The sequence below is a fragment of the Amblyraja radiata genome, chromosome 1 (assembly GCF_010909765.2).
Source record: "Amblyraja radiata isolate CabotCenter1 chromosome 1, sAmbRad1.1.pri, whole genome shotgun sequence".
Lineage (NCBI taxonomy): Eukaryota > Metazoa > Chordata > Chondrichthyes > Rajiformes > Rajidae > Amblyraja > Amblyraja radiata.
In genome coordinates, this window is record NC_045956.1 from 50,398,553 (window position 1) to 50,524,305 (window position 125,753).

A 125,753-nucleotide genomic window follows, 5' to 3' on the forward strand; every position below is an offset into this window, starting at 1 on the left:
AGAGTGGGGAGGGAGAGGGGTGGAAAGGGATGGGAAATGAAATCCTGAATGAAATGGGTGACTGACAATAACTTTTTTTCAATGAAAAGGGTCACCTATCCATGATCTCCACAGATGCTGCCTGACCCGCTGAGTTCTTCCAGTACTTTGTGTTTTGCTTGAGTTTCCAGCATCCGCAGTTTCTTATATATGGATTATAAGTAAAGTTCTTCACAAGTTTCGGATTTCAGAAGGAGCAGGAAATCACTGACAGCAACCTCTGGAGTTTATGGTTACCTCTTCATAGCTATTCCACAAGTTGCTTTAAGGTTCAGTGCATTTGCAGCAAACACTTTCACATCAGATGTGCAAATCCAAGTTATTAAGATGCAACAACATATATAGAAATATCAATATAAATTTTACCAAACATTTTCACACACTTTTATAATGAAAGTTTATTTGTACAAATATGAACAACACATTTATTACAATTTAATTTACTTTATTGATTGAAATATAATTGAGAAACATTATACCATTAACAGATTATTGATTATTCCCATATCTTGTAATCACAAATGTTTGGATCCTTTATGAAAGCAGGGTCCTTTAGCATGACTGACATAAATCCTGCAATGAAGCCAAAATAATGAATTAAAAATAACGCCTAGCAGGATAAAATATCTTATTAGAACATGTGAATAAGGAAATATTTAAAAGGCAAATATAGGTCTTTTACTCTGGTTTCTCTGTTCAAAGATTTGAGCTTCGAGCTTTAAGATGAATGAACTTAAATTCTCTGCTATTCCCCTATTATATTTTTTTCATGTTTTTGTCTTTAAGGTACTCATCAACTTTTGCTAATGTTTTCCTTTTTACATAACTACAGATGCTCTTCACTTTTTTGTTTCTCGCTAGATTATTCTAACACAGGTAGTTCTGCTCCAATGCAATTTGGACATAATGCAATTGGTGAATCAGCCATTTTGGTTTTCAACTTGAGAATATATTTTAAAAATATATATACATACCCATCCGTTGAGCTTTTTTGATGCTCTTAGAAATTTCCTTTTGTTTCTTTCCACACAATCCTAGAAGAGAATTATATTGATTTAAGGCTCGATACAAGCTTCATTTTCTCTGAAGGAGGACTAGATCAGTCTTAATTACAACATCTAACAAACTACATATGACAGGTATGGATATACATCTCAAACTGGATGTCCTCACAAGTGTGCAGTGAAAACTATTGTCTTAACAGATTAATATGTTACTCCATTAGTACTGTTTTAAGATTAGATGCTGAATTGTAAAGCTGGCTTCCAATTATTGCCTGCTGTTCTGTATATTTTATAAGAAGTCAGATTCTAGGTATGGTCTCTATGACCTTAAAGCTAAACGTGCCCTATTATATCAGTACTTTCCATAGAGCAAATAGTTATTTTCCTTCTACCCTTCTTTTCTCCCTTCTCACTCCTTGTCTCATTCATACCCATATCTTTTCAGGTAACCCCCAGATTACTGGGAGTTGTATTCCCAGAAAACAGGTGAGTTTCCAGAACACAAAACCACATCATCTGTATCCGTCAAGAAATGAGTTGAAATTACTACTCCTTCCACACAAAGTCTCTTGAGAGCAAAGTTTATTCTGTACCTTAAAATTTTGGGTAGTAAATTGTGAATACTATGAAGGAGAATTTCCATAACCCAAATGGCTGTAACATTGCCTGTATCCCCCTCTCCACATTTGATTGTGCAGTTACCCATTTTGAACTGGTATATGCAATTGCATGGAAGAATTCTCAGAATCAATTGTAATTTGGGCAGCACAGTGGTAGAGATGCCAAAGTGGGATAACAGAAGTAGTGTGAAAAGGTGGGTGTGGGTGTGGGCTTGTTGGGCCAAAGGGACTGTTTCCATACTGTATCTATCAATCAATCAATCACTTTGAGCAAAATAAGCCTGTAAAAGCCAATTCACGATTAACAATTCAGACCTCAAAAATTGACATTATATTTTGACTGAAGTGAAAAGTTTAAAAATTACATTTCATTATATTTCAAATTGTGTAAACTGTACACCTTCTCCCCACTTGAAAAATATACACATGGGCCATGTGTACCAATGCGAAAACCCAAAATCGTCCGCTTGGAATTATAAAGAGTTGAAAATTAAAGAGTCTTACCAGTTATATGTCTGCCAAAAATACGACCTGTGTACGGAGATATGAACTGGGACAACAGCTTGATTTTTTTTTTTAAAGGGAATGAAAGGAAAAATTAATTGGATGTTAATGTCAGAGTACATTCACTAAGTTAAAATATAAGTATATATTTCAGTTCAAAAGCAAATGAGGTATTAAGAAGATAAGTCTTCAGGTTTCTCCAGCTAATTAGTTTCATAAAACTTTGGTTTACTTTGAATACTTGCTACAAATATCAAGGCACATTAAGGATGAACAAAGAAAGCTTCATTTCTCAGATGCCCTGCCTCACCGTGGGACGGCATAGTGGTAGAGTTGCTGCCTTAGAGCGCCAGAGGCCCGGGTTCGATCCTGATTACGGGTGCTGTCTGTACAGAGTTTGTACATTCTCCCCGTGCCCTTATGGGATTTCTGGTTTCCTCCCACACTCCAAAGGCGTTCAGTTTTGTAGCTTAATTAGCTTTGGTAAAGATTGAAAACTGTCCCTAGTGTGTTGGACAGTGTTAGTGTACGGGGTGATCACAGGTCGCGTGTACTCGGTGGGCATGTTTCCACACTATCTCCAAACTAAATTAAACATCCAACTTGGAAATATTTTATGCTGAGGTGTTCTGCCCCTCAGTATCCACTCAGAAACAAACCTCCAAGAAATATAAACTGAACCTTTTAGTCTCTAAAATAGTGTTGACAGCTGGAAAGCACATGTTGTTAATATGATTTTAATTCCTGACACAAAGGCGACAGCATATCACAAGCAACAGAAGTGGATTCACAACATGTCCATAACAACAGCAATTCTAACTGCATAACAGCACAATTTTAAACACAAGTTAACAACAATATTAGAGAGATGCTATGTCATTTTGAAAGCCACCACTCTACGGTAAATGTTTGTGAAGAAAGATATCAAGAAATACTCCAAATATTTTGGACTAATATATTATGTGGCCAAAACCACATACCCTGGCATTTAGTTTGTGTTTCTTGTATTGATACAATGTGCCTTCTAAACATGACTTCAGGCCAATCAAAACCAGCTAAGTGTATGTGTTCATTGACGTTCAAGCCAGGAAATACAAAAGCAAATATGGTTCCTTTACCTAAACATCACTGGGACACCCGTATTTTTGATTTAATAGTCCTGATTTCATGAAGAAAATAGAGTGCAGACTTCCAGAATGCAGACATTCGTACTTAAAATGCATAAACTGGAGTTTTCAGTCTGAATTATGCAGCAACTCCATAGGCCACAACAATGTCTTACCAATAACTAACTTTAGAATTTTAAGCTTGCTCTATTTATATACAGTGCATCAAACTAATCTTTTTTTACACATCTGGGTCTGAAAACTAGATTATACAATGGAATCACATTTTTTCGGTATCACTGGCTGGTTTTATCTCCTGTTCCTTTGCATCATTCCTTCTAATTCAAACACACTTAATAATGATTCGCCTATAGATGAAGCAGCACTACAACAAACTAATAACAGGAGGTCTACGGTCAAAAGCCCACAAGATCTGTCTAAATGTTGGCCCAATGATGAGACTACATAATTTCTGTATCACTATTCACACAATTCAGCCCACTAGTTTTACAAAATTTCCAACCAGAATGTATTTCATAAGTCAGATAAAAGGCCACAAGGATTCTAATATGCTAAGAGTGAATTACTTGAATCTTCAATTAAAAAAGAGATGAGATGCACCCCCAACATAGCATTCTTTTCCATAACAGCCATTCACTTAATTTAGACATTTATCTCTAGTGTTGTGAATATTGTAAATGAGCGATTGTACTAAGGACATTGGGTAGCGCAATCATAAACTGCTGCTCTGCACGCTAATTATTTAATTCACACAGTAAAATAGTGGCAATTACCTAGTGATGGAACTTTAATACACATAATTACCATGGCAAAACTATTTTTCAATGCCTATCATATAGCCTGTGACCATATGTTTTCTCCCACAATGAATTTAATTAAAATCTTCCCCAACTTGTAATGATTAGTATGGACAAACCTGTACGTTCTTGTAATTCACTGAAACGCCACACAAAATGCACTTCTTGGGAGGTTCTTTGAAAGGATTTTCTAACTTTATCGGCTATAAGAAAATGCAAACTATTTGAGTACTTGAAACATTTTAATGCCCAACTTATGAACACTTCAATTACCAAATACAATCAAAACCATAAGTTATCCATATCAATTGTGTTAAGATGAAAATGTACAAAAAGCTTTGCATTTTTCATTTTATGTTTACCGCATTCAGGCATTTTCATGACATCAAATCTTCAACACACTTAGATGAATGGTAAATGTACAGAAGGTTAAGATGACATCTTTCTTTATGGAATGGACATCAACCAAAAGATTGGTTAATGACACAAAAAAAATAATGACGAATGTTTAGTATGAAGAATCTAGTAAGTGAAGGATTGTGATGGGGGTATGTAGGAAGCCAGCACCCAACAAACAGTGAGAACAGTGGACTGAAAGACCGTGGACTGGAAAAGTTTAGAGATAGCGTTGGGCAAAATTAAGAAGGGATTTATGGGCAGGGGTAAAAATTTAAATATCCTGGTAAAATTTGTGTATTAATTGACTGCCGCTAGGAAAATGCAAGTCATAATGAAACCACAGATCAAAAAGTACAGCAGATCACCTCGCATCAGGTACATATATTACGATTGACAATACAGGAAAAAAACTCCAGGATAAGTAGCATCCATGAAAAAAGAAAGAGTTAACACTTCAGGACTGAGATCCTTTGTCAAGATTGGAGCACTAACTGTTTCTCCTACCAGAGATGCTGCTCCAACTTGCTGAGTGCTTCCATTATTTTCTTTCTATTTTAGATTTCTGGCACCTGAAGCTTTTATATTTTCAACCTTGTTTCAGATTATTTTTCTTACCATATCAGAAGTGCTTGGAATCTGCTGAGTGCTGACTCCCCTTTGCCAGTACACTGAAAAACAAACAATTGAAAATCTGGAATGCAGGTCAGCTTTCAGTTGGTCTGAGGACTCTTAAATTGCAAATACTCAGAATTAATTCAAAGTGTCACTTTTACATCCCATCTGTGAAGATACTTCGAAACAATGTCTGCAATAAATCCAACACAAGTTGATACCAAAATGCTTACTTAATAACAAAGAACACTTTGCAAACAATGATAGGCATCGATGGGTGACCAGTCTAAATCTGTTTCCTAGGATGGAAAATTCAAATATGAGGGCACCCTCACCCACACACATCACACTGTTAACCCACACAGATCACCATCAAATGCTCAGGGGAAAGATGTAACCGCTTATCAAGCCTCTTGTTAACATTTTCATAAATCTATATTTGTATCTTTTCCAATTGAACAACATTCTTTCAAAAGCAGGATGACCAGAAATATGACCTTTCCAATGTCTTGGTAATGTACTGACCAACATTCAATGTACTGACCTATGAAGGCAAGGATGACAAACACCATCTTCACCAACCTGTCTATCAGAATCATCACTTTCATGTCCCTCAACCCCATTACCACATCATTAAACCACCTCAGCAACTCCTACATTGTCTGACTCTCTGAAACCTGCAGCCTCAAAGCGTCACTAGACATAATGAACTACAGATGCTGGTTTACAAAAAAACAAAGTGCTGGAGTAACAACAGGAGTAGCTTCACAATTTGGCTAGGGTTGTACATCATAATTTAATTAATGTTTAAGAAGGAATTGCTGATGCTGCAAAATCGAAGGTAGACAAAAATGTTGGAGAAACTCAGCGGGTGCAGCAGCATCTATGGAGCGAAGGAAATAGGCAACGTTTCGGGCCGAAACCCTTCTTCAGACTTAATTTAATAAATGTTTTGCAATAACTGCAATCCTAACAACTTAAACCATTAAGTGCCTCGCTGTTTACAGTGATCCGGGAGACTCCCTGCTTCCAGTCTTAGTTTAGTTTAGAAATACAGCGCGGAAACAGGCCCTTCGACCCACCAACCAGTGATCCCCACACCTTAACACTACCCTACACAAGGGACAATTTTTACCTATACATCTTTGGAGTATGGGAAGAAATCGAAGTTCTTGGAGAAAACCCACGCAGGTCATGGGGCGAACGTACAAACTCCGTGTTGAATTGTGGAATCAGACCAGATCATCACGCAAACCAACCTCCCTTCCATTGACTCCATCTATTATCTCACGCTGCCTCGGCAAAGCCAGCAGCATAGACAAGGACGAGTCTCACCCTGGCCACTCTCTCTTCTCCCCTCTCCCACCAGGCAAAAGGTACAGAAGTGTTAAAACGCACACCTCCAAATTCAGGGACAGTTTCTTCCCAGCTGTTATAGACACATAGAAAATAGGTGCAGGAGGAGGCCATTCGGCCCTTCGAGCCAGCACCGTCATTCATTGTGATCATGGCTGATTGGCCCCTATCAATAACCAATGCCTTCTCCCCATATCCCTTGACTCCACTAGCCCCTAGAGCTCTATCTAACTATCAGACAACGGAATCATCCTACCACAACTAGAGAGCAGTGCTGAACTCATTGGTGACCCTCGGACTATCCTTGACCAGACTTTACTGTCTATATCGTGCACTAAACATTATTCCTTTATCATGTATCTCTACATTGTGGATGGCTCGATTGTAACCATGTATTGTCTTTCCGTTGACGGGTTAGCACACGACAAAAGCTCTTCACTGTACCTGGTTTCCATGCCCTGAGTGCCCGCTGCATCCCCGCTGCCCGACCCGACCCGGCCCGACCCGACCCGACCGCCAGCGCAGCGGCGCAAAGCCCAGCGGCAAGGCCACGCATGCGCACTATCCCGGAAATACGTCCGCTCACGCGCGCCGGCCGCTCGCGCACGCGCAAGACCAAGACCTTTCAAGTCAAAGATCATCGGCTCCGCTCTATGACCTTTGCTTCAAGTCTCCGCTTTCCCGCGTCGCGCGCGCGCGCGCACGCACTGGTGACGCGCGGGCTGCCAGCCTCATGAACGGCAAACTGCCAGTCGGTCACGCGCTGTGGGGCGCGCGGGCGCGGCGGAGTTTAACTCCCGGAAGTGACGATGGTGTTTCGCTGCGCAGCGGGGGGTGAGACGGATCGAAGGGGAAGTGTGCGGGTGAACTGTGTAGTTGAGGGTGAACTGTGCGGGTTAATAGTACAGTGCATGGTGATCAGTGTGTGGTAACAGTATTGTTGAGGGTGATCCATGTGTGTTAACACTAGTGTATGATGATCTGTGCGAATTATCATCACAGTGCCGGATAATCCCCGGACTAATAGTATAGTGGAGGACGATCTGTGCAGGTTAATGGTATATAGCTTGACGATCTGTGCAGGTTAAGATTAATGGTGCATGGTGATTTATGCGGGTTAATCGTGTAATGGAGCGTGATTGCGTACTTGTGAGATATATGTGTGATTTTATTTGCTATGATCTGGATATTAAGTTGTCATTTTACATGGGTCTCATTGAAATGCTGGGGATGTGATTGTAAATTTGACTGGCTGAGTAAAAATTCAACGTTGGGTTTTCTGGAGTAATGCTGCAGAATGAGGTGGACTTTAGCCACGGCCCATGGCATACCAAGGAGCAGAATAACAGTGATGTGACTACCTACGCCTTAAAATGGATTTGGACCAGGCTGAGGAGAGCGAGGATGTTAATGAATGGGCTTGTATCCGAAAGCGAGTTAGGGAAGTTAGGAGGACTGTTGAGACTCCACCAAGCAAGAGAAAGAACAATAACCGCACGAGTGTTTATGAAATAACGTTGAAGGGAGAGAAGGAGGAGATACAATCTGCAGCATCAGTACCTATGGATCATATGGACCAGGTACTACTACAAACTACAGTGATTTGCCATATGTACGAGTTGAATTTATATATTTTGTGATGAGCTCTATTATTATCAATAATATTATTAAATAGAGGGAGGCAATAAGAATGTATGTTGGGTGATATAATGGTACAACAGTTATTGCTGCAACCTCACTGTTCCAGTGACATGGATTTGATTATTTTTGCCTGTGCTGGCTACGTGAGTTTGCAAGTTTTCACAGGGTTTAACCACGTAAAGTAAATCCATATATCCACAGGGTTGCTCCACATCCCAAAGATGAGACGATTGATGAATTAATGGCTGGTGTGAATTATCCCTAGCTTGAGTGGCCTGGGAGAGTTGATGAGCATGTGAGAGAGAAATAGTTTGTGGGGAAATGGCAAATTGGACTGAGGAGATGCAACGTAGACTACATGAGATGAAGAACTGTTGCATGGTTATATTTTCTTGCATCATATAGAGGATGCAACAAACTGCCAAGATTTAAATAAAAGAGTAACAATGCACATAAAAATGTACAAGATCGAATTTGATTAAACAGATTGGCAAAGATATACAAAAATACGAACAGAAAATGTTGCTTTAGTTTAGTTTCAGTTTAGAGATACAGTGTGGATACAGACCTTTTGACCCACTGAGTCTGCACCGATCAGCAAGCACCCGTCCACTAGTTTAATCCTACACACTAGGGACAATTTACAGGAGCTAATTAACTGACAAACCTGCACGTCTTTGGTATGTGTGAGGAACCCGGAGCACCCAGAGAAAACCCACGTGGTCTCGGAGAACATACAAACTCTGTACAAACAGTACCGTAGCCAGAATCGAACCCAGGTCTCTGGCACTGTAAAGCAGCGTCTCTACTGCTGCGTACTGTGCCGACCCCATGTGACAGAACATTGTACAGAAAAATTGGGAAGCCACTTCCATGGGTTTTAGATAAATGAACCACTAAACTGAATCTACTTGGTTGCTTACAACATAGAGATGTGATGTACCTTTTATTAAACTTAAATTTAAAGATGTGTGTGCCCACAGTGTCGTTGACGAACATGATGCCAAGACCAACTCTTATCTGCCTGCATATAATCCATATCCTTCTATTTCCTGTATATCCATATCCCTATCCAAAAGGCTCTTAAATGCCACAATCGTATCTGTCTCCACCACCACCCTCGGCAGAACATTCCAGCGCATTACATCTGTGTAAAATTAAATTGCCCTGCACATCTGTTTCTGCATTGGATCCCTGTATATTTATGGACCTGCACTTGTATTAAAAAAAACAACTGTGCCCATTTTACTTTTAAAAAGCACTGGTAAAATGAGATAATACTTTGCTGTGTTCACAACGTAGCTTACTTGATGGACATGAGAGGGATATTTTAGGACTGAGGGTGGTCAGTGGTAGAGATCAAGAAATGTAAAATTCTAATTTTAAATTGCTAAATCCTTGAAGGCAGCAGTGAGCCATGTTGCTTTGCCACTGACCACACAATTCATGCAACAGTTACTGATGAATCAAAACACATGAGCAGTCTGTGATGGTGTAGCCCTATTTACATTCATTGATCACTGATGTTTTAAAAAATATTTTCTCAATCAAATAGTAATATTGAACAGAAAGTTTGTTATTCTCCTTTCCCTGTTCTCAATAATAATGCAATTGCCATTTACATTGAAAATATAACATATCCAAAATGGTACGTTCATAAGACCAAGGGGCAGAATTAGGCCATTTGTCCCATTGAGTCTACTCTGCCATTCAATCATGACTGATGTACTTTTCCCTCTCAACCCCATCCTCTGTCTTCTCCCCATAACCTTTGACACTCTTACTAATGAAGAATCTTATCAATCTCCACTTTAGAAAATACCCAATGAAATTCCACAGGTTCATTTTAGTTTGGAATCACCAGTGTTTTTTAGTGTCTAAGCTTGGCACTTGTTTTTTTTTAATTATTTGGTGTGCTTTTTAATTAAGAAATTGTAATACGGTGTTGTGTTATTTCAGGTTGAATGTGACAGTCAAGAGGATCTCTTTGGGGACTATGACAGCTTTGGAGATGACAGCTGGTTAAGGGCACAATTTGAAGATGTTGAAAAAAAACATTCTGTTTGCACTTCAAGCCCAAAGAGAAATGAAAGGGAAGAAGAAGCTGTGGATTGTTTAACAATTCAGAATTCTGACACACTTAGTTTACAGAATGAGACTAAAATACACAAACTTCTCACAGAAGATGCTGAATCACTTAAAGATTCTTGTACAATTCCTGTACAAAGTAATATTGCAAATGAACAATTTTGTTCTAAAACTTTGCCGGAGTTTCCTGCTGAAGCAGATGAATTACCAAACTCACAACTTGCACTAATGGAGGGATTTAATTCTCTACTGGTAAAACATGAAAGCAAAGAGTTAGAACCAGAAGACATCTTGTCATTCAACTGCTTTGTCAATAACCTTTCTGGCAGTCCTTCAGTTTTGAATACAAGAATGCAATATCTTAATGTTCAAAACCAATCAAAGACTACAAGTTCTGGAACACACAAGAGGCTCAGCCTTAAAGATCAGATTAAAAATGCAATGACTGAAAATGCTAATTCACCGATACCACACTCATCAAGAAGCAAACAGTTGAAGGAGCTTGTCCTATCTGAGGAAATTAATGTTGCAATGAAAACTATTCAAGCCACATCAGACATTGATATGGGGCCTTTTTACGGACTTCCAAGCAAAGTTAAGGATTTGATTTTCCTGTTGAAAGGCATCAAAGAGCTTTACGGTAAAGATAATGTGGAAAAAAGTTTGAATGTTAAGGATAGTATGATGAAATAGAAATTGCATGTGCACAAGCGATAATCTGATTAGGAATAGTCAGCATGGCTTTGTGCTTGGGAATTTATGTCTCACAATTCTAACAGTTTTTGAAAATAAGAGCATTAATGCAGGGCAGTAGACATTGTCTATATGGACTTTTGCTAGTGAAACAATGAACTGTTTTTATTGCATGCTAACCAGTCAGCTGAAAGTACATGATTGTCTTTCAGTCATTACTTCAAGAGCAATAATACATTAAAGTCTGCTTATACAGGTGCACAACCTTTTATCCGAAAGCCTTGGGACCAGACACTTCTCGGATTTCGGAATTTTTCGGATTTCCGAATGGAAGATTTTTAGCGTAGATTAGGTATGTAGCGCGGGCGGCTTGAAAAGTCTGGAGCGGCTGCCTCCTCCCCGGAGAATCATTGTAAATCATTGCTTACATGTTAGTCAGTTAGTTTGGAGGGATCTTATGTGGGGGGGGGGGGGGGTGAAGGAGGAAACTTTAATTATTAGTCCCCTACCTGGTCGGAGAGGCGGGGAGCGGGCAATGCCTTACCGGGTCGCCGAGCAGTAAGCTCCGGAGCGCTGTGGTCGCCGACTCCAAACATCGCGGAGCTGGGGGCTGCGGGCGTCCGGACGCGGGCGGCGCCGGTTGGAGCTCCGACCCCGGCAACTCTACCCCTGGCTGCGCGACGCTCCAAATCCAGCGCCGCCCGCGGTCGGATGCCCGCAGCCCCAGCTCCGCGATGTTGGGAGTCAGCGGTGTCGCAGCGCTGGGATATAGGTATGTTGCAAAGCCTACCTGAAGCGTCTTTGAAAATCTGCCGTTGTGGGTGTGCGCGATTTTGGCGCCGTTTAGAGGGGGCGGGTTTAAAACGCGATTTTCTCTAGGCTGTTCAAATCGAAAATGTTCAGCCTAGTTAATTATTAACGAAAAATCGCTGGAAGACCCCGTCGCAAAAGCTATTATTAGGTTTAAAGGCCTTGAATAATAGTTATAGTAGTTTAAAAATCAATCTTTAAACCCGCGACAGCCAGCAACCGCAGGGTCTCATAAAGCAAACCACAGAAGTTAGGTTGTATATTTTTACATTAAAAAGGGCTTTTAAAGAACCCTTTATACAAAGTTTAATATTGCGAGTAGCTCAATTTGGGCCCATTATATCCCGCAGTATTTTTCTCGGCATTTGGGGCACAAATCTACCGCAATGTGAACGTTCTAAACCAGCGCGTTCCACGGGGACCCACTGGAAAGCTGATTTAAATGGGCATTTATTTGCAGCAATTGAACACTAAATTCCTTCCATTTGGCCTATAAATTAATGTAAATGAGATTTAAAAATCATGTTTTATTGTGAATTATTTGTGAATATTATTTGGACATTTAGGCTATTTAAAAATGTTAATCATTTATTAAGAAATGGATAGATGTTTAGATCTAGTAATTGAAGTCTGAAATTAGCTACAATTAGGTAACTAACTAATTATATGCTTTAATTTCAGGTCATCCAAGTAAGATTATTTTATATTTGTTTCAGAATGCTTCAATCTATGATAACTGAAAATTTCATTCAGTTCTCTTAATTTTTAAGAAAGTTATGGGCTTTTGACTGTTCACGATCACAGCTTTTTTGTTATGTCCATAGAAAATCAATAGGGAACAAGATGCTCATTTCCCAGTATGAAAATGGCCATAACCTTTTAAATACTTGAGATATGAAAGTGAATTAGGTGCCAAATTAAACTTATTTTTATGCTTTATCTGATGGGATAAATTACAGACTTGATTTTTAAAATCTCAAAATTTTGTAACATTGCTACTGGGATACCAGCGGGGAGCGGGCAATGCCTTACCGGGTCGCAGTGCGGTAAGCTCCGGAGCGCTGTGGCCGCCGACATCGCGGAGCTGGGGCTGCAGGCGTCCAGCCGTGGGCCGCGCTGGATTTGGAGCGCCGCGCAGCCAGGGGTAGAGTTGCCGGGGTCGGAGCTACAACCGGCGCCGCCCGCGGCCAGACGCCCGCAGCCCCAGCTCCGCGATGTTGGGAGTCGGCGGCCACAGCGCTCCGGAGCTTACTGCACGGCGACCCGGTAAGGCATTGCCCGCTCCTCACCTCTCCGACCAGGTAGGGGACTAAGAATTAAAGTTTCCCCCTTCACATAAAAGCCCTCCAAACTAACTGACTAACATTTAAGCAATGATTTACAGATCAAGTGTCTCCCCGGTCTCCAGGGAGGAGGCAGCCGCAACAGTAGTACAGACCTGGGTTGACCGTGGGTCGTTTCGGGTCAAGTTTGGCGCCAAACGCGAGCTTTGGTGTGCAGACGACATCCTGGGAAAAATGTCCGGTTTTCGGAGCTTTTCGGTTTCCGGAACTCCGGATAAAAGGTTGTGCACCTGTACTGTAAAAGATGGGAATATTTTGTCCACTTTGCCTGAACTTGATCGATTCATTACTCCATTGAATTCATTTCCAAATTTTTGTTTTCAGTTCATTAGGAAAATCGTTAGTCATGTAATGAAATTCCCACCAATAAATATTTATTGGTAGCTGTTATAATAAATATTTACCAATAAATATTTATATTTTAACAGCAGTCATTGACTCAGCAATTATTTCCTTCCTGGTGTTTTTAAGTTTGTAAACATGTGACATTTGTAAATGGGATTAAAAAAACATGAATGAATGAATGAAAACCTTATTGACACATGTGACAAGTCACAGTGAAATTCTTTGCTTGCAAGGTATGCAATAGCCGCCCATGACGGTGCTTACAAAGTTACAAATTACTGGACGGTACCATTTCAGCATTTTATGTTAAAAGACACTTATTAGTGGTAATTCATTGCCGACTTCCGCAACGTGGCATATCTTTCCCCTCCATTCTTCTAGCTTTCTTTCTCAAGTTCAAGTTCAAGTTCAAGTTCAAGTGAGTTTATTGTCATGTGTCCCTGTATAGGACAATGAAATTCTTGCTTTGCTTAAGCACACAGAACATAGTAGGCATTTACTACAAAACAGATAAGTGTGTCCATATACCATGATATAAATATATACACACATGAATCAATATACTGATAAAGTGCAAGTAACAGAAAGTGGTTATTAATAATCAGAGTTTTGTCCGAGCCAGGTTTAATAGCCTGATGGTTGTGGGGAAGTAGCTATTCCTGAACCTGGTTGTTGCAGTCTTCAGGCTCCTGTACCTTCTACCTGAAGGTAGCAGGGAGATGAGTGTGTGGCCAGGATGGTGTGGGTCTTTGATGATACTGCCAGCCTTTTTGAGGCAGCGACTGCGATAAATCCCCTCGATGGAAGGAAAGTCAGAGCCGATGATGGACTGGGCAGTGTTTACTACTTTTTGTAGTCTTTTCCTCTCCAGGGCACTCAAATTGCCGAACCAAGCCACGATGTAACCGGTCAGCATGCTCTCTACTGTGCACCTGTAAAAGTTAGAGAGAGTCTTTCTTGACAAACCGACTCTCCGTAATCTTCTCAGGAAGTAGAGGCGCTGATGAGCTTTCTTGATAATTGCATTAGTGTTCTCGGACCAGGAGAACCTGGTCCGAGACCAGGAAACCCATACTGAACGTCTGAAAAGGGTTCCATCCGGAAATGACACATTTTTTCATGCTTTCCTCCATTGCTGTCTGATCCAGCATTTTGTGACTTTCCTTGGTAACCCAGCACCTGCAGTTTTGTGATTTTACATTCTTCCTTAACATTGTGCTTTATCGTCAGAAGTATCTCAGAATAATTTTATTTCCATTGCTAATTTTGCAAATGTTTTTATTACATTATCTTTAACAATTTGTGCAGCTGGAAGTCATTTTCCTTAGGAAGAATACAAGCTAGATTTAATGCTATCGTTAATATTTTCTAATTTCATCAGTTATTACTTTTGGTGAAAAATTCAATAGTTTTGTGTTAAACTTCACAGAGTGGCAACATGTTTGTCTGACGTTAAGATGTGTGCAAGAAAGAAAAAATCTTATTTATTCACTGCCAACAAGTGGCGGGAAGACATTGGTCGCTGAGATTTTGATCATGCAAGAGATACTGTGTAGGAAAAGAGATGCACTGTTTATTTTGCCATATGTGGCTATTGTCCAGGAGAAGGTGAGGAAATTTGTTAACAAATTTACAATGTTATTTTTAATGCTGCAATAAAAATACCACAGATAAATATTAGGAGATTGGTTATTAAGCAATCCATTCATTTTGTGGTGGATGTATGAATAATGCATTGTCTTAATCAATTGTGCTGAATAATCTGAGTTTTTAACTAAAAAACAGTCTATTGCATGTAAGCCAATGGATATTCTCTTAAAGAGCTTGGTCCAGATGTTGTTACCAAAGTGCATTTTACTGTTCAAAATATTTATTGAGGAAGAAATTACGTATTTAAAATACTAAAGATTTATATTAAAATTGTTGATCAGCAAATTCGCATTGTGCTTGTTCTTGTGAAATTGTGAATAATATATTGTACATTCCTATTAATTTTTTCTCTTCTCACCTTAAACCTATGTCCTCTACTTCTGGATTCCCCTATTCTGAGTAAAAGACTGCATTAGCCCCATCTATTCCCCTTATCTTACATACCTCTGTAAGATTAGCTCTCAGCCTCCTGCACTCTGAGGAATAAAGTCCTAGCCTGACCAACTGCCTATAGCTCAGGCCCTGACAATGCCCCCATAAATCATCTCTGCACACTTTCTAGCTTAACACCATCCTTCCTATAGCAGGGTGACCAAAACTGAACACAATTCTCCAAATGTGTGCAAATAATACCAACATTCCCTGATCAATGCAAGTAAGTGTACATCAGAATAAGTCAGTGTGACCTGTCACCTAACCATATTGCTAAAAATATTATGGCTGGTATGCAAAAGCACGCCTATTTCAAAGTTCCTCTTCATAACCTCTTTACGTGATAGTTGGAGTGTTACAGTCACCAAAACAAATACATTTGAGAACTGTGGACGCAGAACTGTGGATAAGCGCATTCTTATGTTGGTGTCCCAATGCATAAACTCTAGTTTAAATGCAAGTCTTGATTGTCCATGTACTGAGCTCCCCCAAGCATTTTGGGCACATCTGAATTCTGAGAGATGTGTTCAGCGACTAATAATCTTAAACCTGTCTGTGGACAACTAAACCCATGTACTCGTGTAACCTGGATGAATGAGAATTGGGGAAACCATACTGTTTTTAATAACCTTTTGAATTAAAAGCAGCAAGTTTGTAATTTATTTTGTTTCCTTTAGGTACGAGATCTGTCGGCTTTTGGAATAGAATGCAATTTCTTAGTGGAAGAATATGCTGGAAGCAAAGGCAGGTTCCCACCATTCAAGCATCGCAAGAAGAATTCTCTCTATATTGCCACCATTGAGAAGGCCCACAGTTTAGTGAATTCCCTCATAGAAACAGAAAGGATTAATAGTTTGGGGCTTGTTGTGGTTGATGAGGTATGTATACTGATTGACAGTTGCTGTGTATAACCAAATTTTCCCAAAGGATCCAAAAGTGAAACAAAATCGCAGTGTAATGGCGCAGCCTTGTAGAATGGAGGGAGTAGTGCAGACTCAGTTCTCAGTTCATAACTCAATTATAGTTGCACTCCATAGAAAAGTTGCATGGCCAATTTTACTCTTCACAGGGAAACAGTACAACTAGGAATGTCCTGGCATTCATTTTAGAGGATTTTTAAGCAGGCTTCTTGTTAGGTGGATGAAAAAACCTGCTAAAAATCGTATCCAACCCCAAGGAGGTCTGCTTTGAAATTCTGTTACCTCTTGTCCTGGATCCAATAGCAACAATGGATTACTATACAATTCCTAGTTCTGACTAGACTTTCCAGTAAAAATGTAGCTCATTGTTCTTTGCCATTCCAAAGTAATGTTAATTACAATTCAAGCTCCCTTCTTACATTTTTAGCTTAGAAAGTTAGCTTAAAAGGAGAATCTGCTAGCTCTTGTCATAGTCAATTAAACTTATTCATGTGGTCAACTTGTTATCATTCCATAAGATTAATACTGGCAAGAATAAAAAATGTTTTCATTAAGCTGGAAAGAGTGCAGAGAAGATTTACGAGGATGTAGCCAGGGCTTGAGGACCTGAGCTATAGGGAAAGGTTGGACAGGTTAGGATTTTACTCCTTGAAGCAAAAGAGTCATCATATAGAAGTGTATAAAGTCATGAGGGGTGGGGGGGATAGATAGTGTGAAGGCACAGTGTATTTTACTCGGGGTAAGCAAATCAAAAACCGGAGGACATAGGGGCAAGATTTAATAGGAAACTGAAGGGCAACTTTTTCAGTCAGGGTGGTGGATCTATGGAATGAGCTGCCAGTGGAGGTAGTTGAGACAAGTACTATTTAAAAGACACTTGGACAGGTACACTGATAGGAAAGATTTAAGGCATATGGGCCAAACACGGGTAAATGCGATTAACTTTAATGGGGCATCTTGGATGTATAGATGAGTTGGACCGAAGGGCCTGTTTCCGTGCTGTTGGATTCTGGTGTCATCATCCTGGTGAGATGAGACCAGAAATATTTTATTTATAGGTTTGGTTTCCCAATTTAAGGAATGATGAACTTGCTATAGTGCAGTGAAAAACGGATTGATTTTTGGAATGGGTTGTATGTCCAATGACGACAAATTAAGCTGGCTGGGGCTTTCCTCTTAAGTTTAGAACAATGAAAAGATGAAATATAGAAAATTATTACAAGGCTTGATGAAGTAAATGAAGAGATAATGTTTCTCCTGGCTTGTGGTCTTAGAATCAGAAGTAACAATCTGAAAATAAGGGGTCAGAATTGTAACGAGAAGACAAATCAGTTATGATATTGAATGGTGGTATGGCTCAATATGTCAAATAGCCTAGTCGTGCCTCATTTTCATGTAGAAACAAAGAATTCTGGTTTAATCAAAAGATGCTGGTTTATACAAAAGATAGACACAAAGTACTGGAGTAACTCAGCAGGAGTGACCAGCTGAGTAACTCCAGCACTTTGTGTCTATCTCATTTTTTTGTGACCGCTTTATTAAGTTACTTTGTTGTACAGTTCCACATGGATTGTGCAAATGCTTATGCACTTCCCCTCTTTCGGACAAAGTTTTTTTTTAGGCTTGGCATTGTATCAATCAGATTTATTTGTGTAGAATTTACAATCCGTGACAAGGAAATGCTATTTATGCAGTGAAAGAGTCATAAGGTGTGGAAATAGGCCTTATGACTGTATGGCATAGTCCACACTAACCATCAAGCTGCCATCTACACAAATCCTATTTCAATAAAAAATTCTGCTCTCATTTCCATCAACTCTCCAGGATTCTACAATTGATTTACATACTAAGAGCAATTTACAATGGCCAATTAACAAACCAGAATCCCTTTGGAATGTCTGAGAAAACCGGAGCGTCAGTGGGGGGAGCACTCTCATGGGGAGAATGTGTGAACTCTACACCAGCACTGGAAGTCACAAATAAACCCACGTCGCTGAATCTGTAAATACACAAATTGGGCACAGATAATAGGGCTACTGCCTCACGGCTCTAGTGATGGGATTGTTCAAAGTTTATACATTATCCCTGTGATTGTTCCAGTTTCCTCCCACATCCCAAAGATAGGAAGATTAACAAGTTAATTGAATACTATAAATTGGCCTATCTGAGGGGATGATAGTAAAGTGGAGAGAATACAATGGGCTGAGTGTAGGGTTAGTGTGAATGGGTGTTTGATGATCAGTGCAAACTCTGGGATGAAGGGCCAGTTTTGGTTGCTGCAATTTTTACTGGATGGCTTCCCACAATGATCCAATGGCCTCTGTTTGTTGCTATTGGGTATTCAGTTCATAATCAAGTCAAGAGTGTTTAATTATCAATGCGTAATAGTTCAGCAGTTGTAATGTCATCAAGCTGGCCAAGTTATCTATCGCTTTAAACATATTCTTGTAGTCTACCATGTTTCAAAAGCAGTTTTTTTTTAAATTAATCGTTTCAAAATTGCCAGATTGAAATAAATAATCCAGAGAGGCGATGAACCAAAATAAGCTTTTCTTAAACAACTATTTTCAATTTCTGGTATTTTGATGTATTCATAAAGGAATCACAATAAACTTTAAATGATGGGATCCTATAACTAAACAATAATTCTGAACATATGTTATTTAAAATTCATGCCATTTTCATTTCACAAAAGCAAATAATTTTCAGGGTATTTTAGAGTGACATTAGTTGAAATAACATATCATTTAATATACATTTTGAATACATTAGAGAAGGCTGTAAACACCACAACCCCAGGAATAAGTGGTATTCCGAAAAACACAAGGAATCATGGGATTTGTCAAAGGTCACTCGCTATAAAGAAAAAGCGAACAAAGGGCTGACTCTATAAACTGTGTATAAATTCTTAACTTTATTCATGATTTAAGTGTAAAAATATATTTAATCTGAGGAACGGGGGTGTAACAGCGAGATAGAGGAAGCAGATGCGAGTGGGAGACATGGTGGGGGGGGACGGGAGGGAGGAGACTGGACCGGCAGAGATACATTCTCGGCAGCTGCATGCACACAGACCCGCTCCTCATCCGCAGCCAGGATCGAACCCGGGTCCCTGACGCCGCAAGCACTGTCCAACCGCCACTGGACCACCCCCGTCCCTGCCCCCGGGTGTCCCATCCCTGCCCAGGGGGGCGGCCGGAGACATCCGGACTGATGTGACAGCGGCCCCCAGCCCCACAGCCAGAGCGGAGAAGCGCCAACCTCAGCTCAACTCCGCCTGTCCCGCCGGGCCAATCGACAGCTCCGGACTGATGGGACAGCAGCCCGGAGGAGCGCCAGCCCACAGCCAGCGTGAAGAAGAAGCAACTCCCGAGGAACCCGCTCCCCGATCGCCAGCCTCACCCCCCACCCCACCTGATGGATGGTGGCCCCCCCCCCCCCCCACCAGCACCAGCTATCAACGGGGACACACCTAATGCGCTGCAGCAACTATGCGGGACAGGTAGCATCCCCGGAGAGAAGGAATGGGTAACTTTTCGGGTCGAGACCCTTCTCCAGAGATGTTGCCGGACCCGCCGAGCCACTGCAGCATCCCGTGTGCATCCCCGACCGGCACTTGGCCCCCACCGGCACCAAGGGGGCCAACCGACAGCCACTGGACAAGGCGAGAGGCGCAGCTGACGGTCCCTGACCTGCCAGGGAATGGGCCCCGCGGGAGCCGGAGCAGAGCCAGCATGTCCGTGGCCGCCACCGCCCCAGGCCTGCGCCACGCCAGTCCAGGGCTGCCGGTCAACCCAGCTGGACAGGCAGAGCCGAGCTGAAGCCAGCGCCTCCCTCCCGTGCCGGCTGCAACTCCGGGGCCGCCACTGCACGGCCAGCCCAGGGCCACCCCGGATACCCCTGGACAGGGATGGGACACCCGGGAAGGGACGGGGACGCCCCAGCAGCAACTCAACAGCATCCACAGCACAGGAGACCCGACCCCGACCACGGACGAAACGCAGGCCTGCACACAACGTAGCACCACAGCTGCTGAGAATGTTTATAGTGAGTGACCTATGACCTGGACATGTGCAGTCGGAATACCGAACTCGCTTATTGCATTGGATCATAAACAGAGACTGGGCTTTCCCCATTACACTGAGTAGTTTGACAATTATGATGTGGATACTTAATGTTCTGTCATCATGACAAGAGCAAAATCTGTTCTATTGAGCTTGTACGGAAGTAAAGTGGACGAAGCAAAATAATCTTCAACTACTCACTAATGTTTCCTAGCTTGAATGAATTTACTGTGGGTTCTTATTCATACTACACCAACATAAAACAGTATGGTACACCACAGGGACTGGCCCTTCAGCCCACGATGACTGTGCCGACCATGATGCCAAATTAAACTAAGCATATCTGCCTGCACATAATCCATATCTTGGACAATGCCTGTAGTACTACTGCAACTGTGCAGCTCACAACCTACAGCCATTCTGTGACTGTCGCAGTCCATGAATGGCAACCAGATTCATAGGTAGCAGAAACTAAGCCTGACTCAGTGAATGACCCTGATAGCATTTCAAAGGCCTGAAATAAGACCCATAAAGGGTGGTAACACTCAAAATCAGATAACATCTCCATTAATGTTTCAGGCCAAAGACCTCCCATCAGAACTGGAAATGTAAGAAAATAAATTGGTATCAAGTTGCAGGGAGGGTGGATAGTACAAGGGAATTGTTCTGATGGGGTGAGGCTGGGGTCACCATCGTGAAATGCTTTTCATAAAGCAAATGGTTGATAAATTAATCAGGACAGTTGGAGAGAGAGGGGGTTGAAAAACAACCAAAGGAACTTTATTCATTGTGATTTGCTAATGAATTGTTCACAATGCTTCACTTATAGAAGGTACAGTAATGAGGCCAGCAGGATGTTATGAGCTGTTTGGCTGCCATGGATAAGTTCCACCACAAGCTGCAATGCATTTTGATAGCTTGTGCTGTTAAACGTCTTTTCCACAATCTCTAAAAACATCTGAAAATCGGGTACAATTAGAAACGTTTTAAGTATGTTTAAATAATCATAAATTAAATGTAGTAATTTAACAAATTCCCTCTAAAGAGTTGCTCCATTTTCTTTCCATTGTCCCTCCCCTAATCTAACCTGTGACAAGATCATCATTCTTCCTGTTGGAACTTCTATTTTGCTATTGATAACAGCTTGTCATGTAAGTACCTAAAAATGATGGCTAGGTCAATCTGCCTTATTCAGTTACATTGTTAATGGGGCATTATCTTCATAAGTATTGAATAATGCCCATCCACCAGCAGGCATGCATTTTCTTGGGTGAGACTGTTTCAAATAATCACCCCCCCCCCCCCCCCCTGTCTCCCCATTGTTCCCACTATTGCCATCAATTCGTACTTTCAGCCAATTCTCAAAACGTAAGCATTCAGTTATTTGTCATCTTGTCTTTATCCTCACTAATGCACGATAGGAATGTTTCGTCCCTTCTTAAATGGCTTGTGGGAGAATGTCAAATGTTGCACTTTTCTAAGTTAATCAAACTAAATAAATGCGCACTTAGTTATCCTTGGGCTTTTTCTGTTCTATCATAGCTGCACATGCTTGGTGAAGGGAGTCGTGGAGCAGTCCTGGAAATGGCATTGTCTAAAATCCTCTACACAAGCAGTGAGTAACATTTTAACAAAAGTTTGTGTTTTGTTAAATGCTCAGTTCTTTATGAGATGCCAAGTAATTTGCTAAACATAGAAGTGGATACAAATCACTGCCACAAGCAGCACATACTGAACTGTTTCTCAGTTTGGCTCAAGAATGTGATAAGAAGACATTTATGCAGTTAGCCTGACCAAGATTTGGTGAAGCAGCCACCAACAGAATATGTAAATGTAGATAACAATTCAATGCTGTGGAAAAAAATGGGGAAGCATTGTCCTACTGTTTTTCAAAACTCTCTTGCATTCGCTGTACATTTCCTCTGTGATATGAAATTTCTATTAGATTTTTTCCTCACTAATAGTCATACTGCAACAACCCATCATTGGCCAACCCGACTCTCATAACTAATAGATGATTTAAAGTTTGTGTTTTACATTATTACGTGACCTGGTTACGTAAGAAAAAGTGATGGATAGATGCCCAGAATTCACAAAGGATAAACTAAATATGGTTTTACATAATGAAGCATTCTACATGGCTGATAAGCACCCACATAGAGGCTGTACTTGAGTTCTGTTGTTAATCTATATTGAAATGAAAGTAACCCAACAACTTAAACTAGTGACACAAATGTTTTTGACAGAGGGAGTACACCTTATTGTAAATTGGAAGAGTGAAGCAATGATTCAACTGGCATCTGAGCCTGAATATCATAGTTTCTGGCATGCATTGAGTATTGTAATAATAAATTTAAAAATATCCATGAGCCATTTTAATAATTGGTTGATAGTTTGGAATAAAATAATTATTAGCTCAATGTGCACATCCCAGATATTTTTGATTGTTGGCTGTAAATAATTGGTTTGAAAGTGATATTGAAAAAATTGGTTATTTTAAACATTGAAAGAACTCTTTAAATCAAGCAGTTGGTGCAAGGAAGTCTTCAGAAAGACTCCATGTCCACATTGAGTTATCCATTATCAACATTAATCATCAGAGCAAGCTTAAATATAAATAAATAACAATTTTACTGGAAAAGCTAGTTTGCCCAATTCCAAATAAATGGCTGCACGCATGTTTGACATTTAACATTTTATTTTATTTCCATTTCCAGAAACCACACAAATCATTGGAATGAGTGCAACTTTGAATAATGTTAGCGATTTGCAGCACTTTCTGAAAGCAGAACATTATACCAGCAACTTTCGACCTGTGAGTGCGATCCATTTCACTTTTCTGTTTATAATTCCAAATTAATTATTTAATTAGATATGCTGGTTTATACTGAGCTATAAAGGGATTCTGTTCAAAGTTGTAATTTAATTTGTAATTTTGCATACTTATTATGTAAGGAATTTGTATTCCTGATAAATCTTACCCACAAGAACACAAAATAAAAAACAGATAACGGATACCAGTTTCATTCACTTGAGACGTTTAACCAACCTGAAATCCAGTTTCAAGAACAAAAGCAGAAAAAACATTAGTGGAGAAAATTGGACCCTAAAATAGGTACATTTGCAGATATTGTCTATTTGAAGTATCCCTAAATCTATTCAAAGCAAACAAAAGAAGAACATTGGAGTGAAAGAAATGAGAGTGGGAGAAAAAAACATTTGTAGAATGACTAAATGAACAACATCCATTGTATTGTGGGAATAGCTTGTATAATCATATAACATAAAAAAAAATTGGTGGCAATTAATGAATTGCGTAACTTAATTTGTAATATCAAGTTAGCAGGAAAACTAGAATTTAGCAATTTGGTTTTTGCTAACAGATAAAAGGACAATTCTGAAGACTTCCTTGCACCAACTGCTTGATTTAAAGAGTTCTTTTAATGTTTAAAATGACAATAAATGGTATTGTATTGTATAATTTTGCATTTTCTGACTAAAGAGCCATTTGAACATGAAAAAATAACATGCAAAGTGCTGGAGTAACTCAGCAGGTCAGGCAGGATCTCTGGAGAACATGGGTAGTTGACGATTCAGGTCGGGATTCATCTCGGCTGGAAACGTCACAATCCATGATCTCCAGATATGCTGCCTGGCTCTCTGAGTTACTCCAGCAGCTTGTGTTTTTTTTTGAAAACCAGCATCTGCAGTTACTTATCTCCGCATTTCCATATGTTCCCTGGTGTTTCGTCTGTTATTTAAAATTTGTTAAATGTGGAATCAAAGCCACTCAATTTTTTTTTCTGTCATTACCTGTTGCCCAGGATTTACTGATTCATTAGCCTGACAAAGGTAAGAGAAATTAGCCAATAATTGGCAAAATTGAATCGATGATCTTGTTTCATAACACTGTGGATCTAACAGCAGTCAGCCTGAGATTTGTTTTAAGAATATTCCAGTGATAATTCACTTGTAATGAAAGTCCAGGTAAGCTTTGTAATTAGGAAAATGGGATCTTTTCACTAGGTTGAGGATTTCCTGAATGATAGCATTTATTGTTATTATATACAACTAAAAATCCTTTAGAAGTGTTATGATTAAAATATCACACGGTTATTCTCTTAGAAAGTATTATTGGTTTAAGGGTTTGCATTGACAAGCATCGGTTGCCAAGATGCTGCATTCACTTTTTATCACAATGTTGTCAGTAAAAGACTTATGTTGCACAGGGTGTGGCTCCCACTAATGAAGGGATGAAACCTTCCTCTGTTAGCTACCTGTTTTTCGACTGTTAGACTTTAGAGATGCAACCCAGAAACAGGCCATTCATCCCAAAGAGTCCACGCTGACCAGCGATCACCCCATACACTAACACATTCCTACACACGAGGGATAATTTACAATTTTACCAAAGTCAGTTAACTTATAAATGTGTGCATCTTCGGAGTGTGGGAGGAAACTAACACGCAGAGAAAACCCACGCGGTCATGGGGAGAATGTACAAGCTCTGTAGAGACAGTCTCTGTAGTTGGGATCGAACCCGGATCTCTGGCGCTGTAAGGCTGCAACTCTACCGCTGTGCCACTGTGCCATCTCTGATGAAATTATATTAAGCAATGCCAATCAAACAATGGCATACATTTTCTAATGAATGCTGACTGCACATTTGGAGATGAAGGTTATAAAGAAAACAACAGTGTTATTGCAGGTTAAATCATGTACAAAGTGTTGGTGCCCAGGACATTTTATTGTGTTTGGCTGTGTTTATTTAGTTTGTTAAACTTGACTACAATTTTTTTTTTTTTTAGATCCAGTTAAAAGAATATGTTAAAATTCGAGATGGTATTTATGAAGTGGACAACAAATCAGAAGACGGTTTTACATTTGCTCGCCTGTTGAACTACAAGGTACATTATAATGCAAAATTATTTGTCTTTCAAAGTGCCAGATGGCCAAGCTTATTTTGATAAAAATACATCTGTTGATGCTCCTGAACACATAATCAGTGATGTAACCTGGGGTCATTGGGTGTTTTGGGTCTTTCAACATCAGACACCCTCACCCAGTCGACCCAGCCATGGTTGATCAGACTACGACTTGTGTTCAGGTGGCATTCGCCCCTCCCCATGGACCTCCTCTCCTGATCCAGAGCCATCACGAGGCTTTCTCCGCTGCCTCTGTAGTGTACTTGATGGCTCTTCTCCTCTCCATTCCGTTGATGCCCAGTGCACTCAAGGCTTTGTAGCCAACCTCGATGGGCATACACCTTGCCTTCCAGCCCTGCTTACGGCAGTCTATGACCAGCTCTTCATACTTGGTCAACTTCCTCTCGTGGGGCTGCTCCAGACGGTCCTCCCACGGCACTGTCAGTTCCAACAAGACAATGTTTTTGATCGCCTCTGAGACCAGGAGGATGTCTGGCCTCAGGGTGGTTGTGGCAATGTGCTGTGGAAACTTCAGATGTTTCACCAGGTCTACAGAAAGCTGCCAGTCCTGCGCAGTCGCCAGGATTCCTGACAGATTCCTGGCTGCTGTGGTTCTTGGCAGCTGCACTCCGGCCTTCACAAAGGTGATCATCTGGGTGGTGGGGCGTGCTCATCTGCAGCTGCTGATTCCCATGCTGATGCGTTTCAGAACCTGGTCTTGTCGCCAGGTGTACCGGCCCTGCCCAAGAGCCTTTGGGCAGCAGCTCAGGATGTGTTCCAACATCCCCCTGCCTGAGCATTGCGGGCAACCCGGAGATTCCGCTTTGCCCCAGATTAATTATAACTAATTGCAGTTCAAATTGCCAATATACTTCTGTTTAGATACTTACAACAATGGGATTATTTCTGTATTCCTACTAATTTGTTACAACATTCTAGTGCTTCAAGCAAAACTGTACTAGGCAATGTGGACAGGTATTAGGTTATCACGAGCTTCAATATTAGTACAGGTGCACAACCTTTTATCCGAAGATCCAAATAACGAAAACCTCCGAATAGCGGACATTTTTTCGGTCCTTGAAGAAAGGTCCTTGAAAACGTTCACCGAGGGCGGCCCGCAGAGGTGACAGCGGAACCTCCGGTCGGTCCTTGAAGAACTAAATCCCCATTCATAAAAGAGAAGGTGAGGGTATATTGCGCGGGAGGGTTAATAATTGACAATATGCTGCTGCCTGCCCGCTGAGTTAAAAAGTTCCCACGGTAGACTCACGATACACAGTGTATCGTGAATCTTGCGTGGGAACTTTTTAACTCAGCGGGCAGGCAGCAGCAGATTGTCGCACCCTTCAGTTTCACCCCACCTACACCCCTCTGCTTCCCGGCCATGTGTGTGACCCCTTCCCTCCCCTCTCCAGCTCCCCGCTCATTGCACCGGCGCGGGGATTTGCACTGTCTTCACGTCGGCGATACCAGCAGGTCAGTGCCAGTCACCGGAGACGTCAGGACCAACGGGACACCGACCCCCAGGCCCACTGCAAGCACGGAGATCCCAGAGACCCACAGCCAGCAGCAACCCAGCCCCGTTCCAACTCCAGAGGAAAACTGCAAACTGGCCGGAGACGTCAGGACCACCAGAAGCCGTTCCCCGAGCTGCGCCCCCTCATCGGGACACTGACCCCCAGGCCCACTGCAAGTACGGAGATCCCAGAGACCCACAGCCAACAGCAGCCCAGCCCAGCCCCGCTCCAACTACAGAGGAACCTGGGTTGCGGATGACGGGGCGCAGCTCGGGGCGTCGTAGGGGCCCATCGGGGAGCGGGTTCCTGTTGGTCCTGACGTCTCCGGCCACCTGCCATCCTCCGGGAACTGTACCGCCCTTGCAGGAGAGTGGGGTTGTTTGCAGTTGCAGAGGGAGGGGGCAAGGGCGGTACAGTTCCCAGTCTTAGCTCCAGTCCAGGGGGGTGGCCGGAGACGTCAGGACCAACGGGACACCGACCCCCCAGGCCCACTGCAAGCACGGTGATCCCAGAGACCCACGGCCAGCAGCAACTCCAGCCCAGCCCCGCTCCAACTCCAGAGGAACACGTAGGGGCAGAAGCTGATGGTGTGCAAGGTACGTCTTGTTCTTGGGGTGGCGGATGAGGGGGCGCAGCTCGGGCTGTGGGCATACTGCCACTTGTCGCCGTAGTGGCCCATCGGGGAGTGGATTCCTCTGGAGGGGGTATTGTGCTGTTTGATCGCCCCCTGCTATCCCAGGGACAGGGAGACACAGCGGCTTTTTAGACTGGTGGGCAATCACTTCCAAAGTTCTGCCCACACAGTCAGTACACCTCTCCTACACTGCATTTCATACAAACATTTATTCTGCAAGAAAAAACTACATTGAAGACTCAAACTCGCGACCGAGTAACTGCCGGGATCAAGGCGCAAACTTGCGACCTTGCGGATATGAGCCGAGCACTCTACCACTGAGCCAGCCATTAAAATCTACGCTAAAAAATTTCCATTACGAAGGCCGACAAATTCTGAATTACGAAAAGTGTCTGGTCCCAAGGCTTTCGGATAAAAGGTTATGCACCTGTATTGTTATAATAGTGTGAACATAGTAAATAGTCTTGAACATTTGTGATATTTATTGGAATGTATTGTTATTGTGGAGCCCGGTTGTGATTTTTAACATTTTGTTCGTTCTCATAGTATTCAAGTGATATGAAGAAGATTGATCCAGATCATCTAATTGCACTTGTGACTGAAATTATCCCACAACACTCCTGTCTTTTGTTCTGTCCGACTAAAAAGAATTGTGAAAATGTGAGCAAGATGCTCTGCAAGTATTTAAGCAAGTATGCACACAATTACTGCACATTCACATTTTGGAATTTCATTTGTTGCATTTTCAAGCAACCACATGTGTGAGTAGATTATTAATAATTGAGTGCAGCCTAGCTAAATTTGCTTTTAGATATCTAATCTGATTCAACAGTCGATTGTAGTAACGGTTTTCACGTTGCTTCTCTCTAGGTTCCATTTGGGAAGGAAATCATTTTGTAGCAGCTCTGGTGTCAACATATATATTTATTGCCTGAATGTAGTAATAATAATGATATCACTTAATCCAACATGGAGAATGTTAAATGGTAACCAGAATCCTCACTAATGACAATAGGCATAAAATAGAGGCCCAAGATGGCATTGGATCAATCGTAATAAAAATAATCTTTACACCAAGAGTTGTGGAGCTATGCAATCTATCGCATTGGCTATAGTTTCTGATAGGGACACTGAATGTTCCAAAGTTAGATTGAATCACACAATAAAAAGAAAGAGTTAAAGGGTTATTGGAACTGGGGTAGGTGTAAATAAGACTGATTTACTTGGTAATGGGGACATGCGTGAACCACAAAAAGGTTGTTTCCATGTTACGACTTGTTTATTTGCTAATAGGTTCATGTGATCAGAGCAGATTTAGGCTATTAGTCCCATCAAGTCTATTCCACCATTCAATCATGGGTGATCTATCTTCCACTCCTTTTTCCTGCCTTCTCTCCATAATCCCTGACACCTATACTAATTAAGAATATATCTATCTGCCTTAAATATATAAATTCTATACTAAATCAAACATTTTATTAATTTGCGCTGATTTTGTGAATCCTCTCAGTTATGTGCTTTTCCACAGGTCATTCCTTTCTGTAAAGGCGAAAGAAAAGTGTGCTCTTATTGCGGAATTGAAAGACATCGGAAATGGTGTGATATGCCCTGTTTTACGTGGAACCGTGCCTTATGGATTAGCATACCATCATAGCGGGCTGACAAATGATGAAAGAAAGGTTATAGAGCAGGCCTACTCGGAAGGAATACTCTGCTTGCTAACTTGTACATCAACACTTGCTGCTGGTGTTAACTTACCAGCTCGGAGGTTAGTGCCAAATCATTACTATACCATTAGAGAAATGGTCTGTTTGATCGGCTGTAAAGTTTTGTGTTAGTGTGTGTTTCTCATTCATTGCTTTTCTTTCATCTTATCTGATCCGCTGTTTAAGAACTTCATAAGAACTTATATTCAGTCAGCTGAGTGCATGCAAATCAAAATATACTCTGATGCAGACCAAAATTGGTCTGATGAAAGGTCTTGACCCAAAACGTCACCTATTCCTTTTCTCCAGAGATGCTGACTGACCCGCTGAGTTACTCCAGCATTTTGTGTCTATCTTCAATCAAAACAGAGAGTTGCTTACTGGTATTACGATCAATGACTGGAGGATAAGGAAATGTTAAAAATTACTTGGAATTAGTTTAGAGTTACTCTTGGTATTTCTTGTAAATTAGTTTAACATCAAGGTGAATTTTATACAATGATATGACAACTGTTCAATGTTTTTACCCTGAAAACTTTATTTTAATGCACAGTATATATAAATTACTAGACCAAGTGCAGACCCGTTGGGTCTGTTCCCCCAACGTGCGGTTGTGGGGGGGGGAGGCGGCATGCAGCGTCACACACACTAACTATTCCCCCCCCCCCCGCACTCACGCTAATTACCCCCCTTGATATTATATTAATATTATTAATTTGCTCCTTTTACCCCATAACCATCCTATCTACTGACACATAGCCCCCAACGCAGTCACATCTAGAGAGGGGGAGAGGAGAGGGGGGGGGGGGTAGGAGGCGAGGAGCTAGGGGGGCGGGGGCTAGGGGGGGCGAGAGGAGGGCGAGCAGGAGAGGAGGGGGCGGGAGAGGAGAGGAGGGGGGGGGAAGAGCAGAGGGGGGTGAGAGTATGAGAGGAAGCAGGATGAGGGGGGGAGAGGAGATGGAGAGGGGCGGGGGAGAGGAGTGAGGAGAGGCGGGGGGAAGAGGAGAGGCTGACGGGCGGGGGAGACAGAGGAGAGGAGAGGGGCGGGGAGAGGAGAGGAGAGGGCGGGGGGAGAGGAGAGAGGAGGGGGGGGGAGAGGAGAGTGAGAGGGGGGGAGAGGACGAGGTGAGGGGAAGAGGAGAGGAGATGGGACGGGGAGAGGGAGAGGAGAGGAGAGGAGAGAGAGGGGGGGGGAGAGGAGAGGATGAGGAGAGGGAGGAGAGGGGGGGGGGAGAGGAGAGGGGGAGGGAGAGGAGAGGGGGGGGGGAGAGGAGAGGAGGGGGGGAGGAGAGGGAGGGGGGGAGAGGAGAGGAGAGGGGGGGGGAGAGGAGAGGAGAGAGGGGGGGGGAGAGGAGAGGGGAGGGGGGGGGAGGAGAGGAGGGGGGGGGGAGGAGAGGAGGGGGGGGGAGAGAGAGTGCCTTTTTATTTCAACCCAAACACCCCAAACAACCATTTGCAGGCAGTGCTTTTTTACTTTAACCATATTTTCATTTTCAAACCACATTAAGGGTACTTACTAACAGTTGTGTGGACATGTGTTCAGTGTTATTCAGCTCAGAGAAACGTGACCCTCTGCCTTCCTCCAGCTTGCAGACTAATTGAGGCACACCACTTCCTGGTTTTATAGTCCATCCCCCCCTGCCGCCAGCGGGGGCAGCAGAGAGAATGGGGAATTTTGTAAAATCATTAATATCTCTGTCATTTTTCATCGACTGGAAAAATCCTCGGCACACATGCGGCAGAGGGGGGCTCTGAGCGAGGTGGCCAAAAATGACGGCCGTAGGTGGCGGCGTTCTCTCGGAAATCGCAGCACAGATCGCCAAAACCGGTCAAGAACAGACTTTTAGTAATATAGATTATAGCACAAGGCCAAATTGCAGATCGTGTTCTTCATTCAACGAATCCATTCTAAATTCGTCAGTGCAAATTCAGTGCAGAAGTAGACCATTCGGCCCATTATATCTACTCTGGCATTCAATCATGGCTGATCTACCTCCTAACCCCATTCTCCTGCCTTCTCCCCAGAACCTTTGACTCCATGTACTCCAGACATCCAAATATGAGTCGGGAGGGAGATACTGTATATCAAAGAAAACTTGGAGACTCATTAGGGCCATTTTAAGAAGAGCCTGACAACATGATTACAGATTGGTTTGAATAAAGTTATCATAATCATACTTTATTTAGCCAAGTATGGTTTGCAAAATACGAGGAATTTGATTTGCCATACAGTCATACCAAAAGCAACAAAACACACAAAATACATTTTAACATAAACAAGACATCCATTTTAACATGGATGCAATGTTACTCTGGCAATGCTCTGATCAATCTCAGAAATCCCCTCCAAGTTTGGACTATTCATAATGGCAACTGTGAGGGAGGGTCCTCTGTGAGATGCTGAGGAATGTAAGATGGAGCAGATGTTTGATTTCATCATCCAACATATGTTGCCTTGCCTCCTGGAACCCTTGAGTATTCGTGGGACTGAAAGCAACATAGATAGGTGAATATGTTAGTTAAAGTGATTGCTGTTTCAGCATCAACAGTTTTTTTTTGATTTGAGGATTTGATCACTTTCATCTCAAAATTGCAGAGAGGTGAAGTGGAAAAAAAATCTGCTGGAAATACTTAGCATATGAAGCAGCATTCTGGAGAATGTTTTAAGTCAACGACCAGTCATCAAATGGTTTGATAATGCACCAAATCTATTTATTATTAATATTGGACACAGAGACTTCATTAGTTCTTTACCACTTTAACCTTGAAATAGTCAACTGCTACCATTGTTTTAAACAAACTTTAAGGAGTTTGAGGAGGGATTTCTCATTGTTGATTGAGATTTTATTGGCTAGAAATATTAGCCTAATTCATTATGTAATAAAATAACTGCAGATGTTTGTTTATACCAAAGATAGCCACAAAATGCTGGAGTAACACACAGGCAGCACATCTCGAGAAACTGGATATGTGACGTTTTGGATTGGGACTGAAGAAGGGTCCCGACCGTTAAAGTAAAGATGGAAAGTTACCTATCCATTTCCTCCAGAAATGTTGCTGGCCTGCTGAGTTACTTCAGCATTTTGTATTTATGTTTAGCCTAAATTCATGTTCCTTTCAGATTGTATCCCAATGTAATTGATGAATTGTAACAAACATTATTCTCAGCTTCATTGATTGTAATGTTGGATAGTTATCGCTGTGAAACTGTAACACAATGTATTCAAACTGTCAACTATTATTTACACGAGTAAAGTGGAGTTTCTAAACCTGGCTGGCAATCTGAGTTATTTAAGCGGCCTGACACTAATGAGGAAATAGTTATGTTGCAAAGAAAAATTTCTGTGATTGTTTCAGGGATTTGTTCATGTGCTATATTCAGCATTGGAGAGCCTGCAAAGCAGGATGTAAGAATATTAAGTGAGATCTCATCTTGCCAGCATGATTGCTGGTTAATAATGGTCAGTGTGGGGAGGATTACCTAGTTTGCAAATAAAAATATTTGCAGGCTCCTAAAGAAAAAAATATATTTATTAAGAAATCCCTTGATATATCCCATGGACATTGCCAGTGTTCTTGCCCACCATGGATGAGCTTTTGGATGTTAAAGCCCATACATTTCAGTGATGGGGTCACATCATTGCTAAATCAGGTACTGAAACTCCTTGTTCTGTTACTATGCGTACACCTTTCTATTGAGCTAATAAAAATCATCAGCCTTGTGCAACTGCTACATCATTCATAACAGAATCTCCATGTTTTGGAGGAAAAATAGTGGGTTTTGTCTTTAACACAAGCATTGAACAACACTTCAGATTCCTCCTGGGTAGTTTACAATCCAATGGCACGAACATTAATTTCTCCAATTTCAGGTAACCTGCTCTCCCCTCTGTACCTTCTCCCTTCTGATCTGTCCAGGTCCACTCACTCGTACCTGACTTTCCAGGATCCATCACCCACCTCCAGCCCCCCTATGATCCAGTTTCTTTCCCATCCCCCACACACTCTATCAGATTATCAACCACTCCTCCCGCTGGGTCCCCTTCCTCGCTTATTTGGTCCCATGTTTCACCTTCAGATTCCATCATCTGCAGCCTATCACCTATCAGATTCCATCATCTACAGCCCCTTGCCTCAACCGATCACCTGCCGGCCTCGTCACTATTGTCACCCATCCCTCTCCCAATTGACTCCAACTGCCAATCAACTCCTCATCGTCCAAATTCTGCTATCACTTACCAGCTTTTGCCCCATGCCCCTTCCTCACATCTTTATATTGCCCATCTCCCCCTCTACCCTTAGTCCAGTGGATAGATCTGGACTCGAAACATTGATAATCCATTTTCTTCCTCAGATTCTGTTCAATCCACTACGCTCTTCCAGCAGACTATTTGGTCATTGTCAGAGGTTGGCGAAGAGCGAACCAATGGGCTGTGAAACATAAAGCTACCAGATAGTCATAGAATTATACAGACCCTTCAGCCCAAATTGCCCACACCAACATGTCTCATCTACACTAGTCCCACCTACCTATGTTTGGCCCATATCTCTTTAAACCTGTCCTATCTGAAGAAAGGTCTCGACCCGAAACGTCACCCATTCCTTCTCTCCAGAGAAGCTGCCTGTCCCGCTGAGTTACTCCAGCTTTTTGTGTCTATCCTGGTACCTGTCTAAATATTTCTTAAACAGTTCGTTCCATACACCCACCGCCCTTTCTGTGAAAATGTTACCTTGGGTTCCTATTAAATCTTTCCCTCCTCACCTTAAACCTATGTTTGGTGTTGTTCAGGAGAATCAGCTAGTTTGGAAAAAGTTATAGTTGGATTTCCGTTGGTTCGTTGGATTTCTAATACTCAATTATTTTCAGACTTTACATGCCTCACTATTTGTTTTTAACCTCCTAGGGTTATCCTGAGATCTCCTTATGTGGCTAGGGATTTCCTGAAGAGAAATCAGTACAAACAGATGATTGGTAGAGCTGGACGAGCTGGTATTGACACAGAAGGAGAGAGCATTCTCATAACGCAGGAGCAGGATAAGAAGCTGGTAACGTCATTGATTACAGTAAAATGTTTTCTTTCTTAAATGCTGGACTTTTCCTAGAACTCAGTGGGATTATTTATGGTGCAGTGTATTATTTCAGATCTATAGCTATGTTCAAAGCTTAAATGTCCAGGAAATGTAGGTGAATATAAATAGAAATGGCTAGTAATTGGTTGGGAAATGAGCAGAGATTAAACATTTGTTCTTTGATTGTGCATGTTTTCAATAATGGCAGATGAAACAAGTATAATATCCCATTATACTTAATCAGGAGGTTTTCCAAGTGAAAAAGGTGAAGGAAATGGGTAGAACTGTTGTAGCTGGACTTCAGTAAGAAAATAATGAGAACCATCCATTTTGAATCTGAGAAAGACAAACAGTTGCTGAATGTTAATCTAGTTGGAGTTGTGCAGTAACACTAGGATTTGAGGTCCTATCCACTCAAATTACTGAGAACTTGGTCACATGCAGAAAATTAGGCATAAATATTAATTCTGTATCTCAAGGGCTTATACTTGAAAAGTAAAGTACAGGCCATCCCTCGTTTACGGATGCTCGACTTTGATCACCCCAACATATGGGCAAGCTCCCAAGATATTATTAAATTCAAAAGTCTGATGCACGTACAAACATTCATTCTTATGAATGACTGGATTATCTTCTCACTTTCTCACTGTTTTTGGTAAATGCTCTTTCTTATCAGTCTTACATACTTTTGGTGTTATTCGTTGCAGTACTATGGAGTTATGGTGACCATATCCAGTGTTTTCGCTTTGTAATGTGTATTTTCTAATTTATGGACAAAATCAACCTGTGGACATCTATAAAAACTACATTTATTCTTACTGGAGACAGCCTGTAATTTTTTTTTTAAACAAAATCAGGGATAATGCATTTACTTTCAAAATAAAATATATCCCCACCTTGTTTGTCTTACAGCTGTCTGCAATCTCCCGGTATATTTCTTACTCTCATTCCTATTGACTATTTGGGGACAATCCAAAAAATAAGGATGCCTACCGTAATGTTCTCCTTAATCAATAAAGTAACTTCCCCTCTTTAACCTGTGCAATTTGAAGGCAACATGAAGGAAAACGGCATGTTTCATGCTGGTAAGAGCTGGTAAGATCCAAAGCAAACAAAGTGTTGGAGTAACTCAGTGGATCAGACAGCAGAGGGTAAGAAAGCTGGGAGATGGAGAGGTAGGGCAAAGCTTGGCAGGTAATAGGTGAACGCAGGCGAGGGAGGGTTTTGATAGGCAGATAGTTGGACAAAGGCCAGAGATTAAACAGAAGATGTGAGGGGAAAGGATTGAAGAGTTGTGAATTGTGAAGCCAAAGGAAGGAATATCAGTGGAGGGGGAGAGAAAAAATAGGTGCTAGTCCAGGAGGGTGTGAGGAGAAAGGGGAAGGTAAGGTTGTTAGAGGTTACCTAAAATTGGGGAATTCAGTGTTCATACTGTTGAGTTTTAAGCTACCCAAGCAGAATATGAGGTGCTGTTCCTCCAGTTTGCACATTATCTCACTCTGGCAATGGAGGAGGCCCGCCACGAGAGAAAGGTCAGTACAGGAATGGGAAGGGAAGGTCAGCAACTGGGAGATCCAGTAGGTCATGGCTTAGTTCCAAAGTGAAACTTGCCATTTTACTCACGTCCTCTTCTGCAAGCAACCTCTGACAGGTGGGAGTCAGGAATTCTTTGTGAGCATCACAGATGTCAACACCTTACGTATATTATGTATGCAGTTCTATACTGATCAGATTAAAATTATGTTTTTGCATCTTTGTCTACAGGTTGCAGACTTAATAAGTAAACCAATGGAGTGTTGTTATAGCAGTCTTATACATAGCAGTGAAAAGGGAATTAAAGATCTGCTGTTATCCCTAATTGGGCTAAAGGTATATAATAACAAACTATAAAAATATTATAGTTAATGAAACTGATGGATTATAACTAGTAGAATGCGATAATACAAAGCGACTTGTGCCGTGTTTACTCCATGTGTACATATCATTATATATATCCACAGTTCTAGCTTGGCTATTTAGCAGAGGTGTTAATCTTTTTATTATGATTATATCAATGTCACTTCTAAGATGATGAGAAATATCCAACAAATGCACTCTTAAGCCTTAGTGAGTGTTTTAATTATCTTCTCAACGCTGGTTTTTCTCAGAACAGCTGTCACTGCAACAGTTGATTGAGCAGTTTACTCAATGAAATAAAATGTATGCTGAATGATTATGCAATCATTACAAGTTATCAACTGACAGTTAAGATTGACTTGTGGGAAATAATATAGTCATTAACTATCGTTGCCTTGAGATTCATATTGAAGCTATCAAGTGTTTGAGCAGCAGAGTGCCTTGTGAAATTGCCAACATTTCCCTGTGTAAGCACTGCATTGTTCAGGATTCCTGACAAACATGGGCCTACTGAACTTGCAATGTTCGCAAATCCTGCACGCTGCTAGTTTCCATTTTTTACTCCAGTCTACACTTCCTCATGGCATCTCTATTCCTTTTAATGTAAAGGAGTCATTGTGAGGGAGCAAGAAAAATACTTTGGTGCATTACATTAGTTAGTTAAACAGTATTCATAATAGGTGTTTGTGTATCAGCTTTGGAGAAAGTGTTAGCTTGAGTTTACCTTTTATTTATATGTGTATTATTTTTCCACTGCAGGTTGCCCAGACACTTGATAAAATTGTTGAGTTCATGGATGGCACTTTACTTGGTGTGCAGCAGCAACACCACTTCAACGAAAAAAGCTTCTTGGAGGTCATGGAACAAGCTCTTCAACCATTGATGGAAAAAGGTTTAATAAAGGGCAGAATGTCGAGGAGTAGCGAAGGTGAAGAGATGTGTTGTCAATTAGAAGTCACAAAGCTGGGTCATGCTACCTACAAAGGTAAGCCGGGGCTTGTATTCATCTGCTGACTTCTTGGTTCACAAAGAGTATGTGATTTTTCTAATAATAGTTGAAATGTAGTGAACTTTCTTGTGAAGTTCAATGGCTCTTTTATTGTCATGTGCGAAATGTTAACACAGTAAAATTAATTTTCATACAAACACTCCAGAAGAGTATTGCCATACCCCTGATCCTCGATTAGTAAGTGTACAGAAATAGTCTACTGATTGCACATGCAAGAGGCGCCATGTCTCGGCGCCACTTTCAAAGTCCAGGCTCTTGTTATTATGAGCAGTGCCCGTCTCAGGCAAGTCCCAGGCTGTTGTGGGCCTCTCCTCGCCCTTCCACCTTTGTTCCCCTGCAGACGGCTGAAGTTGGTTCTTCATACAAGTGCTGCCACTTATGGGCATCCCACCAGGCAGATTACTTACTATGTCAGAATGGACTAGATAGTTGTAGGTGATTTAATCTTATTAGTGAATAGTTTCACCAATATTTAATGATTTCCTTCCAGCATCAGTGGACTTGGATTACTGTGATACTTTGAACATGGATTTGAAGAAAAGTTTGGAGGGATTGGTGCTTGATAACTACCTTCATTTAATCTACTTGGTAACGCCATATGATATGGTTTCCCATTGTACTCCAGACTGGATGATTTACTTTAGACAGGTAAGGTATGGTATGGAGATTTGCCAAGTCATTCACAAACACACCCTGTGTCTGCGTTAGTGTTTAACTTGTATTCATAGGCCAAAATTGAACTTGTATTCTTTAGTCATGGCACAGAAGCACAGCTTGTAGAGTTGCTGTCTCAAAGCGCCAGAGACCCAGATTCGATCCTGACCTGGGGTGCTGTCTGTGTGGAGTTTGTACGCTCTCCCTGTGACTGCATAGGTTTCCTCCGGATGCTCCTGTCTCCTCCCATATCCCAAAGACGTGCGGGTTTGTAGGTTAATTGGCCTCAGTAAATTGCACCTCGTGAGGCGAGTGGATGTGAAAGTGGGATAACATAGAATTAGTGTGAACAGGTGACCAATGGTCGGCATAGACATGGTGAGCTGAAGGGCATGTTTCCATGCTATACATTTCATTTTCAACGAAACAATATTTTCTTAGCTACACTCTGTACTTTCCATATTCGACCCTTCGAGCCAGCACCGCCATTCAATGTGATCATGGCTGATCATCCACAATCCCGTTCCTGCCTCCTCCCCATACCCCTTGATTCCCCTAGCCCCAAGAGCTCTATCTAACTCTCTTTTGAATGCATCCAATGAATCGGCCTCCACTGCCTTCTGAGGCAGAGAATTCCACTAATTCACAACTCTCTGTGTGAAAATTGTTTTCCTCATCTCAGTTCTAAATGGCCTACCCCTTATTCTTAAACTGTGGCCACTGGTTCTGGACTCCCCTAACATCGGGAACGTTTCCTACAACGAGCGTGTCCAATCCCTTAATAATTTTATATGTTTCTATAAGATCCCCTCTATAAGATCCTTCTAAATTCCAGTGAATACAAGCCCAGTCACTCCATTCTTTCATCATATGACAGCCCCGCCATCCCGGGAATTAACCTCGTGAACCTATGCTGCACTCCCTCAATACAAGAATGTCCTTCCTCAAATTAGGAGACCAAAACTGCACACAATACTCCAGGTGTGGTCTCACCAGGGCCCTGTACAACTGCAGAAGGACCTCTTTGCTCCTATACTCAACTCCTCTCGTTATGAAGGCCAACATGCCATTAGCTTTCTTCACTGCCTGTTGTACCTGCATGCTTACTACTAGGACACCCAGGTCTCGTTGTACTTCCCCTTTTCCTAACCTTACACCATTCAGATAATAATCTGCCTTCCCGTTCTTGCCACTTAACTTCACATTTATCCACAATATACTGCATCTGCCCACTTACCCAACCTGTCCAAGTCTGCATCCTCATAGCATCCTCTTCACAGTTCACACTGACACCCAGCTTTGTGTCATCTGCAAATTTGCTAATGTTACTTTTAATTCCTTCATCTAAATTATTAATGTATATTGTAAATAGCTGTGGTCCCAGCACCGAGCCTTGCGGCACCCCACTAGTCACTGCCTGCCATTCTGAAAGGGACCCGTTAATCCCAACTCTTTGTTTCCTGTCTGCCAACCAATTTTCTATCCATGTCAATACCCTACCCCCAATACCATGTGCTCTAATGTTGCCACTGATTTCCTGTGTGGGACCTAATCAAAGGCTTTCTGAAAGTCCAAGTACACTACATCCACTGGCTCTCCCTTGTCCATTTTACTTGTTACATCCTCAAAAAATTCCAGAAGATTAGTGAAGCATGATTTCCCCTTTGTAAACCCATGCTGACTTGGACCGATCCTGTTACTGCTATCCAAATGCACCACTATTACAGCTTTGATAATTGACTCCAGCATCTTCCCCACCAGGCTAACTGGTCTATAATTCCCTGCTTTCTTTCTCCCTCCTTTCTTGAAAAACTGGATAACATTAGCTACCCTCCAATCCACAGGAACTGATCCAGAATCTATAGAACATTGCAAAATGATCACCAATGAGTCCACGATTTCTAGAGCCACCTCCTTGAATACCCTGGGATGCAGACCATCAGGCTCTGGGGATTTATCAGCCTTCAGTCCCATCAGTCTACCCAACACCATTTCCTGACTAATGTGAATTTCCTTCAGTTCCTCCATCACCCTGGATCCTCTGTCCCATAGTACGTCTGGGAGATTGTTTGTGTCTTCCTTAGTGAAGACAGAACCAAAGAACCCGTTCAACTCGTCTGCCATTTCCTTGTTCCCCATAATAAATTCGCCTGTTTCTGTCTTCAAGGGACCCACATTTGTCTTAACTAATTTTTTCCTCTTCACATACCTAAAGAAGTTTTTACTATCCTCCTTTATATTCTTGGCTAGTTTACCTTCATACTTCATCTTTGCCTTTTTAGTTACCCTCTGTTGATCTTTAAAAGTTTCCCAATCCTCTGGCTTCCCGCTCATCTTTGCTATGTTATACGTCTTTTATTTTTATACAATCATTGACTTCCCTTGTCAGCCACGGTCGCCTCTTACTCCCCTTAGAATCTTTCTTCCTCTTTGGAATGAAATGATCCTGCATCTTCTGGATTATTCCCAGAAATACCTGCCATTCCTATGGATTTTGACTATCCTTCAATATCGCCATCAAGTAATGTGCAAAGAACAATACTTTTGTGGAAAGCCTACTGTATGTGGTGAACATTCAGAAAAATGTATCTAAATAGGTCTGTGCTCATGCAGGGGAGGGAGGCTCAGTGATCAACAAATGGGCCTGTCAGGGACTAGTTTTAATGGAATTCACCTACGACACCTGGCGACAACCTACGACAGCACCTACGACAACACCTACGTCAACCTACGACAGCAATAATTGTCGCCACTGTCGCCGAAACATTTTCAACATGTTGAAAATTTTGCGGCAGTCGCCTGTAGTCGCCCAAAAAAATCGCTTAAGTGGGACAGACCCACTTCAGCTGTAGCCTGAACCAATGTTCCAGTTTATTCCCAGCTTAAAATATATAGATTCAGAGTAAGGTTAGTCTTGATACTGTAATGTTCCAGTCCATTGTAAAATATTTCAAAAATGATTTTCAGCACATGGAATATAGCACATCAAGGAGAAACCCCCTCACCCTTTTAGTCCATACGGAATGATCAATGTCCGTGACTCTAACATCTGAAACATATGGTTGAGGTCATAACTATTATATACAAAACCTACTACTGAAATTGTTAGAACGAACAAGATTCTTACATAAACACTCAGTCCTCCTCATGCCATGTGCACTTTTATCCATGTTATGGTAATTAGGTCAATTACAACAGCTTTAGAGTATGTTTTTATTTCTTTGGGCTTATGCAGAGACCAGAGAAATATTTAAATGTGTTCACTGTGCAGAATTTGCCACATAATAATTTTTATTAAATGTTTTATTCTAATCCAGTTTCATCAGTTGGATGTAATTGAACAAAATGTCTTTGCCGCGGTGGGTGTACCAGAGAGCTTCCTTACAAAGAAGGCATCTGGTCAAGCAGTTAAGAAGGTGAGATTTCAACCGGATCAAGAAGTCTTTATACTTTGTGAATTCGTATATGAAGAAATATATTTTTGAAAGTTTGAAAGAAGATTTGCCATATCCTTTCTTGGAAGAAATAATAGGCTCGTGACAAATTTCCACCTTAATAAGGCCCTGTAAGTGAAGTACATTGGGGTGCTCTTGGAAATGGTTTAGGAAAATTTATGTTTAGTCAAGAGTGTTTTATTGTCATGTGTCCCAGATAGAACAATGACATTCTTACTCACTTGAGAGAGAAAAGAAAAGCTCAGTTTAGATAGATAGATAGATAGATAGATAGATAGATAGATAGATAGATAGATAGATAGATAGATAGATAGATAGATAGATAGATAGATAGATAGATAGATAGATAGATAGATAGATACACACACACACACACACACACACACACACACACACACACACACACACACACACACACAACAAACAAAACTGCAATAATAATAGTCTCAGCTTAGATAGATAGACACACACGCATACGCATACACACACACGCACACGCACACACACACACACACACAACAAACAAAACAGTGCAATAATAATAGTCTATCGTAGTTTAGTGCCTATATGAGGTTGAAGTGTTTAATAGCCTGATGGCTGTAGGGAAGAAGCTGTTCCTGAACCTCTACATTACAGTTTTCAGGCTCCTGTACCTTCTTCCCGATAACAGTGGTGAAATGAGTGTGTGGCCAGGATGGTGTTGGTCTCTGATGATGTTGGCTGCCTTTTTGAGGCAGCTACTCCGATAAATCCCTTCAATGGTGGGGAGGTCAGAGCAGGTGATGGACTGGACAGTGTTCACAACTATATGCAGTCTTTTCCGCTCCTGGACGTTCAAGTTGCCGAACCAGGCCATGATGCAACCAGTCAGTATGCTTTCTACTGTGCACCTGTAGAAGTTCAAGAGAATCCTCTTTGACATACAGAATCTCCTTAATCTTCACAGGAAGTAGAGGCGCTTATAATTGCACCAGTGTGCTGGGTCCAGGAAAGATCTTCGGAAATATGCACGCCCAGGAATTTGAAGTTTTTGACTCTCTCCACCATATCTATATTACTAAAAGTCTGTTCTTGACCGGTTTTGGCCATCTGTGCTGCGATTTCCGAGAGAACGCCGCCACCTACGGCCGTCATTTTTGGCCACCTTGCTCAGAGCCCCCCTCCGCCGTATGTGTGCCGAGGATTTTTCCCGTTGATGAAAAATGACAGAGATATTAATGCTTTTACAAAATTCCCCATTATCTCTGCTGCCCCTGCTGGCGGCAGGGGGGAGGGACTATAAAACCAGGAAGTGGTGTGCCTCAATCAGTGTCTGCAAGCTGGAGGAAGGCAGAGGGTCACGTATCTCTGAGCTGTGAATAACACTGAACACATGTCTACTCAAATGTAAGTGTCCTTAGTGGTTCTAAAACGCTTGCAGAATGTGTCTATTGGTTCTAAAATGTTTGCAAAAAGTGTCTCTTTTGGTTCTACAATGCTTGCAGAATGTGTCTTTTTTGGTTCTAAAATGTTTTTTTTAGGTTCTCCCCCCCCCTCTCTCCTCCCCCCCTCTCTCCTCCCCCCCCCCCCCCCCTCTCCTCCCCCCTCTCCTCCCCCCCCCCTCTCCTCCCCCCCCTCTCCTCCCCCCCCTCTCCTCCCCCCCTCTCCTCCCCCCCTCTCCTCCCCCCCCCTCTCCTCCCCCCCCCTCTCCTCCCCCCCCCCTCTCCTCCCCCCCCTCTCCTCCCCCCCCTCTCCTCCCCCCCCTCTCCTCCCCCCCCTCTCCTCCCCCCCTCTCCTCCCCCCCCTCTCCTCCCCCCCTCTCCACCCCCCCTCTCCACCCCCCCCCTCTCCTCTCCCCCTCTCCTCTCCCCCCCTCTCCTCTCCCCCCCCTCCCCTCCCCCCTCCCCCCCTCTCCTCCCCCGTCTCCTCTCCCCCCCTCTCCTCTCCCCCCCTCACACCTCCTCTCACCCCTACCCTCTTCCCTCCACCATACCCCCCTACCTCCCCTCTCAGCACCCCCTCTCTCTCCCCCTCACTGTTACAAAATCATTAAACAAATATGTTACAAATATTCTAATAATTACGATACAACCCCGGTAAAGGGGCAAGCATCTGGCTCGGGCAAAGCCCCCTTCCGCCTGGAGCCGTGACTCGCGGATAGCCAGCTTGGCCAGGCCTAGGAGCAACCCAACCAGGACATCTTCTGCCCTGCCTAATCCTTAGATCCCGTCACCAGTCCTTCGGTCACTGACAGCAGAGCCACTCCTCCCCTTGTGGACCCTAGGTAGAGTGGCGGTGCTCCTTGCCCTCCGTCCCTGGCTACAAGGGACGCTCCACTGGTCCCTCTACCATCAACAGGAACGGCGCTGCTCTTGGTCTTGGCGTCCTTCTCCAGGTTGTCCAAGAAGGACCTGAGCTGCCGCCGGTCATTCCCCTTCACCCCCTTGCCCTACCCCCTCCTTCTGAGGATGAGGTTCAGCGAGCTGGTGAACCTGTGTAGGTTTGGCTACTGGAGGGAGGTCAGTCTGGGCCGATGTTGGGCTCCTTTGGTGGCCTGGATGAACTCGCTGATTTCCTCCACTGGAATGAGTGGAGTGGAATCGGGAGGAGCGATAACATCCATTGACTCATTGTCCGAGGAGTCCCCTTCCACCTGCTCACTGCAGATGGAGACACCATCCCCATCCCCGGACACACCCTTAGTGCTCGATACTCCTGCCTCACCCTGTGCAGCGGTTGCCTCTTCCCCACCCGCTGGTCTCTCCTCCACCTCAGTCCCAACCCTGGGGCCAGTGGCAGAGGGGCCTTCCCCAGATGTACCCGGATAGTCAAGACCATCGACAGTGGGGGCTACTGTCCCTCCCCCAGTTGGGCCCAGTGTGCGCTCTGGTGCATCAGACTCAGGGAGTCACTCTAGAGCCAGGTCCTGAGGGAGAAAAGGGCTGGTTTCCCCAACCCCCTCCCCGCCTACAGTCTCTACCTCCAGAGGCGTGCTCTGCGCCTCGTCCTGGGCGGGTTGCTTCTGGGCTTCCTCGGGTGCCTGATGTGGGACTCCCTTCCCAACAGAAATCTCCCCCTGTTCCATATCACCCGAGTGTTCCCATCGCCACCCTCCCCAGAATCCCCTCCAGAACATGGGACCGGGGTCCGAACCAGAGGACGGGAGTCTTCCACCATCACAGTACTCCCTTCACCCCTTGAGGATTACTGTACGTCCCCCTTCTGCTCCTCCCTAGAGAGATTCCTCCTCTTTTCTGATGGGGAGGAGCTCACAGACTCTGGGGTCACCTGAGCAACCTTCCTCTGTGGCACCCCCTCCTCCCGCCCGATCCCGGTTGGATAATGGGGCTTGCAGACTCCCTAACGGGATGGGTGGAACGTACTTGTCTCTGGGGGTATTGTTCCCCATGTGTTTAATCTTCTTCACCACCTTGCCCCCCCCCCCCCCCACCTTCATTTGGCCCTCCCCACCCCCACCCGCACTCTGTGCAACCCCAGGGTTCCCTGACTCGACTACAGGGGAGGTTAGTGGCACTGGAGGCGGAGGCCCCCGCCTGAGATTTGGGGCAATTCCTACGAGTATGCGCCACTTCCTTACGGGCATGGCACCTTGGGCGCTCAGATGTCCAGAAGATAAATCACGCCCATCTTGCTGGACACAGAAGCGCCCGTCAACTTCCTCCGCCCGGTCCAGCATCATTGTCAGCTGGCGCCGAAGGGAAAGCATGTGCCGCAGCTCCTTCCTGCAGAACCCTTGGGGCATCGGGGTGATGTCCGTGAGTACCTTCCCCAGGATGCGAAGGTGGGGAAGGAGGGCCCCGTTTGTAATACAGGGCGGGACGTTGGACAAGACCACCCGCTCTACGTGATGGACCCTATGGGCTCGACCTGCAAGAAAACACCTCCCACTGTGACCCCTTTATTCACAGCCACATTCACCCCCTCAACGGAGTCAAGGAAGAACACGGCCTTCACGAACATCGTACCCACGTACAGGACAACTGCAGGCTTGACCACCACGGCCACCGAGCAGTCCTCCAGGTTGATCTGGGGGGGCAAGTAGCTTCTTACCCCATGCTCAAAAGGCAGGTTCCTCATGGGGAGCCGGGCCCCAAGAATAGTAGCTGAAGCAGCCGCCTGAGCATAGCTCCTGGAAGGCCCTAGCTCCCCAGAACACTGACCCGGCATGATCTCAGGCACTACAATTAAACAAACTCAAAAACATAACTGACAGTCAAAATACAGATACTGACAGTCAAAAATGGCACGAAGCCAGTGTCCAAACACAAATACTGATGCAATTATAAAGAAAGCACAACAGCGCCTCTACTTCCTGAGAAGATTACGGAGAGTTGGTATGTCAAGGAGGACTCTCTCTAACTTCTACAGGTGCACAGTAGAGAGCATGCTGACCGGTTGCATCGTGGCTTGGTTCGGCAACTTGAGCGCCCAGGAGCGGAAAAGACTACAAAACGTAGTAAACACTGCCCAGTCCGTCATCGGCTCTGACTTCCCTACCATCGAGGGGATCTATCGCAGTCGCTGCCTCAAAAAGGCTGGCAGCATCATCAAGGACCCACACCATCCTGGCCACACACTCATCTCCCCGCTACCTTCAGGTAGAAGGTACAGGAGCCTGAAGACTGCAACGCCCAGGTTCAGAAATAGCTACTTCCCCACAGCCATCAGGCTATTAAACTCAACTCAAACAAAGCTCTGAACATTAATAGCCCATTACCTGTTTATTTGCACTTTATCTGTTTATTTATACAATGTGTGTATATATTTATATAATGGTATATGGACACACTGATCTGTTCTGTATTCACGCTTACCATATTCTGTTGTGCTGAAACAAAGCAAGAATTTCATTGTCCTACCTGGGACACCTGACAATAAACTATCTTGAATCTTAAATCTTCAATATGGAACAGTTCGAGGGAGGCAGCGAGTGATGTTGCTTCGGCCATTGATAATGGCGGCTCCCCCACAAAACTGCTGCATCACCACCTCTTCGCTCTCCTGCGATCCGCGGCGAGTTGCTGACCTTCACAAACAATCCCAGCTGTTCCGCTCTGCTTCTCCAGCAACGAAAGGGACTTGCCTGCATTCTTTGTTGTTGGAAACCTTCTCCCTCCAAGAGAAAGGAGGCTTTGTCAACTACAAGGCCACAGAAAGATGTCGAGATGGTGCAGAAATCCTCCCACACCACACGAAAGCCAGACCGGCCCACTCAGCACCGACGAGGCAGTAAAAGGGGGGTTGTTCTGGATGCAGGTGTAAAAGTCCAGAAAGATTTACTCCCCTTTTCTGGCGCGCAGCAGTTCCTGGCAGGTTGCCAGCCACAGTTGTGGGAGAAGGGCAGTAAAACTACACACAGTCCCAAAAACAAGCAGAAACTTTCAAACAAGTCTTGCACCGTTGCAGCGAAACACAAGGATGTTTAAATGTATCGCTGTGCCTCCTCCGAAATCCCCCCAAAAAGATGTTTAAATCACTTAGTTCTGTATCTGGACGGGAACTCCAAATCACCACACCTCCCCACGTAACCAGCTTGGAGGGGATGATGGTATTGAACGCCGAGCTGTCGTCAATAAACAACGGCGTGATGTAAGTGTTTTTATTGTCCAAGTGGTCCAGTGCAGAGTGGAGAGCCAGTGAGATTGCATCCTCCGTTGACCTGTGACGGTAGGCAAACTAGTGGGTCGAGGTTCTTGTTGAGGTAGGAGTTGTTATGCGTCATAACCAAGCTCTCAAAGCACTTCATCACCACGGACGTTAGTATCACTGGTCGATAGTCATTGAGGCACGTCACCTTACTCTTCTTGGGCACCGGTATTATTGATGCCCTCTTAAAGCAGGTGGGAACCTCAGACATCAGTAGTGAGAGGTTGAAAATGTCCACAAAAACTCCAGCCAGTTGGTCTGCACTGGGTTTGAGAACTCAACCGGGTATATCATCAGGTCCAGGCACTTTCCGAGGGTTCACCCCCCTAAAGGATCTTCTGACATCTGCCTCTGTGACTGTGACTGTAATACCATCAGGGCATATGGGGGCTCGAGAAGGCACATCAGTGTTCTCCCTATCAAAGCGTGCGTAGAACGCATTGAGCTCTTGGGTAAGGGGATATATCTACAGCTATGGTGCTACTTCTTGGTACCATTCTTGTTCTCTTGAAATCAGACCATTTCAAATGTATTATTTGGATATTCCTCCTATCAATTGGCAGGAAGGTTGCAGACATCAATTGAAACCATTGTTTTGTGTACTATATTGCAATGAGATATAGACGACAAAATCTCTCAAAACTGAGAACATATTTTCAAAGTGTTGAAGCTACCATTTCTCTCTCAACTAACTGTTATTACAATGTCTTTATTGATGTGAAAAGCTTGTAGCACGTGTAATTCTTCAGTAACAATTATTAAAGGACATAATTTCTCCTTTATTAAAAAAATGTGTGAAATAAATGGCTCCAGCCCTTCCACATTCAGCAGTATAATTCAGGAAAATTAAATAGAAAATTCCAAGGCCATCAAATGCATCTTAACTAGTAAGTTTCTCCAGAAATTCAACTTCTAATGGGAGGATATTATTAAGATTTCTTCAGCATTTGAAAACTAAGCAAAGGTATATACCATTATGCCAGTCCAATTCTATTTGGCCAAAAAGGCAACAAAAACATCCCAGCTAAAATAGCAGTGCCTCAATAAAATAACAGCCCCAATAGGTTTGATATTCTTAACTGATTAGGATGGTGCATGAAATCTGTGTCAAAAGGGCCAAGAGTAAAAATATCTCATTCATCTTTTCTGAAACACCACCAAGATTTTGTAAAAAATTTGTATTGTTGACCATGCACAAAAAAAACATTAGAATTGAATCAGTCGGAATGCTTAATATTGTTCCTATACTGTACATTGTTTGTAAAATAAATCCAGAATTTGCCCCGTTTTAATCAGTCTCGAACTTTTAATTAAAGTTTCATATCAGAATTGAGTTTTAGATGACGATGTAATAATAACCAAAATCTTGTTCATTGTGGAATGTGTTTCGTACACCCATTTTGTCCCTGTTGTGTGTTTACATTATGATAATGTATGCTTGTCGATGAAGCTTATCAAAAAGTGGGAGGTCACTTAATATTATTGCAAATATTCATACACATTTTAATTTCTTTAGACTGTAAATGGACTTGTCGTAAAACGGTTCTACATGTCCTTGGTCCTTTATTCCCTCTTCAAAGAGATGAACATGTGGTCTGTGGCGCAGAAGTTTAACTTGCCCCGCGGCTTTACACAGAATTTGTTGAGTTCAACAGCAGCTTTCTCCTCCAGTGTCCTGCATTTCTGCGAGGTATTTGTAAAACTTTAATAATGTTGGTGCAGTTTCGTCCTGCAATTATAACATTTCCATAATATACTGAGCATTTTTTTCAATGATAAGCCAGAGTTCCAAAGCTATTTGCAAATAGTAGCATTTGTAATAAAATTTTATTGAACTATTTAAACACAAGAAACTTTCATGCCATCTTGACAGTACTGTTTTTCATTTCAAGTTTGTTTTGTTTAGTTTATTGTCACAGTGAAAAGCTTTATGTTGCGTGCTATCCAGTCAGCGGAAAGACTACATGATTACGATCGAGCAGTGTACAGATAGAAATGCTGCTGTTGGGGTAGAGGTTTAAAATAGTGGAGCGATTGTAATAAATGGTTGCAGGTCAGGCTTCTGGGACCAGCACACAGAGAGTCACCTGACTTGGGCGCCATCTTTGCTTAGCTTTTGTGTTTAAGCAATGCCTATATTTGACCATCTGAGTCATTGTGCAGAATCATATTAGAACAAGGTTTTCCAGTTTAATCCATAAGCCAATCATGTACTTACATATTTCCTTAGCCTATTTTCCCCACATATTTATTAACCCCCTCCTCCCCACCTGAACCCCCATCCCACAATTCTTCCAACAACACCCACCTATTTGGGGTAATTTACAGTATCAAACTAATTTAAACAAGCATGGCTTTGAGATGTAGGAAGAAACTGGTGTTTGAAATAGAATTAGAAAATAGGTGCAGGAAGAGGCCATTTGGCCCTTTGAGCCTGCACAACCATTCATGTGATCATGGCTGATCATCCACAATCAGAAACCCGTGCCTGCCTATTACCAATATTCTCTGATTCCGCTAGCCCCTAGAGCTCTCTCTTTTTTAAATTCAGTGAATTGGCCTCTGCTACCTTCTGTGGCAGAGAATTCCACAAATTCACAACTCTCTGGGTGAAAAAGTTTTTTCTCATCTCAGTTTTAAATGGCCTCCCCTTTATTCTTAGACGGTGGTCCCTGGTTCTGGACTCCCCCAACATTGGGAACATTTTTCCTGCATCTAGTTTGTCCAGTCCTTCTATAATTTTATACGTTTCTATAAGATCCCCTTTCATCTGTCTAAATTCCAGTGAATACAAGCCCAGTGTTTCCAATCTTTCCTCATATGACAGTCCCGCCATCCCGGGGATTAACCTCGTGAACCTACGCTGCACTGCCTCAATAGCAAGGATGTCTTTCCTCAAATTAGGTGTGCCCAGGGGAAATCGAAGCTGCCACAGGTAGCGCAGCTGATAGAGTTGTTGCCTCACAGATACAGAGACTCGGGTGCTGTCTGTGTGGGTTTGCACGTTCTCCTTTTGACTCCATAGATTTCTCCTGGGTGCTCTAATTTCCTCACAAATGTCAAAGACGTGTGGGTTAGTTGGTTAATTTGCCTCTTTAGATTGCCCGTAGTGTTCCCGATGTTCCCATGTTCTCGATGTTGGGGGAGTCCAGAACCAGGGGCCACAGTTTAAGAATAAGGGGTAAGCCATTTAGAACAGAGATGAGGAAACACTTTTTCACATAGAGAGTTGTGAGTGGAATTCTCTGCCTCGGAGGGGGGTGGAGGCCGGTTCTCTGGATATTTTCAAGAGAGAGCTAGTTAGGGCTCTTAAAGATAGCGGAGTCAGGGGATATGGGGAGAACAGGGTACTGATTATGGATGATCAGCCATGATCACATTGAATGGCGGTGCTGGCTCGAAGGGCCGAATGGCCTACTCCTGCACCTATTGTCTATTATCTATAGTATGCAGGGAGTGCATGCGACAATGGGATAACAGAATTAGTGTGAACTAGTGATCGATAGTTACATGGACGGTGGGTCGAAGGGTATATTTCCATGCTGTATCTCTTTAAAAAAAACCAAGGAGAACGTGCAGCTCCACAGCACAGCACCTGAGGTCAGGATTGACGCCAGATTCATGTAATTTGAGAAATCTGTATTATCTGCAGCACCACTGAGCTGCTACATGGCCCACTCCTATTCCTAGGTCGTGTGGGTACATTTACTTTTAACTGACATGGTTTTTTTAGAATCTATTTGAGAAACAACACAAAGCAGTTGCTGTCGTGTAATTTGCTTAATCCAAAGCAGCACTGTTGAAATAATAGATAACCAATATATAATTTCATTCATTTTGGGTTTTACATTGATGTGCACTGCTGAATGTTTCGAAGTTTCACTAAGTTGATCCACTTTTTGCCAATAGGAATTAGAGGAATTCTGGGCATATCGTGCACTCTTTACAGACCTCACTCAGAAACTGTCTTATTGTGTGAAACCAGAACTTATTCCTCTTATGGAAGTATCTGGAGTCCGAGAGGTTTGTAATTTGATTTTTATCTCTATAAAACGTTACAGTTAGTTATAGGAGCAAGATACGATTTTGAGCATTTGGATGTACAGAGGAACATAGAAACATAGAAAATAGGTGCAGGAGTAGGCCATTCGGCCCTTCGAGCCTGCACCGCCATTCAATATGATCATGGCTGATCATCCAACTCAATATCCTGTACCTGCCTTCTCTCCATACCCTCTGATACCTTTAGCCACAAGGGCCACATCTAACTCCCTCTTAAATATAGCCAATGAACTGGCCTCAACTACCTTCTGTGGCAGAGAATTCCAGAGATTCACCACTCTCTGTGTGAAAAATGTTTTTCTCATCTCGGTCATAAAAGATTTCCCCCTTATCCTTAAACTGTGACCCCTTGTTCTGGACTTCCCCAACATCGGGAACAATCTTCCTGCATCTAGCCTGTCCAACCCCTTAAGATTTTTGTAAGTTTCTATAAGATCCCCCCTCAATCTTCTAAATTCTAGCGAGTACAAGCCGAATCTATCCAGTCTTTCTTAATATGAAAGTCCTGACATCCCAGGAATCAGTCTGGTGAACCTTCTCTGTACTCCCTCTGTGGCAAGAATGTCTTTCCTCAGATTAGGAGACCAAAACTGTACGCAATACTCCAGGTGTGGTCTCACCAAGACCCTGTACAACTGCAGTAGAACCTCCCTGCTCCTATACTCAAATCCTTTTGCTATGGATGCTAACATACCATTCGCTTTCTTCACTGCCTGCTGCACCTGCATGCCTACTTTCAATGACTGGTGTACCATGACACCCAGGTCTCGCCTATTCCTAATCGGCCACCATTCAGATAATAGTCTACTTTCCTGGTTTTGCCACCAAAATGGATAATCTCACAAGTGGATATCCACATTATACTGCATCTGCCATGCATTTGCCCACTCACCCAGCCTATCCAAGTCACCTTGCAGCCTCCTAGCATCCTCCTCACAGCTAACACTGCCCCCCAGCTTCGTGTCATCCGCAAACTTGGAGATGTTGCATTCAATTCCCTCGTCCAAATCATTAATATATATTGTAAATAGCTGGGGACCCAGCACTGAGCCTTGCGGTACCCCACTAGTCACTGCCTGCCATTCTGAAAAGGACCCGTTTACTCCTACTCTTTGCTTCCTGTCTGCCAGCCAGTTCTCTATCCACATCAATACTGAACCCCCAATACCGTGTGCTTTAAGTTTGTATACTAATCTCTTATGTGGGACCTTGTCGAAAGCCTTCTGAAAGTCCAAATATAACACATTCACTGGTTCTCCCTTATCCACGCTACCAATTACATCCTCAAAAAATTCTATAAGATTCGTCAGACATGATTTACCTTTCATAAATCCATGTTCACTTTGTCCAGTGATTTCACCACTTTCCAAATGTGCTGCTATCCCATCTTTAATAACTAACTAGCAGTTTCCCCACTACCGATGTAAGACTAACTGGCCTGTAATTCCCCGTTTTCTCTCTCCCTCCATTTTTAAAAAGTGGGGTTACATTAGCTACCCTCCAATCCTCAGGAACTACTCCAGAATCTAAAGAGTTTTGAAAAATTATCACTGCATCCACTATTTCTGGGGCTACTTCCTTAAGTACTCTGGGATGCAGCCTATCTGGCCCTGGGGATTTATCGGCCTTTAACCCATTCAATTTACCTAACACCACTTCCTGGCTAACCTGGATTTCACTCAGGTCCTCCATCTCATTTGACCCCCGGTCCCCTGTTATTTCCGGCAGATTATTTATCTTCCTTAGTGAAGACAGAACCAAAGTAGTTATTCAATTGGTCTGCCATGTCCTTGTTCCCCATGATCAATTCACCTGATTCTGACTACAAGGGACCTACATTTGCTTTAACTAATCTTTTTCTCTTCACATATCTATAAAAACTTTTGCAGTCAGTTTTTATGTTCCCTGCCAGTTTTCTTTCATAATCTATTTTCCCTTTCCTAATTAAGCACTTTGTCCTCCTCTGCTGGAGTCTGAATTTCTCCCAATCCTCTGGTAGGCTGCTTTTTCTGGCTAATTTGTATGCAGTCCTTGAAGAGAAAGTTTACTCTGTCCGCGGGATGAGATTTTAGAAAATCTTTGGAGGGTTTATCGAAGTAAACACTATAAGCTTTCCACGCTGTTCACCATTGCTTTAAAAAGCATGTGTGTGTATAATCGGCCAGAGGCTTGTCTGTACTGTCCAAAATCACCGACATTCATTGGCAGAATCTTGATTAGAAAGAGTGCCAAGGTTATGGGGGAAAAGGCTAGAGAATGGGGTCGAGAGGGAATGATAGATCAGCCATGATTGAAAGGTGTAGTAGACACGATGGGCCGAATGGCTTACTTCTGCTCCTATGACGAATTAACTTATCTACATATGGGGATGTACAGTAAAAAATTGATAATATGCCATCTAATTTTTCGACTGTCTTGATGGATTGGCTAGTGGCACGTTTATTACTCTGGAGCGTCAGCCGGGAGTCCAGCCTGAAAGTGGAGTGTGCGACCCAAGCTGTTTACCCAGTGTTAACCCGGGTCTGAGCTGTGGACCAGGTATGCAGCTGAAGCCAGTGCGAGGGTTAGGAATATACAGTGCCCTCCATAATGTTTGGGACAAAGACCCATCATTTATTTATTTGCCTCTGTACTCCATAATTTGAGATCTGTAATAGAAAAAAAATCACATGTGATTAAATTGTCAGATTTTATAAAGGCCATTTTTATGCATTTTGGTTTCACCATGTAGAAATTACAGCAGTGTTTATACACAGCCCCCCCCCCCCCCCCCCCCCCCCATTTCAGGGCACCATAATGTTTGGGACACATGGCTTCACAGGTGTTTGTAATTGGTCAGGTGTGTTTAATTGCCTCCTTAATGCAGGTATAAGAGAGCACCTAGTCTTTCCCCCAGTCTTGCCATCAGAGTGATGGCAAGAGCAAAGTATGGAGGAGAGAAGGAACTACCCAAGATCCAAAACATACCACCTCATCTGTGAAACACACTGGTGAGGGTGTTATGGTCTGGGCATGTATGGCTGCTGAAGGTACTGGCTAACTTATCTTCATTGATGATACAACTGCTGATGGTAGTAGCATAATGAATTCTGAAATGTATAAACACATCCTATCTGCTCAAATTCAAACAAGTGCCTCAAAACTCATTGGCCGGCAGTTCATTCTACAGCAAGACAATGATCGCAAACATACTGCTAAAGCAACAAAGGAGTTTTTCAAAGCTAAAAAATGGTCAATTCTTGAGTGGCCAAGTCAATCACCCAATTGAACATGCCTTTTATATGCTGAAGAGAAAACAGAAGGGGACTAGCTCCCAAAACAAGCATAAGCTAACGATTGTATTGTATTGTATTCAAATTTATTGTCATTGTCTCAGTTAGAGACAACGAAATGAATTTCCCTTACAGGCAGTATCATAAAAATAAATAAATAATAATAAATAATAAAACATATAAAAAATAAAAAGGAATTTAAAAAAAAGCACAAACACTGAAAGTCCACGACACAACATAACACAGTGGCACCAAGGTGAGGAAGGCACCATAGTCCAGCCAGCCTCCCCTCCGTTCTTCCCAGATGTTTACTCATGGTCGAGGCCTTCCTAGCACCCGCAGTCGCCGCCCCGGGTGGCCCGATGTTCAGGCCCTCACTGGTGGAACGCCGACGCCGAACCCCGACGGTGAACATCCTCCTCAGTGGCCCGGACCTCCTGATCAGCCGCCTACCGCAGCTCCCGAGTCCGCAGGCCGAGCCGGGCAGAGTCGCAGGACTCCGCGCTGTCCATCAGCGCCGCCCGCAAACCGCAGCTCCATGATGTCGGTGCAGCAGGTCCAGCACTCCGGGCTCCAGACGGCGACCCCCGGTAAGGCATCGCCAGCCCCGCGATGTTTCAGCGCTGTCCAGCCGCTGCTGGAGCTCTGGTCGATCCCGGCAGGAAAGGCCGAGCCAATCCAGTAGGTAGGCCGCTGGGGGGGGGGGGGGGCGAGGACGCGACTCGAATAATAGTCGCGACCTCACCAGGAAGCGGCTGAAGAACGGTATCCCCTGCACCGTACCCTCTTCCCTCACATAAAAACACACAAAAAACACACTTTAACATAACTAAATAAACAAAAAAACAAAAAGATACCGGGCTGTAGGTGGAGGCTGCTGGCACCAGCACCACCGGAAGTACAATAAGATGGCTGCAATACAGGCTTGGCAGAGCATCACCAGAGAAGACACCCAGCAACTGGTGATGTCCATGAATCGCAGACTTCAAGCAGTCATTGCATGCAAAGGATATGCAACAAAATACTAAACATGACTACTTTCATTTACATGGTATTGCTGTGTCCCAAACATTATGGCGCCCTGAAATGGGGGGCCTATGTATAAACACTGCTGTAATTTCCACATGGTGAAACCAAAATGTATAAAAATGGCCTTTATTAAAATCTGACAATGTGCACATTAACAACATGTGATTTTTTTTTCTATTACAAATCTCAAATTATGGAGTACAGAGGCAAATAAATAAATAATGGGTCTTTGTCCCAAACATTATGGAGGGCATTGTAGGTAGATTTGCAAGCAAAGCCAGGCCCAGAGCTCCTGTTCCATTTAAACTCACAGAGTTCACTGGAAAATTATACTGCGGAGTAAACTGTTTTTAAAAAGTGTTAATCGGAGTAAACTCTGCTGGTCTAGTACATCAAAGTCCCAAGGGTATCGGTTTAGCAGTGTTTTAAAAATAATGGAAGGTTAGCTGAAGAAGAATAATAAAATCAGAAACAAAATATTATTTCAAATCAACACATTTCTGTGGACTCTGATAGTTTTACAAAATTTCAATTGTGTTGCACTGAAAACATTGATTTATCTTTTCCAGATATTAATTTGACTTTTTCCAACATTTGAAAATTGGAACTTTTTTAGTTGTTTACGTCTGCAAGTTTGTATTCATGACAAAATTTGACATTCCTTTGTGAACTTTAGTGCATTTCTGATAGGCATTCAGTTTTACCAATGTGTCAACAATGTTTAAGGCTCTGTGTGTACTGTTTTGGTTCTCAGGCTCGTGCTCGACAGTTATACAATGCTGGCTACAGATCTTTATCTTATCTGGCTAATGCAATCCCTGACATGTTGGTCAAAACAATTGAACACCTGTCCAGACGTCAGGCTATTCAAATTGTTTCCTCTGCTAAGGTAAGTACCATTTACTGGCTTTATGTGGAAATTAAAAAAAACTGCAGTGTTGGAAGCCTGAATTAAAACAGGAAATGCTGGGAATGCTCGGTGGATCAGGCAGCATCTGTGGAAAGAAAACCAGTTAATGTTTCGGGTCAAAATCCTTCGCCAAACTCTTGAACCTGAAACTAAAGAAGACATAAACAATCTCCCGGATGTACTAGGGGACAGAGGAACCAGGGTAATGGAGGAACTGAAGGAAAAAGACTGATGGGACAGAAGGCTGATAAATCCCCAGGGCCTGATGGTCTGCATCCCAGGATACTCAAGGAGGTGGCTCTAGAAATCGTGGACGCATTGGTGATCATTTTCTAATGTCCTATAGATTCTGGATCAGTTCCAGTGGATTGGAGGGTTGCTAATGTTAAGCTACTTTTTAAGAAAGGAGAGAGAGGGAGAGAGAACGCAGGGAATTATAGACCAGTTAGCCTGACATCGGTGGTGGGGAATATGCTGGAGTTGATTATTAAAGATGTAATAGCGGCGCATTTGGACAGCAGTAACAGGATCGGTCCAAGTCAGTATGGGTTTACGTTGGGGAAATCATGCTTGACTAATCTTCTGGAACTTTTTGAGGATGTAACAAGTAAAATGGACAAGGGAGAGCCAGTGGATGTAGCGTACCTGGACTTTTAGAAAGCCTTTGATAAGGGCCCACACAGGAGATTAGTGGGCAAAATTAGAGCACATGGTATTGGGGGTAGAGTATTGACATGGATAGAAAATTGATTGGCAAGCAGGAAATAAAGAGTGGGGATTAACGGGTCCCTTTCAGAATGGCAGGCAGTGACTAGTGGGGTGCCGCAAGGCTCTGTGCTGGGACTGCAGCTATTTACAATATACATTAATGATTTAGATGAAGGAATTAAAAGTAACTTTAGCAAATTTGCTGAAGACACGAAGCTGGGTGGCAGTGTGAACTGTGAAGAGGATGTTATGAGGATGCAGGGTGACTTGGACTGGTTGTGTGAGTGGGCGGATGCGTGGTAGATGCAGTATAATGTGAATAAATGTGAGGTTATCCACTTTGGTGGCAAGAACGGGAAGGAAGATTATTATCTGAATGGTGTTGGGTTATGAAAAGGGGAAGTACAACGAGTCCTTGTACAACAGTCATTGAAAGTAAGCATGCAGGTACAAAAGGCGGTGAAGAAAGCTAATGGCATGTTGGCCTTCATAACGAGAGGAGTTGAGTATAGGAGCAAAGAGGTCCTTCTGCAGTTGTACAGGGCCCTGGTAAGACCACACCTGGAGTATTGTGTGCAGTTTTGGTCTCCAAATTTGAGAAGGACATTCTTGCTATTGAGGGTGTGCAGCTTCGGTTCACGAGGTTAATTCCAGGGACGGCGGGGCTGTCATATGGTGAAAGAATGGAGCGAATGGGCTTGTATTCACTGGAATTTAGTAGGATGAGAGGGGATCTTACAGAAACATATACAATTATTAAGGGATTGGACACACCAGATGCAGGAACATGTTCTCTCTGTTGGGGGTGTCCAGAACCAGGGGTCACAGTTAAAAATAAGGGGTAAGCCATTTAGAACTGAGATGAGGAAAAACCTTTTAATCCTGAGAGTTGTGAATTTGTGGAATTTGCTGCCTCAGACGGCAGTGGAGGCCGATTCACTGGATGCATTCAAAAGAGTGTTAGATAGAGCTCTTAGGGCTAGCGGAATCAAGGGGTATGGGGAGAAGGCAGGAACTGGGTACTGATTGTGGACGATCAGCCATGATCACATTGAATGGCGGTGCTGGCTCAAAGGACCGAATGACCTACTCCGGCACCTATTGTCTATGTATCTATGTTTTTCTTTCCACAGATGCTGCCTGACAAATTTACAGCTTGTTCTTTTACTACTGGCTTAAACGTTGTTTAGACTACAATGATAATGTAAATCAGTAAAAATGCTGGAGAAACTCAGCGGGTGCAGCAGCATCTATGGAGCGAAGGAAATAGGCAACGTTTCGGGCCGAAACCCTTCTTCAGAAGGGTCTGTTTAAGAATAAGACGGCTAATTATTCAGCAGATTAGGTCAAGTTTGCATTGCATCACGGTTATATATATTCCTGTTATTTTCCATATTGCAGTCATTCTCCATTTCATTAGTTATAAAGCAATTAGATTTGCAACATCTTTTTTGAAATACTTGTGATGATTTAGTAAATGAGTTGTAAGACATGTAAGTTTTTTTACACAGATATGGTGAGCGCCTGGAATGCGCTGCCAGAGTGGTGGTTAAAGCAGATATGTTAGTGGCATTTAAAAGACTTTTGGATAGTCATATGGATGTTCAGGGAATGGGGGGGGGGGGGGAATACGGGTTATGTGCAGGTAGATAAGTTGTGGTCTTGGCATCATGTTTGGCACAAACATGGTGAGCCGAAGGGCCTGTTCTAGTGCTGTACTATTCTATAAGCTATGTGGACACAGCTCTCCCTTATAGATGTGTTTAGGTTATATGTCACCAGTTGCTCACATTTAGACACAGGCTATTTCTGTTTATGTAGGACAGTGTTGCAAGTGGAAATGTTATTTCCAATTTCTTTCTTCATCCCAGAAATGGGTAACCATGAAATCAAATAATTTAATTTCCTGCACCTGGTTCTCAAAGATGAAGGTGACCATTACTTGCATACAGCAGCTGATTTATACATATAATTAAATCAACGTGAGCTTTAGCTGTCCGCTGCAGATGTATGTTGATCATAAAATCTTACTATAATAAAATATTGTATAAAATGAGTATGAGAGGTGGGATAAAATAATGGTTATGTTCCTGGATTCGTATCCAGACTGGACATAATTCAGAAAGATGAGTTCAAATCCGACATGGTGGATGGGGAATTTAAATTCAGTTACTTAAATCAATAACTCAAAAAACTCTAATGAATATGTGCCAAAAAAAGATAGCCATGAATTTCTGTAAAAAAACACAAAGACCGCCTCCTTTGCTCATTTATCATTGTTATTATGAAAGAAAACTGGCAGGGAACATAAAAACTGACTGCAAAAGTTTTTATAGATATGTGAAAAGAAAGAGATTAGTTAAAACAAATGTAGGTCCCTTGCAGTCAGAAACAGGTGAGTTGATCATGGGGAACAAGGATATGGCGGACCAATTGAATAACTACTTTGGTTCCGTCTTCACTAAGGAAGACATAAATAATCTGCCGGAAATAGCAGGGGACCGCGGGTCAAAGGAGTTGGAGGAATTGAGTGAAATCCAGGTTAGCCGGGAAGTGGTGTTGGGTAAATTAAATGGATTAAAGGCCGATAAATCCCCAGGGCCAGATAGGCTGCATCCCAGAGTACTTAAGGAAGTAGCTCCAGAAATAGTGGATGCATTAGTAATAATCTTTCAAAACTCTTTAGATTCTGGAGTAGTTCCTGAGGATTGGCGGGTAGCAAACGTAACCCCACTTTTTAAGAAGGGAGGGAGAGAGAAAACGGGGAATTACAGACCAGTTAGTCTAACATCGGTAGTGGGGAAACTGCTAGAGTCAGTTATTAAAGATGGGATAGCAGCACATTTGGAAAGTGGTGAAATCATTGGACAAAGTCAGCATGGATTTATGAAAGGTAAATCATGTCTGACGAAACTTATAGAATTTTTCGAGGATGTAACTAGTAGCGTGGATAGGGGAGAACCAGTGGATGTGGTGTATCTGGACTTCCAGAAGGCTTTCGACAAGGTCCCACATAAGAGATTAGTTTACAAACTTAAAGCACACGGCATTGGGGGTTCAGTATTGATGTGGATAGAGAACTGGCTGGCAAACAGGAAGCAAAGAGTAGGAGTAAACGGGTCCTTTTCACAATGGCAGGCAGTGACTAGTGGGGTACCGCAAGGCTCAGTGCTGGGACCCCAGCTATTTACAATATATATTAATGATCTGGATGAGGGAATTGAAGGCAATATCTCCAAGTTTGCGGATGACACTAAGCTGGGGGGCAGTGTTAGCTGTGAGGAAGATGCTAGGAGACTGCAAGGTGACTTGGATAGGCTGGGTGAGTGGGCAAATGTTTGGCAGATGCAGTATAATGTGGATAAATGTGAGGTTATTCATTTTGGTGGTAAAAACAGGAAAGCAGACTATTATCTAAATGGTGGCCGACTAGGAAAAGGGGAGATGCAGCGAGACCTGGGTGTCATGACAGTCATTGAAAGTGGGCATGCAGGTGCAGCAGGCAGTGAAGAAAGCGAATGTTATGTTAGCATTCATAGCAAAAGGATTTGAGTATAGGAGCAGGGAGGTTCTACTGCAGTTGTACAGGGTCTTGGTGAGACCACACCTGGAGTATTGCGTACAGTTTTGGTCTCCAAATCTGAGGAAGGACATTATTGCCATAGAGGGAGTGCAGAGAAGGTTCACCAGTATGAAAAGTATTAAAAGTTAGAAACCCTTCAGTAAAATTGCAAAATCGCCCATGGTTCTCAGGTGGGTTTTAACATGCAAAATGAAAATGCTTCTGAAGCTCCATTTACCATTTAAATAATCGTAAACTCTCAATGCGTTTGGAAATCAATTTTACTGAGATGCAAGTTTACGATTATTTAAATGGTAAATGGAGCTTCAGAAGCGTTTTCATTTTGCATGTTAAACCCCACCCGAGAACCATGGGCGATTTTGCAATTTTACTGACGGGTTTCTAACTTTTAATACTTTTCATATAACAAATGAATAAAGATAAAAAGTCAATAATGCCACTTTTGATGAAATGCAGCGAGCAAACGCGATAATTCCCGATATTTTGGATCTTTAAATCTCCAAGAAAAAAGTCCGCTAGCACTTCCGCTGTTTTTACACCTTCAGCTCGCTCTTGTATTTACCTTAGTTTCTATCTTTTTTTTGGACTGTAAATTTAGGTAGCTGTTCCTCACGGTCACCCCGACCGGCTCACTTAATTGCAGCTCAAAACCTGGCCGTTTTCGATGTTTTTAACGGGTGTGAAAGTGCATGTTTTCCCATCCACTAACATGTACCGGAAGTGACGCTTGTCCCCCAGTTAAAATTTTCGGTCACGTGAGTGGGGATTTACGCTCCAGTGACCTTTCGTGAAATCACCCTATATGGGATGTAGGAGTACACTTAAGGAAATTAGGAGGGCAAAAGGGGGTATTGAGGTATCCTTGGCAGATATTTAAGAAGTCTTATAAGGACAAGTTGGGAACTACTGCCTGTGAACTTGCATCAGTGTTTGGAAATGTTGCTGGAAGATTTTCTGCGGGACAGGATTTAATTGATTTTTTAGAAGGAAGGACTGATTGGTGATAGTCAGCATGGCTTGGTTTGTGGCAGGGCCGGATTTAGATGAAGTGAGGCCCTAAGCTGTTCCACTTGTGAGCCCCCCCCCCCCCCCCCCCCCCGCGTTGGTTTTCAGCGCTGGCGGCGAGGCAGCGACCGGACAGCTATGGTGGCCAAATCTCCCACAATTCAAAGCGAGGGAGAAAGTGCCCAGCGCCGACTAGTTGCCGCAGCAATGCGCATGTGCAAGGCGACCTGCCGTGCCGGCGGATGAGGAGCGAGCGGAGCCCGGCGGCCCGGACACGGATAGCGGGGGGAGATGGAGATAGAGGGGGACCCGCCCAGAGTTGAACGGTAGGGGGCCTCCGGCCAAGGCAGGACACCTACCGTTCTCTGAAGCCTAGTGGTAAATCCAGCTCTGCGAGGCCCCCCTAGAACTCGAGGCCCTAAACTTAAGCTTGTCTAGTTTATAGGTAAATCCGGCCCTGGTTTGTGGGAGATCATGTCTCACAAATTTAATTGAGCTTTTTTTTTTAGAAGGGTATAAAGAGGATTGACAAAGGCAGGTGTATGGATGTTGTTGAGATGGACTAAAGCAAGATCTTTGTGTAAGAAGGAACTGCAGATGCTGGTTTAAACCGAAGACAGACACAAAAAGCTGGAGTATCTCAGCAGGACAGGCAGCATCTCTGGAGAGAAGGAATGGGTGACGTTTCGGGTCGAGACCCTTCTTCAGTCACCCATTCCTTCTCTTCAGAGATGCTGCCTGTCCTGCTGAGTTACTCCAGCTTGTTGTGTCTATCTTATAGCAAGATCTTTGGCAGGTACTTGCACAATAGGCTGGTCCACAAGGTTAGAATACATGAGATCCAGGGTGAGATAACAAATTGGATACAAAATTGGCTTGGTGGTAAGAGTCACAGGGTAGTAGTAGTGGAGGCTTGCTTTTCACATTGGAGACCTGTAACGGTAGTGTGCCACAGAGATTGATGCTGGGTCCTTTATTTTTCATTATATATGTTAATGATTTGGATGAGAATGTAGGTGGCATGATTAGCAAGTCTGCAAATGCCATCAAGGTTGGTGGTATAGTGGACAGTGGAGGTGGTTGTTGAAGGTTACAACAGGATCTAGACCAACTGGGAAAGTGGGCAGGGGAATGGTTGATGGAAAGTAACTCAGACAAGTATGAAATGATCCTTTTTGGGATGTTAAACCAGGCCAGGACAAATACAGCAAATATTGGAGCTTGGGGTGTGCTTTTGAACATGCAAGAGCTTTGGGGCATAAGTACTTAGTTCTCCAGAGATGCTGCCTGACTTGCTGACCTTTGTGTCCTTTTGTGTATTAACCAACATCTGCAGTTCTTTGTTTCTACATAGTTCCTTGAAAGTGATGACACAGACAGAGATATGCTACACTTGCCTTTTTCAGCTAGGGCATTGATAATAGGAGTTGGGACATTTACTGTTGTATATATTCATTGGTTAGGCTGCACTTGGAGTATTGCGATTAGTTCTGGTTGCTATACTATAGGAAGAATATGATTCAGTTGAATATGGTGCAAAAAAGATATGCAGGAATATTGCCTGGACCAGAGGGCTTGAGTTAAATGGAGCGATTGGACAAGCTGGGACTGTTTTCCCTGAAATAGAAGAGGCTGAGGAGTGACACAATAAGTAGTTTATAAAATTGAAAGGGATGAAAGTAGATTTTTTTAACCAGCAGAGAAGATCTAAAACTTGAAGTCACAAGTTAAGAGAGGAAAAATGTAAATGGATTTGAGAGGCAAATTTTTCCCATGCAGAGCATGGCAGGTATACAGAATGAGCTGCCAGAGGAGGTGGCAGATTCAATTATAAAGTTTAAAATACATTTGAACAGACACATAGATAGGAAAGGTTTGCAGGGATATGGACCAAACGTAGACAAATAGTATTAGCGTGGATAGACATGATGGTTGGCATGGACAAATTGGGCCGTGGGACGTTTCCATGCTGTTTAAATCTATGAATCGGGACATGCCAGCAATGCCAAAATCCTGTATATGAATAATTTAATTAATTTGGGAAAGACATCTACCATCCTTACATTGTTTCATCTATATGTGACCCCAGTCACCAACAACATTGTGCTCTTGACTGCCTTCCAATTTGACTTTCATCCCAAATGAAATATTTTTTTTTCAAATTTGCATCCATGCACAACTCATTCACACACAAGATTTTCTGAATTGTAGCTTTTGTATTTCCAGTTAATCTGTCAGATTGTGTAAGTGCAATTACAAAATAGCCAGTTCCCAGCATTTCCACACTGTATGAGGTAAGAATGAAGATCATCAAGAACTATCACGAGTCACCACTATGTGGTGTAAAAAGCGCACGACAAACATCAAGTCTGACAATATGGATCCAGCTTTTTAAGCTCTTATTTTTAATGTTACTCTTGTTTCTTGTCTGTTTATAGATGCTGCTAAATGAAAAAGCCGAAGCTCTACTCGAAGCAGTTGAAGAGCTAGTGAGACTGCCCACTGACATACCGTAAGATAAATATCTTGTGGGCCTTGCCATCACACTACCAGTCTGCAACAACTTGGCAGCAAAAATATGGTCTCTACTGTCCATGATTATAACTGCAACATGTTATAGAACTTAGTTGGGGTTTAGGTTATGGTATTGCATTGTGAGACATGGTAGAATCGTTGTCTGAGTGTACAATGTAGAATGACTGAGGTAGCTAAAAAATTGTGGCATTATTTAAACTTCAGCATGTATACCCTTTCTATAAATGTACATATAAGCCAGAGGAATAAAATATTATAATTTTCTATTATTGCTCTTTGAGATGTTTTTGTGAGTTGTCTTGGGGAGTGGGGTTCCAAGGGAGAAAGTACATGTGATGCAATATTAAAACAGATGAATCTGCGATCAAGTGTACTTGGACAAAGGTGGCATGTTCCAACATGTCTGGTTCATCGGTTCAAGCAGCCTTCCTATTTACTGCAATAAACGAGTGCTGGAGGAACCTCAGTGAGTCAGGCAGCATCTGAGGATGGAATGAACAGGCGATGTTTTGGGTCGTGACCATTCAGATATTCCCTCCACAAATGCTGCCTGACCCACTTCAGTTTCTCCAGCACTGTCCTTTGCTCGAGATTCTAGCACATGCATTTTCTCATGTCTTCCTATTTACAGGGAGGATGAATGCATTTTTACATTCACAGAAGGTAATGCAAAGTTAATTTAACTTCATCAATAAAGATATGAACCAACTTTCAGAAATGATCAAGTAAATTAAAGCAAATGGGAAAATGGAAATGATGGCAATCGATTAGTCAACATTGCTTTTGTGGTAGCTTCATCCGTTCAAAAAAACTCAAATGAAATCCATTCTCCAGTGGAGCACAAACAATCACCGTCCACCCTAATTCTTGTTGCCCTCAACATCTCACCTCATGTATTTTGCTGCTTATACAACAAACTGCTCCTTTATTTTGTATTCCTCCCAATGTTCCCACATGCTGCCCTCCATGAAGTTCCCATTCGCCGTGTGCGGACGTGGCGTCGAAGGAAGAGATGCCGAAGCAAAGAGGTGGAAGCCAAATAACCGAATGGAAACTAAGCCGAAACGCCAAATAACCGAAAGTGTACGAAGCTGAAACGCCAACTAACCAAAAGGGTGGGACGCCTAAAAGCAAACTAACCGAAAGGGTGAGACGCCTAAAAACTAAAAACTGGAAGGCTGCGTCGCCTAAAAGCAAACAAACGCCAACTACCCGAAAGGCTGCGTCGTTTCGACAGAGCGGCCATTCGGTGAGTTTGCATTTAGGAGACGCAGCCTTTCAGTTAGTTGGCTTTTAGGCGTCCCACCCTTTCGGTTAGTTGGCGTTTCGGCTTTGTACGCTTTCGGTTATTTGGCGTTTCGGCTTCGTTTCTATTCAGTTATTTAGCTTCCACTTCTTTGTTTCGGCTTTTCGTCCTTCGACACCACGTCTGGGTACCCCCACTCACACCACTTCAAAAACCTTCCAAGTGTTTTGTAACCAGAAGCCTTGGATGAACCGGGAGATCCGCATTCTTCTGACGACCAGATCCTGGGCATTCCAGTCTGGTGGCGCAGAGGTCTATAAGAAGTCCAGATATGACCTTGCCAAGGTCATCAAAAGGGTCTTCCGCTCAAAGCTGGAGGATGGGGTGGATGTTCGTCAACTGTGGTAAGGTTTGAATGCCATCACCTCCTACAAGGCGAAACCAGGAGGCAGCTCAAGCGACAGCAAAGCATCATTCCCTGACGAGCTCAATGCGTTCTACGCACGCTTTCATAGGGAGAACACTGATGTGCCTCCCCGAGCCCCCAAATGCCCTGATGGTATTACAGTCATAGTTACAGAGGCCGACGTCAGAAGATCCTTTAGGGGGGTGAACCCTCGGAAAGCACCTGGACCTGATGGTATATGCGGTCAAGTTCTCAAAACCTGTGCAGCCCAACTAGCTGATGTTTTTGCAGACATTGTCAACCTCATTACTGAGGTCTGAGGTTCCCACCTGCTTTAAGAGGGGATCAATAATACCGGTGCTCAAGAAGAGTAAGGTGACGTGCCTCAATGACTATTGACCAGTGGCACTAATGTCTGTGGTGATGAAGTGTGCTTTGAGAGGTTGGTTATGGTGCATATCAACTCCTACCTCAACAAGAACCTCGACCCACTGCAGTTTGCCTATCGTCACAACAGGTCAACGGAGGATGCGATCTCACTGGCTCCCCACTCCGCACTGGACCACTTGGACAATAAAAACACTTATGCCAGGCTGTTGTTTATAGACTATAGCTCAGCGTTCAATACCATCATCCCCTCCAAGCTGGTTAACAATCACCTTACCAGGGCTACGTCTGCGCACGGGTGGTGTTAGAGTGGGACTAAACACTGTCCAGGGGCACCCTGGGGGCATTTACAGGACCGCAGGTTGAATGCATCATTGACAAGGAGTGTCAAATAGTTCTATAACAGTTTACAGTTTGTTGTGTATTATGGTGGTGGGTTCTGTTGTTTTCCACTGTACTGTATATATTATTTTAATATTTGAATAAATATTTTTGATTACAAAAAAAGCTAGTTACCAGGCCTGGCCAAGCTGGCCATCCGCGAGTTACAGCGCCAGGTGGAAGAGGCCTCTGCCCGAGCCTGCTGCCTTCCCCTTTTCCGGGGTTACATCCGTGCCTGGGTAGTGTTAGAGAGGGACTAGGCGCTGTCCACGGGCGCCCTGGGGGATTTCCGGGACCGCTGGGAGGTTGAATGCATCCTTGACGAGGATTGTAACAGTTGTATAATAGTTTATCATTTGTCGTGTATTATGGTGGTGGGTTCTATTTTGTTTTATATACTATATATATTTTAATATTTTAATAAATATTTTTGATTCTTTAAAAAAAAAAGTGCTCTGCCTGAGCCTGCTTTTCTGGGATTACATCCGTGCCCGGGTGGTGTTCGAGAGGGGGGGGGGGGGGGAGGGTGTGTGTGTGCACATATTGTTTATAGTGTACTATGTTTATATATTCTGTCGTGCTGCAGCAAGTAAGAATCTGGGACATATGACAATAAAACACTCTTGACCGCCTGGCCATCCAACCCATCTTGCCTTTCCAGGACCTGCTTCTCATCACGACACAAAAAATAACTCCATACTTATACAGTAAATAACCAAATATGTTTCCACAGACTTGCACCAAACTTATAAATGCAAGTCCCACAATACTGTGTAGTAAGAATTTATTCCTACAGTCGGGAACATGAATATCGCAAGCCTATTGGCGACTGTAAGTAATTTGGAATAATGGTGTGGTGGGTGAATGATTGACTTAATAGACACGAGAAGCAATAGATCACAGGTAGGTGCGTCGGGAAAAGAATTGATGAAATTATTGAAGAACTGACAGGCTTGTGGGCTGAATGTGTTCCAATACTAAAAAATGAATAATTCAGTGGTCTGGATACTATACAAGAATAAAAGTGTATCAACCTACTCGTTTTAATCAATGCTGATTGATATTTAGTAGATTTTTTATTAAAGTAATGTTAATTTGCTTTAACTAATTTGTATCTTCAAGTTTTGTTTGTTGTTGGAATGTCAGAGTAATTATTAATTGGGGACTTGGAAATCCCCAGTTAACTCTGCAATGCAATACTCCTAAAGCAATCTGTTTTGCAACCCTTTTCTCAGTTCTCCATAACTGCCTTCAGAGAGACAATGCTTTATGATATCATCCTAAATTATTTCCTCTACCCCTCCACATTCTACTTTTGCCAGATGCTTTCAAAATGAAATTATTTGCTGTAGTTTCTCGATCTGGGTTAGGCAATTTTTTTCTTCCGTTTGTCAAATGCGTGCAAAGGATTGTGATGTTCTTTCGCTCTGGGCTGCTGGAAACCGCATCAATGAGTCATTCATTAGAGCACAGAGAGTTAGTGTTGCTGTTGGCGTTTTGCCACATTTATCTGTTGACCATCGAGTTAGATGTCAGCGGTACAGTTCTTGTTGGTAACTAGACCTTGGGCCACACACTTGGGGGACAGTGGGGGCAAGGTAAAATCGCTGTGGTGTCGTTGCTGAGGCCTTCCAGTGTTCTCAGTCTCTCGTGACTTGGTCCTATTGGCTTTCTTCAAAGTTGATAGCGATCCTTTTGATCAAAGCATAGCGGGCAGTTCTGTCCTGGCTGCTATGCTCTGCAGCTCCCTTGCAGGAATGCCACTGTGTTTGAGGCTGTCTCCAGGAGTCTTCCTTGGATGCCTCTCATTCCAGTGGCACCAAAAAAGAGCTGGCATATGAAAATGGCCTATCCAGCCCAACTGTGCCTTCAGAAATACGGCCCTGCCCTAATTTACAAGTTTGTTCCTGTCATTTGATGCCCATGGGTGACTAGATCTCATATGGAAACAATTAAGCTATTTGATGTGACATCTCAACCACACAAAAGACTTCAGTTTGACTACCTTCTACACTTTGATCACGATGTGACATTTCTGTGGGAATATCACGCAAGAAAAAGCACAGCCGACCAAGCGACTGACTTGTCTCTTAAGTGTCTTTGTCTCCAGTCTCTTAAGTGTCCTTGTCTCCAGTCTCGGAACATTGAACAGCGAGCTTTAGCCACAATAATCAGGAGAGAACAGACCCGGAGGAGGATAAGGAAACGGGGAAAGCGTTTTTGGAAGCAGAGCTGAGCTCCCATCTAGGAACTGTGAGTCCGTCCCTTCACTGTGGATTGAAACTGGATCTTCCATCGTTTATACAAAGGCTCAGAGAGCGAGGGGGAGAATGCAACAGAGCCGCCGAAAGGGGGCAGTGCATGTCAAGGAGAGCTGAAGCGAGCCGGGAATGAGATCGGCTGGAAGAAAGGACTGAAGAAGGGTCTCGACCCGAAACATTACCCATTCCTTCTCTCCTGAGATGCTGCCTGTCCCGCTGAGTTACTCCAGCATTTTGTGTCTCTCTCCGGAAGAAAGAAGGGGAGAGAGAGAGGGAGCGCTCACCTGGCGGCCGGCGCCGGGTCCAGGGTCTGAGAGCAGATCATAAGCCGCTGCTTACCCGGCTGAGCCTTCTTTCTTTGCCCCGGACGCTGGGCGGCTGCCCGTTCCGGTGCAAGCTAAAGCCGAACTCACTCGCCCTACGGCCCAACTTGCACATGCCGACTTAAATGCCTATCTACCCTAGTCTCAACTGCCCGCGTTTGCCTCATATCCCTCTAAACATTTCCTATCCATGTATCTGTCCAAATGTCTTTAACATGTAGTTATAGCACTTTCCTCAAGTGCCTTCTCTGCCAGCTTGTTCCATATACTCACCACCCCGTTTGAAAAAGTTGCCGCTCGAGCAACTATTAATTTTTCTCCCCTTATTAAATCCACGTCTCCTGCTTCTTGATGATGTGTGATCTAAGGTTAATTGGCTACTGTCACTGGTACCAAGTGTAATTCCACCAATCTACCTATATACTTATTTTATTACAATAAAGTCTCATTGTAACCATTGTGTGGGTAAGTGATAGGAGCCTCGCATGGTGGTACAGAAATATGAATAGTTCAATGGTCTATATAATCAACGGCAAAGGAGATTTGTTAAACGCCTTTTTAAAGTAGCGTTAATTTGGCTTTTGCTAATCATAAGTTCATTCGTAACTCGGAAACGTTCCTGGCCAACAATAAGCAGCGTTGCCTCGATGGTTGCCCTTCATGGTAAAACTGCAGGGCAGTGAGACTCCTGAAGTAATCCGTTGGATACCAGCTTCTCAGTTCTCCAAAACAGCCAAGGAAACTGCCTCCACTGCTGTCAGAATCAGTGCGATCAAACAGCCCGAGGAACTGCCTTTACTCAGGCTGAACAAACAGCCTCGAAAACTATTAACCTATTAAACACTACAATCTCTAATTAAGCTCCGAACTACATGGACTTGGGGCATTGTTTTTTTGTCTTTGCACCATTATTGTTTGTTTCATGTGCTCCCTGAAACTTAGCGGGCCAGGCAGCATCTGTGGAGGGAATGGACAAGCGCCATTTCGGGTCAGAACCCTTCTTCAGGTCTGAAGTCCCGACCTGAAACTTCTGTCTATTCTCTCCGTCGATGATGCTTGACCAGCTAGGTTCCTCCAACACTTTGTATTTTTCTCGGGATTCCAGCACCTGCGGTTCCTTGTGCCTCCAAACTGCTGGAGGACATCGGGCGGGCGGGGGGTTGCACGCAGTCTCTGTGGAGGGAGATTTATGCCCCTGTCCCACTTAGGAAACCTGAACGGAAACCTCTGGAGACCCAAGGTTTCAATGAATCCGCCGCTTAGGAGTCTGGACCCGGGTTCCAATCTGACCTCGGATACTATCTGTGTTGCGTTTGCACGTTCTCCCTGTGACCGCGTGGGTTTCCTCCCGGTGCTCCGGTCTCCTCCCACATCTCAAAGGCCACGCAGGCTGTAGGTGAATCGCCTTCTGTAAATTGCCCCGGGTGTGTAAGGAGTGGGTGAGAACGTTGGATAACATAGAACTGGTGTGAACGTGTGTGTAGGAAAGAACCGTAGTTGCTGGTTTTGTGCGGAAGATAGACACAAAGTGCTGGAGTAACTCAGCGGGTCAGGCAGCATCTCTGGAGAAAAAGGATGGGTGATGTTTCGGGTCACCCGAGTGTGAGCGGGTGATTGATGGTCGGCGTGGACCCTGTACCCGTTTTCATGCTGTATCTTTCAATTAGTGAGTCATTTACTAAAGTCCAGAAAGTCGGTGTCACTGCTGGCTTTTTGCCTCGATAATCAGGTGACAACAGACCCGTGGGTGGAGAAAGAGACGGCGAAGAACTTGAACTGACTGCACCGACACTCCCAACTTGGTCTTCATTGAAAACTTTGAAGAAGTTTCTGAAAGTGGCGCCGCGCTTCCGCCTAACATGTGCCTGCCTCTCCACTGTGTGGATAGAAACGTGATTGGGTATTTCACAGTTTAAAAAGGCTCAGAGAAGGAGGGAGCAAGGGACAGAACGCGCCCAGAGACACGAGAGAGAAGAAGCGGGAGTGAGACGAGAGACGGCGAGAGGCGGAGAGAGAAGGGAGAACGGGGGAGAGACGGAGCGCAATCGGCTCATCCAGTGGCCGCTCTCCGACGCTCGGTCGCGGCTCCAGGACGGAGCATGACTTCCCCGCTGTCGCTGCTTCTCTGGCTGCGCTGTTCCGTGCTGGCGACCGGGTTCCTCGTCTTTGCCCCGGACTCCGGGACGCGGCCCGAGTCGGTGCAATTTAAAGCCGAGCTCGCCCGTTCCTTGCGCACTGTCAGCCCTCGGTTCCTGTCGGTGGCTCTGGACGCCTCTCTCCTCCGGCAAAAGGGCCTGGATTTACTCCGGTAGGTGGTCGGGGGTCGTGGGAAACATTGACTGAAGCCGAGACTGCAGCGTCAGACTGGTTTACACAAATCCTGACAATGGTCCCGCCAAGGGGATGAATACAAACCTCCCCTCCCACCCCGGGACAGAACCCTCCGAGAGAATTATATACAACACCCCGGGACAGGACCCTCCGAGAGAATTATATACAACACCCCGGGACAGGACCCTCCGAGAGAATTATACAACCACCAGACCGGACCCAGCACGGGGGTTAAACAGTCCCTATTCACTGGGTGGGGCGTTATACAGTCCCCATAAGCCAGAGTGGGTTATACATGGACCAGACCCACAGAGGGGGTTAGTACAGCAATCCCTTGGTCCGGATCCCATGATCCATTTATACAATAATAACCCCGGAAATGTATTCGCTGAGTAGTTTTTAAACAAACCTGTTTCTTTACGCCTCTCTCTGCCCCTGCGGCTTATTATTTTCTGCTTTCCATACTGTTGTAACTGCTGTTTCTGCAGCGCCCTGAAGAATCGGGTACGTTTTAATGTTGCCAATCCAACAAAGAGTTGCCGAGGAAACAAAATGACTAATGTTGAATTTGACTTGTATGGAAGGGGCATTCTTTTTTGCACTTTTCCTTATTAATGCAATATATATATATATATAGCAGTAATTAATATATATAGCATTAAGAAGGAATATATATTCCTTCTTAATGCTATATATTTATTGAAAGAGAGTACACTGTTACACTGAGGCATCTGTAATTTAGACCAACATTTTCCCTTTCGTTCCGTTCTCTTCCTACACATAAATACGTTTTATCTATTCTGGAATTCCCTATTTTTATCCGAGAAAGCCAATCTAATTTCTCCTTTATCCTGTTGTATAAAAAACAGGGATGTGACCTGTTAAATTAATACTGTAATGATTCCGACGAAATGTTTTAAGAAAGAACTGCAGACGCTGAAAAAATCGAAGGTCGACAAAAAGCTGGAGAAACTCAGCGGGTTTGGGGTCGAGACCCTTCTTCAGACTGATGTGGGAGGGGGTGGGCGGTGGGAATAAGAAAGGAAGAGGCGGAGACAGTAGGCTGTGGGAGAACGGGGTAGGAGGGAGAAAGCAAGGGCTACCTGAAATTGGAGGTCAATGTTCATACTGCTGGGGTGTTAACTACCCTAGTGAAATATGAGGTGCTGCTCCTCCAATTTGTGGTGGGACTCTCTCTGGCCATGGAGGGGGTCCAGGCCATGGCTATCTGGACTACACTTCTTCCCACCCTGCTTCCTGTAAGGACTCTATCCTCTACTCCCAATTCCTCCGTCTACGCCGCATCTGCACCCAGGATGAGGTGTTCCAAACCAGGGCATCAGAGATGTTCTTAATCTTTAGGGAACGGGGTTCCTCTCTTCGACTATAGATGAGGTTCTCACTAGGGTCTCCTCTATATACCGTAGCTCCGCTCTCACTCCCCATCCCCCCCCACTCATAACAAGGACAGAGTCCCCCATGTCATCACCTTCCACCCTACCAGCCGTCACATACAACAGATAATTTTCCGACACTTTCGCCACTACCAATGGGATCCCACCACTGGCCACATCTTCACATCTCCTCCCCTTTCGGTTTTCCACAAAGACCGCTCCCTCCGTAACTCCTTGGTCAATTCTTCCCTTCCCATCCAAACCACCCCCTCCCCTGGTACTTTCCCTTGCAACCGCAGGAAATGCTACACTTGTCACTTTACCTCCCCCCCTGACTCCATTCAAGGACCCAAGCAGTCTTTCCAGGTGAGGCAGAGGTTCACCTGCACCTCCTCCAACCTCATCTGTTGCATCCACTGCTCTAGGTGTCAGCTGCTCCACATCGGTGAGACCAAGTGCAGGCTTGGCAATCGCTTTGCCCAACACCTCGGCTTAGTTCGCATTAACCACCTGATCTCCCGGTGCTCAGCACTTCAACTCCCCCTCCCATTCTGAATCCGATCTTTCTGTCCTGGGTCTCCTCCATGGCCAGAGTGAGTCCCACCACAAATTGGAGGAGCAGCACCTCATACCTCCTTGGGTAGTTTACACCCCAGCGGTATGAACATTGACCTCCAATTTCAGGTAGTCCTTCCTTCCCCTCCCCATCCCAGCTCTCCCACAGCCCACTGTCTCCGCCTCTTCCTTTCTTCTTCCCGCCCCCCACCTCCCACATCAGTCTGAAGAAGGGTCTCGACCCGAAACGTCACCTATGCCTTCGCTCCATAGATGCTGCCTCACCTGCTGAGTTTGTCCAGCTTTTTGTCTACTATAAGGATTCCAATATGTTTCACAATATCATTGCACTCTGGGCTCTACATTACCGAGGGTCTGAGGAATCGATCGGGGTAAATGTAGAGTCTCTTGCCCAGAGTAGGGGAATTGAGAACCGGAGGACAATGTTTTGAGGTGAGGGGGGAAAGATTTAATCGGAACCTGAGGGGTAACTATTTTACACAAATGGTGGTGGGTGTATGGAACGAGCTGCTGGAGGAGATAGCTGAGGCAGTTACAATAGTAACATTTAGGACAAACACTGAGTTTCTCTCATTGTGGCTCATGAGGTTTTGCATTGTGATAATAAGCAGGACATTTCCTTGTATAGGAAGGAATTGCAGTTGCTGGTTTACACTGAAGATAGACACAGAATGCTGGAGTAATGCAGCGAGTCAGGCAGCATCCCTGGAGAAAAGGAATAGGTGATGTTTCAGTTCGAGACCCATCTTCAGGCCATTTCCTTGTTCAGCACTCGTTGGGCGTAAGGCTCTTTGGAAGATGTGATTAATGCTACACAAGGGTTTTTTTGTTCATTTAATTCTCATAGATATTTATTAAGTAACCCAATGTTTTGACTAAAATTCAAATTGCCTCACTGCTCATTAATTTGCATGTATGTGACACCAATATAGACATTATCCCATGATGCTTTAGAATCGGAACCAACAAGCAAAATAAAACTATTTCACCCTTTGAATCCCTGCCCACTTCTATTCTTCTAACCCTGTTAACCAAATTTTCATGTTGCTGTGTTATCAAGAATTTATATGACTGAAGAAACTGCATGGTATATAAATAGCATCACGATCCTCATGCCATCTTTGTTCTCTACCTGTGTTTGTTGATAATCATTAAATTAGATTAGATTAGATTAGATATAATTTATTGCCACACAGCCAGGCTGGTGGAAATTTGGGTTGTCTGCAGCGATACAATAATAAAGAACACACAACCACAATAAAACTGTAACACAAACATCCACCACAGCATTCATCACTGTGGTGGAAGGCACAAAATTTGGCCAATCCTCCTCCATTTCCCCCCCGTGGTCAGGACCAGAGTCCAGTCAGTCCAGGATCGGCTCTTCCTCACCGGAGACCGCGGCTTTAAGTTGTTGTAGGCCGCAGCCAGAAGCACCGTAGACCGCAGGGCCAGCGGTCGAAGCTCCCCTCCAGGGGTGATGGTAAGTCCATGCCGGACCCGCGGTAGAAGTCGGCCGCGGGCCGGCAGTGATGGCTTCTTCTTCCCCCGGGTCCCCAACGTGAGATCCCGGGCTGTAGACGCCGCACCAGCTGGAGCTCTGCAGACCGCGACTTCAGGCTGCGACTTCAGGCTGCCGGCTGCCCCGGGCCAGCGAAACGGAGCGCTCCCCTCCAGCGAGCCCCAGCGAGGGCTCACCCGCACCATGCCGTGAGTCCACGCTGCGCCCGCCGCTGAAGCCCCGGGCGCGGCTCCGGGAAAGGCCGCGTCGATCCTTGATGTTAGGCCACGGGGGAGGCGACCTGGAAAAACTCGCCTCTCCGTGGAGGAGGCGACCGAAGTGGTTCCCCCTCACCCCCCCCCACACCACCCCCCACACAAAACACACAAAGAAACATTAAATACAGACTTTAAAACATACTAAAAAAATAAAAAAAAGTAGAAAAACTGACGAGCTGCATGACATGGCTGCTGCCAGAGCAGCGCCCCGCCCCTACCCATTAGGTCCCAGTTAGTTGTGTGCTTTTCACAATTCTTAAAAAAAGGGATCCCTCCACTCTTCACAACCCCCCTCCCACTCAATCCTCTTATGTAACTTGAATTCATGGAGTAATAAAAGGCCCACAAATGTTTAACAATATAACTACCAGCACCAGAGACCCAGGTTCGATCCTGACCTCAGGTGCCGTCTGTGTGGAGTTTGCACATTCTCTCTGTGACCGCGTGGGTTTCCTCCGGGCGCTCTTGTTTCCTCCTCCTCCCAAAGTCGTTGGGCTTTGTAGGTTAATTGGCCTCTGCAAATTGCCCCTAGTGTGCAGGGAGTGGATGAGTAAGTGGAATAACTTAGAAATAGTTATGGGGAGAAGGCAGGAGAAGGGGATTGAGAGGGAAGGATAGATCAGCCATGTTTGAATGGCAGAGTAGACTTGATGGGCCGAATGGCCTAATTCTGCTCCTATAAACTTATGAACTAGCATTGAATGGGTGATCAATAGTCAGCATGGACCTGGTGGGCCAATGAGCCTGTCTCCATGCGGTATTTCTAAACTAAACTACTGCAGTATTTTATTTTGATGCTATGTAGGTGTGGACCTGCGTTCACTTCGGGTGGAGTGGAAATGCCTCTTTTTTTATAATGCAGTGTGTTTTCATATCTAGATCACAGAAACTAATCACTTTAGCAAAAGCCCTGTCACCTGGTTACCTGAGATTCGGTGGAACTGGAGCGGACTTTATTGTATTTGAACAAAATGATCGTCCATTTTCATCACATGAAAACAGCTGCATGTCTCCAAAAACACAAGGTAAACACCCAGCTCGCTCTACAAGCCCAAGTCAATATTATTTTTGATTGCAGTATTATTAAGATCAGTGATCTTGTTTTGAGCAAGTCCAGCTTTGAAAGTGTTGTGATTGAGGCCTTGGAAGAAATGGATTCAAAACAGAAACAACAACTCATGAGGATATTAGTGAATGTAGATGAGCTGTCAGAATAGGAGAAAGGTCCAAATCTACGGAAAGAAGCACACCGACAGGAAGGTAGGAAAGCCTTTTACAGGGCGATTGTTCGCGGCAGGCAAGCAATGCTGCACTTTAATATAACACCAAGAGCTGGAGTAACTCGACAGGTCAGGCAGCATCTCTGGAGAACATGGATAGATTAGATTGTGGGGGGTGGGTGGAGGGGTGATGGCAGGGGGAGAAGAAAACTATAAGAGGGGAGAGGCAGGACAAAGTGTGGCAAGTAATAAGTGGAGCAGCAGAAACCACAGAGGGGAGCAATGAGAGGGTCTCACAGAACTGGCAGGGAGAGGAAGAGAACGTTTTCAAGGTAGGCACTCCATGAGGAGATTTCACGGTGGGGGAGGTCAAAATATGGCAACATTGCTGCACTCTACCAGTTGTCTCTGAGGCATGAGATTGCAAAACATCTAAAAACATGATTAATGCCTTCTTTACTATAATTGCCTCTCAAGTTTCACAAACTGCAAATCATGATTTAAATAAATGGTGTTCATTAGTTAAACATTACAGGATATCCAGCCGCTAAGACCTGCTTGCCGCAGTTGGCAAAAACAGCCAATGCAATTATAGATGAGAGGTCTATATCATTTGTGCTGTAATGTTGAGGGTTATTAAAAATGCATGTAATTTGCATGGAATGTCTGCTCTTGACATACTTGCAACAATTATTTTATGTCTGGGGTGTGGGTGTCTGAAAATTGTTCCTATCATTTAAGTCCCAACATTTTAAAATTAAAATCTATTTGTTCCTCTACAACTGCTGTGTCACAGAGAAGATGGAGAGCACAAAGGGATCAAGGTAGCAGATACTAAAAAATACATTGTATTCTTACACACATGTTTGTGTTTCTTTGAGGAAACTATTCAAAGATTCAATGGCAGCTGCACTGTGAAAAATATACATCTTCTAGATGCGCTGGGACGCATCCTCCCTCAGTGGGGTGATCTGGGGTCATCGAGTGTTTCGGGTCTCACAACATCAGACGCCCTCGCCCTCGCCCAGGCGACCCAGCCGGGGTTGATCCGGCCCCGACTTGCATCCCAGCAGCAACCGCCCACGGATCAGCCATCTTAATAACTACTCTGCAGGGGTTGGGAGACTCTAGTGTGTGGAGGGACTGGGCTCTGTGGGGTGAGTCCTGGCCGGGCTCCTCCTGCATCTCACCAGGTTCAAGGCCTGTGAGCTGCACCTCTTCCTCCTTCTCCGAGCATTTCATTCTCGCCTGATGGATTTTTAGGCCATGGTATTTCATTAGGCCTTTCCGTAGCTTTATTGGGTGACTTTCTCACAAAAGACACAGACTGGGGTGCTAACCCAGCCTTTCCCGGGTGCTGTCTTGCCGTGCCGTCAACTGTCTCTCCAGTAGTATATAACACCCACTCTTTTTGAAAGAATCCTATAGGCCTGCATCACAACTTGGTTTGGCAACTGGTTTGCCCAAGACCGCAAGAAACGGCGGAGAATTGTGGATGTAGCCCAGTCCATCACCCAAACCAGCCTTCCCTCCCCCATCCAGTCCCTCCCCCGTCGATTGGCTGCTATGCATTTTACATTATAATATTATTACAATACAATTTCAAAAGTATTTCATTGTCTGTAAAGTATTTTGGGTGGGAGAAACAAGAAACCGCAGATGCTGGTTATACAAAAATAACTCAAAGTGTGAACTTAGCGGGTCAGACAGCATCTCTGGAGAAAGGGAATATGTGACGTTTCAGATCTAGACCCTTCTCAGACTCATGATATGGTTGTTATAAGGTAAAATGTTGTTGATGAGGATACTTAAGAGTCAAAGACTTAGATTCTGTTAATATTTCAGGGCAAACCTAAGAAGGCTTCAGGGTAAAAGATTAAACATCTCCCATCTTTCAACTGAGTACTACAACCTATCCTTACTTTTGTTCTCATTCTTAGCTCTACATTTGTGAAAAGTAGAATTGCAGTCATGCTGTGTGATATATTAAGTAGTCAGTGTAATTGCAAAAATTTCTTTATTGCTATCCTGAGGATCTGTTTTCATGCTGATGGTATCAGTACAGTGATATTAAACAGTGAATTGGATTATATATTTAAAATAAAACAAACTTTCTGCTTTACTAATATGACCTTGGATCTCCATTTTCTAATGTAGGTTTGATTTTCACATTTATACATCATGCACCTCAACAGGCAGATAGATGTCCGCCACTGTAAAAATTGCACCGATTGCTTGAGCACTATGTTAAGGCCTAATTTGGTGGATTTAACATTTTTATCCATTCCCTGCCCCCAACTCTCTCCAACCCACATGAGGAAGATTAATATCAAGGGCTATTATTCCATCAACTGCAATTAAAAATAGAATTCTGATCTCTACTGATGAATTAGGGTGGATTATCCATCTGTAACCTACTGTCGATATTGTGAATCACAACATTTGTCTCAACGCCCACAACCATTTCTCCTCATAGATGACTGTCTAAGTCTTCTTCCTTTAAAACTGGAAAATATGCTGGTGCATAAATGGAGGATGCAAGCACCCCACCTGCTGAAAAATGAATTCAACAAGGACTTACAGAACATTACAATCACAGGTAACAGGTAGATTTTCCACCATATCTAGAAATAATATGATCACTTTCATTATTAATTTCCTTACACTTTTAATCATAGTGGGGGCCATTTTTTAAAAACCCCAGAATAGGACGAATCAGTTAACAAATTTGATAGTGGTGTGGGTGTGTGGGGGGGGGGGGGGGGAAGGGGTGCGGGTGTATGTGTGGGCATGCGTGTGGGTGCGTATGCGGGTGGGTGTGCATGTGTGTCCGTCCATCCATCCGTCCGCATGTTTGTGCATATGTGTAAGTGCATGCATTGGTGTGTGTGTGTGTGTGTAATGTGTGTGTGTGTGTGTGTGTCCCGCATGTTTGTATATGTACGTGAACTTGAGCATATCCCCGTGTGAGTGTGTCCCAATGTGTGTGTGTGAGTATGGGTGTGTCCCCGCAAGTGTGTGTGCATGTGAGTGGTGTGCGCGAGTGCTTTTGTGTGTGTGTTTACAATATGTATCTAATGAGCCACACAACTGACCATTTTGTCTCATCACAGGAGAATCCTTGGACATCCTGTACACTTTTGCACATTGCTCTGGGCTTCATTTGATATTTGGTCTTAATGCCTTATTGAGGAAAGATCATGAGTGGGACAGTTCAAATGCTCAAAAGCTCCTTCAGTACTGTGCATCAAAACAATATAACATGTCCTGGGAACTTGGCAATGGTAAGATAATGCTGATTTATGCTGGGAAACAGAGAAAGTGAACAAAGTAATTGCAAATTTATTTCAATAAGGTGGCATAGAGCTACTGCCTTACAGTGCCAGAGACCCGGGTTAGTTCCTGACTACGGGTGTTTGTCTGCACAGAGTTTGTACGTTCTCACCGTGACTTGCGTGGGTTTTCTCCGAGATCTTCGGTTTCTTCCCACACTACTCCAAAAACGCACAGGTTTGTAGGTTAATTGGTTTGGTGTAAATATAAAATTGTCTCTAGTGTGTGTCAGGTAGTGTTAATGTGCGGGGATCGCTAGTCGGTGCAGAGTCAGTGGGCCGAAGGACCTGTTTCTGCGCTGTATCTCTAAACTAAACTAAACTAAAAGACAAGGTTTGAAAATGTTTATTTTTTGATAATTGCCCAAAGGCATCCTTCAGCCTCTGGGAAATTTTCTATTTGGCTGATTAAATGAATATCTCCTTTTGTAAATAATGGGACTTGGCTTTAAGTAGTTTTCATCATTGTGGTCAGTGTAACGTCATCTATTGTTTGTGGCATGAGAAGGAATGGGTGACGTCGAGACCAAGTGCTGTCTGTATGTGGAGTTTGCACATTCTCCCTGTGATCAATCGGGTTTCCCCCAGGTGCTCTGGCTTCCTCTCACATCCAAAGATATGCAGATTTGCAGGTTAATTGGCCATAGTAAGCTGCCCCGAGCATGCAGGGTCGTACAACACAGAAAAAGTCCCTTCAGCCCAACAAGTCTGCATTGACCATAATCACTCATTGACACTAACCCAACATCAATCCCATATTCCAATCAACTGCTCCCCAATCCCATGGGGCAATTTGCAGAGGCCTAAACCTAATCTGAAGTTGGCATTGAGCCTGGGTCCCCACCACAGCGAGGCAGTGGCTCTGCCACTGTGCCACCATATATGTAGCATCTGGGGGAAGCTGATAGGAATGTAGGGGAGAATAAAATAATGGGGGTAGTGTAAATGGGTTGGTTTGGACTCAGTTTGCTGAAAGTCCTGTTTCTGTGCTCCTCATCACATCAGCCTGTGCCTCCATTTCGATTGAAACAATGAAAGACTTGCTACCATAAACTCTGGTTTGAAAGAGGTACCTTACTGCTGCTCTGGGTCAACACAGCTGCTCCCATCATTACTAAACACTTTGCATTTATGTACAAAGTAAATCCAGAGCTGAACTATAAAAAAGCTCTCAGTAACATCCCAACAGTGGATGTGGAAAGGATGTATCCAGTAATGGAAGAGTCTAAACCAGAGGGCACTGCCTCAGAATAAAAGGACGTTGCTTCAAAATAGAGATGAGGAGGAATTTCTTTAGATGGAGTGTGGTGAATCTGTGGAATTCATTGCCACAGATGGCTGTGGAGGCCAAGACATCAGGTATTTTTAAGGCAGAGATTGATAGGTTCTTGATTAGGAAGTGTGTCAAAGGTTACGGGGAGATGGCAGGAGAATGGGATTGAGAGGGAAAAATAGATCAGCCATGATTAAATGTCGGAATAGACTCGATTGGCTGAATGGCCTAATTCGGCTCCAGTATCTAACAGTCTTGTGGTCTACATCCTCAGTTCATTGTCTGAAATTCTAAAGCAAGTTAGGCGTGTGGAGATATGATTTAAGAAACATTTAGATGGGTACATGGATAAGATTGGTTTAGAGGGTTATGGGCCAAATGCAGGCAGGTGGGACTCGTGTAGATGAAGCATGATGGTCGGCATGTATTAAAATTCAAGTTAAATCAAATTCTCTCTGCAAGAGTTATCAGGCTATTTCAAATTACTAAACAAAAAAACTTTGAATTCGGTGACAAACCGCACAAACATCTGGCACGCCAATTGAGAAAAATGGAAAAAGATCATACTATTCAAAAAATTAGATCAGAAAAAGGTGAGCTGTTTACACTCCCTAAAGATATCAACGAAAGATTTTTACAATTCTATCAAAATTTATATACATCTAAAACTTCAGTAGAAACGATAAAAATTTAAAACTTCCTCGACAATTGCAATCTTCCGTCACTTAACGTGGCGGAACGTGAAGAATTAGGAGTGCAGATCACAATAAAAGATTGAAGAGACTATTAAATCACCGAATAATGGTAAAACGCCAGGTCCAGATGGGTTTAGTAATGGATTTTATAAAAAATGTCATGAATTAATCTCCCCTCGTTTACAAGCCCTTTATATACATGCATTTAAAGAACAGATGTCACCACAAACTTTAGCCGAATCAACTATTACACTGATACCCAAAAAAGATAAAGATCTCGATGAGCCTGGATCATATAGAGCAATAGCTCTGCTAAATACAGACCAGAAAATACTAGCTAAAATCCTGGCAAGAAGACTAAGTAAATACGTTAGTAAATTCATACACCCTGATCAAACTGGGTTTATACCGAAGAGACATTTGTTCAATAACTTGAGACGCCTGTTTAATATAATGTACTCACATAGAACGATAAAAGAAGACTTATCAATCATTTCATTAGACGCAGAAAAAGCATTTGACCAAGTAGAATGGAAATATCTTTTTACAGTATTGCAAAAATTTCTAGGAGAAAATGTTATTTCATGGATAAAGTTGTTATATAACAAGCCGACTGCCAGAATACTGACTAATCAATCACTCTCACCTAAATTTCAATTATCCAGGGGCAATAGACAGGGGTGTGCATTATAACCTCTGTTATTTGCCCTAGCGATCAAATCCTTAGCTGAAAGTATAAGAGTACATCCGAACATTCATGGCTATAATACTAAATATTCTAATAATAACATATCGCTGTATACAGATGAAGTACTATTATATATTACCAACTCCAATTTAGTATTCCAAACATAATAAATGTTATAGAAGAATTTGGTTCCTTTTCAGGGTATAGAATAAACTGGAACAAAAGTGAAATTATGTCAATAAAACCTCAAGACCCGACACACCTTCTAAAATTTCCCTTTAGAATTGCTACGGAAAAATTAAAATATCTTGGAGTTTATGTGACTAGAAAATACCCTTCTTTATTTCAAGCAAATTTTCCACCATTAATTACCAAACTAAATGCCCTTATTCAATTCTGGAAAATGTTTCCGATCTCCCTTATAGGTAGAATAAATGCCACAAAGATGATCTTCCTTCCACAAATCCTGTACCCATTTCAATCAATACCAATTTTTCTCCCTAAAAATTTTTTTTTTTAACTCGATTCTGTGATCACAAACTTTATTTGGGATTACAAAACTCACAGAATTCATAAACGACATTTATGGAAACCTAAATAAATCGGCGGAATGGCTCTCCCTAATTTTTTTTACTATTACTGGGCAACGAATATTAAAAATTTAATCTATTGGATGGACAATATATGCCAACAGGTAAACTGGCTAATAATGGAGAGGGAAGATTGTTTGCCTTTCAATATAGGCGCGATTCTTCTCTCTCCAATAAATCTGAAGAAATCAGCATATGGGGAAAATCCAATAATCCATAGCACACAAATCTGGAAACGGGTGAAATCAACCCTTAAATTGAGAAATTTATCTCTTCTCTTACCAATTGGCAATAATCCTTCGTTTAAACCGTCTACTTTAGATATGGCGTTTATACAATGGGAAAGCTTAGGAATTACAAAGCTGGGAGAACTTTATGAGATGGGGACTCTCCTCTCATTTCAAGAATTACAGTCGAAATATCATTTGAAAGGTAGCCAATACTTTAGATACCTTCAAATACAGGTCTATGTGAAATCACACACACAAGATTGTCAATATATGGTTCCAAACATACTAGACGAATGCATGAATAGAAAGTCTGATTCAAATAAGTTAATATCGTACTTTTATAATACCCTTTTAAATTTACAAACTCCATCTTCGGAAATAATTAGGCGAGCTTGGGAAGATGAACTGGGCCTAACAATTTTAAAAGATAGTTGGGAGGAAAGCCTTCTATACATACACAACTGTTCTCTTAATGTTAGGCACTCGCTAATACAATTTAAAATACTGCATAGACTTTATTACTCCAAGTCTAAACTGAATAAGATCTTCCCAAATGTCTCCCATATTTGTGATAAGGGGGATTTTTGATATTTTTTGATAAAAATGGTCCCCGACATAGAATTGATCACACTAGGTACGTCAGAAGCCTGTTCTGATCTAACATTATTTCAAAGACGTTTCCTTAACTATGGCCTGATAACAGCGAAAAAACTAATAGTTAAATTTCGGAAACACACATCAGTCCCTATAGTGAAGATGTGGATTACAAACATGTCCGAGACACTACATTTGGAAAATATTAGGCTTTTCTTGGCAGAAAAACCAGATAAATTTTTCAAGGCATGGACAGCCTTTACCGAATTCTTACAAGGATAGTATGGCGCAACACAAATCTAAATTTAAATCTGATTCTGGGTTGGGTGAGGTGGGCGGGGGGGGGGGGGGGGGGGGGGGGGGGGGGGAGAGAGGGGGGGTTGAGGGGGATGAGGGGCAGGTATATCTCCACTTTCCTTTTTTCTTTTTCTTTTCTTTTATCTCTACTTACTTTTCGTCCACACTGCTTTGGTAGTCTAGGGGTCTTTTCTATGTGCTTTTTCGAGCTATCTTTTCGCTTTTTCCCTCTCTTCTTTTCTTTCATTTTCAGGTTATAAGGTAAAAAATGAAGCTGTACAATAATTGTATAATTTTAGATGCCGAATGTTTTATCTTTGTACAATTGCTTCTAATAAAAATAATATAAAAAACAAACAAAAAAAAACATTTAGATGGGTACATGGATAAGATGGGTTTAGAGGGTTATGGGCCAAATGCAGGTAGGTGGGACTAGTGTAGATGAAGCATGATGGTTGGCATGGGTAAGTTGGGCCAAAGGGCCTGTTTCCACGCTGCATGACTCCATGAATCTATGACACAGATTATTACTGTTTGTGAGCAGGTATTTAAGAGGGAGCATCAGTCATGTCGGCAATGTGTAATATTATCATCCAGTGTTCATGTTCTCCCTCTTCATCTCCCAGAACCCAACAGTTTCAGACACAAAGTGGGTATAAAGGTTCCAGGCACCCAGCTTGGAAAGGACTTCCAGCAGCTGTACAGTCTGCTGCACACATTCAGGACATTCAACCACACAAAGCTGTACGGGCCTGACATTGGGCAACCTCGGAGACGTCGGATTGTGACCATGCTGAAAGGGTGAGCTTGCCGTTGGCTTTGCAAACGTCCTGTCCCCACGTAGAGCCTTGCCAGGAAAGCACGTCAATCAGGAAATTCTGGCCGTAGGTGACTTCTCCAGTTCCCAACGAGATGTGCCTTGCTGACAGATGTGAATTCCAATCATCAAAATTGCCCAGTGCAACCTTTGTGCATAGCACCCCCCCCCCAAATGGCAAAGTCTTAGGTTATTTTTAAAGCGGAGATAGACAGCTACTTGATTAGTAAGGTTATGGGAAGAAGGCAGGAGAATGGGGTTGAGGGGAAACGATAGATCAGCCATGATTGAATGGTGTAGACATGATGGGCTAAATGGCTTAATTCTGCTCCTATGACTTATGAACATGAAATAGTCTCTTTCTGAGCTGTAGACTCAGTGCACTTCTAAATGGTGTGCAACGCAACTACATTTTATGCCTCGCGTGGTATTGGGAGACTTGGTTTCCCCCCATGTTATCTCTCCACCTCCCATCATATGTTTGCCATGTGCATGGAGAATGGCACTCAACAAAGTCCCATCCCCTTCAGGCTAATTTCAAATATACACTTTTTTATTAGTCAATTTAAACTGTAATTGCTTGAACATTTAGCATTCTAGTTCATCTCATCGGTCCACATAATCCATGATTTCTATTTTTAATCACAACATTGTTCTAATCATATTTCTAATAATATCAGACATTCTTCCCTACTAATCCTAGGTTTCTTCAGACGGGAGGGGATGTTCTTGATGCAGTCACGTGGCACCAGTGAGTACTCATTTATTGCCAATGATGCAGCTCGGGTATTGCAAGATGTAGGAAAAGCAGAGGGATCAATGGATGTATAGTTCATTGAACTGGCACATGGACAGCTACATTGACAGGAAAGTTTAGCGAAATATGGGGCAATCATGGGCAGGTGGCATGAGACTAGTTGGGCATCTTGGGTGGCATGAGCAAAGTGGGCCCAATGGCCTGTTTCCATGCTGTATGGCTTTATGGCAGTGACCACCTTAGATGTGCCCTCTTAAAATAATAGCCAGTTACACAAAATATCAACTCAACACTCAATGGATTTCCTAACATTGACCTTGATACAGATCACGAGTGTCCGGTTACAACACCCCATGTACGATTTCTTTGAGCATTTGAACTTGTTGATTCAGACATTCGGAGGGGGCAATTATATATCTAAGGAGTGCCTAAGTTGCCCCTTAGATTACTATTAAATAGTCATATTCAGTCAGGGGATATGGGGAGAAGGCAGGAACGGGGTACTGATTGGGGATGATCAGCCATGATCACATCGAATGGCGGTGCTGGTTTGAAGGGCCAAATGGCCTACTCCTGCACCTATTGTCTATTGTCCAATACTCCAGGTGTGACCTCACCAATGTCTAGTGCATACACTTTCTTCCCAGTTGTCATCAGCAAACTGAAACTCACAGGTAGAGTGCAGTCCTGACGTTCCATCCACTGCTTTGGAGACCTTTGAACTATCTTTAATCAGACTTAATCCGACTTCTTTGTTATATCTTGCACTGAATATTGTACCCTTTATCATTTATCTGTGCACTATGGATGGCTTGATTGTATTCATGTATAGCTTTTCTCCAACTGGATAGCGCACAAACTAAAGCTTTTCACTGTTCCTCGTTACAAGTTACAAAAATAAACCAAACTAAGCTATACAAAATTAAGCTAAACTAAACTAAATTATACTAAACTAAACTAAACTAAATCTGTAATATATTGTGCCAACTTCTATACTTAATTCCCTGACTGATGGAGGTCAGCATGCCAATAGCCGTCTTCACCACCCTGCCCACTGTGTGGCCACTTTTAGGGGACAATGTACTTGTAATGTGTAGGAAGGAACTGCAGATGCTGGTTTAAACCAAAGATGGAGTAACTCAGCAGGACAGGCAGCATCTCCGGAGAGAAGGAATGGGTGACGTTTCGGTTCGAGAGCCTCCTTCAGACTGCACTTGTAATCCTCGCTCCTTCTGCTCCACAACATTCCCCAGGACCCCACTGTTCACTGTGAAGGTCCTGCCGTGCTTCAGCTTCCCAAAAAAGCAACACCTGACACTAATCTAAATTAAATTCCTTTAGCCATTCCTCGGCGCACTTGTCCAGCTGATCGAGATCCGCTGTAATTCTTGAAGAGATTGTTAAAATTATTTCTTGCAATATGTCATGGTCTCCTGGAAGTTGGCAGATTACCAGATTCTGGGGAAGGAAACCAGTTTGCATCCACCTCCTCCATTTTCATTCCTTAATTTGAGAGCAATTAAGCCTATTCTTGTTCAACCTCTTTCTCTATGTGGAGATATGCATTCAGTAACATGGCCCCTCTGAATTGTACATAGTTTCAGTAAAGTAATTATTTATTTCCAGTTATTATGTGAATGGGAGGAATGCAACACCTGAGGAATTCCTGAGCCCCAAGGTGTTGGATAGTCTTGTGTGCAGAATTAAACAAATTCTTAAGGTAAGTTAAATATTCATGTTAAGGCATCTGTACACATAAATTAATTTGCTTACAATTGGGCAGAAGTTACTAAGGTAAACTGATTGTGTAATCTGCAGCTGCAAAACAGTAAGTAAATATCATTCCACTTGCTGTGTAGGAAGGAATTGCAGATGCTGGTTTAACCGAAGATAGACACAAAACACTGGAGTAACTCGGCAGGACTGGCAGCATCTCTGACCTTCTTCAGACTGAAGGGTCTCGACCCGAAACGTCACCCATTCCTTCTATCCAGAGATGCTGCCTGTCCCACTGAGTTACTCCAACATTTTGTGTCTATTACCTTTGCTGTGTCTTTTTCCACCAATTGTATGCACATTTAAGCAGTAGAACCCAAGAATATGTAGACTGAACATTAGAAAAAATATTGCTGAAGCTGAAAATATGAAATAAAACCAGAAAATATTGGAAACACTCAGCAGGTCAGGCAGCATCTGTGGAAAGAGAAAAGAGTTAGTATTTAAATATAGGTTTTTTTTATCATCACATGAGTGAAAAGCTTTATTTTGCACCCTATCCACTCAGATCAGATATACTATACATCAGGGGTCGGCAACCTGCGACCCCCGGGCCGAATCCGGCCCATAACCCGAAATCATCCGGCCCACAGACTTCCGTCATCTCCGGTACCTGGAATGTTTAAGAAAGAACTGCAGATGCTGGAGAAATCGAAGGTAGAAAAAAATGCTGGAGTGAGTTTCTCCAGCATTTTTTTTCTACCTCCGGTACCTGGAAGGTGATTTGGCTGCACCGCATCCTGCGCAAAGCCGCTGGCACGGCTGCGCACCTTCTGTGTCTGGGATTCACTGTCGGGATCGGGGTTGTCAGTAGGCCAGGGCGAGTGAGTATGATATTTGAGCTCAGTGCTCCGGGTGGCGTTCTCGAAGGGGCGGGATCTATGTGAACACGTGATTTGATGCTTGCCATCCAGGGCGGGATCCATGTGTACACGTGATAGATGTGGCCCGCCATCCGCTCACAGATATATGTCCTGCCCCCTTGGCAGAAAAGGTTGCTGACCCCTGCATAAATACAATCAAGTCAAACTCAAGTACAATAGGTAGAGCAAAAGGGAAAGGTACCGAGTGCAGAATATAGTTCTCAGCATTGTAATGCATCAAGTACATCGACAAAGTCCAATATCCGAAATGGGGTAGAGGTGAATTGGACAGTACCTTGGTTCTGGACAAACCATTCAGAAGCCTGATTACAGAGGGGAAGAAGCTGCTCGTGAGTCTGGTGGTGTGCACTTTCAAGCTTCTGTACCTTCTGCCCGACAGGAGCATGGAGATGAAAGAGTGACTGTGTGGACAAGTCTTTTATTATGTTGGCTGCTTTTCTGAGGCAGCATGATATGTAGGTGAGATATATCAGGTTGAAAGATTTTTGTCAAAATTATGCTAAGGCCCTGCACGTAACTACATACATAGTTAGTTAGAAGTGGGTTCTCATCTCTGGTATTACTGAATGCTAGATTACGTTAAACCTGATGAGAATACTCATTGCTTTCCAAGTATTAGTGTCTCCAATTCACACTGTGTATAGATAGGTTTAGAAATATCACTAGATAATTAGTGTGGTCTTGAAATGCTCTCCCATTCATTTACACCATGTGATAACATCTTGTGAGAAAATGGGAGTTTACTAGGTTGTTGTCAAGTTGCTTCTGGATCCTTCATAATGATGCTCTAATGTATAAAAGCACAAGGGCGTGCTTAGTGGCATCTGAAATCATGCCACACCTTTTGGGTACGACTTTAGCAAATACATTCACCAGTGTAAGGTTCATGCAGGCACATAGCACTCCTGCTGAAGCAGGCTTTCACTGTGTACACACTTCCACAAGCAGATCCGAGCTTGTGAAGTCCTATAGTTCTCCTTTTTAGTTAAGGGTTGCAGATCTCCACCAGGCACCATGTTCACCAGTCCGTTCACAACACCAATGTCTTGGCCTTGGTGCCACCACTTCCTCAAATGATAACAACCATGAACCAACTCACTTCGGGTCCTGACAACTCCAACTCGCCTCCAGGGCATTTCCATGACCCACTGACTTCAATGATACTTTATTATCACATGTAGCTTGGTACAGTGAAATGCTTTGTTTAGCATACAACAGTACACAAGAGTCGCCAGGTTTCTGGCATCGATAAAGTTACATAGAATTCATCTAACAGATTTATCTTCTGCTTGCAGCGGTGAACCTGTCGTGCCGCCGCACGTGGTCCCCCTTGCCGGGTCCCCCTTTGTTCACGGCGGCCCCCCTCGCCGGGTCCTCCTATGTTCCTGACGGTCCATCTCGCCCACCACGGTCCTCCTCGCTCACGAAGGTCCACCTTGCTCTCGACGCTCATTCATGACAGTGTACCTCGCTCTCAGTGGTTGCTTGTGAGTCCCTCCTCGATCTCGGAGGCATGGGTCCCGGCAACGCCCGTGGCTCTGGGCTTAGTCCGTAGCCCGCGGTGGGTGAGCTGGGTCTGCCGGGCGTGTCCTCCATCTTTGATGGGCAAGCCGGGCCTGCTGGTGAGCTTGGCTGGGGCTTGTCGGGATACTTCCACCGTGCAGCCTATTTCACGATCGCCAGTGGCACAGTGAACAGAGGAAATATCTTTGTGGATTGAATGCACAACGGACATTCACAATTACGGGAGCTTGCATGAAACATCTTGCTCTGGCAATACTGTTAGTTTCCCTGCGATGAATAAATTATTTGCTTAAATTTATTAGCTTCTGATATTCCAGGTCTTGAGATGATTAATGCATTTTTGCCCAATTCTGATTTAAGGCAGTTTAGCTGAGCTACTCATAATCTTGCTGAACCCTTTCTCTTACCACAGGTTGTGGCTAAAACAGTTCCTGGTAAGAAGGTGTGGTTGGGTGAGACCAGTTCAGCATATGGAGGAGGAGCTCCTGATTTATCAAATACATTCATAGCTGGTTTTATGTGAGTAGAAAGCATTTGTTGTCTTGCAAGGTACATTGTTAATTTCCTGCGTGTTATTCTTAACACTGTGACACTTTTCTATCATCCAAATAATGCAATCTGCTCAGTTTCATAGCATCCACCATCAGATGATGTTGTCCGTCATTTCCCGCTTGCCACAAGCGCATGTCTTGTGCGTGACAGTCACTTCTCTCACTTCTTCAATCCCCAAAGCCTAAATTAAATGAATTGAGGAGTGACGGGCAGCAGTCTTTCATCCCCTTGATCTGCATTGCGCAAATCTAACCAATAAAGGAACTAATTTCAAATGATTAGTTTCAAGATACATTGCGGAAACAGGCACTTCGGCCCACTGAGTCCGCACCGACCAGCGATCCCCACACACTAGGGATGATTTGCGTTCATACCGAACCAATTAACCTACAAACCTGTACGTTTTTGGAGTGTGGGAGGAAACCGAAGTTCTTGGAGGAAGCCCATGTGTTCACGGGGAGAACGTACAGACAGCGCCCGTAGTTGGGATCTAACCCAGCTCTCCGGCGCCACTGTGTTGCCCGATATGTTGTAAGAACGGACTGCAGATGCTGGTTCACACTAAAGCTAGACACAAGATGCTGGGAGTAACACAGCAGGTCAGGCAGCATCTCTGGAGAAAAGGAAAAGGTGACATTTCGGGTCGTGACCCTTCTTCAGTCTGAAGAAGGGTTTCAACTCGAAACGTCATCTATACCTTTTCTTCAAAGATGCTGCCCAACCCGCTGAGTTACTCCAGCATTTTGTGTCTAATTTCAAATGATGTTGGCTCCAAATATTCAGCTTTAATCTCATTTCATTGCCTTATTGTAGTTAATAGTTTTAGACTTGCTTTTTCTTATTGTCCTTTAGGTAAAGTTAATAGTTTTGCACCCCTTCAGTTTCACAAAACAGTTGCAAAATTCTTATTTTGGAAATTGCATTAAAAATGTCTTGATGGCAAACTATGTAAAATAAAAACCTACTACATTACATTCACCATTCTAAATCTATAGTACATTTGCCATCTCTCTCTCACTTTGAAAGTGAATTGCGATAGAATTAACTTCAATTGGATTTTGCAAACTAATTCCTAGGCTCAGTGGCACAACGGCAGAGTTGCTACCCTTCAGAGCCAGAGAAACAAGTTTGATCTTGATGGAGTACTGTCTTTACAGAGTTTGTACGTTCTCCCTGGGATCCCATGGGTTTCCTCCGGGTGCTCTGGTTTCCTCCCACATTCCAAAGATGTGCAGGTTTGTAGGCCAATTGCCCTCTGTAAATTGTCCCTAGTGTGTAGGACTGAACTAGTCTGTGGGTGATTGCTGGTCGTCACAGACACGTTGGGCTGAAGGGCCTGTTACAAAGCTGTAAACTTAACTAAGGCCACCAGGATAATCAAGGACCATTCTCAACCTGGTCACTCCCTCTTCTCCCCCTCTCCCATCAGGCAGGAGAGAAAGAAGTTTAAAAACATACACCGCCAGATTCAGGAATAGTTTCATCCCAGCAGTGATCGGGTAACTGAAACATCCTCCCATCAGCCTGACCTCCTGTCCACCACATTGAAGCCCTTTAAACTTACTTTAAACTGACTTTATTGGACTTCAATTTTTATATCTTTGCCCTAAATGTTGTACCTTTTATCCTTTATCTTTGCATTGTATGGCTTGACTGTATTCATTTTTGAATACAGATGGCTTGACTGTATTCATTTTTTTGAATATTTTTTTGACTAGCATGTAAACAAAAGCTTTTCATTGTATACTGGATTCGTGATTAGTACAGGTGTCAGAGGTTATGGGCAGAAGGCAGGAGAATGGGGTTAGGAGGGAAAGATAGATAGGCTATGATTGAATGGTGGAGAAGACTTGATGGGCCAAATGGCCTAATTCTACTCCTATTCCTTGTGACCTTATGGTAGACACAAAATGCTGGAGTAACTCAGCGGGACAGGCAGCATCTCTGGAGAGAAGGAATGGGCGACTCTGGTCCCACTAGTGGATGTTTCTGCACGGGACCACAAGACTAAACTAAACTTCTGCTCTTATGGTCTTCTCAAAGGAGACAGACTGAAGTAGCAGTTATACCTTTGGTAAACAGAAGGTTTGAACGGCTTGACCTGCAATCACATGATGATCCTGATCTCAACAGCCCCATGAAATATGGCAGAGCTTTTCTTCAGTACAGGGAAGGCAGCAAGTAAGGACTCTGCATAGATTGGCACTCAATGCAAAGATCTAAATGAATGTGGCTCTGCAAAGTGTCCTGCTTTGTTCACGCTTCTGAATTGTGTGCTGAATTATCAAAGAGGTATCTTTCTGAGGCAGATGTATCTAATCTTCATTATTTTACAGGTGGTTGGACAAACTTGGGCTGTCTGCTAAAATGGGCATTGACGTTGTCATCAGACAGGTTTTGGTTGGTGCCGCCTACTACCAGCTGGTGGATTGGAGCCTTGACCCTTTGCCTGTACGTATGGTTCAGTACTTAATGAAGAGGCTGCATTACCTCACTGAAAAAGGTTGTAAAATCACCTGGACTTGAACACTAGAATAGTGAAAGGCTTGGATAGAGTGGATGTGGAGAGGATGTTTCAACTAGTGGGGCCAGAGGTCATTGCCTCAGAATTAAAGGACGTTCTTTTAGGAAGGAGATGAGGAGAAATGTATTTTGTCAGAGGGTGGTGAATCTGTGGAATTCTTTGCCACAGAAGGCTGTGGAGGCCAAGTCAGTGGATGTTTTTAAGGCAGAGATAGATGGATTCTTGATTAGTACAGGTGTCATAGGATGTGGGGAGAAAGCAGGAGAATGGGGTTAGGAGGGAGAGATAGATCACCCATGATTGAATGGTGGAATAGACTTGATGGGCCGAATGGCCTAATTCTACTCCAATTCCTTGTGACCTTATGGTAGAGCAGGTACTAGCGCAGCGTTTAAGAAACATTTAGACAGGTACATGGATGGGTAGGTTTAGAGGGATATGGGCCCAAAACACGCAGGTGGGACTAGTGTAGATGGGGCATGATGGTCAGCGTGGACAAGTTGGACCGTATGATTATATGACTCCATGACTGCTCCAGAACTTTGCATTTTGCTCAAGATCCTAGCATCTATAGTGCTTTGAGTCTCCACTCACTTGATTTTGTTGTCCAACGTGATTTTTGGTGGATATTGAGAGAATGGATTTTGATTATAATGCTAAATGCTTACTGCTGCTGTTACATTGAAGATTGTATATCTTACCTCTGATTTAACCCAAAATGTTACATTTTAGAGCCCATATCATAATCATAAATTCATGACAATGGCGTGAGTGCAATCCTTGTTTATTCTTTTGGCAGGATTACTGGCTTTCCCTAATTTATAAACAACTGGTAGGCACTAAGGTGCTGAATGTGTCTACAGCAGACAGTGATAAAGGAAATGAGGGAACCCTGCGCGTGTACATGCATTGTACCAACCCCACTAGGTAATGAACGAGACTGAACACAATTCTACTGGTCTTGGATATTTTGGGTATTGAGAAGATAGATTTCAATGACCATGCTAAATGCTTGCTGTGTTGTCACTTTGAAGTTTAATGCCTTCATTATCAGGTTTCACTTCAATCTATTCAATTATGAGGTTGCTAGAAGCGAATTATGAAGAACTGACTTATCACGAGAAAGAACACACTGTTGCATGTTCATCTTGAGCTAACTGGACACTTTAAAAGTCATTATATTTTTGAAGTGAGTCCATGTGGTGTGAGAAATGTTGGCTGCCAAACTGCATACAGCAATGACACAACAATAAGATATTTTCTGTTTAGGTAGAAACAAATGTTTAGTGTTAACAGAAACAGTGTTAGTCATTTCTACTTTTTTTGTTTTTTTTTAGTATGTCCAAATGTGTGTTTTAATGTCTCTAGGTGTGTCTTGTGTGGGGGGGGTGTAAGGGGGAAATGGCCCATTTTGCCTCCCTCGCGGCCTAACACCAAGGATTGGTGAGGCCCTTCCCGGAGTCGGGCCTGGAGCTGCATCAGCGGGCGCAGTGTGAACTTTTTCAGATCGCTGGCCCGCGGACTGTTTAGTCTGAAGCCGCGGTCTGTGGAGCTTCTAGCTGCGGGCTCGGCATCCAGAGCCTGGGATCCCTCGTTGGGGACCCCTGGAGAAGAAGAGCTCCGACCCGCCGCCCCGCGGCCTACAACACCTTGAAGCCGCGGTCTGCGGAGCTTCTAGCCGCGGGCGCGGCGTGGACTTACTTACCATCGGAGCGGGATCCCTCGCCAGGAATCCCTGGAGAATAGCTCCGACCGCCGGCCTGTGGCCTATGTCATCCTGAAGCCGCGGTCTCCGGCAGTGAAGCGCCGATTCGGAACTTACCTTCCAGACGAGAGGGCCTGTACATCCGGCCGCCCGCAGCGGTGACTACAGAGGTTATGGCCCCGACCACGGGGGGAAATGGAGGAGGACTGACTGTACTTTGTGCCTTCCACCACAGTGAAGAATGCTGTGGTGGATGTTTGTGTTCTTTTTTATTGTACCGCTGCTGGCAAATTCATTTCACTGCACTTTATTGTGTATGTGATGAATAAATCTGATTGATTGATTGATTGAGATGATGGTTTACAAAACTAAATCTGAAGAAGGGTCCTGACCCTATCCATGTTCTCCAGGGATGCTGCCTGACTCGCTGAGTTGCTCCAGCTCTTTGTGTCTTTTTTAAAAAAAATCTGCATCTGCAGTTCCTTGTTTCTATTGTCTTGGTTCTATTTAGATGTTGATTAAAGGATAAATACTGACCAAAACACTTGTGAGAATGCTTGCCAGGGATGTTCTATACAAATCTGTGATTGAAAAGTGAATATTGGCTGAACTGTTAAATTGACAACAAATGATACTGAAGTATATCCAGTGTTTTTGCAATTGAGGAGTCAAGACCATGTATGTCATTCAGGTGCTGCAGGGATCCAGGGAAAAATATTTAGAACAGGCAATGCAGAAATCTTTCAGTCAAAAGTTGCATTTTGTTTGAATTTCAACGTTATATATTTAAATGACAAAACTGAAAGCAATTTGTCTGCAGTACACCTGAGGAACTGATAAGCAAAAGCAGTTTACCACACTAATAATTTGCCACCATCACAGAAGGTAGGTGGATAGGTTTGTGTAGTCTAAATAGTGGCACAGTGGTAGAGCTGCTGCCTCACAGCGCCAGAGACCTGGTTTTGATCCTGACTACAGGCGGTGTCTGTGTGGAGATTGCACCTTATCCCTGTGACTAAGTGGGTTTTCTCCGGGTGCTCCGGTTTCATCTTACATTCCAAAGATGTGCAGGTTTGTAGGTTAATTGGCTTCTGTAAATTGCTCCTGGTGTATAGGGAGTGAATGTGAAAGTGGGATAATACAGAACGGGTTAGAGGTCAGCATGCTCGGTGGGCTGAAGGGCCTGTTTCCATTCTGTATCTCTGAACTAAACTAAAATGGGTTATTTGCACCATTTAGAAATAGAGACATTCTCATTAACTAACTCTTGAAATGTAATTGCTTTCTCATTGCCAGCTTTCTAACCCATGTACTGTTGGTATTTGTTTGCAATACAAAACCATTGTAATATTTTTAATTTAATTCTAAGAATGTAAACCTGCAAATGCTGACACAATTCATAATTAAGTGTTTTGTTTTTCATTTGGTTTTGTTTTAAGTGTGAAATTTCATTTCCTCCAGCATTATTCAGCTGCATTTTTTTGTAAATGACGCAAAAACAAAGTGGTTTTTGACACTGCCTTTTCACAACTTTGTTTCCAGGAAGGCTAAAAATACAGCAGAGTTGCAGTTTTCTTGAGTGGGTGTGTGCCTGTGTCAAAGATCGGGCCTGAGAATGTTTCTTCATTTAATTATTGGTGCTGTCTGAGAACCATGGTGTCTGTGGCTCAGTGGGATGGGAGGTTGGAGGAAGCAATCTCAAATACACTAATGCAAATGAAATGTTGGAAGCAAGTCATTAGCAAAGTGTATAGGATTTGGCTGTCACCACTACCTGATTAACAGCAGATAATACCACAGGTCCACCACCAATTTTCCGGCAACTGATGGTCCAGTGCCTCCATTAATCCAGACAAAATCACGAGAGTGCACTTGAAATCCTCCCCAGAAGTCCCCCCGAAAATGTGGTGCCTAGGCCGGGACTGTCCAGATGAAGGGTCCCGACCCAAAAAATTGGTTGTCCAATTTCTTGTACAGATGTCGCTCGATCCACCAAGTTCCTCTCACATTGATTCATAGAGTCGTACAACAGCGTGAAAACAGACCCTTCGGCCCAACGTACCCACGCCGTTCATGCCCCATCTACACTAGTCCCACATGCCTGCTTTTGACCCATATCGCTCTAAACCTGTCTTATCCATGTACCTATCCTAATGTTTCTTAAAGTTTGCGATAGTACCTGCCACAACTACTTCCTCTGGCTGCTCGTTCCATGGACCTACTTCCCTTTATGTAAAAAAGTTGCCCTTCAGGTTCCTATTCAATTTCTTTCCCCCGCCCCTCCCCCCCACTCACCTTAAACCTATGTCCCCCGGTTCTTGATTCCCCTACTCTGGGTAAAAGACTCTGTGCTTTTACCCTATCTATTCCTCTCATCATCTTGTGCACCTTAATAAGATCACCCCTCAGACTGTTTTTTGCTCTGGATTTTAGCATCTGCAGTTTCCACTGTCTCCAACATACTGATTCAATGCATCTTTGTCCACTTCCAGCGAAATCTATCGGAAGGGAGCTGTGACAATGTTTGCTTTAAACTTGAGCACCCAAGACAAGGAGATCGGTCTGTTCGACCCGTTCAATAACATTATTCAGTTCTTGCTGCAACCTGGTGACATCGAGGAAGGATTACATTCACAGTAAGAAACCTTTTTTTCTTTCCACTGTAACAGTGACTGGAATATCCACACTTTGTATTTATATTTGAATGTCTGGTGCATTGTTTTACAGTTCTTGCTGCTCTCCCACTTGCCACAGGTTTTTAAACAGATCGATACAAAAGTTAAATCAAACAGCGGATCATATCTACTGCGACAATTTCTGCTGCCTCCACTCCCTCTCTCAGTATGGTCACCTCTTGTAGCAAAGAGTTGTAGCTGATACATCAGCTTTTGTACACAGGATATTTTAAAGTACTTTTCAGCTGCAATAATTTTATTTACTACAGGTCAGGAGTGAAGAGTGTTTAATTGTCATATGTACTGACAGTGGAACACTGAAATTCTGACTTGGGACAGCATGTTCATAAGTTCTTTTTTTTTTTTTTTTTTTTTTTTTTTTTTTTTATTTTTTTTTTTTTATAATTACGGTAAATTACAATACTACACAACACATATGTCTTAATACATTTTTTGTACCGCTTCATTTTTTGAGCTTTAAGAAAAAGATAGAAGTAAAGAAAGTAAAGAAAGTGCGCAAGAGTCGTGAAGGTGCAAGAGAGTGTTGAGAAAAGAAAGCCCCTTAGAAAAGAAGTTAGAGAAGGAAGTAAAGAAAGAAAGAAGACCCTAGAAAAGAAGGAAAAAGAAAGGAGAAACAATCGCTCTATTATAACATTAAACTCCGCAGAAAGGGGACTACCAACCAAGTCTGTTTTTGTTATTTTGTTGTTGTTTTTTTTGTTTTGTTTTTACACCCCGTTACCAGATCCTGGCACCTTTCATTTATTTATTTATTTATTTATAATTACTATTGCACCTTATGCTTATAATAGTTCCAAAAACGTAGACCATGTCTTTTGGAAATGGTCTGCTTTGCCTGCTAAGAGGAATCTTATCTCTTCCAGATGTAGTGTTTCAAACATATTTGATATCCACATTTTTATTGTTGGTGTAGGCGCATTTTTCCAGAATTTAAGTATGAGCTTTTTTCCCATTATTAGCCCGTAATTGAGTAAATTCTTCTGAAACACGTTTAGTTCAGGGTTACCTTCCGATATTCCAAAAATAATCCATTCTGGTTTTGGTACCAGTTTTATTTTAATTAATTTTGTAAAGATGTCAAAAATTTCATTCCAGAATTTTTGTATTTTTGTACAAAAAACGAAAGAATGCGCTATGGTAGCTTCTTGACACAGACATTTATCACAGATGGGTGAGACATATGTTCATAAGTTCTAAGAGCAGAATTAGGCTATTCGGCGCAACAAGTCTGTCTCAATCATGGCTGATCATAACACATAGATAATATATAATAACCAAAAAAACAATAAATTAATAACCCCAATTCTAGTGCAAAAAAGCTGTAGAAAGTGTTTAGCTTCCATTTACAAAAGCTGCCAAGGCAGGGCGCTAATTATTGTTTTTTTAAGATAACAGCCTAGATGTCTGTTTTGACTCTGGAAGTGTCTCCACCACTCGACTGAGAAAATATTCCATTGGGCTGGTATCTGAGGGCGGAGATGATAAGTGCACTAGCAACAGTTCCGAGAAGATTCATTAGTTTGATCCCTGGCAAGCTGGAGTTGCCTCATGAGGAATGGTTGAGTAGCTTCAGGGCCTGTCCCACTTGGCCGTCATTTGCGCGTAATTTACGGGATATCATTTCCGCGTCACGACACACGACTTGCGTGCCGTGACAAGCACGTGATGCGCGCATGGTGCGCATAACGCGCGCATGGTGCGTGATGACATAGGCAGTGACGCGCGGCCGCGAGCGACGTTGCAGGATTTTGGGATGTACAAAATCTTCGCTCGCCATCTGCGTGACGCGCAAATGACAGCCAAGTGGGACAGGCCCTTTAGGCTTCAACTCGTTGCAGAGTCAAAGGTGAGATAATTGACAAAAGGACAGAAGAGTTGGAGGCGAGAAAAGACCAGGGCCAATCAGGCAGGGTGGTGCCCTGGTAGGTTCAGTGTTGGCCAGGGAAGATGTGATCTCATGAGCGATGCAATGTGGTGAACTGAGAAAACCACTAAGGTGGAGAAAGGGAGTGTGGGTAGAAGTTATTTAAAATTGGAGAATTCAACATTCATAATGTTGGGTTGTAAGCTACCCGAGAAATATGAAGTGCTGTTCCTCCAATTTGCGAGTGGCCTTCCAGTGGTAGGATCATTGAATTCTCTAATTTTAATTAAGTTCTACCTACATACCTCTCCTCTCCTCTCCCACTTCCCTCCTTGCCCCCCTTCCCCCACCCTAGTGGTTTTACCAGTTTCACAGTTCACCACATTGTATCCCTCTTGAGATCACACCTTCCTGAGCCAATAATGGACCTACCAGGGCACCACTCTGCCTGAGGTCAATTGTGGCTGGCCTGATTGGTTCTGGTCTTTTCTCACCTCCTGCCCTTCACCACTCTCTCCCCTCATCCCTTACTTTCAGTCACCCCAAACATCACATCCTTTTTCTCCAGAGATGCTGCCTGACCTGCTGAGTTACTCCAGCACTCAGTATAAGTATCAGTATTCAGTATTTACTTTAATGTCATTTTAACTGAGTACTTGCATACACAGATGAAACGAAAAAATTGTTTCTCAATCAGTTCCCGTCAGTGCAGTTAATAAAAACAATAAATACATATAGCGTAAAAATTAAAATTACCATATCTAAAATACGCCTAAAAATTGAAATAAAAACAGACTTTCAGACCGAACAGTGGCTTTGCTTTAACAGGTGCCAAGCTGTCAAAGTATGGGCGAGGTTAGATGTGTTGGTGTATGATATATGGGGAGGGGACACAGTCTGTTAACCAGTCTTTATTGCCTGTGGAAAGAGACACATTGTGTCTCTCTTTGGTATAAACCAGCATCTGGAGTTCTTTGTTTCTTCTACTGATTGTGGCTGATATTCCAGGTCTGAACATTGTCGTAGAGTCGGAGAACAATTATTGAGATAAGGGTGTAGGTAGGGTGTGGGACCTGGCAGTCGTTTGCTGAACACTTATGCTCAGTTCCCCTTGGCCTACACGATCTCCCGGTGGCCAAATATTTTAACCCCATTCCCATACCGACCATTCTGTTCTGCACCTCCTCTACTGTCAGAGTGAGGCCACACACACATTGAAGGAACAGCATCTCATATTTCTCTATGTTTCATGTTCCCGAGCAGCATGACAGGATGGTACCTTGCCCTTTCTGGGAGCAAACTGGGAAGAGTGGGCATTGTAACAAAATAAGTTGCCCATTTGGAATGGCAGTGAGGAGTTTGTCTCTCACTAGGACATGAGTCTTTGTAATTCTGTGTCCCAGACTGTGAAGGCTCAGTCAATGAAACATATTCAAGGCTTTTGGACAATTGAGGTTTATGAAGAATAGTCAGAAAAGAGGAGTTGAGGCAAAGATTGTATCGACCATGACCTTTCCAATGGCTTGAGGGGTGGTATGGTCTACTCCTCCTCCTCCTCACGTTAATGGCTTTATGTTCTTAGATATCAATTCCTGAAGGGCCAAGAATGAAGCACCCGCATGTGTTTCCAGGATATGGAGAGTCAGTGCCAGGAATTTGTGTCAGACTCCAGCAAAATGAAATGAGTCTGAAGAAAGGTCCCGACCCAAAACATCAGCTATTCATGTTATCCAGAGATGTTGCCTGGCCCCTTGAGTTACATCGGCAACTTTGTGTTTTCTCCAGCAAAATGAAAGGCTTGGTGGTTGAACTTGTTGGGACGGTGATAGGTTTGAACTGGTTTGACATTGCATGCGGGATAACTGGTGTGCAGAAGCCTGAGGAAAGTTAAAGAGCTAGAATTGGTGGCCATTGGGAAAATGCTATATTGATGTGCAAACAATGTTTAGAGTAATACAGCATGGAAACAGGTCCCTCAGCCCAACTCGTACATGCTGTCAAGATGCCCCATCTATGCTAGTCCCACCTGGCCTTGATTTTGAACCATATCCTTCTAAACCTTCATCCATGTATCTGTCCAAATACCTTTTAAGTATTATTGTACCTGCCTCAACTATCTCCTCTCACAGCTTGTTGCATATACCCACCACCCTTTGTATGAAAATGTTCAGGTTCTCATTAGATCCTTCCCCTCTCACCTCAAATTTGATAAATAAGGGAAATTTAAAAAAATGAGGGTTTCATTAAACACAGAATACTGGAACTACTCAGCAGGTCAGGCAGCATCTGTGGAGAGAGAACCCAGACTGATGATTCAGATTGATGACCAAAACTTGGTTCTAGTTGAGATACTCAAGGTTCTATCTCTTTTACAGATCTGTTAAACTCAACGGTCAGCTACTCAAGATGGTGGATCACAAGACCTTGCCTGTTATCAAGGGGGAAGCACTACCGGCAGGACATCCAATCATTGTCCCTGCACATACGTATGCATTCTATGTGGTTCAAGATGCCAATGCACCAGCATGTCTATGAAACAACATCAACATAATGGCACAAAAAGCATTGGCTTTGACGTTCTCATGGTTCACTAATTTATACAATACCTCATGGAATTTGCAAAATGTGTAATTTAAAATAAGCCCAAGGATTTTATAACAGTAACTGCTAGTGATATTTGGCATCATCTGTGGAGAGAGAAACAGAGTTAATGTTATGGGCCAATGACCCTTCAGTGGTTCTAATGGAGGATCATTCCAACTGAAATGTTCACTCTCTTTCTCTCTCTGCAGATATTGCCTGACCAGTTGTTTGTTTTCAGCAAAAGACACAAAATGGAGTGTCCTGCAGGACATGGATAGGTGACATTTCGGGTCAGGACCTTTCTTCGGACCCTTTGTTGTGTCCAGTGTTTTCTGTTTTTATATCAGGTTTACACCATCGGCAGTTGTGTACTTGTCAAGGATTTATTATCAATGCCGATTAAAATAACAAGTAACATTTTCATGTGGACTGTGCTGATCAGGCTACATTCTTAAGAATGAGGATGTCCCAGATATTGAGGGGAAATGCAAGTGGACATGGAGTTGCTGATGAAGCTTATCTCCCATTTCTCTGTTTCATTTTGGTCTTTTTCCATTGCTTTGAAAGGAATGGCGGTAAGACCTTCCAATAAGTGTTCCTTCTATATAAAGTAAATAGTTTTAAATGGGTTCTTAGTTTTAAAATAGTCTTTTTACTTAAAACATTATATTTTTATCGAATTTCCAAAATGTTTATGTTAACATTCAAATGGGTATTTAGATTTTCAGGTGCATTTATATTTTTGGGTAGTTAGCCTTGTACATTGTTTTTAAAGTCTTAACACAATAGCACAGCTGGTAGCTGGTTTGCACGTTCTCCCTGCGACTACATGGGTTTACTCCGTGTGCTATGATTTCCTCCAACATTTCTAAAGACATGCAGGTTCATAGGTTAAATGGCCTCTGTAAAGTGCTCCTGGTGTGTGGTTGAGAAAATGGGCCAACGTAGTTCTAGTGCGAATGGGTGGACCTATGGTTGGTCTGGGTCATAGGGCCAGTTTCAAGGCTGTCATAGAATATGTCAATTCAATAATTCTAAAGTTTCATAGAATCTGTCAATTCTATCTAAATTATATAACTTTTGGTTTTAAGATTTCAAACATTTTTAAGTAAAATTGGGGAAACTCATAGTGGTCTAAGAATCTGGTGCATTTTTGCATTTCCAAAGCAATAACCCAATTTTTAATCTATTTTTTGTTAGCTATTCCATTACAGTGAGCTATTCCATTTTGCCTCCAGTGCCTCAGTGCCAAAGCTTTCAAATAACAGTTTGGGGAGTTTCTAGTTTTAAAGTTTTCTCGAAGACAATTGCAGAACATTCATTTTTCTGAAAAGCACAGAAACCTGTAATACTAGAAATGTGAGATGCATACAGAAAGTACTGGAAATACTCAATAGGTCAGGCAGCATCTACAGAGAGAAAACACAGAGTTAATATTTCCATTGAATGATCATTCCGATGATAAGTGAATTATGGATGCTGCCTGACCTGTTGAATATTTCATGTAATTTATGTTTTTATCTTTTGAACCTCAACTGTGAGCTGCCATTGATCACTGTCGATGGCAGACACAGGACAATGAAACAACAATGTCCATTTTAATCTGTTCCATTGATGGAAAATAAAAGTACTGTATATATTTTTTTTTAATGGTTTTTGTGGGGTTTGGGAAGTAATCACTCAGGATCATGTTAGGAGCAAGCTCAATATTAGATCTGTCACTTGTGAATTACTCCTAGAGAATTAATATATTTGGTGTGATGCAATCTTCTTAATAATCTGGAGATATTTCCTGGTCATTTTTATTAATGGCATTTTATTAAAGGCCTATTCACAGGATGAATTTAAAAGAGAGTTAGATAGAGCTTTAGGGGCTAGCAGAATCGAGGGATATGGTGAAAAGGCAGGCACGGGTTACTGATTGTGGATGATCAGCCATGATCACAATGTATGGCAGTGCAGACTCGAAGTGACAAATGGCCTCCTCCTGCACCTATTTGCTATGTTTCTATGACTGTAATTTATTGTCATGTTTTGAAAAAAGGATGGGCAATATTTTTTGCAGAAATATTTTATAGGTTTATCAATTAAAATAGTTATTTACTCATTGGTTTTCAATTTATGAATAAAAAGCCAAAAGTTAAAATGTGTTTACTTTATTAACAATATATATATATATATATTTTTTTTTTAATGAATATTGTGGTTCTTTTCCATAAAAAAAATATAAATAGAGGTGACCTGAGGCAAACGTTATAGTAATGTATCGGTTCAATGGTACTTTATTGTCACATGTACATAGGTACAGTGAAATTCTTTTTTTCCATACAGCTCTGTAAAAATCATACTATACATAAACTGAATCATACTTGAGTACAGGGGCGTAAGAATAGTAGATTACACTGAGGCACAGTATGTTTCAACTTTATTAAAATATTGAGATAATAATCAATAATTTAATAAATGATTACTACTGCAGTCATACAGAAGATATTTCTGCCCACAAGTACCATTATAAATCCAGACACAAGACTCTGTAGATGCTGGTCTTCAATAATAGACAGTGCTGGAGTGAATAGGCATTGTTTCGGGTCCAGACCCGAAACATGTCCTCCAGAGATGCCGCCTGACCTGCTGAGTTACTCTAGCACTCTGTGTCATTTTTATAAACATCATAAAAATTCAGGAGGAACTATTTTATTAGGATGTCTAGAAAGCTATCAAATGCAGCACTTGTTGTTATTGGCACTAACAAATATTGGTTAGATAAGTATATGAGGGTCATAAGATTAGAAGATATTGTTGATGAGGTTAGGAGTGGCACGGAGACACAGCGGTAGAGTTTGTTGCCGAACAGCGGCAGAGACCTGGATAAGATTCTGACTACCCGGGTTCGATCCTGACTAAGGGTGCTGTGTGTACCGGGTTTGTACGTTCTCCACGTAACCACGAGGGTTTTCATTGGGTGCTTCAGTTTTCTCCCACACTCCAAAGACACACAGGTTTGTAGGTTAATTGGCAATGGTAAAGGTTGTAAATTGTCCCTAGTGTGTAGGATAGTGTAGTGTATGGGGATCGGTTGCCGGCATGTACCCGCTGGGTCAAAGAGTCTGTTTCCACGCTGTATAACTAAACGATGAAGAGGCTCATGTGGAATGTGAAGATAACGTGCACTTATGAACGTAAGAAGTGCATGTTAAATACAAACCTGTGCACAGTGATTACAAAAGAAAAATGACTCGGAGAAGATCGTAATCATCTCATGAAAGGTGAGCTGGAAAAAACAGTTTTTCCTTCCAATTCCACATTTTCAACAGGTTATCTTTCATGATCATACTATTTCCTTGAGTGAGCCTACCTTCTCATTTTACGAGATTAGTTTCAGCAACAGTGGGATGCAGAAACATTACCTTAATATTAATTTTGAGAACATTTATTTTGGAAATTGTATTGTGTGCACTCAAGTCAAGAGATCAAAGGCTTGTTGTGATGTGGTACCACATCTTAATTAATTTTGCCTCCAGTTTGAGATGAAAATCAGCCAAACCATGGAATCGAAATTCCTTTTTTTTGCAAGAGCTATTTTAAATAAGGTTTACTTTATATAGACATTTATAACTGAGCCACCAAACCTGAAGATAGTGATCTCAGTAAAAAAAGGGTTTTTCTTTCAGGTGTGATGCTATATTTCTCAGTGTCCAGTATTAACATGTTTTGCCTGAAGCTACCTGAGTTTTTGTTCCATGCCTCTTTGGAAAGGCTATACTTGAAATTGACAAGGAACTGCAGTTGCTGGATTACGAATAAAATAGACACAAAGTGCTGGATTAATTCAGCGGGTCAGGCAGCATCTCTGGAGAACATCGATAGCTGGCGTTTTGAGTTGGGACAGACAGTTTTTAGTCAGACAAGCCCGAGAGATAAAGCAAGGCAAGACTGATCGCTGGATTCAGAGTTATGAGAAAGAATCCGGAAAGAGGTACATAATCATCATAATCATAATCGTAATTTATTAGCCAAGTATGTTTTGCAACATACGAGGAATTTGGTTTGCCATACAGTCATACCAAAAAAGCAACAAGACACACAACTACATAAAAAAATAACATAACCATCCACCACAGCGGCTCCTCCCCATTCCCCACTGTGATGGAAGGCAATAAAGTGAAATTAACATGATAATTAACAGGAAAGAGAGTAAATTCAAAGTAACATTATGTTTTGAAACTCTTATATGTGCATTTGGGCATTCAAAATACTTTTGATACGGTGCCACACAAGAGGGTATTAAAGATATTTAGTGACCACAGGATTGGGGTAATATACTGGCATAGTTTGGTTAATGGAAAGAATACAGAGAGCAAGAATAAATGGGTCACTTTCAGGTCCCCATCACCAAGGTATTTTACCTTGAATAAGATCATCATAAACAGAACTAGTTTACCGAGAACAATGATCACAGGCTGCCGGTTCAGAACGGGAGGTCACTTAAGGAATTTGCTTTGTAAACTGATAAAGCAAACCCTTCCATTGATATTTGTACAATTATACTTTATCGAACAATGCAAAATCAATTTCTAGTTAATTAAAACAATAATTATTTCACTTCCAGCTGCAACACAATCAGAATTCCTTTGCTAATAGACTGCACACTCTTCTTCTTCTTCTTAGGCCCCCTTCGGTCATGTCTGACCATGGGTGTCTCCAGGGTGCTATTCCCTATATGGAGGACGCCTGTGCATGACTTTGTTTAACGTGGGGAGACTGGTGTATAGACAGCCACCGTGACAGATCTGGGTCGGGATCCAGTGGCATGGGAGCCCAAGGCGACTGGAGACACTTTTCTGCCGTAGCCTTCATCCGCCTTCCCAGCTGTTGTGACACTCCACGAAGGTCAGCCATTATCCTCCGCCTGTTCCACTGTTGAGGTCTTGGTTGGATTACTCTTTGTCAGAGACCTCCCTCTCGACCTTACCGCCATGGGTGGTCCTACCAGGAGCATAGCTCCAGACGGCATCACTCTCAGGATCTCAGGTCCACACAAGCTTCTCCACCACGACAAGGTGACAATCCACGGAGTCCACTGCACACTAGAAGTCTTGGAATGATACAGTGTGGAAAGAGGCCCTTCGGCCCAATTTGCCCACACCGGCCAACATGTCCCAGCTATACTAGTCCAACCCGCCCACATTTAGTCCATATCCCTCCAAACCAGTCCTATCCATGTACCTAAGAAGGAACTGCAGATGCTGGAAAATCGAAGGTACACAAAAAAGCTGGAGAAACTCAGCGGGTGCAGCAGCATCTATGGAGCGAAGGAAATAGGCAACGTTTCGGGCTGAAACCCTTCTTCAGACTGTTGGGGGGTGGGGGGGCGGGGAGAAGAAAGGAAAAAGGAGGAGGAGCAATAACCAACCTGACCTCACGGTGGCTCAGCACTTCAACTCCCCCTCCCATTCCCCATCCGGTATATTACCCCAATCCTGTGGTCACTAAATATCTTTAATACCCTCTTGTGTGGCACCGTATCAAAAGTATTTTGAATGCCCAAATGCACATATAAGAGTTTCAAAACATAATGTTACTTTGAATTTACTATAATTATTTAAATATTTATTGCAACCCCAGTTCAGATTAGAAATTTTCTTTTATAAGACTGAAGGGCATAGGAACAGAAATAGGCCATTCAGCCCATTGAGTCGACTTCACTATTCAATAATGGTTTATCTATTTTTCCTTCTTAACCCCATTCTCCTCTCCCCCCCCCCCCCCCCCCCCCATCTATAACATAATGGAATCCTTTACCGAGAATTGCTTCCAGTCTTGGCATTTATAACATTTAATTTACAATTTGATGGATACCTCAAGAATAAGGGGAAAATGCACAACAAAGGGATTAGAGAAAGGGGTAATTAAATCATAGCTTATGATTGTACCATTACGAGAATGAATGAAGCATGCAATTGATTGCCATTTGATCATGATTAATTCAAACTTGTCAGTCTTGACATTTGTTTGCCATCATTGATTAATCAACAAATTTGTCATTTATAAAGGGAACTGTCGGCCGAGGGCGATATAATGAAGAGAATCAACGCTTCTTGATTCACGATGCCACATTTCTTTCCACTGTAATTATCGCCACAAGCACACTGTCAAGATTGAATAATTAAATAAAATTGCAGACCTGTAAATCTGAAGTAAAGACAGAAAATGCTGGAGATACTCAGATCAGAGAATCTCTGTGGAGAGAGAAGAGTAAACAGATCAATGACATAAGAATTAGAGATTAGTATACAAACTTAAAGCACAGAGATTAGTATACAAACTTAAAGCACACGGTATTGGGGGTTCAGTATTGATGTGGATAGAGAACTGGCTGGCAGACAGGAAGCAAAGAGTAGGAGTAAACGGGTCCTTTTCACAATGACAGGCAGTGACTAGTGGGGTACCGCAAGGCTCAGTGCTGGGACCCCAGCTATTTACGATATATATTAATGATTTGGACGAGGGAATTGAATGCAACATCTCCAAGTTTGCGGATGACACGAAGCTGGGAGGCAGTGTTAGCTGTGTGGAGGATGCTAGGAGGCTGCAAGGTGACTTGGATAGGCTGGGTGAGTGGGCAAATGCATGGCAGATGCAGTATAATGTGGATAAATGTGAGGTTATCCACTTTGGTGGCAAAAACAGGAAAGTCGACTATTATCTGAATGGTGGCCGATTAGGAAAGGGGGAGATGCAACGAGACCTGGGTGTCATGGTACACCAGTCATTAAAAGTAGGCATGCAGGTGCAGCAGGCAGTGAAGAAGGCGAATGGTATGTTAGCATTCATAGCAAAAGGATTTGAGTATAGGAGCAGGGAGGTTTTACTGCAGTTGTACAGGGTCTTGGTGAGACCACACCTGGAGTATTGCATACAGTTTTGGTCTCCTAATCTGAGGAAAGACATTCTTGCCATAGAGGGAGTACAGATAAGGTTCACCAGACTGATTCCTGGGATGTCAGGACTTTCATATGAAGAAAGACTGGATAGACTCGGTTTGTACTCGCTAGAATTTAGAAGATTGAGGGGGGATCTTATAGAAACTTACAAATTTCTTAAGGGGTTGGACAGGCTAGATGCAGGAAGATTGTTCCCGATGTTGGGGAAGTCCAGAACAAGGGGTCACAGTTTAAGGATAAGGGGGAAATCTTTTAGGGCTGAGATGAGGAAAACATTTTTCACACAGAGAGTGGTGAATCTCTGGAATTTTCTGCCACAGAACGAAGTTGAGGACAGTTCATTGGCTATATTTAAGAGGGAGTTAGATGTGGCCCTTGTGGCTAAAGGGATCAGGGGGCATGGAGAGAAGGCAGGTACAGGATACTGAGTTGGATGATCAGCCATGATCATATTGAATGGCGGTGCAGGCTCGAAGGGCCGAATGGCCTACTCCTGCACCTACTTTCTATGTTTCTAACATAAGAATAGGCTACGACTTTATTCCTTAGAGTGCAGGAGGATAAGGGGTGATCTTATAGAGGTGTACAAAATCATGAGAGGAATTGATAGGGTAAATGCAGAGTCTTTTACCCAGAGTAAGGAACTGAGAACCAATGGACATGGGTTTAAGGTGAGGAGGGAAGGATTTCATTTGAACCTGAGGGGCAACTTTTTTTTACACAAAGAGTGGTAGGTAGGTGTATGGAAAGAGCTGCCGGAGGAGGCAGTTGAGGCACAATGTTTAAGAAACATTTAGACAGGTACATGGATAGGATAGGTTTAGAGGGATATGGACTGAACGCAGGCAGGTGGGACTAGTATAAGTGGGGTACATTGGTTGTTGTGGGCAAGTTGGGGGTAATGGGCCTGTTTCCATGCTATATGTCTCTATAAGGAAATAAGAGCACAAGGAGGCTGCACAACCTATTAAGCTAACCCTACAAGTCACTTGATCATTCTGATCTGCTCCACACCTCTTTTCTTTGGTGCCAATTCCCCATTGTTCTTTAATTCCCAGAACTTTCAAAAATGTATCTATTTCCTCTTTAAATGTCTTCAAATGAAATAGCATCCACAATTCTCTGGATGCTATTTCATTTGAAGACATTTAAAGAGGAAATAGATACATTTTTGCTGAAATAAATAATTGTTCGCTCCTCACTTTCAAATGATCACCCCCTAATCTTGTAACTGTGCTCCCTCGTTCAAGATTCTTTCACTAGAGAAAAACACCTTGCCCCATCAAGTCTATTCTTTCAGATCTTGCATGTTTCAGTAACATCAGCCCTTACCCTTTTACTGAACCATGCTACATGTGAGAATAATGTTACAAACCATTGTACAAATGCATTGTATCGAATTTCTTCATCCCAAGACAAAACCTCTGTTTTGGACCATCTGCATTGCTGAAATAAATGCTCTCCTCGGTAAAAGGACAGCTCATCACTACTGAAAAAGTACGAAAATAATTGTGTTTTAAGTTGCAGTGTGCCCTGAGTGGATAACAGAAAGTTTGTATGGAGATTAAGAAATTCAATTGTTTTCAATGTCATCCAACCAAAGATCCAAGATGGCCACACCGTTGTGTTTGGCTGCCCGACTTCTCCTGTCTGGACAAAGCCCCGGACAAAGCAACCTTAACCTCAACCGTCCGTATGGCCTGCAGTCAATCCTGGCCCACGAACGCCAAACACTCCTGGACATCTGAGCCTCTGTTGTCGAGGTCTTCATCCGAGGCCCTGGACAAGGAAAGGCAGTTTGGAAATAGGTCTGTATTTGCTAGGCAAGGTGGGGTCTAGGTTAGGTTTTTTTCAGGAGGGGCTGGACCATCGCGTGCTAGAAGCAGGTTGGAACAGTGCCAGTGGCCAGAGAACTGTTGATGATGGCGAGGATGCTGGGACCGGCTATTGCAATGACATCCTTCAGAAGGGCAGAGGGGACAACGTCGAGGGGGCAGGTAGCAGGTTTCATAGTGGGGATCAGCTTTACAAGGGTGCGTAGAGTAACGGGTTGGAAACAGTCTAATTTAGAGGAGCAGACCAATGAGACAGCTAGGTCACGGATGGGAGGGGAAATATTCATTATGATTTTCTTAACTTTGCTGGTGAAAAATGTTGTATATTCTTCGCACTTCGCAGGGGAGCCAGCTAAGCTGGTACTGGGGGAAGGTCATATGACAGAGGTAATGGTACTAAAAAGGACCTTGGAGATATGGGCGTTTTTGGAAATAAGCTCGGAAAAGTATTGTGTTCTCGCAGACTTTACTGCTTCCTGGTATTTGAGAAGATTGTTTCTCAGAACCATATAACCATATAACAATTACAGCACGGAAACAGGCCATCTCGGCCCTTCAAGTCCATGCCGAACACTTACCCTCACCTAGTCCCATCTACCTGTACTCAGACCATACCCCTCCATTCCTTTCCTGTCCATATACCTATCCAATTTATTTTTTAATTATAAAATCGAACCTGCCTCCACCACTTCCACTGGAAGCTCATTCCACACAGCTACCACTCTCTGAGTAAAGAAGTTCCCACGTCAACTCTGTCTATCCCTCTCATCATTTTAAAGGCCTCTATCAAGTCCCCCCTTAAACTTCTGCGCTCCAAAGAATAAAGACCTATCTTGTTCAACCTTTCTCTGTAACTTAGGTGCTGAAACCCAGGCAACATTCTAGTGAATCTCCTCTGTACTCTCTCTATTTTGTTGACATCTTTCCTATAATTTGGCGACCAAAATTGTACACTATATTCCAGAATTGTCCTCACCAATGCCTTGTACAATTTTAACATTACATCCCAACTTCTATACTCAATGTTCTGAATTATAAAGGCCAGCACACCAAAAGCTTTCTTTACCACCCTATCTACATGAGATTCCACCTTCAGTGAACTATGCAGTTATTCCTAGATCCCTCTGTTCAATTGCATTCCTCAATTCGCTACCATTTACCATGAACGTCCTATTTTGATTTGTCCTGCCAAGATGTAGCACCTCACACTTATCAACATTAAACTCCATCTGCCATCTTTCAGCCCAATCTTCCAAATGGCCTAAATCTCTCTGTAAACTTTGAAAATCTACTTCATTATCCACAACACCACATATCTTAGTATCATCTGCATACTTACTAATCCAATTTACCACACCATCATCCAGATCATTGATGTATATGACAAACAACAGTGGACCCAACACAGATCCCTGAGGCACCCCACTAGTCACCGTCCTCCAACCTGACAAACAGTTATCCACCATTACTCTCTGGTATCTCCCATTCAGCCACTGTTGAATCCATCTTGCTACTCCACTATTAATACCCACCAATTGAACCTTCTTAACCAACCTTCCATGTGGAACCTTGTCAAAGGCCTTACTGAAGTCAATATAGACAACATCCACTGCTTTACCCTCATCAATTTCCCTGGTAATCTCTTCAAAAAATTCAAGAAGATTAGTCAAACATGACCTTCCAGGCACAAATCCATGTTGACTGTTCCTAATCAGACCCTGTTTATCCAGATGATTATATATATTATCTCTAGGTATCCTTTCCATTAATTTGCCCACCACTGACGTCAAACTAACAGGTCTATAATTGCTAGGTTTATTCTTAGAATCCTTTTTAAACAATGGAACAACATGCGCTGAAATATTTCTCATGGCCTCCGCTATTTCTACACTAACTTCCCTCAAAGAATATCCTGTCAGGACCTGGAGACTTATCCACTTTTATATTTTTCAAAACTGTCAGTACTTCTTCTTTGATCCTCATAGTTTCCATAGCTACCCTACTTGTTTCCCTTACCTCACATAATTCAATATCTTTCTCCTTGGTGAATACCGAAGAAATAAATTGTTCAATATCTTCCCCATCTCTTTTGGATCTGCAGATAGCTGTCCACTCTGACTCTCTAATGGACCAATTTTATCCCTCGTTATCCTTTTACTATTAATATAGCTGTAGAAACCCTTTTGATTTACTTTCACCTTACTTGCCAAAGCAACCTCATATCTTCTTTTAGCTTTTCTAATTTCTTTCTTAAGATTCTTTTTACATTCTTTACACTCCTCAAGCACCTAATTTACTCCATGCTGCCTATAATTATTGATCTCGCTCTTTTTCTGGTCCAGCCCCTCCTTAAAAAACCTAACCTAGACCCCATCTTGCCCAGCAACTACAGACCTATTTCCAAACTGCCTTTCCTTTCAAAGGTCCGTGAAAAGGTCGTTTTAAATCAACTAATGCCTTACCTTCACCAAAATACTATCTTGGAAACTTTCCAATCAGGTTTCAGCGCCCACCACAGCACAAAGTCTGCCTTGTTGAATGTACATAGCGACCTGCTTCTCACCATTGACTCCGGCGACTGTGCAATCCTGCTCCTTCTCGACCTCAGCGCAGCATTTAATACTGTTGACCACACCATCCTAATTGACCGTCTCCGGTACGGGGTTGGTATTGATGGCACTGCACTGAGATGGTTTGTCTCCTACCTCAAAGATAGGAGTTTCTCTACAAACATAGGCAACCCTTTCTCCTCCCCAGCTAGCCTCTGCTGCGGGGTTCCACAAGGTTCCATCCTTGGCCCCATTCTCTTCTCCCTGTTAATGCTCCCTTTAGGCCAAGTAATTCGAAGGCACGGCATTTCCTTCCACTGCTATGCAGACGATACACAACTCTATCTTCCCCTGAAACTCAACAACCGATCAAATCAACTCAACCTTACCCACTGCCTCGAGGATATAAAGTGTTGGATGGCCCTAAACTTTCTCCAACTAAACGAGAGCAAGTCTGAGGTCATCCTATTCGGCCCCTCGGACTCCATCAAAATGATAGCAGGCAGCCTTGGAAGCCTTACCCCATTACTCAAACCTCACGTCAAAAACCTTGGCGTGATATTTGACTCCGCGTTTAAGTTTGACAAACAAGTCAATGCCGTGGTAAAAGCTAGCTCCTTCCAGCTTCGCACGATAGCTAAAATAAAACCATTCCTCCGATTTGACGACTTGGAAAAGATCATCCACACATTTATCTCCTCCCGCCTTGATTACTGCAACTCTCTTTACACTGGCATCAGCCAATCTTCCCTGTCCCGCCTGCAATTGGTCCAAAACGCCGCAGCGAGACTCCTGACGGGCACCCGAAAAAGGGACCACATCACCCCAATTCTGGCCTCTCTCCACTGGCTCCCTGTGCGGTTCAGAATCAATTTCAAGCTCCTCCTTTATGTATGCAGGCTTGCCCCCACCTACATCAGAAATCTGCTTACCCACCACACCACCTCCAGGTCCCTCAGGTCGACCGACTTGGGGTTACTGACCATCCCGCAGTCCAGGCATAAGCTCAGGGGCGACCGTGCTTTTGCGGTTGCAGCTCCTAGACTATGGAACAGCATCCCTCTTCCCATCAGAACTGCCCCCTCCATCAACTCTTTTAAGTCTAGACTTAAAACTTATTTTTACTCACAAGCGTTTCTTGAGGTCCTCTGAGGGACGCTGTATGTAGGTATTTATGTATGTATTGTTAGATCTATGTACCACTGTTTGTAGCACGTTAGTACCTGCACTGATGTGAATCACTTTGGACAATGAGAGTTGTTTTTGAATGTGCTATAGAAATAAAATTGACTTGACTTGACTAACCATGGCTGATCAGTCCAGAGGCGTGTTAAAAAAACGAGATGACTGAGTGAGATATAGAAAACAAAATAAACATTATGGTGGGACCGTGAGATGCAAAACACAGTAAATGCGAGAAATCTGAAAGGAAATTCAAGGCATCATGGTGGCGCAGCGGTAGAGTTGATATCATACAGCACCAGAGACCCGGGTTCGATCCTGACTACAGGTGCTGTCTATACAGAGTTTCTACATTCTCCCCGTGACCGCGTGGGTTTTCCCTGGGTGCTCCGGTATCCTCCTACATTCCAAAGATGTATAGGTTTGTAACTTCCGAAAAGTTTGTAAATTATCCCTAGTGTGTAGGATAGTGCTAGTGTACGGGGATCGCTGGTCGGCACGGACTCGGTGGGCCGGCTGGCTTGTTTTTGCATTGTATCTCTAAACTAAATTAAAATGGATAGCTGGAATACTGAGCAGATTAGGTAGCATTTGCGGGGAGAGATAACTGAGGTCATATTTCAGTTAGATAAAGTAGAAAACAGAAAATAGGTGCAGGAGTAGGCCATTCGGCCCTTCGAGCCAGCACCACTGTAAATAGCTCGTTCTAAGCTCCCCCCAGTCTAGTTTCAGCCAATAAAATACTGAATCGAGCACTTGAGCAACTAAACTTTATTTTGGATAACACAACACAAATTCCCCTATACAATACCTAACCACCGCGGGTTCGATCCTTGTATCTGCTTGGCCAAGCCCTTCTAGCCTCGTGCAAGCAGAGACACTCCAAAAGGTCACGCAGTCTCAAGCGTTCTTCCAGAAGATCGACATTGGACCTCGTGGGAGCTACTTTTTATAGGTCCCCGAACCTTGAGGGGCTGAACCACATGGGGGTGGTCTCTATACAGTCCAATAACACATATCGACTTACACAGTACATGATAGACAGTACCCTAACCCAATAACACAATGTATCTGATGAAGCTTCTAGATGGAAGTTAACAGAGATGAATTATGCAACATGTGCCTAGGGATTCAGACAACACAGACAAAGCTCAACATTTCAACCAATCAACAACTATCCAAATAAGGCTTTGCGACATTATTTACACTATGTATATCTGGTTTGCATTGACCTAATCAGTTCCATGCAATTTACACCTTATTGTAAGAAACTGCAGATGTCCCATTCTTTCCCTGCAGCTCTTACCTAGGCCACAGACAAACTGGCACCATTCAGCAGCTTGCCCCAGTTCTGCAAAAGGTACATTTAACTTGACCAAAATGGCCTAGCAGCACACAAGCCTTTACTCAATTTTAATATCCTGGCCGTTCCAATTTAGCCAGGATTAACACCGCCATTCAATATGATCGTGGCTGATCATCCAAAATCAGTACCCCGTTTTTGCTTTTTCCCTATATCCCTTGATTCCCTTAGCCCTAAGTGTTAAATCTAAACATCCAGTGAATTGGCCTCCACTGCGTTCTGTGGCAGAGAATTCCACAGATTCACAACTCTTTGGGTGAAAAAGTTTTTCCTCATCTCGGTCCTAAATGGCCTACCCCTTATTCTTAAACTGTGACTCCTGGTTCTGGACTCCCCCAACATGGGGAACATTTTTCCTGGATCTACCTTGTCCAATCTTCTAAGAATTTTATATGTCTCTATAAGAGTCCCTCTCATCCTTCCAAATTCCAGCGAATACAAGCCCAGTCAACCCATTCTTTCATCATACGTCAGTCCCGCCATCCCGGGAATTAACCTGGTGAACCTACGCTCTACTCCCCCAATAGCAATAATGTCCTTCCTCAAATTAGGAGACCAAAATTGCACACAATACTCCAGGTGCGGTCTCACTAGGGCCCTGTACAACTGCAGTAGGACCCCCTTGCTCCTAAACTCAAATCATCTCGCAATGAAGGCCAACATGCCATTGGCTTTCTTCACTGCCTGCTGTAACTGCATGCTTACTTTCAGTGACTGATGCACAAGCACACCTAGGTCTCGTTGCACCTCCCCTTCTCCTAATCTGACACCATTCAGATAATAATCTGCCTTCCTGTTCTTGCCACCAAAGTGGACAACCTCACATTTATCCACATTGCACTGCATCTCCCATGCTTCTGCTCACTTACCCAACTTATCCAAGTCACCCTGCAGCCTCATGGCTTCCTCCTCACAGCTCACACTGCCACCCAACTTTGTGTCATCCACAAACTTAAAGATGTTACAATTATTTCCCTCATCTAAATCGTTAATCTATATTACTAAAAGTCTGATCTTGACCACTTCCTGTTGTTCTGTATATTGATTTTAGAAAAAAACGCCTCCACTTACGGCTGTGATTTTTGGCCATCTTACTCAGAGTCCCCCACCGCTGCGCAGGACAAGAGGATTTTTCCTATCGATTAAAAATAAAAGAATTATTAGTGTTTAAAAAATGCTGAGATTCTCTCTCCTGAAGGCCATGCCCCTTCCGGAGGGCCTATAAAACCCAGAAGTGTTGAGTGCCTCAGTCAGTCTCTGCAAGATGGAGGAGCGAGAGGGTCACGTCTCTCAGTCTGAGCTGTGAATAACACTGAACACATGTCTACTAAACTGTGAGTGGTTTTACTGACCTGTCAGTGCATTTAATGTGGTTTGAAAATATAGTTTGGAAATGCAAAAGCTGTGTTGCCTTTGGTTTGAAAATGCTAAAGCTGTGTTGCCTTTGGTTTGGAAATGCTAAAGCTGCGTTGCCTAATTAAAGTTGCCTTGCCCAATTAAAGTTGCCTTGCCTTCTATATAATTAAAAGTCTAATCTTGACCACTTCATGTTTGCGCTTTATATTGATTTTAGAAAAAGCCCTACCACGTACGGCTGTGATTTTTGGCTATCTTACTCAGAGTCCCCCTCCACTCATCAGGTGCCGAGGATTTATCCCATCGATGAAAAATAAAAGAGTTATTAGTGTTTTAAAATTTTTGAGATTCTCTCCTGTCAATCACATCATGAAGGCCACACCCCTTCTGGTGGGAGGGGGTAGGGACTGGAAGTGTGAGCGTGGCTAAGTCTCTGCAAGATGAAGGAGGGAGAGGTCACGACTTGCTGTCTTTGGTGGCCTTGCACCCTACTTGAAATGGGATGTCAAGGAATAGCCGTGCATCAACTGCCAGCCCACCAGCCGTGAGTGAGTTGCCAGCACAACAGGCTTGAGTGACTGAACCACCAGCCCAATAATCCATTTGGCCCACAATGTCCATACTAGCCCTCTGGAAACCAGTCCCTTCAGCCCACAACACCCATACTAGCGCTCCAGAATCCAGTCCACAGGAACTGATCCAGAGTCTATAGAACATTGGAAAATGATCACCAATGCATCCATGATTTCTAGGGCCACCTCCTTGAGTACTCTGGATGCAGACCATCTGGCCCCGGGGATTTATCTGCCTTCAGTCCCAACAATTTACCTAACACCATTTTCTGACTAATGTGGATTATCTTCAGTTCCTCCCTCCCACTAGATCCTCGGTCCCCTCGTATTTCCGGGAGATTGTTTGTGTCTTCCTTAGTGAAGACAGAACCAAAGTACTCGTTTAACTGTTTTGCCATTTCCTTGTTTCCCATTATAAATTCACCTGTCTCTGATTGTACGGGACCTACATTCGTCTTCACTAATCTTTTCCGTTTTACATACCTATAGAAACTTTTACAGTCAATTTTTATATTTTCCGCAAGCTTTCTTTCGTGCTCTTTTCCCCCCTCTTAATTAACTCCTTTGTCCTCCTCTGTTCTAAATTTCTCCCAGTCCTCTGGTTTGCCGCTTCTTCTGGCCAGTTTATAGACCTCTTACTTGGCTGTAACACTATTCTTGACATCCTTTGTCAGCCACGGTTGAGCCGCCTTCCCAATTTTACTTTTTCGCTAGACAGGGATGAACAATTTCTGGACTTCATACATGCGTTTTTTAAATCTTAGCCATTGGATCTCCATTGTCAACCCTTTAAGTATAATTTGCCAGTCTATCCTAGCCAATTCCCGTCTCATGCCTTCAATCAATTAATCAATCAATAAATCAATCAAAGACTTTATTGTCAATCAAAAATACACCAACAAATGCAAGTCTGAACGAAATTTCGGTGTATCTGGCTCACCGTGCAACATAAAATAACAAAGGATAAAATAGATAAAAAGATAAAATAGATGATAGTGGTGGCACATTATATGGAATTCAAGAGTCTGATGGCTCGGGGGAAGAAGCTGTTGCAAAACCTGGGCGTTCTGCTCCGAGACGACAGATGGCACAATGGGCTAAGTGTTCGGCTGGCAACCGGAAGGTAGCTGGTTCGAATCCCGCTTGGAGTGCATACTGTCGTTGTGTCCTTGGGCAAGACACTTCACCCACCTTTGCCTGTGTGTGTCCTTGGGCAAGACACTTCACCCACCTTTGCCTGTGTGTGTGGATGTAATTATGTGAAGCACTTTGGGGTCAATGCAAGTTGACTAAAAATGTGCTATATAAATAAAGAAATTTAATTTAATTAAATTTTATACTGCGATACCTTTTGCCCGAGGGCAGCAGAGTGAACAGTCCATGATGGAGATGTGTGGGGTCTTTTATGATGCTGTTGGCCTTGGACAAGCAACGTTTGCACGCAATGTCCCGGATTGAAGGAAGAGAAGTCCCGATGATTTTTTCAGCCATCATCACCACTCTCTGCACGGACTTCCAGTCGGCGGCTTTGCAGTCCCCAAACCAGACAGAGATGCAGCTGGTCAAAATGCTCTCTATGGTGCCCCTGTAGAAAGTGGTGAGGACGGGATGGGGGAGGTGAGCTCTTCTCATCTGGCGATAAAGTGCAAACGCTGCTGCGCTCTTTTAATTAGTGATGCGATGTTTTGTGACCAGGTCAGACTGTTCGTGATCTGCACCTCCAGGAACTTAGTGCTACTGACCAACTCCACATCGATGTAATTTATGTGTAGTGGTGTGTGACTGTGCCGGTTTCTCCTGAAGTCAACGATGACCTCCTTTGTTTTGTCAACATTCAGGATCAGATTGTTCGTGTTGCACCAGTCCACCAGTTGTTTCACCTCCTCCCTGCAGGCCAGTTCATCGACGTCCTGGATAAGGCCCACCACTGTTGTGTAATCTGCGTACTTCATGATGTGGTTTGTACTAAACCTGGCACAACAGTCGTGGGTCATCAGGGTAAACAGCAGTGGACTCAGGACGCAGCCCTGAGGGGAACCGGTGCTCAGAGAGATGATGTTGGAGGTGTTGTTTCCAACCCGCACTGACTGGGGTCTGTCAGTGAGGAAGTCCAGTCGCCAGTTACACAAGGGGGTGCTGAGGCCCAATGAACCCAATTTGCTTACCAAGTGCTGAGGGATGATTGTATTGAACGCTGAACTGAAGTCCACGAACAGCATTCGCACATGTGTGTTCTTTTCCTCTAGATGTTCCAGGCTCAGGTGGAGTACAGAGGATATGGCGTCCTCTGTGGAGCGGTTTGGCATGTAAGCAAACTGGGACTGGTCAAGTGTGGAGGGGAGTCTGGAGGTAATATGGTCCCTGACCAGCCTCTCGAAGCACTTCATCATTATGGGAGTGAGTGCTACAGGGCGGTAATCATTGAGACATGTTATTGCAGATTATTTTGGCACTGGCATGATGGTGGCAGTCTTGAAACACGATGGGACGACAGCCTGGTTCGACGAGGTGTCGTCCCATCGTGTTTCAAGACTGTTTCCTTTATTCAAATTCAGGACTCTAGTCTCTGAATTAACCATGTCACTCTCCATCCTAAATTCCACCATATTATAGTCACTGTTGCCCAAGGGGCCTTGCACATCAAGATCTCTAACTAATCCTTTCTCAATACACAATACCCAGATGGCCTGCCTTCTAGTGGGTTCCTCTATGTATTAGTTTAAAAACCCATCCCGTGCACATTCCAGGAAATCTTCCTCCTCCGCACTGTTGCCAATATGGTTGTCCCAATCTATATGTAGATTAAAGTCACCAATGATAACCCCTGTACCTTTGCTACACGTATCCCTAATTTCCTGCTTGATGCTATCCCCAACCTCCCTGCTGCTGTTTGGTGGTCTGTATACTACTCCAACAAGCATTTTCTGCTCTGGAATTTAGAAGGATGAAAGGATATCTTATTGAAACATATAAGATTATTAAGGGTTTGGACGCGCTAGAGGCAGGAAACATGTTCCCAATGTTGGGGGAGTCCACAACCAGGCGCCACTGTTTAAGAATAAGGGGTAAGCCTTTTAGAATGGAGATGAGGAAATACATTTTCACACAGAGAGTTGAGTCTGTGGAATTCTCTGCCTCAGAGGGCGGTGGAGGCCGGATCTCTGGATACTTTCAAGAGAGAGCTTGATAGGGCTCTTGAAGATAGCGGAGTCAGGGGATATGGGGAGGAGGTAGGAACGGGGTACTGATTGTGGATGATCAGCCATGATCACATTGAATGGCGGTGCTGGCTTGAAGGGCGGCATGGCCTACTCCTGCACCTATTGTTTATTGTCTATTCAGAGAAATTTCACTTTTTTCTTTTCTCCAGAGATGCTGTCTGACCCGCTGAGTTACTCCAGCATTTTGTGTCTATCTTTGGTGCAAACCAGCATCTGCAGTTCCTTCCTACACATTACATTAGAACTAGTTGGGTCTGACACAAACAGGAAAGTATGGCTATATGAAATTGTCAAATTCAAAGAGCATGCTGAGATTTATTCCTTGGAGCATAGGATGAGAGCAGGTTTTATAGAGGTATATACTGTAAGATCATGAGAGGAATAGATAGTGTAAATGCACAGTCTTTTACCCAGAGTGAGGGAATCGAGAACTAGAGGTAAGGGGCGAACGATTTAATAGGAACCTGAAGGGTGACTTTTTTTACACGAGTTGGTGGGTGTACAGAATGAGCTGCCGGAGGAGGTAGTTGAGTCGGGTACAATCACAATGTTTAAGAAACATTTAGACAGGTAGATATGACAGATTTAGTGGAATAGGGGGCAAATGCATGCAGGTGGAATAAGTGTAGATAGGGCATTTTGGTCGGCGTGGGCTAGTTGGGCTGAAGGGCCTGTTTCCACGCTGTATCTAGCAATGTTACAAAATTTTGAGATTTTAAAAATCAAGTCTGTAATTTATCCCATCAGATAAAGCATAAAAATAAGTTTAATTTGACACCTAATTCACTTTCATATCTCAAGTATTTAAAAAGTTATGGCCATTTTCATACTCGGAAATGAGCATCTTGTTCCCTATTGATTTTCTATGGACATAACAAAAAAGCTGTGATCGTGAACAGTCAAAAGCCCATAACTTTCTTGAAAATTAAGAGAACTGAATGAAATTTTCAGTTATCATAGATTGAAGCATTCTGAAACAAATATAAAATAATCTTACTTGGATGACCTGAAATTAAAGCATATAATTAGTTAGTTACCTAATTGTAGCTAATTTCAGACTTCAATTACTAGATCTAAACATCTATCCATTTCTTAATAAATGATTAACATTTTTAAATAGCCTAAATGTCCAAATAATATTCACAAATAATTCACAATAAAACATGATTTTTAAATCTCATTTACATTAATTTATAGACCAAATGGAAGGAATTTAGTGCTCAATTGCTGTAAATAAATGCCGATTTAAATCAGCTTTCCAGTGGGTCCCTGTGGAACGCGCTGGTTTAGAACGTTCACATTGCGGTAGGTTTGTGCCCCAAATGCCGAGAAAAATACTGCGGGATATAATGGGCCCAAAATGAGCTCCTCGCAATATTAAACTTTGTATAAAGGGTTCTTTAGAAGCCCTTTTTAATGTAAAAATATACAGCCTAACTTCAGATATTTGCTTTATGAGACCCTGCGGTTGCTGGCGGTCGCGGGTTTAGAGATTGATTTTTAAACTACTATAACTATTATACGAGGCCTTTAAAACTAATAATAGCTTTTGCGGCGGGGTCTTCCAGCGATTTTTCGTTAATAATTAACTAGGCTGAACATCTTCGATTTGAACAGCCTAGAGAAAATCGCGTTTTAAACCCGCCCCCTCTAAACGGCGCCAAAATCGCGCACACCCTCAGCAGCAGATTTTCAACGACGCTTCAGGTAGGCTTTGCAACATACCTACTGTATCACTCTATTAATCAATGTTTCAAGATATCAATGAATGAATGAATGAATGAATGAATGAATGAATGAATGAATGAATAAGTTTATTGGCCAAGTATTCACATACATGGAATTTGCTTTGGTGCTCCGCCCACAAGTGACAACGACATAGTGACAGTTAGGAATGACACATAAAACATGAATAATAAAACATTATTGATTAAACAACGGCGCTGAACTTTACATCCCGGAGCCTGGGATCTCTCGCCGAGATCGCCAGTGTGTGGAGCTCCGTCAAACGCGGTCTGTTGGCTTGGAAGCCGCAGTCTCCGGTAAGAAGGCGGCCGTTCCTGGCACCCCAAGCCGCTGAGGGTTCTCCCGACGCCGGAGCACCATCACCCGGCGAGAACATCGGGCGCCGTGGCGGCGACTGTGGAGGCCTCAATAGGCCCGACTCTGGGTGGACAAGAGGATGGGGACTGGACTTTGTGCCTTCCCCCACAGAGAACCACTGTGGGGGGATGTTTTTGTGTTTTGGTGTTGAACTTCTTGAATGCTATGTTGTATTTTTATTAGTGTGCTGCAAGGACATCTGAATTTCCCCTGAATAAGGGGATTAATAAAGTAAATCTAATCTAATCTAATCTAAACATGTGAATTAAGTAAAATACCCGAGCAAAAGGAGGCTACAGATTTTTGGTTATTGATTAGAGCTACTACAATATATAATGGACTGTTCCTTGAGGTTGCATTGGATGTCACTGGAACAGCACCGAGGGCCTTTTTAACTTGTTTTTCCCTCTTCTAGTTCTGACAAAAGGCCTAGACTTGACAGGCTAAAAGTTTCTCTTTTCACAGATGCTGTCTGACTTGCTCAGTGTTTCCAGCATTTTCTGGTTTTATTTCAGATTTCCATCATCTCTATACTTTCCGTATACCTGGTAGTTATCTATTTTGTATGTCAAATATTGTGAATGGTATGGCTATAGAATTTATTCAAGGTCAGATTGCCATAAAATGTTGCACAAAAATCTGGAGGGCATTAATAAAATAGTTGCCAATAAATCCAACAGGAAATTTTTTTACCGAATGTGTGATAAGAATATGGGGCTCTACCAGAGTTGACAATGTTAATAAAAGCATTTAAGATGCAGACAAGAAAATATGTTCTTCTAGCATTAGGAGTCAGAAAGTTTGTGAATACATTGACCAATTTCCTGTTTCCCTGCTATATTTAATCTTCCTGTTTTTCTCTTTCTTAACTTTAAAACCTTGTGTTATTGATTCAAATCTGCACTTTCCCAGTAAAGCGGCCTTTTCACGGGGCGACTTGACGCAAGAGTTAACCAGAGCTTAACATCGTGGGAACCTCGTGCGATAACAGTACGGCATTCGTGGACCACCGTGGACCACCGTAGCGCTAACGGCAGGTAATCGTGTATCTTGGTCACTCGGGAGAAAATTCAAGAAAGTTTGAATTTCTCCAAGAGTGACTTGTACACTTGTGGTTGAACATTGCAACATTATATGGACGTAGTGGCCAGTGCGATATCCGTAATAACTGCGATATCTCTTCAAGGTATGCCTACTTTGAAGAAGTTCTCCTCCTCTCTCCGGAGACAGTTTCACAACCTCCTCTCTAACTGCACACCTTCTGTGATCCCCCCTACCCTCTAGCTGTCTCCTCCCACCCTCCCATCCGCCCGCCCTCGGGCTCCTCCTCCTCCTCCCTTTTTCCTTCTTTCTTTCCCCACCCCCCATCAGTCTGAAGAAGGGTTTCGGCCCGAAACGTCGCCTATTTCCTTCGCTCCATAGATGCTGCTGCACCCGCTGAGTTTCCCCAGCAATTTTGTGTACCTTCGATATTCCAGCATCTGCAGTTCCCTTTCGAACACTTTGTCTACTCCACTGCGATATCTCTTCAAGGTATGCCTACTTTGAAGAAGTTCTCCTCCTCTCTCCGGAGACAGTTTCACAACCTCCTCTCTAACTGCACACCTTCTGTGATCCCCCCTACCCTCTAGCTGTCTCCTCCCACCCTCCCATCCGCCCGCCCTCGGGCTCCTCCTCCTCCTCCCCTTTTTCCTTCTTTCTTTCCCCACCCCCCATCAGTCTGAAGAAGGGTTTCGGCCCGAAACGTCGCCTATTTCCTTCGCTCCATAGATGCTGCTGCACCCGCTGAGTTTCCCCAGCAATTTTGTGTACCATCCGTAATAACTCTTGCGGGTACCGTGGGAACTCCTGCGAACGGTGAACCCGGAGGACAGAAGGTGAGTAAAAATTGTCTTCTGTGGGATTGAATTTAAAAAATAAATAAAAATAAAGATTTGCATCCGCATATGGACATCAACTTATTCATGAGTTATGTTAATGAGATTCAAGAAAATAACTATAAACTTTAAAAGGGACTTTAAAAGGGACTTTACTGAAAGGTTACGCATTTTTATGGTCCGTGAGAAATTTTTCACATGTATTTCTTTGAGAGATACAGGTCGGAGTCCTCGCCGACTAGCGATCGATGCCTTTCCGAAGCAGGGTCCGGAACGCTACCAATCAATGTTGTACAGAGACCCGTGTAAGGAGTGAACTGCACATGCTGGTTTAAACCGAAGACAGACACAAAAAGCTGGAGTAACTCAGCGAGTCAAGCAGCACCTCTGGAGAAAAATAGCTGATGTTTCGGGACGAGACACATCTTCGGACTCAATTCCGATTAGGCTGTCTGAAGAAGGGTTCCGATTCGAATCGCCACCTATTCTTTTTCTCCAGAGATGCTGCCTGACCCGCTGACTTACTCCAGCTTTTTATGTTTTTCTTCCCAGATCTGACTTACCTGCTGAGTTACACCAACATTTTGTGTCCTTCTGTGCGTATTAACCAGCATTTACCAGCGTCTGCAGTTCCTTTAGACATTACCTAACTTCAGATTTTAGAGATATAGCGCGTGAGAACTCCTGCGAACGGTAAACCCGGAAGCTGGACAGAGGGGACAGAAGGTGAGTAAAAAAGGTGGTCTCAATATCGACAAGGGAACATGTGTCCTTCGAGGACGTCCCACCTAATTGTCATTGTTGGATAATCTTTTTAACAGGTACACTTGCAGAGATGGCTCCCAGAAAATCTCAAAGAAAGGGGGTAAAGCGTGTCAGAGATGTTTTTGCCATGTTGCTCTATTCAGTTTCTATATTGTTTCAGTTTCTATATCTATATTGTTGCTCTATTCAGTTTCCCAGGGGGTCGGGACGGGACTGGAGTTGGGAGGGAAAGGTGGGG

General features: G+C 43.2%; 3 protein-coding genes across 6 annotated transcripts; 2 read left to right on the plus strand and 1 right to left on the minus strand.

Annotated features, from left to right (window-relative positions):
• Nucleotides 1-419: 419 nt before the first annotated feature.
• On the minus strand, nt 420-7,131 carry mrps18c (mitochondrial ribosomal protein S18C). 2 transcript variants are annotated; one of them, XM_033021719.1, is made up of 7 exons: nt 6,997-7,131; nt 6,903-6,954; nt 5,106-5,158; nt 4,211-4,294; nt 2,168-2,225; nt 1,014-1,073; nt 420-612 (listed from the first exon to the last, which is right to left on the minus strand). In XM_033021719.1, the coding sequence occupies exons 1-7, from the start codon at nt 7,012-7,014 to the stop codon at nt 536-538; spliced, it is 402 nt and encodes a 133-aa protein (XP_032877610.1). In that variant the 5' UTR covers nt 7,015-7,131; the 3' UTR covers nt 420-535. The 2 variants fall into 2 exon arrangements, with proteins under 2 accessions (XP_032877610.1, XP_032877600.1); XM_033021709.1 differs by having other exon boundaries at nt 6,903-7,061.
• An 80-nt stretch (nt 7,132-7,211) lies between these two features.
• On the plus strand, nt 7,212-64,324 carry helq (helicase, POLQ like). Of its 3 annotated transcripts, XM_033021680.1 has the most exons (18): nt 7,212-8,038; nt 10,059-10,827; nt 14,808-14,986; nt 16,138-16,338; nt 21,987-22,059; nt 23,162-23,259; nt 25,253-25,351; nt 28,067-28,212; nt 29,049-29,288; nt 34,131-34,272; nt 36,061-36,165; nt 36,952-37,177; nt 37,692-37,849; nt 41,173-41,271; nt 48,473-48,646; nt 50,866-50,979; nt 56,074-56,208; nt 63,964-64,324. In XM_033021680.1, the coding sequence occupies exons 1-18, from the start codon at nt 7,832-7,834 to the stop codon at nt 64,039-64,041; spliced, it is 3,243 nt and encodes a 1,080-aa protein (XP_032877571.1). In that variant the 5' UTR covers nt 7,212-7,831; the 3' UTR covers nt 64,042-64,324. The 3 variants fall into 3 exon arrangements, with proteins under 3 accessions (XP_032877571.1, XP_032877580.1, XP_032877589.1); XM_033021689.1 differs by lacking the exon at nt 36,061-36,165 and having other exon boundaries at nt 63,964-64,214; XM_033021698.1 differs by lacking the exon at nt 10,059-10,827 and having other exon boundaries at nt 7,923-8,038; nt 63,964-64,214.
• A 6,497-nt stretch (nt 64,325-70,821) lies between these two features.
• Nucleotides 70,822-101,800, plus strand: hpse (heparanase). Its single transcript, XM_033021731.1, has 12 exons — nt 70,822-71,372; nt 76,024-76,169; nt 78,841-78,963; nt 79,478-79,648; nt 84,690-84,864; nt 85,584-85,631; nt 87,264-87,357; nt 90,234-90,340; nt 92,710-92,824; nt 93,697-93,824; nt 97,095-97,238; nt 101,538-101,800. Exons 1-12 carry the CDS (start codon nt 71,164-71,166, stop codon nt 101,695-101,697), a joined length of 1,620 nt encoding a protein of 539 aa, XP_032877622.1. The 5' UTR covers nt 70,822-71,163; the 3' UTR covers nt 101,698-101,800.
• Nucleotides 101,801-125,753: the final 23,953 nt, after the last annotated feature.

Coding starts and splice junctions, on each gene's coding strand:
- mrps18c (XM_033021709.1), bottom strand. CDS start 7,014: ATGCGTGGCCTTGCCGCTGGGCTTTGCGCCGCTGCGCTGGCGGTCGGG. Junction 5,159..6,902: donor ACTCAGGGCATGGAAACCAG/GTACAGTGAAGA, acceptor TTTGTTTTTCAG/TGTACTGGCAAAGGGGAGTC. Junction 613..1,013: donor CAAAAAAGCTCAACGGATGG/GTATGTATATAT, acceptor GCTTCATTGCAG/GATTTATGTCAGTCATGCTA.
- helq (XM_033021680.1), top strand. CDS start 7,832: ATGGATTTGGACCAGGCTGAGGAGAGCGAGGATGTTAATGAATGGGCT. Junction 37,850..41,172: donor GGATGATTTACTTTAGACAG/GTAAGGTATGGT, acceptor ATTCTAATCCAG/TTTCATCAGTTGGATGTAAT. Junction 56,209..63,963: donor AAATTGTTTCCTCTGCTAAG/GTAAGTACCATT, acceptor GTCTGTTTATAG/ATGCTGCTAAATGAAAAAGC.
- hpse (XM_033021731.1), top strand. CDS start 71,164: ATGACTTCCCCGCTGTCGCTGCTTCTCTGGCTGCGCTGTTCCGTGCTG. Junction 71,373..76,023: donor AAGGGCCTGGATTTACTCCG/GTAGGTGGTCGG, acceptor TTTCATATCTAG/ATCACAGAAACTAATCACTT. Junction 79,649..84,689: donor GTCCTGGGAACTTGGCAATG/GTAAGATAATGC, acceptor TTCATCTCCCAG/AACCCAACAGTTTCAGACAC.